Source organism: Choloepus didactylus, chromosome 2 (assembly GCF_015220235.1).
Source record: "Choloepus didactylus isolate mChoDid1 chromosome 2, mChoDid1.pri, whole genome shotgun sequence".
NCBI classification, from domain to species: domain Eukaryota; kingdom Metazoa; phylum Chordata; class Mammalia; order Pilosa; family Megalonychidae; genus Choloepus; species Choloepus didactylus.
The window spans coordinates 158432702-158576880 of NC_051308.1; the positions used below are offsets into that span (position 1 = coordinate 158432702).

At 42.5% G+C, this 144179-nt stretch overlaps 1 protein-coding gene and 1 long non-coding RNA gene across 2 annotated transcripts; both read left to right on the forward strand.

Moving 5' to 3' along the window:
* The first annotated feature begins 6181 nt into the window (after positions 1-6181).
* LPAR3 (lysophosphatidic acid receptor 3) lies at positions 6182-89100 on the forward strand. Its single transcript, XM_037826756.1, has 3 exons — positions 6182-6550; positions 31317-32073; positions 86981-89100. The coding sequence occupies exons 2-3, from the start codon at positions 31338-31340 to the stop codon at positions 87307-87309; spliced, it is 1065 nt and encodes a 354-aa protein (XP_037682684.1). The 5' UTR covers positions 6182-6550; positions 31317-31337; the 3' UTR covers positions 87310-89100.
* Positions 89101-114086: 24986 nt separating this feature from the next.
* Positions 114087-122766, forward strand: LOC119527102. Its single transcript, XR_005215328.1, has 3 exons — positions 114087-114307; positions 117036-119113; positions 121921-122766. It is a non-coding gene; the product is annotated as an uncharacterized LOC119527102 (long non-coding RNA).
* The last annotated feature ends 21413 nt before the right edge of the window (positions 122767-144179 follow it).

Consider the following 144179-nt stretch of genomic DNA (forward strand, 5'->3'; position numbering starts at 1 on the left):
CTTTCTTTTGCAAAACAAGGAAAAGAGTTAAGTGCATAGAATGCAGATTATTCTAGCAAGATTTATTTACAGCTATTTCCTTTTTATTTTTCAGGTTTTGCCAGGATAAATATTTGGGCAGCTTCAAGTGTTGCTAGCAATGGCTACTAGGTGTCTGCCTCAGGCAAGGCAAATATCTAGTCATAGCCTGAGCATCAGGTTTGGGAGAAGAAACCTATTACGTAAGGTGTTGCCATTGACCACACATGGCTTCAGCTTTGCTATCAGCATCCCACAGCTGTTGACTATATCAACCTTGACAAGGCTACCCATCCTCTCTTAAAGTATCTTGGTATTGTGTCTGCAATTTCCCAGGCAGGAAAACATGATTGTATTTTATAAAAATTGATCTAAATTGCATCTTGGACCCCTTACTTCTATCACTGATAGAGAATTTAATCTTGTAAACTAGGCTGATTCAACAGTCCCCATCATTTTACATTTATACATAGGCTTCTGCTTTAACCATTTTCTCCCTGTGTGACATCTAAGTTCTGAAGGAATTTTATAGTGTTCAGGTTTGGAATAGTGGTGGGTGGGCTACATTCTTTTGAAAGTTAATTCCCACTCCTAATCTTTGCGTGTTGGCCTGCAGATGTTTCCCTTTAGGTAGTTAGCAGCCAAGAACTGACAACGAAGATCTGTATCTCTCTTGGGATCCACAGAAGACTCAGTGTCTAACTATGCCATGTCACCACTCCTGTTTTGTTATGCCCATATCACCATGGCATGGAATATATATCCATAAATGTTTCCTATCCGAGTCTCAGATGGACTGCAGGACACAGTAGTCTCTATTTGTATTAGTCAGTATAGGCTAGGTTATGCTGTGGTAATGAATGGTTCCCAAATCTCAGTGGCTTAGAAGAACAAAGGTTTATTTCTCACTTGCATGTCCATCCTGGGTCAGTCCTGGTGCTTCTCCGTGCTATCTTCACTTCTGGATCCAGGCTGATGGAGCCACCTCTATCTGGAATGGTACTGATATTTGGATAGAGGGAAAAAGGATTGAGTGAGCCCTTTGCTGGCTGATAATGCTCACACTTTATTGGCCAAAGCAAGTCAAATGGACCAACCCGACATCAGTGGGGCAGAGAAGTGTAATCTTCTCCTAGGCATGGGTAGCTTATATTTTTAAACAATAATACAACTTACGACACTTCTCATCAGTCCCTAAACTTGAGGGAGGACCTATGTTTCTCTAACACCTTGGCCTGCAAAGTGGTTAGGGGTTAGCAACTCCATGCCCTTGGCTCTCAATGTTGCTACTTCGGCTCAAATTCTTCCTCCCTAGGTCAGGAAACGGCTATCTAGTCTCCACAGAAAGTGGTCTGGCTCTTTATTTGCTCTTTTCTAATTGACTGCTTACAGCCAAAAAAGTTTATGTTAAGCTTCTTTCAGCGCGGAATTCTTTGAAGCTCAGAAAACCCATTTTTTGTAAATCATAAACCTTGGTGTTTAAGATTATTCTTTATGAGTTTAAGAAAACCTATTTAGGAATGTAGGAGCTGAAAATAAACTTCTCTTGCTCTTTCTGGGGTATTTTTCCCCTTCAGAGATTTGTTTGTTTGTTGGTTCTGTGTCCTCCCTTTAACAGATGCTCCCAGAAACAATGACTGTTCCAGGCTGGGTGGGCTGAGTCACAGGAGCAACACGGAAAGGTCGTAAAAGGAAATGTCAATTATTATCTCCAGATGTGGCTTCACCACAGCTGTAAAGAAGGTGAAGTAGTTGCTAAACTAAAATGTGATTGGGTGAGATCTTCAGGGTGCTGTCACACTGAGTGAATATCTAAGGCAAGCATGCTTTCCTTGGAAGTGGTTTCTTTGGAGATTCCATCCCAAGATCCCCAGGTCTCATCATAAAGAATTTTTGCAAAGGACTCACAAGGCTAGGTTCCTATCTTCAGCTTGGGACCTTCCCTTTGAGAAGTACTGTTTGTGTGTGGCAGTTCCAAGCCAAAACAGGTGTATTAAATCAGTCCCAAAGTAAATCCACAAGAAATTAGAGTCAAGCAGAAAATGAGTGAAACAGGAAGCTAATCCTCTCAATATGGATTCTGGTTTCTTGGGCCATTTAATTAAATTTATCAAATCCTCTCAAATCTACACATTTTTCTCTATAATATTCATGTTTGAAAAGAAATGGGTTCCAAATAACTGTGTTTAAGTATGAGTTAACCCTTTGAAATACTATTTTTAAAAGTTTATGTAATAAATGTTATACATGTTCATTGCAGAATATTTGAAAATATATTAAAAAGTATATAAAAAATAAAAATTAGGCATAATCTCACTTCCCCAAAATAACCATAGTTAAAATATAAGGGTATTTATTTCCATATTTTTTCTTTCATAAAAGTAAATGTAGGCTTTAAAAATTTAAAAGAAAAGGGGAGGGGGGATGGTGGGAAACAGATTTGGTTTTATAGTTTGTATCCTTGTTTTTATAAAAGCTTAATACAAAATGCTGAATATGTTCCTATGTCATCATATATACTTTGGAAACATGATTTTTAAGGCCTCATAATATTCTATCCTATGGATTCATGATAATTTGTTTTATCAATTTCCTATTATTGGACTTTTAGTATGAACATTTTTAGGGTTCTTGAAAAATCAGAGTTCATCAAACCCAAGATCTCATGAATTGTAAGATGCACCATTGTTTTATTTAACACTAAGAAAATGATCCAATTAAACACAAATAATACTTTCTTATCACATACCTTTTTTATAGTTATTGAAATAGTTTTCTGGGCTTATTTAAATTAAATTAGCTTATATTTTATTTTTCTGTATTCATAAAAGTGAAGCAAAAACCCTGGTTAAGGGATTCAGTCCTAAAACTTCCTCATTCTTCTGAATCACCTCTTGGCTCAGTGTGGTCAATGAGTGCCAGCAAAAGCAGTGGTGATGCAGCACTTAAAAAAAAAAAAATGCTGCACCCTCTTGCTCCAGGATTGTCTTCTAATGTCTGATATTCTTTCTTCAAAATTTGATGTACACAGGCAGACACTGACAACTAGTCACAACTGCTGCCAGCCTGACAGTGATCATGAAACATGTCTCAATTTCAGAGATATTAAAATGTGAAAAAATGTACTTCTGGGAATTGGTGAAATATGCTACATTGCAAATTGCTTGCCAGAAATATTTTATCGATTTGTACTCTCACCAGCAGCACAATTACCTGTTTCCCTTAAACCTTAGTCAATAATGGGAATAGCTAAAACCAAAAGCCTTTGCCAATTTGATGATAGGTGGCAGGTGAATTCTTTTGTGAATTGTTCATATACCTGACTCATTTTTCTGTTTTGGTGCCAATCTTTTAACTATTAAGAGTTCTCTACATGCCTCTCAATAAGTAATGCAAAAAGAGTGCTAATCTTTCATCTATCATATGTTGCAAATAATTCCCTCCACTAGTTTTTGTTTAATTTTTGTTTAAAATTTTGTGATTTTAAATTATCTGCAGGAGTATCTAATTTGGATGTAGTCAATATTTTCCTCTGTGATTTCTTAAATTGCCCCTTCTCTCCCTCCCTCTTCCTCCCTTCTTTCCTTTTCTTTCTTTCTTTCTTCTTTCTTTTCTTTCTTTTCTTTCTCTCTTCCTTTCTTCCTTCCTCCCTCCCTCTCTCGTTTCTTTCTTCCTTCCTTTTTCTTTCTTTTCGTTTCCCTTTCTATTCTTCTTTCTTTCTCTCCTTCTTCCCTCCCTCCCTCCCTTTCTCCCTCCCTCTCTTTTTCTTGCTTCAGGGTTTATTGCCTATCAGGAACATGCTGACCGTCACAGCTCCTCCAAGGCCTCTATTGTTCCTTCAGCCATCATAATTCCTTTCCTTGAAGCACTGTTGAATGCCTTTATTTCTTTTTACAGAAACAATGTTATAAACCTTTGTGTCCCCAGGAACACAAAACACAGCATTTTGTATACAGGAAGCAAATCAGCAAATGAGTGCTGAAAAGTTTTGAACTACTTTCCAGCTAGTAGTCTTTAAGGCAAAGATCAGGCTTCATGTTTGTCATTTCTGAGGTTAATGTTAATTTGATTTAACTAACAAAAACATTTTGGTACAGAACGGAGATACCCCAGGCCCCACAATGGATGTAAGGAAGGTTCTGGTGGGTAGTCCTTGAGCATCCTTCTAAAAACTAGGACTTGGCTATACCTTTCTTGCAAGTTTGTCCTTTGCCTCTTGCCCCTTTTGTCCAGTTCCTGCCCATAGGACATTATAGCTGGATGTTCTCCCTGCTCCTTCCCCCTGCATCTGTTTTTTTTTTTTTTATTTACTTTCTTCCCTTCTCCTCCCACCTGACCCATGTTTGTTTAAAAAAAAAAAAACCATCTAGTTAGAATTCTTTTTCCTTTAGTAACATGACTCACCATATCCCCTCTCCTTTCTCCTTTTTGATGATTCCTAAGTTAAAGGTAATCACATCTTGCCTTGCAGATTCTCTGTCCTCCTTTGCAATGTTCAACTTCGGAAAGTTCCCAAGTTACAACACAATGTGTTTCCAAAGTTCCTTTGTTAATAAGTTGTTTGGTACTGGGAACAAATTTTCCCTGCAAAGGGCTCTAAGTGGTGTTTACATTTCCCAGTCGAGCCTACAACAACTTAGTCAATATACCACACATGTATTGAGGACTTAACTGTGAACCCGGCTTTTGCTAAGTGGTTGAGACTTTTTGTCTTCACCAGGTGTGTTGTTTAAGTTGCACTGTTTACTTCTCTAACCTTGCTCTCATATATCATATTCAAAGTTTTTGCTTGTTCCGGTAAACATATGATCTTTCTTTAGTTTCAGCCTTACAAGCTGCGCCCTTCTCTACACAGTTACTTTCTTATACACCACAGTAATTTTCTGAACACCCAGATGTGGCAACAATAATTTATATATGTTGATCAAAATTTAGCCATATCCCTGAGAACACCCGAGGCACACCAGGCTGTCATGGCCTATGGGATGGTGGCCATTGTGTAAGGAATAGAACATGATGAAGACATTGTCTTCAGAGAGAGCAGACGCTCTTGGATGGCAGGCAGAAGATAACCTGACAGGGTTGTTTCCTAGGACATGCTTCCTAGGTGGCCCACAGAAGGGCCCAATATGAATGTGGAAGGAAGGGAGGAAGGGAGGAAAGAAGGAAGGAAGGAGTAAGGAAGGGAAGAAAGAAGGCAGGGAGACGGGAGGGAGGGAGGGATGGCAAAAGACTACAGGAAGACATTTGGACAAACACTTAGTGTTCCTCAAGGATTTGAAGCTTGGGTGGGAAGACCATTCACCTCAGGGTATTTCACTCTTGTGAGGTCACCAGGAAGCCCCAAATTTTAGCATCTCTGTGACCTCATTTTTGCTTTCCAGAGTCCAGAGAGAACAAGACTTTGTGACAATATTTTCCCATATACCTTTTTTTATTAGAGAAGTTGTGGGTTTACAGAACAATTATGCATAAAATACAGGATTCCCATATACCTATTATTAACACCTTGCACTGGTGGGATACATTTGTAACAATTGAGAAAACAAATCTTTATACTTGTTCCTGGTTTAACTTAGGGTTCACTGTGTAGTGCAGTTCCATGGATTTTTTTTTTTTTTTTTTAATTTTTTATTCTATTACCAAGTATACAACCTGAATCTTCCTTCTTTACCCAGACGCGGGTCTGTGGAGGTTTTATATTTCAGCTGTTGAAAAACAAAATATCCAGGATTCTTTACCCCAGGAGGCCAGGAAGTTGTTACAAGAATTTCACTTTTTGTTGTTATTGTTGTAGTTCCCCCTTTTAAATAAAAGGACCTCAAGGAAAGGCCCCAGGACAGATGTACACGGACATCCTTGGCCTCTGGGGGCTGCCTGCATCCTCGGTAGTTTGGGGTTCACGTTTTAGAACGCCAGGCTCCCGCCTGGCAGTGAACCTGCCTCCCAAGGGTGACGGGTGTGGGATGCATTTCCCCGTGGCCCCTTCAAACAAACCTGCCCCTACCGAGCAGGGAGAGAGGGAAAGAGGCAGTGAGCTTTAATACGGGGCTCCGAGGTAGGGCACTGTAAGGCCTGTGTGCGGAGTGGTCCTTTAGTGTGCGGCCCCTCCTCCTCGGGGCGGGCCACTCTCCTGGGGTCTTGTCCCGGACTGCAGCGCGTCTATAGAGAGTTTTGCACCCTCGGCTCGCGCGAGCCCCTCCACCCGCGGGTCGGAGCCTCGCCGGTGGGGGGCGACCTCGAGTGGGAACGCTCGGTCGCCCCGGGCCGGGCGGGGCAGGGCGGGGACGCGGCCCCCTCCACCCCCTCGGCGCCTGTCCTCACCTCAGCCAAACTTTCCTCCGGCTCCGGGCGCGTCGCCGAGGCAGCTGGAGAGGAGGCGCCCCGCCGCCTGCCCGCCGCGTCCTCCGCTGCTCTCCCGCGCCCGGCGGGAGCCCGGCGCCCGGCGCCCCGTCGCGCTCAACCCCGAGGGCATGCGGCAGCCGCAGGGGGCCCCCGCTCCCGGGCTCGGCGGTGCGGGCGACCGTGAGCGGTGAGTGGGGCGCGGAGTGCGCGGAGGGTCCCGAGCCGCCGGTCGCGCTGGGAGCGCGTGGGAAGGTCCGGGCGCCAGGGTCTCCGCGGGTCACTGCCTCGGCTTTTCGGGCTTGCCCGGGCCCCAAACCCACGCCAAGCACCTGGGACAGGAACTCTTGGGAGTGGGGTGGGGGTGTTGCCCGTCTTGCCCCTTTTCACTTTTTTTTCCAGGAGCAGAAAGCGATCGGAATGCAAAGTCTGTGTTCCGCCCGCCTCCGCCGCAGGCAGGTTGACCGCGGGGCAGGCTCGGCTCTGCTTTTGCAGCGGTGCTTTTCCAAACTTCGTCCTAATCTCCTTGAACGTGATTTGGAAAATGAAGCTCTTCGGCGGAGCCTAGGGATATAACATTTTTCAGCCTCCAGTTACGCCCAGTACGAGATGTCAGTTGGGGAACAGCACAAACTAAGTGCCGGCGTCTAAAGATTTGCGAAATACTTCTTGTGTCCATAACTAGTAACACCACTGGGGGGTGTGCTAAGTGAAGGTCCCAGGGATCCCCCTTCCCCACGGGCAGACAAAAGTGCTTTGTTCTGTTGCAGTGTTACTTTATTGCTTTTCCTCAAGTTGCAACTACCCAACAATGGTTAGAAATTTATCAAGCATGTAATTTGAGGAGTGACTGTGAATACTGGGAACAATTTAGTTTTATTAAGGTAATCATTGAAAGGGCCCTGAAAGCATGTGTAGGTCAATTTTTAACTGAGTAATTTTCACGAAATATTTCCCCAGTAATTTGTTAGTGTCACTGCAACGCTTTTCTCCCTCTTCACTGATTGACCACCCAGTGTATTACCTCATCTTGGAATGTTACTTTAGAAGTTGAGGGCAGATCAACTTCTCCCAGTTCCTGTTTGTTTTTAATAAATTGTGGAAAAAAGTAAATTTCAGTCACAATAAGACAGTCCCTTCTTTACAAGTAGATTTTTATTCCGTGAACTGCACAACCTTTCGCTAATGCATGAACTTTTGTGTTTGTAAGGAGAGATGTTGGATTTGCCAGTGACTGTCAGTCAACAGTTGCTAACCTTACTTGGCGTGAGACACTGGATCCAGTTCTGTGTGGTCTGAGTCCAGTGAACAGCATTTTTCTCCTTTTCAACTGCAGTGATACAGTTAGAAACGGGTACACAACCTTTGCTTTGTTAACGTCATGCTTGTCTGAGCAAGCTAGGCTATTCGAAAAAGATCAGCAAGCACACACTGACAGTGAGGGTTGTGCACTTTAGGTGGTCTCTTGTGACTTGAGACAGGAAGGATTTAGTATTATATAGACTCCTCCAATCACCTGGGCATCACTCATTGTGATTGTCAGTAGCAAATAACTGGGAAAAATTCAGCATTTTGGCAACTTTTTCTTGTTTTCTTTCTTGTCTTTAGAATCCAAAACTTTGTGGCTTCGATTTAACAAAATCTGGCAGGTACATAAATCAACTATCAGACTTTTTATATCATGTCAAATTTATTTTAGATGACTGGCTGTTTTATAAGATGTTTCAAAGAACATCAATTTTCTATGAATGAAAATTGAGATGAAAATATTAAAAGATGTGATTGTTTTTTATGTATGTTCATCAGAATTTATTTGAAAGACTGCAACATGTTAATTCTCCCTCGTTTTTCAAAAATACACATGCATAGAGGAACAGAGGCACACACAGCATTTTAGCCAGGCAGCAACCAAGGCACATGCTCTCAAAGGCATGCACACATGTCCAAGGCTGGCTGCTTCTACCCCAAGTTTCCCAGCTTCCTGCTGAGGGGCAGCAATCTACCATCACTTAAGCCCAACCTCTTATTTCTCTGGGCTGGGGCAAGGGGAATCATTGTAACTTAAATGGGAATGACTATAACTCAGATTACCTGTTAGCCATTCTCCTTGGAGTGTACATTAGTTCAAAATGCTTTCTGACCTGTGATTATACCCAACAGAGTGGTTAAGTCTGATTGCAACCTTCTAAATGGCAGAGACCACGTCCAAGGCATTATTAATGTGGTATAAAGGAAAGAGCAGGGCCTTGCAGTAAGACCAGCCTTTGTTTCAACTCAGGCTTTGTGACTCAGTCACGTTGCTTAACCTCTCAGCTTTAATTTTCTCATCTGTAAAAACGAAGATGATAACCATCTCCTAAGATAAAAAGAGAAAACACTTAGCAGGGTCTCTGGTATACAAGAAGTGCTTCGTAAATGCTGGTTGCCCTCTTTCTTTTCCTCTTTGATAAACATTAAGTTCACCAAAGTATGTGCTGGCATGTATATAAACACTGGTACAAATATATATTGTTCTTATGAGAGTGCAAAGATAGATTCCCAAGCTGTAGGTGACTTAGCGATGTTATGCATATTTTCTTTACTTGTTTTCCCCTTTCTTGGACATAGTGCTTTTGCTCCATCATTCCTCCTGAAGGTACTGAGCCTTCTCCTCTCTGACCTTACTGATCCTTGCCTCTCATCCTGGATTGTGTATGTGTGGAGGAGTCTTCTGGAACTTAGTGCCATCCTGGATGGAGGAAGGTGGTGGTGAGGAATGGAGAGTAGTCTATGTAGTTGCTGAGAGTTTGTGCTTTTACAATGCTGGGTCTGAGAAGCATTTGGGGTGTGGGGGTTTAGGGTTCTAATCCCAGTCCTACTTTTGTGAGCAGTTTTGACCTTGAATAAATTACTTGCCATCCTGGGATCAGTTTTCTCATTTACACAATGGGGAAAATAATTCTTTTTCTTCCTTCCTTCATGGATTGTTGATTGGTCCAATTAAATCATGTGAGTGGAAAAGCTTTGTACCCTGTGAAGGGCCATATACATTTTGGAATGAAAGGGGCAGGGCCTCTGGGATGTGGCGCTCCTGGAAGACTCTCCATGTCGGTGGCTGATGTGCCACATGAGTATTTTACTGCCCTCCCTCTACATCCCTCTCTCCTGCTCTCTGAGGTTATGTTAGACTTCAAGGAGGAAATCTTGCCACAGGTTGAGATGCTCCTGGGTGGGGAATATGAGAGGAAGTTAAATTTCTGGATTGAGATCACCTAACACTGTGTGATTGAAAAGTAAAGGGCAAAGTTCTGAGGAAGCCTTACTGCCCTCTTAGAACTACCTATGCTGCTGGCTCATGTCAGTTCTTAGTGGACAAAAGTGACCCAGTGAGTCAGGAGGAGGGTGGAAGAGGCAATCACCTGTCAGTGAACTGGAGTGCGCTTATACTGTCCTCACTGCCCTGCTTCTTCTTGCTGACTTGGCTCTCTGAGGTTTACTCTGCCACCCACTAAACTGACTCAAAGCTTCCCCTGCCCCTAAAACAATTAGGCAAATTGTTGCCATCAATCTGAAAGATCCATTTTGCTCTCTGCCTGATCTGGTGAGCCATGAGAATAGTACCCAGTGAGAGCAAGGTTCTGACATCCGGGTGGTACCCCCACCCCTCCCCACTTCCATGTCTTCCTTATTATTCTTCACCCTCTGGCCTGGCCTCTGAAACACCTGACCCCTGGTTCCTGTATTGTCTGTCTACAGCCTTGAACTGCCCCTTGCTGTGACCCCTGACACCACCCTGCTTGCTTGCACCTTGGCTCCCCTCTTCAGATGTGAATCATTCATACACCTTAACCCCAGGCCAAACTGGGTGTCACTCTGGGAAACAACCTGCCAAGTACAGCCTGCCCCACCCCTTCCTAAAGGTGCTAGTCAATCCCCCCAATTACTCACCATCTAGTCCCATGTCTTCAATGTTCCCTGGAACATTAGGCTAGAGGTCCTACCAGCCCTTGCCTTGACTCAGCCATGTGAAGACTCGGTGGTGTCATCAAGCAATGGCTTGGCAGGTAGCAGGGCTGGTTGGAGGGCACTTTAGCTCCTTCATGAGCTCCACCAGTCTGCCCCAAGGCTCTCTTGCAAACATGCCATCTAAATAAAAGCAGTGGGCTTGCTTTATAAATGCAGCTTTAAGGCAAGCTGCCTGTTCTCCCTTTTCAGTCAGGCTGCTCAAAGTCCCTCCTCTCGAAATTCTGGAGTTGCCCCCAGGCTAGCTGAGAATGTGCAAGTCAAAGGTGGGTGGTGGTGTTAATCAGAGTCATTCCGTCTCCAAGGAGAGCAAGAAATCCATACTTCAAGACCCTAAGTCATATAGAGTAACTAGTTATTGAAGCCAAAAGCAAGGGATCAGATGTAGAGTGTATCAGGAGAATGTCAGTAACCTTTTGCTCCTGCTCTAGATTTTTTTTTTTAATTCATTTTATTGAGATATATTCACATACCATGCAGTCATACAAAACAAATCGTACATTTGATTGTTCACAGTACCATTACACAGTTGTACATTCATTACCAAAACCAATCCCCGAAAACCTCATTACCACACACACAAAAATGACCAGAACAATAATTAAAGTGAAAAGGAGCAACTAAAGTAAAAAAGAACACTGGGCGCCCTTGTCTGTCTGTTTGTTTGTTTGTTTCCTTCCCCCACCTTTCCACTCATCCATCCACAAACTAGACAAATGGGAGTGTGATCCCTATGGCCCCCTCAATCCCACTGTCCCCCCTCATAAGCCACATTTTTATACAATTGTCTTCAAGATTCATGGGTTCTGGGTTGTAGTTTGATAGTTTCAGGTATCTACCACCAGCTACCCCAATTCTTTAGAACCTGAAAAGGGTTGTCTATATTGTGTGTAAGAGTGCCCACCAGAGTGACCTCTCAGCTCCTTTTGGAATCTCTCTGCCACTGAAGCTTATTTCATTTCCTTTCACATCCCCCTTTTGGTCAAGAAGATGTTCTCCGTCCCACGATGCCGGGTCTACATTCCTCCCTGGGAGTCATATTCTACGTTGCCAGGGAGATTCACTCCCCTGGGTGTCTGATCCCACTTAGAGGGGAGGGCAGTGATTTCACCTTTCAAGTTGGCTTAGCCAGAGAGAGAGGGCCACATCTGAGCAACAAAGAGGCATTCAGGAGGAGGCTCTTAGGCACAATTACAGGGAGGCCTAGCCTCTCCTTTGCAGCAACAGTCTTCGCAAGGGCAGATTCCGTGGTAGAGGGCTCAATCCATCAAACCACCAGTCCCCTATGTCTGTGGGCATGTCTAGTTGATTTTTAAATCAGTCCTTTAAATGGGGACTCTTTCCCTGGAGTAATACTATTACCTTGGTCTGGCAAGCAGAAAATAAATAAAATCTTTTTATACGTCCCCATGGCATTAGTATCAAAATCTCAATATCTTTTCCCTCCCTCTCTTTCCCCCCTCCCATCCATCCATCCATCCATCCATCCATCCATCCATCCATCCATTCATTTATCATCCATCCATCCATTGCTCTATCTGGCTTTTTTTTCTGAAACTTTTGAGAGCAAATTCCAGACACTTGCCACCTGCCTTAAGTACTCCAGTGTGTATTGTCTGAAAACAAGCAAGCTCTTCAACCTACCAAGTCACAAAATCAATGTCAAACATTACCATCCAATTCCCAGAAACCCATTCTTGTTTCAACTGTCCCCCAAATGTTTTTTTTTTCCTGTCTGATCCAGGATCTGCGTTACATTTAGTTGTCATGTCTCTTCTGGAATCGTTCCTCAGACTTACCCTGTTCCAACTGTAAAGAGGACAGGTCTTAGATTCTGCAGATGACTCTCAGCCTGGGCCTTTTGGGTGTTTCCTTATAACCAGATCAGCTTGTGCATTCTTGGTGTGAATTCCACAGAAATAAAGCTGTGTGCTTCTCAAGCACATCACATTAAGAGGCACATGATGCCCACCCCTCATGGAATATTAACTTTGATCACCTGGTTATGTTGGTGTCTGCCAGGTCTCCACCTTAAATTCACCATTTTTCCCTTTGAAATTTATTGGTATTTATGGGGAGGTATTCTGAGATTATGCTAATATCCTGTTCCTCATTAAACTTCTGCCTACAGCCTTACCACTCATTGATGACTTCTGCTTGAATCAGCCACCTTCTATGAAGGCTGCCAAATGGTTAATCTTTATTTCCATCACTCCTTCTACATTTGTTAATTGGTGTTCTACTATAAGGAAGAACTTTCTCTCCTCTCCCTAATTTATTTATTCAGTTATATTAGTAAGTATTCATGGATTCCTTTAGTATACAATAAATTGAAATCTGTTACTATCATTCTTTATCTTGATGCTCAAATTGCCCTCAGTTTGGCCAAAGGGAACTCCTTTCAGCTGGCTCCTGTGTCCCTTGACACATTCCTGTCATTCACTGAGCATTTCTTTATTTTCTGACACCGTAAGATGTTCCAGGCTCATCTTGTACTTTCTCTGACCTAGTCCTCCGTTTTAATAGAGAATGGAAATTAGAAACCAATATACAGAAGGTTGGTGTGGCCACTGTTATGGGGTATCACTGCTTCTAGCACTCTCAGAGGACAGAGCCAGGAATACACATATATGTATACACCCATATACATTTATAAATATCTCTACCTCAGACTATATATATGTGTGTGTGTGTGGGTGTGTGTGTGTATGTGTGTATAAAAAATTTAAATCATGAGTTCATACCAAGACCTACAATTTCAGTCCAATACCTCAGGGATCTTTCTATTCTTCCCCCTTCATATGTTTGTAAGTATCTTTTCTGGCAGTGAGAAGCTTGGCATCCATCATCTTCAATATCTTTTCTTACTTGCTTAAAGTAACCTATCTCCCAACCACAAAGGCCATTTAGCCTCCTGTGTGCCCACTTCTCTCCCTACTGCTTCTTGTCTTGCTGCCAGGCCTGTCTGCTTGTGTCTCTTTGGAGCTTCCCAACCCTTACCGCCACCTGCTGCTCCTCTTCACCAGCCTCTAGAACTCCCCAACCATAGCCCCTGACTCCATGCAGCTCCCCAGTCTCCACTCCACCAGCCTGATTTCTCAGCCATATGCTGACCCCTCTGTTCTGAGAGGAAGAAAAGGGAAAGGAAGAGAGAAGATGGGAATGGAAGGAAGGTGAAGATATAGTTTATACATATTTAAAGCCACATATTGCCAAATCGCCATCCCATCCACATGTTCTGAGAGGGCCATTTTCCTCACATCCTTGCCCTCACTGAGTATTATTCACCAGTGTAAATTTTGTCAATCTGATGCACTTCACTTTTCTCTGTGTAATAACTAATACCACCCTCAGCCCTGTATTTTACCTACATGTCTTAGCTCACTTTTTAGAGCAGGGTTTCTCAACCTTGGTGTTATTGACATTCTGGACTGGATAATTCTACGGTGGGAGGCTGTCCTGTGCATTTTAGGGTGTTTAGCAGCATCCCTGGCCTCTACCCACCAGATGGCAGTGACCCCTCCCACCAGTGTGGTATCGCAAATGGTCCTCAAACATTGCTAGATGTCTGCAGTGGGAGGAGGGTTTTTCCTGGTTGAGAGCCACTGCCCAAGACTGTGATCTTCCTGAGGGCAGTTTACATCTTTGTACATATCTCTGTGCATCTTTGTGTTTTTCCTGCAGACAGTGAACAGTTGGGAATGTTAACTAGACAGGGATCAGAGGAATCAGTTACTGGGGAGAATCCACTGTAGCAGGACCACTAGAACTTATCCGTTGCACATAACTCTCTGTATAATGCAAATTCCAGGAACATCCAACCGAGGGAAATGGAAGTAATGCCAACAAGGTTAGGTTTCCGTGGACTGCTATCACGTCATTACTGTATATCCACCCTAATTTCTTGAAATCAACTGTAATCGAAATATATGGAGGAGTTAAAACTTGTAGTCTCTGTTGTGGACGGGGAAAGTAAAATGTTTTAGGTGAAGGTGTTTTCTTAAGTTACTTTCTTTTACGTTCTAGAAGTAAACCAGGTTGTTCACTCTTCTGAAGCCGTCTCTGAAACAGGCAAACTGACCAACCACTGCTACTTTCTATCATGTATTTAGCTTTACTCTGCAATTTTCATTTGATTATATGGACTTTTCCCATAAACTCTTGTCAAAAAATCTACTGAGAGATGCAGTTATGTATTTTTATTGACATTTACCACAATCAGATTATATTTCTTCTAGAATCAGTAAATTTTTGCAAAAGTCACTAATGTTATGGAGGACAAATTCACTGCATGTTTCCTTTCTCATGGGAGCACACAATCAGCTGCCAAAAAGGGGCCCTAAAGATCAGTGTGGTGAAAAGAGCAGTGGGTGAGAAGGCTGAGACCAAGGCACAGTGAGTCAGTCTCTCCTGGTTTTAGTTTTCTTCTCTGTGAAATAGAGGATGCTAACTGCTCATTTCACTGTGGGATCAAATGGGAAAAGAGATGTGAACTTACTTTGAAAACGGTTTAGTGGTATATCAATGAAATTATTTGAGGGATTCTTTAAGATCTGGTGGAGTGATCTAGAGGAAGTGTGGTAATCAGGTTAGAAAATTAAGTATCGGGATTTCAACCCAGCTGGCCAAAGCTCTCTTTCCCAGTTGTGCATGTGCAAGGGAACTGAGTGTTTTTCGATGATAGTGACTTGTGCACCAGCTCGTAACTCTGGACGGGGTGGCAGGGGAGAGAAGTCTTGGCTTTGGGGTTATTATTCCAGTGACCCACCCAGTCGGCGGGAGTGGATTACTCTTATGGTCTCCCCTTCCCCAGGGATCTCTGTTGAACACCCCTCACCCCGTGCCTCTGGCAAATAGGCTCACCCTGGGGCTCACTGGACTGTCTCTGACTCCAGAGGACCCAGAAGTGGGCTGATGGTTTTATGTTTACTGTTTTATTCACTTTGTCTCAATAACCCAATAACCTTCCAAGTAGATCTTGTCTGCATTTTACAGCCGAGGGAACTGAGCCTCAAAGAGGTTGTCACTTTCCCCCACGATTGTAACAATAACGAAATTAACACTGTGTCAGAGGTTATTATAAACACTATTTAAATCTCCAACAACCTCAGGAAGAAGATACTGTTATTATCCCCATTTTATAGATGAGGAAATTGAGGCACAGAGAGGTTGACTAACTTGTTGGTAAGCAAGGCTGCAGTCTCAGGCAGTCTAGCTCCAGAAGCTGTGCTCTTGAACCACTCTGCTCTCCTGCCTATCTGCTAAGATTTGCACCCAGCCTCTGAAGCCTGTGTTCTTATATCACACCGTGTTGCCTCTCCTCTCCTTCCTCTCTGTACCTCTCACTCCCACGCTCCTACCTATCTGCTTTGTTTTAAGCAGCAGAAGAGGGCATGCTGCATTGTCTAAGCTTAGCTGTGGTGGCACTGGGCCCACACTCACCTGGGGGAAAATCCCCCCTGGATTGTTAGTTATTTTAGTGAGGGTATAGGATGACCTTTCATTGTTCCATGTTAATTCAAGGTGTTAAAGCTTGAACAGTTAAATTCAGAAAGCTAGATGTATATTCCTTTGAATTTTTTTCTTTAAATTTGAGTTAGCTAACCTTCTTGGGAAGTACTCTCTACCATTTATTGAGCACTGTGTGTTAAGCATCTTGCTAAGCACTTTATAAGTATTGCTTTAATTTAATCCTTTCAACATTCCTGTAGGGTCATTGCCATTATTATGCTAGTTTTAGAGAGGAAGGAGAAGACTCTGGCAGGATCAGCAGTGTGCCAAGTGAATGCTAGCATGAAAAGAAATGATCTCACATCTGGCCCCTGTCCCCTGACCCCAAAGCTTGCACTCCCCTGCTCTCCCACTCTGGCCTTCCTATGTGTCAAGGCCTCCAGGCTTTCCCTGGAGGGCGTGGGTTACCCACAGAACTCTGCAGGTCTGGCCATCCCTTCTCTGACCTATGTTTTAAATACCCATACTAAAATGTACTGTTCTTTCTTTGTTCTGACCAAAAAACACCCACTATCCAATGGAGGAGTAGAAACAAGAACACCACAATAAAAACTCCCACTCAGAAGATTGGGAGACACATTGCAGTCACAGGGGCATAAAAATGATGATGCCCCGGTGGGCAAACACCATCCAGGTATCCCCACCCTGGCAGTGGAGGGAATTCTGTGCTGGGTGCTTGCTTCTGCTCTCCGGGGAGGCCTCCCTAGGTCCCTGACTTTGAAGTTGTCCTTTGCAGCCATATCGGAAATAGGTGATGGAAAGTATCTGCTCCTTAAGGGAGAATGAACATGGATCTTTCCAGCAACCTGGGGCTTCCTCGGCAACACAATTCCTTAAAAATTTTGTAGGTTTCTGGTCTGTTGGCTTCTGGTCCATGTGCCAATTATCACATCCAAATCCTCTTCTGGACAAATGGAATTCTTAAGCATGCTTTATTTATCAGCTTCTGTGCTTGGCCCATCCCTGTCTCCCACTCCTCAGTGGTTTCTGCGTTGAGGCCCTGTGAAACATGGGCTGAGGTGGGAAGGTACACTCTTGATCTGATCTTTGTGGCAGGCCTGTCTTCCTTTGTTCCACTAAGAAGTGTTCGTGAGAAGCCTTTGAGAAAGGCTGCTAGGGTAATCCTAACTTTTGCTCTTTGAGACTGCAGAAGTAACCACCTCTTCTAACCTCCATGGCCCCCAGTTTCTGGACACTATCCATTCCTTTCTGCCTTTGCTTACAAACAGGCCTGTTTTTGCCTGAGCTCATTTCTTTCTTGTGATGTCTTGCTAAAAGCTGCAAGGAGCAGCCAACATATGCAAACTTCATTTATGCTCACATTCCATATGCTAATGTTCTGGTTCTTTCCAACTCCTTCACCTGGAGCTTCAGGTTTCCTAGGCCTGTGGCCTGCTTCACAAGTTATTGCAGGTGAAAAATTCACCAAATCTTCTGTGATGGCATATCAAGCATCACCAGCTTTACAACCTAGGATGTCAGCTTCCTTACTGCCTACCACCTGACCCCTAAGCCAATGGCACATATGCTAGGTTTTAAATATGGTAGTGCCTCATGTTTGGGTATTTAGGCTAAGCTGCTGTATGTAATAAAGGCCCCAAAATACAGTGGCTTGAAGGAAACAGAAGTTTATTTTTTCTCATGGCTACAGCTTGAGATGAGTGGTCCGGGTTAGAAGGAGTCCTTCCATCTTGTTGCTCTGTCATCCTCTAGGGCGGGGCTTCTTAAGCTTTCTGTGGTTAAGGGCCAATTTTCTTTATTCATTCCATCGCAGACAAATACTTTTGGTTGATATTCTGTTCCAACAGACAAGTCTACTGATCATGCACTTGGACTTCACAGCAATGTCAGACTGCTCTAAACACTTTTGTTTGTTCTCAATTGCTATCCTTATCTCCTTGTTGATGGAAACTGGTCCATGGCCCACACTTTAAGTCGTGCTGCTCTAGGGCTTTGCCCTCATCTGAATGTTGAAAGCTGGATCACGGGCCTGTGTGTGCCAACTTGCAGGAAGGGCAAAGAGCACAGAGGAGTGCACACTCAGTGTCTTAGGGCTAACCTAAGTAGCACACTTCATTTATGCTTAAATTCCACTGACAGGAACTTCGTCACAAGGCCGCCCTAGCTGCAAGACGCTGGACACCAGAGTTTCAGGCTGGGCATGCAGATGCCTCTGATCTTCCCCAAGCATGTTTGTATTCAGATTAGGAGGAGCAGGTAGAAGAGTGAGGTTAAGAATGGTTAAGAATGCTGAGATAAGATGATGCTATTGAAGGAGGAAAGAAGAGCTTAGCTCTGAGCAACTGTCTCAGCGATCTGACTCCTAGGCTTCTTTGCCTACTCAGAGACTATGTTTAGTTCATGTCTCCAGAGTCTAAATATCATCTGTCATTACAGTAGCTCCACCAAGCCTGCAGGCAGCAGTGCTGTGAGAGTAACACTCATCCACCATCCACCAGGGCTGGCACAGCCACTGGAAATACCACTGAGGAGGCTGGACCAGTGGTGCACATGAAAATGCAGTTCTCCCAGCTATGTCTGCATTGCTTTTTGCCTTGCAGCAGGCTGCTGTGGCCCTTGCTCAGATTGTCAGTACCCTTCCCCTTGCCCTCCTCACAGATATCATGAAGGAAAGTCCACTGCTTCCTTCTCTTCAGTTTCTAGCTTCAAACCTGGCTAATACTTAATTAATACTTAAAATCATGTCCTGTATTTTCCATGGTTTACAAGACCAGGAATACAGATACAGTCGTAACTGATCCTGGATTACATTGAGGGACATTTGGGCAGTAGACTCTGGTATATGGAGATCTGTTGGAACCTTATGCCATTATCTTTGCTTCATGTGACCCTTATAACTGTGGGTAAGTCACTCATTCATTGAGCCACTCTATGTGTTGAGAAATTTAGTAGGGTTTGTAGGGTGACATTGAAGGCATCAAAAGAATTGTGATACTGGTCCAAGCCCTTGAAAATATGACTCATTTCTCTTTCCTTCTCTGAAACTTGTTATATTTATAATCAGGAAATGTTCTGTGTACTAGTTCATCCTAAAAGCTTTAAGAAAATCCATAACATATAATTTTTCAAATACCAGTTTTTGTAGTATTACAATATACTTTAAAAGACATCTGTATTAGAGTGCCCACAGGAAACAAGTGGATATAGTCTAATTGGTAATTGGAGGGGAGGGACTATTTATAAAATGAGGGAACAGTTCATGGAAACCAGTAAGAGACAGTGCAGTACCCCAAGAGCTAGAAGCAGCAAGGAGCAGTTACCAACCCTGAATCTAAGGGTAAGAACCAGGGGAGGGAGAAGGGTAGGCTAGCTCTCTGAAGAGGGTTGCCCGATGGGAGCTAACCTAATCCACCCACAGCGAGGAAATCCCCATCTCCGCCTCACCCTCCTCCCTCCTTCCCATCTCTTGCTGCTCCTCTCATTGACAGAAGCTGGAGAGCAAGGCAGCCTGTTGCTGCCATCCCTATGGCCAGCCTTCCAGGGCACAAAGCAAATGGAGAAGAATGGGTGGGGAGCTAGGGGGCAGGTTAAGGATGAGATCTGGCACAGCATCCAAATGACTTTTATATTCATTGACATGACCTGGCCACCTTCACACAGATGCCATATGTTACCATCACGAGGCGGGGTGGGTGGGATGAGGCGTGGGGAAGGGTATGAGCTTCCCGTTTTAGGAATGAATCCTGCTTCCTGAACAAAGCGTAGAATTCCTGCAGGAGGCTTCTCTGACTTGCCTGCTTAGCATTAGCTGTGCTCTCCTTTGGAACCTCTGGAGGCTTGATAAGAACTGTTTCCCACCACAGCTATGTGCCTTTAAAATAGTTCTTTCCTTTCTATACAGAGTTTCAGGATTCAGCCCAGCACTACACTACCCTGGGTAGATACGGTCTCCAGAAACACAGTGGAGTCACTGCAGATCACTGTTCATCTGTCATTGGTAGCAATGGAAGACTGCCAGGAAAGGGGATTATTCAGAACAAAACCACTAAGAGCCAGAGACTCTTAAATATCCCTCTCAGGACTGGAGGGGACGAGGTCACGAAACGGAGTGGGCGAGGGAACACAGGACCACAGCTAGATTAGGAGAAATAAGTTGTACCAAAATTTTGTCTGCTGTGAATTTTACAAAGTAAAGGAATCTAATTTTCTTCAATTTTCTTCTTGTGGGAAGTCATTTGTTGTAAGCACTTTAAAATTTCTTAAAATATGTTGTTGCAGAGGGACAAAGCTCTTTGTGCAAGAATATCTCTTTCAGTTGTAACAGACCACACTTTAAAATTTGTCATTCCCTCTTGCTTCCATCAGTAAAGCTTACTGAAGTTTAATTACATAGCTGTCTAAGGATTATTTGCTATATAATAGAACATATGGGGTTATGTATAAATAATATTAATTTTAAGCATTTTGATTACCATCTTTACTTTTAATGAGAGTCAGAGGACAAACTATCTCTCCAATCTTTATAGCCTAATGAATTAGATGAGATTAAAATTTTATAATAGATAAAGCAAGCATAATTATAGATTTACATTATGACATTTACATACGGATAAACTGAGGGAATTTTCCCATTATATAAAATCCATGTCTCACCTCTTTTATTTAGCTTAGTTCTGTATGTTTTTGAGTTGGCTTTCCTGTTTAATTAAGTGGTTTTAAACAGTCCTCAGTCATCAGTGACATGTATGGAACAATACATGTGATTACAGTTGTTTATTAAACAATTCCTGGGGTAGACACTGCCTGTATATACCACAGCCTCCCGTGACCACCCACTCTTTGGGGAGAGAAAGCAGTAGGTCAGTAAGCTGACATGCTGCAGGTCATCTTCCCTGCCTGAGGGCCCCTAAACTTGCAGGGTAAATCTGTTTATTCTGCTAAGCTCAGGCTGCAGCTGCATGCCCTACCCACCCCCCCACCCCCGCCCCGGCTTGTCACTAACTTTGAGCTGAATAAGTGGAGACTGGTATATGGAGAACAGAGGCTCTAGATCAGAGCAATTTTAGGTACTTACATTTATTATTCCTTTTTTTTTTTTAACTTTATTTATCGAAGAATTAAAAAAACACAGACAACATTTCAAACAAAACAAAGCAAAGGATTAAGAACAACAAATAACAGAAAATGACTACATTGCTTCCAACATGTTCCTACCATACCCCAAGAAAATTAACAAACCATAATATAATTCCTTCTTAAGAAACAGCGTAACCAAACTTTAGCGAAGTTGAGGGGTTTAGCTTTCTTAAGGAAAATAACCTAGTGTATTAAGACAGGGAAGCCGATTTGTAACAGCTCTGCACTTAACAGTTACCCTTAAAGTAAACGTAGTAGTCTTAGCCAAGAATATCGGATACCTCCAGTACTCTATTACTTTTTAAAATTTTAATTAATTAATTTTTAGAACAGTTTTACATTTATAGAAAAATTGAGCAGGTAATGCAGCATTCCCATAACACCCCCCTACACATATATACACAGATTCCCTATTAGTTATTAACATTTTCCATTGGTATGATACATTTGTTCCAATTAATGAACCAATATTGATACATTACTATTAACTAAAGTTTGTAGTTTGTTCTGATTTCCTTAGTTTTTAACCTAATGTCCTCCTTCTGTTCCAGGAATGCCATCCAGGATACTACATTACATTTAGTTGTCATATCTCATTAGGCTCCGCTTAGCTGTAACAGCTTTTCAGATTTTCCTTGTTTGTGATGACCTTGACAGTTTTAAGGAGTACTGGTCAGGTATTTTGTAGATTTGTCTGATGTTTTTCTCATGACTAGACAGGGGTTATGGATTTTGGGGAAGAAGATCACAGAGATAAAGTGCCAGTTTTCATTGCAACTTATCAGTATTATAAACTGTCAACAAAGATCACAGAGGTAAAGTGCCATTTTCATCACATTATATCAAGATTACAGTACTGTCAACATGACATAGACTTTTGATATTGACATCGATCACCTGGCTGAAGGAGTGTTTGTCAGGTTTCTGTACTGAAAAGTTACCCTTTCTTCCCCTTTTCCCTGTGGTGCTCTTTGGGAGGAAGTCACTGTCCATATGCGGAATTCCTCCACTTAGAAGATTGGTCTCCTCTTCTCCATTTATTTATTCATCCATTTATCTTCATCAATATGGACTCCTGGATATTTATTTTACACTTTGGGTTATAATCCAATTCTACTTTATTGAAATTTTTTTTAAATTTTATATATATATGTATATATATATGTGTGTGTGTATATATATATATATATATATATACTTATTTTAAATTGAGATTGTTCACATATCATACAACTATCCGAAGATCCAAAGTGTACAATCCGTTGCCCATGGTGCCATCATACAGCTGTGCACCCATTAACACAATTAATTTTTTTTTCAGTTTTTAGAACATTTTCATTACTCCAGAAAAGAAATAAAGACAAAAAAAAGGAAACTCAGATCCTCCTATACCCCTAACCATGCCCCCCCTCCATTATTGATTCATAGTTTTGGTATAGTACATTTGTTACTGTTGATGAAAGAATGTTAAAATACTACTAACTGTAGTAGTATAGTATGCAATAGGTATACATTTTTTTCTGTATGCTTCTCTATTATTAACTTCTAGTTATAGTGTCATACATAATTTCTAATACGTGTATAGTTAATCACAGACATTGTCCACCACAAGATTTACTGTTTTATACATTCCTGTCTTTTAACCTCCAGCTTTCTTTCTGGTGACATATGTGACTCTGAGCTTACCCTTTCCACCACCTTCACACACCTTTCAGCACTGTTAGTTATTCTCACAACATGCTACCATCACCCCTGTCCATTTCCAAACGTTGAAGTTCACCCTAGTTGAATATTCTGCTAATAATAGGCAACTGCTCCCCATTCTTTAGCCTCATTCTATATGCTGGTAACATATTTCATGTCTTTGAGTTTACATATTATAATTAGTTCATATTCGTGAGACCCTGCAATATTTGCCTTTATGTGTCTGTCTTATTTCACTCAATATAGTGCCCTCAAGATTTATCATCCCATTTCTTTTAAGATGGTTTTGTTCACACACCATACATTCCATCCTAAACAATCATTGGTTCCCTGTATAGTCACATATTTGTATTCAGCACCATTGCCACTATCTTTATAAGGACATATCCATTTCTTCCACAAAGAAGGAGGAAGAGTCAAAGAAGGTAGAGAGACAAAAGAAAAAGAAAAGAGAAAGAGAGAAAAACAAACAAAAAAACCCACAAAACTTGACAGCTAGTAAGCAACGAAAGGAAAGATAGCATTAAACTAAAGTGGAATAGAGTCAGACAACATCACCAATGCCAGGAGTTCCATATCCTTCCCCTATTCTCCACTCCCCCATATGCAATTAGCTTTGGTATATGGCCTTTGTTATATTACAGGAAGCAAAATACAATGTTTCCATAAATTATAGTCTCCAGTTTGCATTGATTGTATTTTTCCCCCAATCCCACACTATTTTTAACACCTTGCAATGTTGACATTCATTTGTTCTACATCATGTAAAAACATATATGTACCTTTTATTACAATCATTGAACATCCTAGGTTTCCCTAAGTTACACAGTCCCAGTCTTTATCCTTTGTCTTTTGTTCTGGGGTCCCACATGATCCCAACCTTCCTCTTTTAACCATACTCACAGTCATCTTTCTTCAGTGTACTTACATTGCTGTGCTACTATCTCCCAAAATTGTTTTCCAAACCTCTCACTCCTGTCTTTTCCTTTCTGTCTGCAGTGCTTCCTTTAGTGTTTCCTGTAGAGCAGGTATCTTGTTCACAGACTCTGTCATTGTTAGTTAGAGAATATTTTAAATTCTCCCTCATATTTGAAGGACAGTTTTGCTGTACATAGGATTCTTGGTTGGTGGTTTTTCTGTTTCAGTATCTTAAATATATCTATCACCCCACTTCCTTTTTGCCTCCATGGTTTCTATTGAGAAATCCACACATAGTCTTATCAAGCTTCCTTTTGTATTGATGGATTGCTTTACTCTTGCTGCTTTCAGGATTCTATCTTTACCATTGATGTTTGAAAATATGATTATTAAGTGTCTTGGCATAGGCCTATGCAGATATATTCTGTTTGGGGTACTCTGCGCTTCTTGGATCTGTAATTTTATGTCTTTCATAAGAGATGTGAAATTTTCATTGAATATTTCCTCTATTATTGCTTCTGCCCATTTTCCTTTCTCTTCTCCTTCTGGACATCAATGATATGTACATTCTTGCTTTTCATTTTGTCCTTAAGTTCCTGGAGATGTTGCTCGTATTTTTCCATTCTTTTCTTTATCTGTTCTTTTGTGTGTAGGCTTTCAGGTGCCTTGTTCTCCAGTTCTGGAGTGTTTTCTTCTGCCTCTTGAGAGCTGCTGTTGTGTGTTTCCATTGTGTCTTTCATCTCTTGTGTTGTGCCTTTCATTTCCATAGATTCTGCCAGTTGGTTTTTCGAACTTTTGATTTCTACCTTATGTACGCCCAGTGTTTTCATTATATGGTTCAGCTCTTTCGCCATATCTTCCCTAAACTTTTTGAATTGACTTATTATTAGTTGTTTCAATTCCTGAATCACAGATGAAGTGCAAGTTTGTGCCCCTGACTGGGCCATAACCTCATTTTTCTTAGTGTAGGTTGTAGTTTTCTGTTGTCTGGGCATGGTTTCCTTGGTTACACCAATAAGGTTTTCCCAGACCAGAACAGGCTCAGGTTCCAGAAAAAAGAAATATTCAGTATCTGGTTTCCCTGAGGGTGTGTCTTAGAAAATTGGTACACCCTGTGAGGCCTTGGGTCACTGTGCTTTTCTGCCCAGCAGGTAGTGCCTGTCAGCCTGTAGCTCCAGACTGGTGTAAGGAAGTGTGGCCTGTGGCTGTTTTCCCCCAGGCTCTGGGGTCTGGTTCTGAATGGAAGGCAGGTAGTAGAGCTTGGCCCCACCCCTTTCCTCTTAGGGAAGATAACCCCCCTAGGGAGAGGTCATTAGCATTTGAATAGACTCTGCTGTGCTATCTCCACTCTTGTCTGGGTCATAGCACTGGGAACTGAAAATGGCTGAGGCTTTCTCCACTGAGCCGAAACAGAGACAGAAAGCCCCCTTCAGGGCCAGTCTGTCGTCACCCTCCAGCTCTCCAAGGTCAGTCTTCACCCAAAGCCTCTGTCTGCTTGTTGGGGATTCATAGCTCATAGCGTGCAGTCCACTCTTGTTAATTTAAAACCCCAGTTGGAGCTCAGCTGAGCTATATTCGCTTGCTGGGAGAGAGCTTCTCTCTGGCACCAGGAGGCTTTGCAGCTTGGGCTGTGGGGAAGGGGCTTCCGGCTTGGGTCCACAGTTTTTACTTACAGATTTTATGCTGCGTTCTCGGGCATTCCTCCCAATTCAGGTTGGTGTATGATGAGCGGATGGTCACATTTGTCCCTCTGCTAATTCCAGATTATATGCTAGTTGTTCCTGGTTGTTTATTAGTTGTTCCAGGGGGACTAACTAGCTTCCACTCCTCTCTATGCCACCATCTTAGATCCTCTCCTACTTTATTTATTTTATTGCTCAAAATGTTCCAGCTTTGGTCATTGGGTCCCTTCTCTTTTGAAGTTATTTTCAAAGAGGAATCAAAGTTTCTGGTTTCAGTGCTAACAGGACAGAGGTCTTTCAAGGTGAGGACTGGCCTGCAGACCACCTGGCTTCTCTGCTCAGCTGAGGCTGCTTTTCAAGGGGAGCAAACCCCACTCCTCATGCCTCTCAGCAAGCAGGGCTTTGAGCCAAGTGTATACGGAGAAATGAAAGAGCGGCAGGTTCCAAATTAGAGGGTATGCAGAAGAAGAAAGTGATAATGCTTTGTTTGGGTAAAAGACGAAGGTGCATGCAGGCCTGCGTGCACACACAAGGACACTTCATTTCATTCTATATTTGATGAGTATTTACAGAGTGCATACTATTGCCTGGCATTTTGCCAGGCACGGGAGATGGGCTGTAACAACACAAAGACCCTGCTTTCTGAGCACATGTTCTAGTGGGAAGACAAACAATACTCCAGGTAGATGGTGCCAGGTAGTAAGAAATGCTAAACAGAAAAATGAAGCAGGGGAAAGGGCTGACGTGCAGCACAGGTGGGGTGGAGCCCTTTTAGAGAGTGACAGGGAAGGGCTCTATGATAAAGTGACATGGGAGCAGGACCAAGGTGGAGAAATGAGTCCTGTGGCTAAATGGGGAAGAGGCTTCTGGGCAGAGGGGACAGCAGATGCAAAAGCCTAGAAACTAATGGCTAAAATTCGCTGCAGGGATTATATGTGGTTTAAATCTCCTGTGCTGTTCTGATTTTGCCATTAGCATTAATTATTAAAAAGAATTTAGTGAGCAAACATCATTGCCTCTGAGGATTGATCTGTTTTCTGGCCACTAGGATCTCAACTGACCTAACATCCAAAGAGGAGAAGACTGTTCTACTTCATGGACCATAAGAAAACAAAATACCTACAGTATCAATTGCCTGGTCTTAAATGCACCCGTGTTTCTTCCCAGGGGGAAGAGGAGAGTGTTATTGACAGCCAGCTAAAAGGCCTGGCAGCAACTTGTCTTGTAAGATGTAGCTAGAAATAAAAGCTGTTCAAGTGGTTTTCAGATGTCTTAATTTTCATAATTGCTTCCACATTATGGGCTAGCTGAGCATTTTTTTTTTTTTTCAGACAATTGAATTTGGGAGCATCTAAATGAAAGATTTGCTCATGAAGTTTTCATTTGGATTCCACATTTAGGCTTCCTAAACCATCATTTTACGAAGTCTTAAATTACTGAAGTTTGAAGTTGTGGTAATAGCTCCAAAGTTTAGCATCTTTTATTTCTGGGTCAGAACTATTCAGACCCTTTAAACCTTTTAGTTTTTAAAAAAAAAAATCAGCTTGGGATTTGGTGGAAGTGAAGTTTAGTGTCTTTAACCTGGTCCTGAAATTGACCATATAGTGCCTTGCTTTCCAAAAATTTGAAAACATCTTTTCAGAAATTTGCCTTTTCTATGCTTTTCAGGGCTATAAAACAACAACAAACTGAAGGCTATTTAGAATGTCCAAAGACATTCTATTTAGAATGTCTGAATGTTATCTGACCAGATCATTCTTTTTGGCTATTCTATAGTTATTGTAACTATAACTACACTCAATTCTGTGTAGTGTTCGGTTTGCCTGTGGAGAGAAAGCATAGTGTTGTAGACAGGAATGGGAGCCTTGGAGCAAGGTTGCCTGGATGGAATCCAGTATCTTTTACTTACTGGCTGTGTGGCCTTAGGCAGGAGTGCTTTAATATCCTCATCTGCAAAATGGGTGTAATAACTGGATTTACATCATTGTTGTGAGGATTAGATGAAATGATACACGTAAGATGCTTAGTCCAACACCTGGCACAAAGTACACCCTCATAAATATTAGTAATTAAAAATGGTAATAATAAAGTGGACATATTCAGGAACTTTCCCGAGAACAAACAGTTAATAAGTGGTGGAGCGCTCTAATTATCGTATTTAGTGGTTGACATGTAAATAAGCAAAGGCATTTAACTGAACCTTTTCATTTTAGAGGGGAAAAGTTACTGCAGGACAGACATTCATTCATTCATTCAACAAATGCCAGTGATGTAGAAGAGACCATAATTGACAAGGTGTCTGCTCTGCTGGAGTAGAGTGGTTTAGTGGTGGGAGATGGACAACAGATGTTTAAATACAAAAGGAAATACTGGGCAATGAATGATTAGTTCTCGGATGAAGATAAAAATGGGGCTTTCTGTTAGCAAGAGACACAGGGCTGCTTTGAGTTGGTCAGAGAAGGTATCTCTGTGGAAGGGATGTTTAGGCTAAAACAAATAACTGACTGATTTGTTTTCAGATCCCAGAATTGTATTTTAAGGTTTGAGGAGGGCCAAGAGATGATAAATGGGTGTTTTGTTATAGGCTTATTAAAGTTTTTGCTAATTTCCAGGTTAGAAAATATGGTGAAGTGTAGTTATTGGGAACCGTCAACAGTTGAAAGCATATGGCAGAGTAGGAAAATCAAAAGTAGTAATTCACAAAGTGGTTATTCATTTTTTTTGAACTCTGGGATGATGACATTGAGAAATGTTTTATAGGAGAGTTGGTGAAAATGATATCCTGGTGGAATTAGTTGTCAGCAGGTAAAGTTTTACGGTTATGTGAAGTTTTAAGTAGAAAACCAATTTGTTTTCATTATCACTGAAAAACTCTGAAGTGTGTTAGTAAGAGTAAACTGAGCATAAACAAATCTTTGAGGCATTTCCTTTGAACATTCATTTTGATTCTTCAGAACTAAAGTTTTAGAACAAAGAATATGTTGAGTAAAATACGTGCTCCTAAAGCAGAATTTGTAAACTAGCTTTTTAAAGTTTATTTAATTATGTATTATAGAAAATGCAGGAAATAGAAAAAAACTAGAGAGAAAGTTTTAAAATGACCTACATTTCCATCATTCTTAATTAACTATTTATGTTTTGGGATTTTTTTTCCTTATCTTTTTTTTTTTCCTATACCTTTTAGAAGTAATTGATGTGTACATGTATGTATATACATAAATAATTTATACATAGTTGAAATTAAAAGAATGGCATATGCTTTTACTCATATTACCACAACTCCAAGGTAAACATGATTTTCAATGGCTGCATAATATATTACATTTTGTAAATGGAAATAACCTGTTTCACCAATTCCTATATGAATTTAATTTGCTCTCATTGCCTGTTTCTCCCCAAAGTAGAATCCACGGTTGGGGCTGGAGGGTAGGGAGTTGCTTAGTGGAAGTTCTGGTCGGCTGTGGTTTTTCAGAGATAAATCAACTTTATAAAACAAAAACTACTTCTCAGTCTCAGGACAATTTTTGTTAAAATATTTCTAATAAGAATGTGCTATTTTGGTTGTGATGAGGAAATTTGAATTTGAAGATTTTCGAAGTAAAATCATTGATGTTTTAGTGCATATATAATTACAAACTCAACCAAATTTATAAACCATAATAAAAAATTTAAGACCTATTCAAAAGGAAATTAGAAAAATTTTAACACTATTTTTGGTAAGATCTTAATTCCAAGGTATTTTTGACATATTAATCTTGATATTGCAAATGAATTAGTCAAGGATAATATAAATTTTCAATTAGAAATGTGTTTCTCTTAGCTATCTAGAGCATGCAGCAAAATAAAATCACATACATAATTTTTAATTGTGAGAGGATGTAATAATTGCATCATTAAACTTTCTTATATGTTCTTGGATTGCTTGTCTTGAATTTCTATACACTTTGACATGGTTGAAGGCTGAATTTTCTCCATAGATATTTAAATTGAATATCAATAGATTAGTATCTCCTATTCAAGGCCCATCCATGTGCTGCTGGTGGGATCCAAAACATGAACTACCTCAAGAGTAGTTTGACAATATGTATCAGAAACCTTTTTAAAAATTCCTATTCTTTACTCCATCAATGTCAAATCTATGAATTACTCCTAAGGAAATAATTGGACAAATACATAACAATTAATGCACAAGTATGTAGCTTTGCTTATCATAGCAAAATACTGGAAATAACATTAATGTCCAATCTTTGGGATTAGTTAAATAAAGTGCAATATATTCAGATAATGAACTATTATAAGTCATTAAAATGATCATATATTTCTGTATTTTTAATTTGGAAAAGTTATTATTATATTATGTAGATACAGTGACCTACTGTTTGGAGTTTTTGAACTTTCACAGTTAAGTATTGGTGAATGTCTGCCAAAGAGAGTGATTTTTGTTTTGCCATTATAAAAATTGAGTCTTCTTTCCTTATAATTGAAAGCACCAGAAACTTTTGTGTCTTGAGACCACTTATACTTTAAGCATAAAAAATGGTATTCTACCTCCCATTTGCTATGGCAGAGAAGCAAGAATCTAATTCATTTAAAAGTATCATTACATCATTAGAATATAAATTAAAAAGAAGATTGTCTGAGATACATTTGTACTACTTAAAATTGATATCTGGTCTGCTTCCTGAATCTGGATGTGGTATTGGATTGCAGAATTTGTAAGGACCTTAAAAACTAGGGATTTCTATTAAGCTTGTGCTGTTGGAGTTGCTTCATTCCCACCAGTGGGCACCTGGGCTTACAGGGTCTCCGTTCTCCAGTAAATAAGTTGCATCCTCTTCCCTTGTGAGGGAGCCCATGGTCACTCTCCCAAAAAGCTGTATTTCTTGGTCTTAAGCCCCACTCTCCTTGATTGGCCCCTTCATGGCTGTGGCCAGGCCACTGTGAGGCAGAACACCTGCTCTTCCCCACCAACCGCAGACGTATGGGCATCTTTGAAGTCCCTGCCCAGCCCCTCGTTGGTCAGAATCCCTCACTTGTGGGGTCCAAGGGATCTTGTGCTCAGAAAATTATGTCTTCTCTGCCTGCCTGATACCCCAGTTTGGGGTCAGCTTTCAGCCATGTGTCCCAAGGGGTTGGCCTTCACGTGATAACTATGTTCTGACATCCGCATTGGATGTCTGCCCAAAATCCAGGTCTCAGCCTTGTGCACAGAGGCCTGATCCTCCACCACCTGCTGGCTTGGAGAGACCCCAGGAAGGGAAACTGAGTTGAAGTGATTGAATGGGAAAATCCAGTAAACCAATTCACACCAGTACAATTTCGATTGGGAGACTAGAAGGAAGAAGGTAAGGAAAGGGTATCGAGACCAAGGTCTCCAGCCTTGGACCACATGCTTAGTAAATGAGCATTGCAGTTGTAGCTTGAAACCAAAAGATGGCAAAAAGAGGCTCAGGAGTGGAATCAGGAGTGGTGGTAAATTGGTCTGTTGGGGAAATCATTTGGTTGTATGAAGAGTAATTCATCTCCCGTTATCTTGGCTAGAATTTATCTGGCATTACTATGTTGCCTTGATTAATGCACATAACCCCTGAATAAGAAATGAATTGGACACTACCAGGAGGAAGTGTTAACATCAACATGCTGTGCTGTAATTGTTACTAATGCACAGTGGATGTTTCAGGGCTCAGCACCTTTGACCTGTTGCTCTCTGTAACATCATTCGTTCATTCAATCAGCCAGCCAGCCATTCAACAAATAGGTGTAATGGGGGCAGCAGGACCCTGGAGTTATAATGGTGAACAAAATGGATAAAGACCTTCCCTCACTGAGCTTGCAGCCTAACCTCAGAAACAGTTACTAATGCAAGATAAGTGCATCTACAGGAGGTTAGGGGCTAGGGTCCTAGAACAAGGGACATTTTCACTGAATCCTGAAGGATTATAGGGGATTGCCAGGAGAAGAAGTTTAGTGATGGCAATTGGTGATTTTGTGATCGATTTTACAAATAGTGATATTTGTTTCTTCTTTAAATTTCTTTTCTAGGATGTGCAGTTCTTCTCCACAATGAATGAGTGTCACTATGATAAGCACATGGACTTTTTTTATAATAGGAGCAACACCGACACTGCCGAAGAGTGGACAGGGACGAAGCTTGTGATTGTTCTGTGTTTTGGGACGTTTTTCTGCTTGTTTATTTTTTTCTCTAATTCTCTGGTCATCGCAGCAGTGATCAAAAACAGAAAGTTTCATTTTCCCTTCTACTACCTGTTGGCCAACTTAGCCGCTGCAGATTTCTTTGCTGGAATTGCCTATGTATTCCTCATGTTTAACACTGGCCCAGTTTCAAAAACTTTAACAGTCAACCGCTGGTTTCTCCGCCAGGGGCTTCTGGACACTAGCTTAACTGCCTCCCTGACCAATTTGCTGGTCATTGCCGTGGAGAGACACGTGTCAATCATGAGGATGCGAGTCCACAGCAACCTGACCAAAAAGAGGGTGACGCTGCTCATTTTGCTCGTCTGGGCTGTCGCCATCTTTATGGGGGCGGTCCCCACCCTGGGCTGGAATTGCCTTTGTGACATCTCTGCCTGCTCCTCCCTGGCCCCCATTTACAGCAGAAGTTACCTCATTTTCTGGACTGTGTCCAACCTCGTGGCATTCTTCATCATGGTTGTGGTGTACCTGCGGATCTACATGTACGTTAAGAGGAAAACCAACATCTTGTCTCCACATACGAGTGGGTCCATCAGCCGTCGGAGGACACCCATGAAGCTAATGAAGACAGTGATGACTGTCTTAGGTAAGAAGAACCAAGTGAGCTGTTATTCCCATGTGCTTAATAAATATTTATTGAGCACTGACTGTGTGCAAGACACCCTAGGCAGTAGGAATGCAGCAGTGAACAAGAACAGACATAAATCCCTACCTGCCTGGAGCTTATATTCTAATGGGAAAAGATAAGAGTAAAAATAAGTAAAGATTTATAAAAGAAGATGTTGTTGAGCCTTATGGAGAAAAATAAAGCAAAGAAGGGAGATAAGGAGTGCCAGGCAGGTGTGGTTTGCAATTTAGAAGTTGTGAGGGATGGCTTCACCTAGAAGATGACTTTTGAGAAAGCTGTGAACATGGTGAGGGAGTGAACCATATGGATATCTCAGGAAGGGTGCTCCAAGCAGGAAGTGCAGAAGCCCTGAAGCATGCACCTGTTTTGTGCATTTGAGGAACAAGGAGGCCAGTGTATCTGGAGTGGAGTGAAAGAGGGACAAGTAGGAGCAGATGAGGTCAGGGAGCTGATGGGGGTTTGGAGGGACTCAGATTATATAGGGCTGTATAGTTACCATAAGGATTTGGCTTCTCTGAGTGAGATGAGAAGCCATTGTAGGTTTTGAACAGGAGACTGACATGATCTGACTTACATTTTAATGTCGTCCTTCTGGCTGCTGTTTTGAGAAAATACTGTAGTGGGGCAGGGGCAAAAATGGAAAAACAAGGAAATTGGTTAAGAGAGTGTTTTAGGACTGGAAGGGAGAGTTGAGAGTGGCTTGGCCCAAGGGACGGTTTGGAGGTGGTGAGGCATGGTTGGCTTCTGGATATATTTTGAAGGTAGTGTTGATAGGATTTGCTGACTGTTGGATAAGGGAGCTGGTGAGAGGAGGAGGGGAAGTGGGGTAGATGGTGAGTAGGTTTGGAGGGGAAGGTCAGAGTTTGGTTTGGGACCAGCTGTGTTTAGGATCCAAGTAGAGATGCTGAGTGCGGTCGCAGCTAGGGGCGGGCAGCCACGGAACCCTCTGCGCTCAGCGTTGCTTGAGGGGTACCGGCGGCAGCTCTTCCCGGAGGCGAAGGTGAGGCAGGGGACTTGGCCGAGTCCCTGGCGGAGGCGTGCAAGGTGTGGAGGGCGGCAAGAGAGGGACGCGAGACACTCTCTTTTCAATGTAGTAGAACAAAAAGCCTTTATTCAGGGGTGAGCACAAGTTATATAGGGTGGCATAGAGGGCGGGGTCGGTGTTAGGGGTGTGGGGTCCTTACATGGCAATGCTGAGGGGATAAAGGCTAGGATTGGTTCTGAGAGGGCGCGGAGGTCGTTTGAAAAAGGGCGGGAGTTGCTCTGGCAGCGGTGTATGCGCACTGGCGGTGGCGGGAGTTGCTCTGGCAACGGGGAGTGTGCGGGCAAGATAAAGGGGGCGGTTTTCTCTGGCAAGCTTCCTCTAACGGTTGTATTTTGGGTGAGGGAGATGGGGCCTGTAGCCTGCTCCACTTTCTCAGGCCCGGGGGGCTGTGGAGGGTATTACTGCCCATGCCCACTACCCTCTCCAGGGGCTGGCCAGGTTCCCTGGGGGGGGGCTGTGGAGGGCGCTACTGCCCATGCCCATCACCTCCCCCAGGGGCTGACCAGGTTCCCTGGCCCCGGCCCGCCAAGTTGGAACTCAGCACCAGCAACCCGCAATTCCCCCTTCTTTTCTAATTAGAAGAAGAAGCTCACAGGAGAGATCCGCCAAGGGATGAGGGAAAGGGGAGGCCGGGGAGGGGAAAAGGATTGACGGCTGCTCAGAGAGGCTGGAGCTTGGCATTGGTGTGGCGCCTGGGCGCTCGAGAGGGGCCTCGCTGCTTGCGGGATGGACGAGGGTGGTAACGCTGCGGAGGGTCAGCTTCTTCAGTAGAGGCAAGTCGTTGATACTGGACTTGCACAAATGATGAGAAGACAGCATTGGCCTGGCTTTTAGCAAGTTGGACAAGTCTGCGGATAACACAGGGCCCTAGGGTGAGAGCTAGAATAATCATTAGTAGGGGGCCGATGAGAGGGAGGAGGTATGGGAGGAGGAGGGCAAAGATGTGGGACCAATAGTTGGTGGCTTCACGGTCCCTTCTGCGTTGTTCTAGTCCTTCTCGGACCTTCTTTAGGCTGTTTTCGGCGAGACCTGTGGAATTGGCATATACACAGCATTCTTCTCCTAGGGTGGCGCAAAGGCCTCCTTCTTTGAGGAGAAGAAGGTCGAGACCTCGGCGGTTTTGGAGCACGACCTCAGAGAGGGAGTTAACAGAATTTTTAAGATGGGAAATAGCGTTTTGTAGGTGACGAATGTCCTCGTCAACAGCCGCCCGGAGGTGAGTTAGGGCGGAGCCTTGACTGGCTAGCGCAGCGATTCCGGTGCCAGCGCCTGCAAGACCTAGGAGGGTGGCGACCGTGAGGGTGGTGATGGGCTCTCGCTTTTGCAGAGGGGCAGGAGCTGCAGTTCTTTCTAGGCGGAGGAAGAAGTCTTCCTCACTGTGGTATAGGACCCTAGGGATAAGGACAATTAGGAGGCAAGTTTCATGAGTTGTATTGAGGGTTCGCATGTTAAGGCAGGGGGTAAGTCCTGTAGAGGAGCAGAGCCATTGGGAGGAGTTGTGGGGAATAAGAAATTTGGCAGAGCTGTCGGGGGATGAGTAGTTGGCACAAGCTGTGAGGTTGGGAGAGTTGTATGAGAGAGGGCGGATGCACTTTCCTGTGGAGGAAACCGAATGAAAGGTTAGGGGGACGGCAGAGGTATTCCAATTGCATTCCGAGGGGCTATTCTCTGTATTTTCCGAAAAGGAGAGGTTGGAGGCGACGGGCTCATACAGGGAGGAGGAGGTGGAGAGGCAAAGCCAACAGGAGGAGGTAAGATTGGGGTGGGAGGAATTCACTGAGGTGAAGGCCGCTTGGATAAGGCCGAGGAGGGGAGAGGAGTAATGAGAGGGGGGCAGAAAAGGTTGGGGTGGTGGGGTTGGCGATGCGCTGTTTGCAGCTGAGGTGCGGCTGGAGGGCCGTGGATTAAGGGGGTTAAGGACTTTGTTGGGACCAACGCCGCTCGGATTGGTGGCGGTGGGGTGTCTCTTTTGTATGGAGAAGAGACCACCCCAATCATAGCCCTCCATGTAGAGGCGGAGGCCATATGTGCGGCCACTAAGCCAATTGTCCTCGCCGGGGTTTTTAACCTTAAGGGTTATATTGCGCCAATTTGGCTTTGTCCATGACACTTGGAGGTGCTGATCTCTATTGGGAGCTTCAGACCATCCGTAGGCCATTGTTTCACACCCCCAGGAGGGGCAATAAAAATGCGAGGGGTCAGCACAGCCTTTGCCTGTGGAGGGACAAGTGTAATAACCAGAAATGAGGCCGCCTTGACATTGATTACATAACCAATTATTGTTGTTTAAACCTGTGAATTGAACAAAATCACAAATGCTGGCAGTAAACGAAGGAGCCTCGGCTGTAACATTATAGAGGAGGTCCTTCTCTATCCCCCCCATGATATGGACTGTCCAGTTAAAAGGTTGGTGTAGTGAGTTGGCCTGGGTGGAAGAGGCGAGGGCAAGCATGATCATTAGAAGGGAAGCAATGCTTGGGTGGGGGTTATGGAGGTGCAGGGGGCTTGCTTTTGCCCGTCTGTATAGGCGCATAATCTCCATGATTTCTTGTCTCTCCGGGGGTATCTCCGGACTGGGCTCCCGGTCTAGGTGCAAGGTTGTCATCTGGTACACCAGGTTGCGGAGACGACGGCGTTCTCGTTTCGTTAGACACGTGGCTGCTGGTGGCGGGTCGGATTGCTCTTCCTGGGATCCAGATTGGCTGTGATGCATCATCTGGGAAAACACAAGCAAACCCGCGCCCCTGGGCGAGGAGTGGGGAGGGACCCTTCCAGGCATTACTCTCTGGGTCCTTCCAGTAGACCATCGGGGCCTGGGTGGGCCTATACGAGGGCCCCCAATGTCTATGTAGGGGCGAAAGCCCTTCCTTATTGAATGTGAATAGGTTAAGGTGAATAAGGGCTGCTATGATAAGGTCCCCTGGAGTTGCCTGGGGGAGCATGGCCCTTTCTTTTTCAATTTGTGTTTTTAAGCGGCGGTGGACTGCTTCCACAATGGCTTGCCCCTGAGGATTATAAGGGATGCCGAAATGATGGGTGATGTTATATAACTGAAGAAAGGCCGCAAAGGAGGCACTGCGATAGGCGGGCCCATTGTCCGTTTTTATGTCCCAGGGGACTCCCATGAAGAGAATTCCTTGTCTCAGGGCCTTGATACAGTGTTTGGCCGTTTCCCTGGCAAGGGGGACTGCATAACACATGGCCGAGAAGGTGTCAATTATTACATGTACATACTTGAGGCGCCCAAAGGACGGAACGTGAGTTATGTCCATTTGCCATCTAGAATTGGGTTTTAGGCCTCGTGGGTTGACTCCCTGAGGTTGCAGGGGGCCAAGTGGCGCGAAGGGCGCACAAGTTGCGCAATTGCGGACAAGATGTTTACAGGTGTCTAGGGGGAGGCCACATAGATGATGCAACGATGCAGCCGAAAAGTGAAACTTAGAATGCAATAACTTGGCCTGGTTGACAGCGTCCCCCGGAGGGGCCGCTGTGCGAGTTAGCATTGCTTGGGTATCTTGAGCCGAGACCGCTTGGTCTACTATACTGTTGCCATCAGCCAAGGGCCCCGGAAGGCCTGAGTGACTACGAATGTGGCTAATGAACCAAGAATTCTGTCGATGCTCCAAGATGCTCCTGAGGTCAGAAAGTGCTTTATCGATGGCCGAGTTCCCGGGGAAAAAGGTGGAAAACGCGAGGACTTGGCAGACCTGATAAGTGTAGAGGCTGTCAGTGAAAATGTTTACTGGGTGGTCCCAGTGGGTGTTCAGCGTGTATGACACCGCCAGGATTTCCCCCACTTGGACTGAATGAAGGTTGACATAACTGAATAGGCGGGGTTCTGGGTGGTCCGGGGGATAAGAGAGGAAGGCGAAACGGGTTTTGGAGGCGTCAGTAAAGACGGTAGTGGCACCCGGGATGGGTGCAGAGGAGGGGAAAGGGTGGAAGGGGCTGCGGAAGGGAAGCTTGGCGAGCCCCTGTAACAGTCGATGGCTAGGATAGTGGCAGCTGAATTCCCCATGAAATCCTTCTAAAAGGATTTGCATGTCCAGGTTATCACGTATAAGCAGGCGGGTTTGGCCTGCGTCCAGGGGCCAAACAATTTTTTCTGGCGGCGCTCCAAATACATGAACAGCCAGGGTGACTAGATCTGAAGCTAGGCTGATCCAGAGCCGCACTGCGGGGCAGATTTTCCTAAGCCGGCTTTTAGCGGGGTGCGCCCAAAGTAGAGGGCCATCTTGCCACAGGCAGCCCATTGGTGTTCCGGGCGTAGGAAGGATGAGTGCCATAAGATTGCCCTCTCTAGTGCTGAACCTGTTGAGACAGCAGGCGGCGAGCGCCTTGTTAATGGCGGCAATGGCTTCCTTTGCCTCCTGGGTGAGCTTAATGCACCGGGAGACCGCTAGCGGCGGGGCTTCTGGGACACTCAGCAGCATAAAGAGTGGTTGGAGCTGCGCGGTGGTGATCGGCAACGCAGAGCAGAGCCAATTGATCTGACTGCAGAGCTGTTGGAGCTCAGTGATAGTGACCCGATCTGGTATGTCCAGCTGGGGAGCGGACGGGGCAATGGTTTTATCAATGCTAAACCCTAAGAAGGCCAATGGCGGCACAATCTGAACCTTTTCGGGCTGAACCGTAAGGCCGAGGTCAGCTAAATTAGTGGTGAGGTCTTTGAGGATTAGAGGAAGCGCCTCGGCGTCCTCAGAGGCCACCAAGATGTCATCCATGTAATGGATGAGCATGGCCCGCTTTCGCAGGGGGGCCACTGCGTGATTAACATACATTTGGCAGATGGCCGGACTGTTACGCATCCCTTGAGGGAGGACTTTCCATTGGTACCTGCTAGCCGCGCCCGCGTGATTGGGGACGGGGACTGTAAAGGCAAAGCGCGGGCGGTCTCGCTCATGTAGCGGGATGGAAAAGAAACAGTCTTTGATGTCAATGGTGGCTACGTGATAGTGAGCCGGGATGGCCACCGGATGGGGGAGGCCAGGCTGCGGGGAGCCCATGGGAAGAATATGCTTATTGATCTCCCGCAGATCATGGAGGAGCCTAAATTTCCCTGTGGCTTTTTTATGAATAACAAACACTGGCGAATTATAGGGACTAGTAGAAGGTTCTATGTGGCTTGCGTCCAATTGTTCTTGGACAAGGGCTTGGAGTGCAACTAATTTGTGCGTGGGAAGGGGCCACTGCTCCACCCATATAGGTTCCTCAGTATCCCACTACAGAGGAACGGGCGCTGGAGGTGTTAAACGAGCAGTGGCGCACATTATTGGGGGGGCTGCGTGGTAAGCACTGCCCCAGAGGCGGCGAGGATATCACGGCCCCATAAAATTTGGTCTATGGTGTGTAGGAACAACGGGCGGAAGGTGCCTGAGTGGCCTTCTTCATCCTCCCACTTAATGGGTCCCATGGCCTGAAGAGAAGTGGAGGTACCGGTGGCTCCCACTACCGAGGGACCATCGAGAACCATGCACATGGTGGCATACTGAGCGGGCATGCAAGAGACTTCTGCCCCTGAATCGAGCGTGCCCGTGTACCATTGCCCCCCTATTTTTAATTTACGGGTAGGCTTTTCCGGAGTGATAGGGACTGTCCAGAGAAGCGTTTTATGGCCTTCCTTTTGAGGCTCTGGCGGGGAGACTTCAACGGTGCCGTTAGATGCCACATGCCACTGGTACGGGCAATCCCCCCTAGGGGAGGAAGAATGACAATGGTAGGGGCACTCGGGAAGTCCTTTGGGGCCACCGTTGCGGCCCCAGGTGGGATGATCAGTTCCATTAGAACCGGCTGGGATGCTGCCTCTTAGGGGCGGGGCTGAGGCTTGCCCCGCTTGGAGTTTAAAGCTTGCTCAGTGCCTTGGTGCTGACCCTGACTGGGGCGGAGGGGTTTGGGGTTAGATTTGCAATCGCGCGCCCAGTGATAGCCACGCTGACAGCGTGGGCAAGGAGTGGGAGGGGGGCGCCCATTGCGCGGCATGAAAGGCGGGCGGTTGACCTCCGCATTGGGGCACTCCTGGGCAAAATGGCCGCTCTGCCCGCACTTGAAGCAACCGGCGGTGGCGGCTAAGGCGGCAGTGACAGCGCCAGAGACAGCCTGGGCTAGGGACGCGGCAGGTGGGTCAAAGGTGCTGCAGGCAAGTACCCAATCGTGTATGCTCTTCTCCCGCAAGGGAAGGATAGCCTGCTTGCAAGGGGGATTGGCTCCCTTGAGAATGAGTTCTTGAGCGAGGGCCAGTTGGGCCTGGGGATCACTAACCTTTCGAGCGCAGGTTTCTTCGACCCTGGAGACAAAGGTGGCGAAACGCTCACTCGGCTCCTGGAGGAGCTTGGTGAATTTATTAGGCCGACAGGCGGAGCAGTTGGCAAACGCTCGTAAGGCGATTCCCCGAAGGATAGGCCAAAAGGTGGCGGGTGCATTGGTATAGGCGGATGCGTGTATAAACGCTCCCGTGCCCATGTAAGCCTCGGGGGGATGAGTGGCCCCAGTGGCTGCGTCTTGCTCGCTCTGCCTAGCTGCTTCTGCCTGGAAGTGGGCACGCCAATCAACGAACTGGCCGGGGCCAAGGATGGTACGGGCAAGCGAGGCCCAGTCTTGGGGGAGGCAAAGGTCCATGGTGACATCCTGCAGTATTTGGGAAGCGTATGGGCTACCCAATCCGTCCTCCTTGACGGCCCTGCGAAGTTGCTTGATAGTGTCTGAGTCAATGGGATACCAGTCGTACGGTCTTTGCGGTGTGGGGGTAACGTTAAGGGGAAAGCAGCGAAAAGCGCAAGGGAAAGGAGGACGCGCTTGCAGAGGGCCTGGCACGGGAGTGGGGGTAGGGGCAGCGTTGCCCCAAGGGTTGCCTTGAGGTGTAGAAGGCAGCCAGGGGTTGTTTGCCGGCGGGGCGGGAGGGGCGGCGGCAGCCGCCGGCAGCGGCTCTAAGAGGGAGAGGAAGGCGGGTCGTGAGTGGGGGGTGGGTGTGGGTTGCGGCGGCGCAATCCAAGAGTCCGCCGAAGGGGGAAGCGGAAGCGGGAAGCCCCAAGTGTTGCAAGATGGCAGCGCGGTGGGCGTAGCTAAGGCGTAAGATGGCGGGCTAGCTCCGCCCTGTGGAAGGGCGGGGTAAAGCGCATGCGGTTTTCAGCCCGGCTCAGGGCTGACGTCATCGCTGGAGCACTTCTTCCCTTCGGTGGAAGAAGAAGGAGGAAGTTCGCCATCTTGGCGAGACTCGGTATTGTTTCGTTTTTGGGGGGTGACTTCGAGCGCGTTGTTAATCTGCTCGACTAAGGATTCTGTGTCCGAATCGTGGTCCGCATTGGTCTCACTGTCCGAATCTGTCGATTGAGTTGACAGGGCCTCCTTGGATTTAATGGGGCCTCGATCAGGGGGGAGGGAGCCTTGAAGGCAGGAGCGGACGGTTATTAAGGTGGGGAGCAAGCCGGGAGGGAAGCGCTTGCTCTCATGTTCCATGGCATTGGTGACCCGATCAATAAGGCGATCATAAGTGACGGGGTCCCAAAGATGGCAAGTGGTGAGCCATGGGTTAAAGGGTAGCAGGAGGTCCCAGTATACTTGCAGCTGCCGGACAGACACCTTGCAACGATGTGTGTCCAGAAGACCCGCCAGAGCGCGAACTTGAGGCGCTTGGTGTGCGGATAGACGATTACCCATAGCGGAGGGGAAAGGAGGGGGGGGGTCGTCTACCGAGCAAGGAGAATGAGGTAAACCGTGGCCGTGAGGCCGAAGAAGATGACGAGAACAGAAAGCAGGACTCTCTGGTAACGAGAACAGTCTGGGGGGGGCGGTTCCGGCTAGGCACACCGCGCCGAACAGAGAAACGATGACACAGAGGACTACACCAAAGTAATGAAGGGGTAGAGGGAGAGTGTTAGGAGGAATGGGGGTCATAGAAAGAGAAGACGAGAGGTAGTCGGGGGCAACAGTATTTGTAGCCGGGATAATTCGGCAAGGGAGAGGCGGCTCCGGGCGCGGAGCGGCGAGGGAGAGGCGGCCCTTACCTTGCAGGCGAGGGGAAGGGGAGATGGAGAGGCGTCCGGGCGAGCGGGCGATTTGCTGGACCGTTGCGTGGAGAGGGGATGAGTAGATGTGCCTCACACGGGGCACCAGTTGTGGTCGCAGCTAGGGGCGGGCACCCACGGAACCCTCTGCGCTCAGGGTTGCTTAAGGGGTACCGGCGGCAGCTCTTCCCGGAGGCGAAGGTGAGGCGGGGGACTTGGCCGAGTCCCCGGCGGAGGCGTGCAAGGTGTGGAGGGCGGTGAGAGAGGGACGCGAGACACTCCACTTTCAGGGTGGTAGAACAAAAGCGTCTATTCAGGGGTGAGCACAAGTTATATAGGGTGGCATAGAGGGCGGGGTCGGTGTTAGGGGTGTGGGGTCCTTACATGGCAATGCTGAGGGGATAAAGGCTAGGATTGGTTCTGAGAGGGCGCGGAGGTCGTTTGAAAAAGGGCGGGAGTTGCTCTGGCAGCGGTGTATGCGCACTGGCGGTGGCGGGAGTTGCTCTGGCAACGGGGAGTGTGCGGGCAAGATAAAGGGGGCGGTTTTCTCTGGCAAGCTTCCTCTAACGGTTGTATTTTGGGTGAGGGAGATGGGGCCTGTAGCCTGCTCCACTTTCTCAGGCCCGGGGGGCTGTGGAGGGTATTACTGCCCATGCCCACTACCCTCTCCAGGGGCTGGCCAGGTTCCCTGGGGGGGGGCTGTGGAGGGCGCTACTGCCCATGCCCATCGCCTCCCCCAGGGGCTGACCAGGTTCCCTGGCCCCGGCCCGCCAAGTTGGAACTCAGCACCAGCAACCCGCACTGAGCAGGCAGTTGAATGTATGAGTCAGGAGCCCAGGAGTGAGGTCTGGGCTGAGGTATAGATTTGAGAGTTGTTGGAGAAGAAATGGTATGTTATATCAGGAGACTGGAAGAGCTTACTATGGGAGCCAATGTGGATGGAGGGAGAAGAGGACCTAGGAATGAGCCCCAGGGTACTCCAATGTAAAGATTCTGGGAGACAAGAAGTAGCCAGAAAATCCAGGAGGGCATATGTTGGCCTGGAAGCCAGGAGAAGGACACGTCAAGGAAGGAGAATTGACAGTATCAAAACTGCTGAGAGGTGAAGTAAGAGGAAGTCTTACTAGATTTAGCAAAGTGATAGTTTTTTGATTACTCTGAGAAAACTAAATTTGACATGGTTGGGGTGAAATTAAGAGAGAAAGAAAGGAGAGGATTTGGGACAGTAAGAGTGGACAGCATTTTGAGGAGTTTTGCTTTGCACTGTGAGTCAAGAAGGCATGACTGATGTGGCAGAATTTTCCCTTCATTTTGTTTTCTCTCTGGTAGTTGACCTGTTATCCCCACTTCCAGTCCTGGATTACAAGTAGAATTTGCAAACAAGAACTTTTGTGGCACCACAGGCCTTGCCTTCTAAGATAGAGAGGCCACTTCTCATCATGTATGGTGGCTGCAGCAGTGGGGTCCGTCACTGAGAGAGGTCCCAGAGTACCTTCCTGTCAAGCCCCAAATGTGAAGGAATTATAAAATGAACTCTTGGGAAACACTTTGTATTAGAGGATGCAGGGTATATGTGGGGTGGTGTGGAAGCTGTCAGTATGTATCTAGTCCTGAAGATTTGGGGGTCAGCAGACACACAGCATGACTGTTAAAATAATTGCAAACTCAGGCTTTATTTTCATTAACAAGTATGTATGTAGTGTCAAATATGTGCCAAGCATCGGTCTAAGTGTTTTACAAATATTAGCTGATTTAATCTTCATGGCAATCCTGTGATGTAGGTGCTACCAGATGAAGAAACTGAGCAGAGATTTAAGCATCCACCCACCTGTTAATGGTGGGGGCAAGACTCACCATGCAGCCAAGTCCACAGGTTTAATCAACACACCCTGCTGCCAGTTTTAAGTGGTTTGGACTTTTTACGGGTCTTCTCTTTGTCCTGTCTTCTGCTTTACCCACCTCATTTTCCTTGTAGCACCTTTAAAGAGTATAGACAAGAACAAAGAAAGGAGAGTTCATATTCATCATTTTTACCGCTCTTTAGCTGGAGCAGATATTGGTGTTTTTGGTAAAGAGTGAGGTTTGGTATTTATTGGTAGTGTTGATGATCTCTGCTACTTTCCCTTGCTTAACTTTCAGGCATAATCATTTGCTTGGCTGTGCGTCTTAACAAATTACCTGCCTGCTTAAAGAGAACACTTTATTTTTTCAGCATATTATATATCATATGCAGCATGAAATCCTAGGAAGAGAGAGAGTACTCTGTGAAGTAGCCATGGTTTCTAGCTTCGGTTTTGCATATAACTTTATTTGGAACAGTTATAGACTTAAAATAAAGGAGCTGTGTGGTTTGGGCAGGTGTGATGTTGGATTGGGGAGAAACGGAATAAACAATGAAATAACCATGTAGGATAAGAGAAGTCGTGGGATTGAGACGGAACAACACCTGGGGAATTGGTTAATGGTAGGAAAACAGTTTGGTGTCTGTAAACAACTGCGGAAGTTCCTCAGTGGTGAGACCGAAGGATCTGGTGAAAGACGGGAAGTTGGGGATGGAGGAAATGAAACTGAAGAGCTAGGTGGTTAGACTTCTAGGTCCTGATTTCTTTAGGTAAGTAAGATTTGGATTTCACATCCAGCTCTGTCACTTTCTACATGGGTGACCTGAAGCAAAGTAGCTCACCTTCTCTGGGTTAAATATCTTCATTTGATGGTCAGGTAATCTTTAAGTCTTTCCAAGTTATAAAATTCAGTGATCCTATTGAATCGGTGAGTAATGTTAAGTTACCAAAGGTGGGCATGAATAAGAGGAAAGGGGTGCGTGAGTGTATGTGTATCTTGTGTTTCTGAGGCAGCAGCCAACAGAGTTCTGTGGATTGGCTGTATATCAACACACAAAGCCTACTTCTGTGAGTGCACTATCTTCCTACGGAGGGAGCCCTAAGTTGTTCTATCTAATCCATGTAAGAATTCAGTTTCTTAAGACAAATGTGTCCCAAATGATACTTGTTTAAAAACAACAAAAGAGGTGAGGTCTTCCATCACTGTAGTCACTTGGTCTGAATATGTGGAGGTGAATAGCTTAATAGTAATTTCTTTACTGATTACATGATTTAAATATCTTCATAATAAAATGCTGAACCTTTCTAAATACTTCTTAATATGTATGTTGTAGGGAGGGTTCATTTATGATTGAATCCTAAAGTATCTTACAAACACATCTTTCAAATATTAGAAGGCCAATTGGTAAATATATGTTAATCGTCTATTACACAGCACCTAAGAGGCAAATGGTTGCCTGAATTCAGTGAGTATAATAGCCTCATTTCAGAAAAAGAGGGGTCAATGGGCAGGGACTGTAGAGTCTGGGGAAGGCTTCCTGGGAAGCTTAGGTTTGATCTGGAAGGATGGGTGGGATTTGTTTGGGAAGGAGGGAAAGGAAAGGCATTCCAATAGGAAGAACAGCATCATAAAAAAACTTATGGAGTACCTCGAGGAAGGCCCTGTGGGGCATAAGCATGTATTACAGTGAAATGGGAAATAGCTCAACTCTGTTTAAAAGTTTGAAGAAAAGTTTCCTTGACTCTCTTCTCTGGAAGGAGAGAGGTAAACCAGATGACCTTTATGTTCCTTTCCAGCTCTAGGATTTTGTTTGAACACAAAAATACGTAGAGCTAGATGTAGATCAGACTCTTTCTCTGCTGAAAATGGTGATGTGAATTTTAAACCTGCACATTGTTGGAAAGGCACTTAGCCATTGTGTTCCCATTTCAATAGCCTCGAGGCAGAATACTTTCTCACTTCTGAGTTATGATGTGTGATATGGCCCTTTCTGTGAAAGACATTGCTTATTGAAAGTTCTCGTCTAAAAGACAGTGGGGACATATGAACCTGCCTTCCAAAGGTGCCCAGGCCTAAGAGAGAGAGTCCTGTATTTTGACTTGTCAGCAAGTCTAATTGGGTGCAGCAGCCAAACATGCAAGAGACCCCACAGGGCAACCTTTCACGTATTGTCGAAGAACATACCATGTGACCTCTGCACACAGGGATATTTTGTTTTTCCCAGAAAATGGTCTGGACTTTCTTTTATTTTGCAGTGTCTCAAATGCAAAAAAAAAGTTGAAGGGATTTGTGACCCATACTTTAGAAATCTCTATGAACCTCCCTGTCTCTTAGAGTGGTGTTTTTGAAACTCAAATTGCAATCCACTAGTATGTAGTGAAATCAAGAAGGGGGTTTTAACTAACGCTTTTTAAAAAATGGCATACAATAAAATAGAAGAGAAAATGTCAGAGTACATTGTATGTATTAGGTGTAAGTATTGTTTCATAACTTTTCTTTCCTCCTGTGTCTCTCTCTGTGTGTGTATGTACTGTTTTGTGATATTAAATCTATTCCTTACTATGAATTATGGTCAAGAACGTTCAAAAAGTCATAGTCTTGGGGTCAAGTTTTTTTTCTTGGCCAAGAAGGTTTGAACTCTTTTTAAAATAGGAGATGTTATAGTTGTTAAGGGACTTTGAAAAGGTTTGTGGTGATTGAAACAAGAAACTGGGTGTTTTCTTCTCCCTTCTTCCTCCCACCTCTCCACTTAGATCAGTGCTCAATCCTCCTCGCCTTCTCTCAGAGGACAGAGGGAGGAGGCAAAGTGGTGGCGAATCAAGAAACAATACCCGGAGTTCTCCTGTTAGGAGGAAATGGGTGAAGAATAAGTACCATAAAGAGCCTTGCTAAGGGGCTAATAATAACCATACCTGACATTTCTGCAGCACTTATGTCTTTTTCAGTGGTTTAATACATTGTTCTCATCTGGTCTCATGGTAATCCTGCAAGTTAAGTAGGGAAGATATAATCACCCTATTTGCCTGGCCTCTCTGTGCACCCACACTCAAGCTGAAATTAATTATTTATAGTTCCCAGTTTCATACCTCTAAACCCTTGCACTTGCTGCTTATTCTACCTGGAATACCTTCCCCCTTGTTCCGCTGAGAAACTCCCATTAACCCTGTCAGACCCAACTCTACCTTCTTTGCTTCTACCTTCTTTGAATTTACCTAGCTATCCAGATAAATACATAGCTAGGTAAATTTGATTATTGCCTCCTTCGGGCCATCTGTCTACATTGTCTGTACCTCAATCAATATGCATTTAATTGTTTACATGCCTTTTTGAACTAGAGTGTGTACTCTTTGAAGTCAAGGATGGTACCTTATTTATCTATCTTTGCATCTCTAACATGTCGCGTGCTGTCTGGCACACACTTGTCGAGATTATAATAGAACAAATAAATGAGGAAATTGAGGTGTGGGGAAGCTAGGTGGCTCCTCATATGTTATCCTCAAAACTGGAACTAAAATAATAACCCAGGTTTCCTCACTTCCAGCCTGGTGTCTGGGCAGCCTCTGACAGTGGAAGACAGACAAAGGGATGGATGGCTATCCCATTTTATAATCTAGGAGTCCAACGTCTCAGGAGGTAAAATGATAGTACTATCTTGAGAAGGGGGGAAATGAACATTTTTTGAGTTCCTACTATGAGGAGCCAGCATGTTACTTTTAGGGTTTTACTTCACTTAACTCTCACATTTCAATGAGGATCTGGTTTACAGACAAGGAAACTGAGACTCAAGTGGATGGAAACAATTTGCATATAGACCCATCACTGGTAAAAATAATTAAAATTCATTGAGTTCTGTTCATGGTTCTAAGTGTTTTGCATGTTTCAGTTTACTGAATCTTCATGAAACTCCATTGAGTAAACTGGGGCCCAGAGAGGTTCAGTATCTTGCCCAAGATTAGTGGCATAGCCAAGATTGGAATCCTAGAAGACTGGCCCCAGTATCTCACTCTTCCTGGTCAATCAGCAGCCACTATTAAGTGTAGGGCTATAAAGTTGATGTCAACTCAAGTAATGAGGATTATAACTTTCTATCGAGTTACTTGATATCACGACATTTAGCTTGCTCTTGCTTTTTCTAAAGATTTTGAAGAATGGTAGGAACAATTATGTCATCTTCTGGGGAGTGACAGCTCCACACGTTTCTAACCATATGCTTATTAAAGTAGATAAGAGTAGGTGCTTTAGAGTCAGGGAGGCAACTAGATCCAAAGCCTTGCTTCTCTGTCTCCAAGTTGTGTGAGCCTGAGTGTATTACCTAACCTCTCTGTGACTTAGTTTCCCCATTTTATAGATGGTACCATGTTTTGGTTTCCTAACTTCTAAAACAAATACCATACAATGGGTTGATTTAACAACAGGGATTTATTGGCTCTCGGTTTTGAGGCTGGGGGAAGTCCAACATTGAGGCATCAGCAAAGCAATGCTTTCTCATCGAAGACTGTAGCATCTGGGACCAGTTGCCAGTGATCCCTGGTTCTTGTCTTCTCCACATGGCAGTGCACATGGTTGCATCTTCCTCTTTTTCTTCTGGGTCCCATTTGCTTCTAGCTCCCCATGACTTCTCTCTCTGTAGCCTTCTCTGTAAGGCCTCTAGTAATAGCATCAAGACCCATCCTGATTCAGATTGGCCACTCCTTCACTGATGTAGCCTCATCAAAGGTCCTATTTACAAGGGTTCACACCCACAGGGATGAATTAAGAACATGTTTTTCTGGGGTACATAACTCTAAGCCACCACATATCGCCATGGAACAGTTGTGACAATACAATGAAGTAATGCCCAGAAAGCACCTAGAGTAGTGTTTGGCACATAGTAAGTACAAAGTCAATATTAGCTGCCCTTCTTAGGCCTTAGTTTGACTCTGAAGAGCTTTGCCCTGTATTTAAGCAGAGTGTGCTGTTCAACCTTCCCTTTTGTCCCCAGGAATGTACACAGATGCTGTGCAGACGGGAAATAGAGCTTACCATTGGTGCCATCATAAAGGCAGGTTTTGAAAGGTGAACAAGTAGTGAGGAGGAAGTTGACCAGGTGTGTTTGCAGAGGCTGCTTGACAGTTAGGAAATGGCACCAGCTCTCAGTTACTGGAGACCCAAGCCGATCTGAACCCGTGGCCACCACAGAACTGCAAAGCTCCTTCACTGGCATTGCTAGTCCCTATAAACTGCCTGCTCCCCTGAAAATTCCGGAAATTCTTATGATTCCCGTCTCTAACAGATGATCTTTGCATTAATAATGCATTTCATCTTTACAACATCTATGAATTAAACATTATGAGCGAGACCCTGACCACCACACATTAGCTTAATGAGAGTCCTGTAATATAGCACCAATACCTACTGTGTAGATCTGTAGGATATTTCTCATAAGAAACTGTCCCCATCTGGCTAATGCCTACCTAGTAGGATGCCTAGGGTGCCTAGTTAAAGCATTACTATTACCTTTCCTTGGATTGGGAAATTTGTCGTATGTTTGAAAAGAATCAGGACCAGAACCTGGGCCTTTTGACATTGTTCATGGGCTTCATTGATGAAATGCCCTTGTGCCATTTAAAAAAAAAAAATAAAAAAGCACAACACTCTTAGAAGCAGTAGGCAAGGGAAGCTACCCAAAGTTCCTGGGAATTCTGAAATGTTTGTTTTCAGCTTTGGTGACCTTGCAGTGGCTTCTGCAATAAAGACCTAGTTTTCAATGTTGGCTGCCTTGCTTGCCTTAGTAATCAAATATCTATTAAAAAAAAAAAAAGTTAAAGCTCTGCCTTCAGAAATGCTGAGAGAAATGAACAGATTGTTGGCATGCAGCGGGTCGCTTGTTGCTGTGCAGGGTTTCAGATCAGACAGAGAATGACTAATTCTTTTCACAGTCAGGCCATCTGGGCACCGATACTTAGTACTTCGAGTCCAGGGGTGCTTGTACTTTTGTTTTGAAATGGCTAGTCAAAGGAGCACCTTGTTGCAGATGCTTTCACTATGTGCTCCGTGACATCGTGGCAGGAGCCTCATGGTGACGAGGCATTTGCTTCCAGGGCAAGCTGTTTATGAGCAAGTGCAAAAGGGTAATTGCCCCTCCATTGCTGCCCCCGACAAGAGTGGTTGACGCATGTCATGATGGTTGAGAAACTTGCAATGTCTGATGTTAGGAGAAAGGCAGCTTCAAGTTAAGGAAAATAAAAACTCACCACTGTATGCTCCTCCGCCCCACCTCTGACAGTTGCTTCCACTTCCTGACGCTTCTTCTTCCATAACATTTTTAGGAGTCTGTCTCTTTCCATCTGCCTCTGTCATATGTACCTGTGCCTCATCTCAGGTCTGGCTCTCCATCCTTTGTTTCTGCTTTGCTGTTTCAGATGCTTCCCTTTGCAATAGTTTGAAAGTCTTTTTTCCAAATTATTGTCCTTGCTTCCAGTAATCTCTGCTGGCTGCCTTCTTCCACTCCCCCCCCCCCACTCCTCCGGTTCAGTTACACTAAATACTCTAAGCTTCTTTTATTCCCCCTTCACACTCCCTACTTCAGAACTTTTGGCTTTTCTTCTTTTTAGAAATGTGGAACCTTCGTCTTCAGCTGGAACAATGATTGAATATTTCTTGAGTGGTACAGAAACCACGTCTCAAATTCTACTGCTTTGAGGAGAAGTTTTAGGGAAAGGTTCCATAACTCAACTAGACCCAACCCTCCTGCCAACGCCCAGCCTCATGGAAGGTTCAGAGTCTCAGAACTAAGTAATGCCCCTTCTTAGGGCCTTGATTGCTGCCTAAGGAGAATGTGGTTATTACCTGTTTTCTGGTGTCATGCCGCTGGGCTAATTTAGCACCAGGAATAGCTAGGTGCATCTGACCTGTGATAGAATTTGTTTGTGCTTTTAAAATTTCAAGTGGGGACTGCTCTATCCAGTGTGTAGCTAAGACAAACAAGTGGGTAAGGTTTGGGAATAAAGGGTGGTTGCTGGGATAACAGGCATGTCACAGACATAGGGATCAACACAGAAGCTGGGAGAAGGGTATCTGTAGACATTTGACAATAAAGTTGTGAACTAGGTAGGTGAACCAGGAAGTATTGGCTGGGACACTTCAGCTGAGCAGCCCTTCCCTCCTGCTGTGACAGGTGTCCCTTCAGTCCAACTACCTGTTCTCCATCCCACCAGATTGCTATTGTTAGCTCTGCAGAGTGTATGAAGGAAAGATCCCATTGTTTTGAGGAATCAATGTCTGTTGAAAGATTTGTTCATGTTCACCTTGTAGCCATTGCTAGTGCAATGGCCAGTTTTCTGGACTTCCTAGTTCCTGCTGGCTTCTTGTGGGTCCTTCTTCTCGCCTCAGTGAAATATTTCTGTACTGGGTGCCTGAGTGGCAATGACACACAACAATGGTTATTTGTTTTCATCAAGCTATAGAGTCCACCTTCCAACAGTGAGCCTATTTTATCCCTTATGTTTCTATGTTTTACTTTATTGTAGTAACATAAATATAAAATAAAATTTTCCATTTTAGCCATTTCTAAGTGTGCAATTTATTAGCATTAGTTACATTTACAATGTTGTGCTACCCTCACCACCATCCATTACCAAACCTTTTTCATCACCCCAAACAGAAACTGTCCCTATTAGCTTCCCATCCCCTCAGTAACCTCCAGCCCCAGGTAACTTTAATCTATTTTCTGTCTCTATGAACTGGCTTATTCTAGATATTTCATATAAATGAAGTCATATGATATTTTTTGTTTTGTGTCTGGCTTATTTCCCATGGCATGTCTTCAAGTTTCATCCATGTTGTTGCTTGTATTAGCACTTCATTCCTCCTTATGGATGAACAGTATTTTGTCATTGTATACACCATATTTTTTAATTCAGTTTTATTGAGATATATTCACATACCATTCAGTCATCCATGGTGTACAATCAACTGTTCACAGTACCATCATATAGTTATGCATTCATCACCCCAATCTATTTTTGAACATTTTCCTTACACCAGAAAGAATAAGAATAAGAAAAAAAAAAAGTAAAAAAGAACACCCAAATCATCTTCCCCATCCCTCCCTATTTTTCATTTAGTTTCCGTCCCCATTTTTCCACTCATCCATCCATATACTGGATAAAGGTTTTCACAATCACACTGTCACCCCTTGTAATCTACATTGTTATACAATCTTCTTCAAGAGTCAAGGCTACTGGATTGGAGTTTTATAGTTTCAGGTATTTACTTCTAGCTATTCCAATACATTAAAACCAAAAAAGTGTTATCTATATAGTGCATAAGAATGTCCACCAGAGTGATCTCTCAACTCCATTTGAAATCTCTCAGCCAGTGAAACTTTGTTTCATTTTGCATCCCCCTTCTGGTCAAGAAGGTGTTCTCAATCCCACGATGCCAGGTCCAGATTCATGCCCAGGAGTCATATCCTGCATTGCCAGGAAGATCTGCACCCCTGGGAGTTGGGTCCCATGTAGTGGGGAGGGCAGTGAGTTCACCTGCTGCGGTAGCTCAGTTAGAGAGAGAGAGGCCACATCTGAACAAAGAGGCACTCAGGGGGAGACTCTCAGGCAAATTATAAGCAGGTTTAGCCTCTCCTTTGCAGTAACAAGCTTCATAGGGGCAAGCCCCAAGACAGAGGGCTCAGCATGCCAAGCCGTCAGTCCCCAGTGTTTGTGAGAACATTAGCAACAATCCAGGTGAGGAAGTCCAACACCTCCGGGGGGGCCCTGAATATATATTTTTATTCTCCGCTAAAATCACCCTGGAATGTGTATACACCATATTTTGTTTGTCTGTTCATCTGCCTTTATGTTTTTTGAACAAAAGGAGATTTCTGCTATATATATTTTCTCGTCATAAATGTTTATTGAGACTTACTAGGTATTAGGCAGTACACTCACGATAAGACGTGGCCTCTACCCTACAGGCATTTTAAATACAGCTTGCCTTCATGTTTTCTATTTTTAATTCAGTTCTGTTGAGATATATTCAGGTTGTCAGGAGATGGCCCACATTTATCAACAATTGTGTCTTGTAAGAGATACAGGACAAAGAGGTAGATCTTGTTGGTGTGACTTATTGTATGTACTGCTTATAGGGAACCCTATTTATAACCTTATCTGAGGAAATGGGAAGTGTAGTAAAAAAAAAGGTAACTGAAGGAACAAAAAAATATTTGGGACCAAGTGTGGATATCCAGGCAAAATGCTGTGAGTTTGGATGGGCCAAGAAGACCCTCCTTGAAGAGGTAGGATGTAGCCAGATCTCAATGTAACACACGGAAAGGAGAGGGCAGGGCATGGCAGACAGGAGGGAAGGCAGGAACAGAGAGAGGCAAACGTACATCTAGAGAGACCACACCAGGGGAGGAGGAGGGACAGGGCAGACCTCTTTCTGGAATAAAGGATTTGCATAGTGATGACAGTCTGGTTTGAGAGGCATACTAGAGCCAGAGGATGGGAAGCCTTGAATCCTAATATAGAGACTGTGGACTTTATTGTCAAATGTCTACAGATCCCTAGCAGACATCATTAGTCTGTGAATTGGGCCTGGGGTGGGTATAATGCAATAAGGAGAAGTGGGGCCTGTGGTTAATCAGACAGATTGTGCTCCACTTCAAGACATTCAGATTCAATTAATTTTTTTTTTTTTAAGTCTGTGCAGGCCAAGTTAAATAAATCTGAAGCCAGGCTTCAGCCCACAGTTAAGAAGCCCATCTGGCAATGGAAAGCCCCTGTAAGATCTTGAAGATATCGATGGGTTGAGAAAGAATAGGGAGTTTCTACACACAAAGCAGAGTTTTAGGACAATGGGAGGTGGGCTGGAGAGGAAGAGACCATTTGGGGGACTTCTGGGAGAGTCCCAGGGCCCAGGGGCAGTAGGTGGCTCAGTTGCTAGAGAGGCAGAGCTGGTCCATCATAGCAGATGCTGCAGGAAGGTGAATTTGTCAGCAGGCTGAGTCCTCCCCTGGAGGGAACCCCTCCTACTCTGCTAAGATGGTCTTCTATTAAGCCTCTGTTGCTCTCATGGTTGCCAAACTCAGTGATCTGACATGACCTCCCTTTTGTGTGGCTGCCTGCCCTTTTGCTACACTTTTCTGGTTTTCTTCCTCCTCCAGTTCCTTCTGTCTCTTGCCGTGTCTCTTCCATCTCTGGCCATCTCTGCAATGCCCAGATTCCTGTCTCCTTTTGCTCCTCAGGCTCTCTCATGATGATCTTATCCACTCTTGTGGCTCGAGCCAGAACCTATACGTGAATGCCTCCCAAAGCTGTCTCCTTCCTCAGCCTCTCCCACAAGATCCAAATCTATTTCCAGCTGCCTGTTGGATACACCCACCTGGATGTCCTGTGGGAACTACATTCTGCAAAATGCATCTTCTCATGTAAACCTGCTCCACATTGTATTGGATCTCTGTATTGGTACCATTCGCCTTGTCTTCCAAGCTGGAAACCTTGGTGCCACCATCTCTTCTCTACCTACCTCTAATTAGTTACCAAGTCTGCTGCAGTGATGTCTCAGATCCTGCCACACCCCCTCACACCAAGCGTTGTCATCTGTTGCTTACCATCGTCTCTGGATTCCCTGCCTTCAGGCTTTCTCTGCCCCATGTGTTCCTCCATATCACCAACTGAGGCCTTTTCCTAGAAACATAATTAACTGAGGCCTTTTCCTAAAAACATAATTAACTCTGTCTAATTATGTTATTTTGGCTCCTCTTGCATACTGGATAAAAACCAAATTTCTGAGCTGGGATTACAAGGCCCCTATCACAGTTCTGTTCCCAATATTCTTTCCCAACACTCCCCCTCCTACGTAGCACTTGCTTCTGCCATGCCAAGCTTCTCACCATTCTGCTCCAATCTTTCTTCTCACCATTCCTCCCCCCCGCCTTTTTTTTGGCCTAGCAAACACCTATCCATCCTTCAAGGTCCATCTCAAAGGTCTTCCTTTTCTGCGATAGCTTCTCTCACTTCCCCCAGGTAGAGCTAATTATCCAGTGCTTCTATAGCACACTATTTATAGGCATAAAAATATTTGATACTTTTTTTTTATAATTTCTTTGTTAAATGCCTGCACCTCTTACTGGACCGTGAGTTTACCAAAGACAAGCATGTCTATTTATCTTCATTTCTGCAGTGCCCACCACATAGTAAAAATTCAATAAATATTTATGTAAAAAACACTTACAAAGGTAAGAGGGATGAGGAGGGAGAGGAGAATTGATATTTATTAAGTGCCTCCGGTGTGTCAGGCATTTTATTTATAATTGTCTTATTTAATCCTAATAACAACCCCATGAGGAAAAAAAAAGATTGTTTTTGATTGAGTACTCCTTTGTGCCAGGTACTTTGCGTATGTTGTGTTTACTCCTCACAATAGCTCTGCAAAGAAGGTATTGCTGCCAGTGTTTAAACATGAGGAAATGGAAACCCAGAGAGATGAAAAACCTGCCCCGGGGGGTATTAAGGTGTGGAAAAACCTCTATTCCAACCCTGCTCTGCCTGCTCCAAAGGCAGTGCTCTTTCCCCCTGCGGCTGGCAGGTTACAGAGGTGGGGTGGTCAGTCCGTGAGACCCGCTGATGGTTCACTTCCAGGCTCGTCCACCCGGAGCAGCTCCCCCAGCCTCAGCCTCAGCCTCGTCCCAACCATGACCACAGGGACCGGTTCTACGGCCGCTTGGGACCCTTTTTACTTACTCCATGACATCATTACACAATCTCCTTCCTGGAAGGTGGGCCACCTATACCTGGTTCTCCCTACAGCTGTCCTTTTCTGAGCTGAAGGGAGTCTGAGGAGGGTGCCAAGTAAGGCTGCATCTGGAATCCATCTCTGGGTTAGCGACCATCAGGAATCTCCAGAGTTTCTGGTGATTATGATGCCCTTAACTCCCCCCTACCTGGGTTGGCTGGTTGCATGGGAAGGGGTCCCATCAGGGCTACTAACAGTACTGGCTACATAATTTGTGGGTGCCCTTGCTCAAAAGGCAAGAGGCAAAAGTACCATTAGAGGTAAGTACCGTTAGAGGTACTAAAATATGCTGCATTTTCCTTCTGCATATCTCTACTGCTCATGCTCCATTTTCTCATTAGAATGACCTACAATAAACAAGTTCAAAGAAAAATTAATGAGAGTTTCAAGACAGTGACAGAAGAGCTTTAATCCAAATGTGGGGCCTTCTGAGCACTGTCTGTGGGTCAGCACAGGCCACTTGCCCAGGAGGCTGGCCCTGATTGCTGAGTTGAACCCCTTGGTCTTCATCAACTCTGTCACGGTCTGGGGCACTTTGGAAGTCCCAGGTCTCATAAAAATAGCTCCCCCAGGATTCTGAGGGCCAGCCTCGTGGACTGCCTCATGTTCAATCTCAGTTGGGAAGGTTTTCTTAGAGGCCCCCTTGTCCCCTATTGCTGTTTTTCTTTCCCAGGGAAAGGTTCCTTATCACCTCCAGCACCAGGAGGTAGTCTGGTGCTTTGTGTGGGTAAGACCTCCCACAATTTGTCTTAGTGACTGGGCTCCCACTTGAAGCTTAGACATTACTGGACTTTCAGAACTGGACTCATCGATGAATCGGGGAACATTCTGTTCCTGCTCTGTATCTATGCTGAGCCTGCCTATCTGGGTCCAAGACAAGGCTCAGGAGATAAGTGTATCAAGAGCTGTCCGTAGCTGTCCCTCATGACTGGGTTCACCTCTAGCGTCCCACACATGAGCCTTGGACCAAAGGTCAGGACCTTCCATGTGACTTGAGCAGTTACTCCTTTGGAAGTTAGGTGTTTTCCATCTGGGCTGTGTTTCCAAACTCCATGACCCAGGGGCTTCTTTGTAGTAGGCCTGATGTTCTGTCAAAGGCTCTAGACTCCAGAGAAGTAGTTGTTCTGAGTTTACTTCTGAGCATCCAGATGCTGCAAAACCTGTAGCATCATTTCTAGAATGAGTGCTCAGACATCCAGAGACATACAGCAACCTTATAAACACTGTCTCAGAGTGGAGTTCAGTGCTTTCTGCTGAGGCTGGGAACAAATGCTAAGGACTCTGAGGTAGCATGGCAGATTTGATTCATTCTGGAGACTACTTGAATCTTTAAACAGCTTAGAAGCTGAAACTGTGAGTTATCCATAGCAAGTGGAATGGACCCTCAGAAGGACATAGAGGTGGCCCTACAAGAGATTAATGCTACTTTATGGAGTAAAAACAGGATTCTCTTCCATTTGTTCTAATTTTCAGGGAAAACAGCGTTTCTCTGCTTTAAGGCAACTCACAGTTCAGGGAGGATAGCATTTGTGTGAGCTTGGGGAATTCTTCTTTGCTGGCCTCGGCCTAATAAAGGATCATCCTTACCCCCTGACTCAGGAGTCTCTCTGAATATGGTTCACAGGGGCAATGTCAGGAAGCAGCCACTGGACTCTGCACTTCCATGATTTGGGAGGAGCTATGACCAGCCTCGGGGACTAATAGCAATGGACTAGAAGTTATTGAGTCGAGGGCTTTCTTGGATTCCTTTTTGATCAGGGGAGGTGACATAGTTCACTGACGGGTGGGATAGTCAAACCTAGGCCTGCCCCATGTGTAAACGGGATGGTCGGACTCAGCCTGGGATGTTCTAGGTGCCTGTGGAGTGGGGAAGGCAGGGCCTCAGGATCTGGCAAAGATGGAATTAAGTGGGGCCGAGCTCTGCAGTGCCTACCAAGCTGCTAGGGCTAGACCCTGGGTATCTGGGAATTTTAGGGCAGCCTCAATTGGCTTCCGAGTCTCAGAAGAGAGTAACCATCTTGGATAACTTAGAGACTGACTTGACTAGACACTGGTGATTCTGAGAACACAGATGAGCTGGGGCTTCTGAGGCCCATCAGCCAGAGGCAACCTTGGATAACAGAAAAAAGTGTCGGCTTTCTGTAAGAGAGGCCTCATTCTCTTAAGGTCTCTGAAAGACTAATTGGAGACCCCATACTTATCAGTCAGGCGGCAGTAGGCAGACAAAACCTTTCTTAGGGTGAGCACAAAAGGTTGGCTACAGACATCGGGCCATTCATTTCTCCACAGAAGATGACATCCGCTAACATCTCTGGACTCCTGTTGAGTCTCCTAAGATCTCTCCGGGCATTCTCTCAGGTTGGGGAAACATCTAAAGGGACAAATGGCCTCCTGTGGCCTCCTGGGTGGAGCTTTTCCAACACCGCAGCCTGGGAAAGGGTGATGAGATGATGGCAGGACCTGCATTTAAGGTTGAGGAAGTGCAGGTGGAGGCTGGCCAGCTTCAGGTGGAAAATACTTGCTCCTTTCAAGCTGCCGCCGTCTGAGCTCTGCAGCTCATGGAAGGTTGAGGCGGCTGGCAGACTGTGGCTGGATTGTTAGATGATTCAGTGGAGGGATGGAACTGGTTGGATCTTACCTGTCTCACAAAGTCCTTGCCTGCTGTTTAAGGCACTGTTGAGGGAGTGCCACAGCCATATAAATGTAAAGTGGCTGTCCTAGATGATGGTGCAAACCTCAGATCCCACAGCAGTGTGGGCCCTAGCATAGTGCCACCAAAAAAGAGTTAGGATCCAGGCTGGAGAGTCAGGGAAAACAGATGCTACTTCCTCCAACAGCCAGGTGCTTCAAGCTACTTTGGGATCAGTCAAGGTCTGACAGGATCAGGATCAGGGAAGTGTGACACTGGGTACTGGGGACCTGGTCATTGTCCTGGGCCAGCGAGGGGATCGGGATGGAAGATGCATCCCCTGGAGGGCTGGCAAGTCCCTGGAAGACTGACGGGGGTCAGGCAGAGCCTCAGTGGCTACTGAACTAGAACGTCAGCCAGGTTACCATGGGGACCCTAATTAGTGGGACCAGGATATAAAACAGATGCCTGGGTATGACCAGGCACAAGGATTCAGATCATGGCTGAACTGGGGGTTGGAGCTGCTCAAATTCCCCTTTATCAGAGACAGATTCACTGCCAGGGCCTGCTGTGGGCTCTGCCTGGCTCCAAGTGCTTGGGTTTAGAGGGTGGTCACAACAGGGTCAGGCAGTTCCAGTAGAATGTGGTTTCGGGGCGTGGTGTGGTGCTCTGTGTCCAGATCACCTGGGTGGCACTTTCAGCATCTGTGTGCGCTTCCCCCCACTCTCCTCCACACACATCCCAATTCTGCTTGTAGAGCCCTGAGTTGCATATTCTGAAGAAACTGCAGAGGTATTCTGAATGTCTTTTCCCCACGGAGAAACACTTCAGAGGCAAAAGTAACTGGGATTACAGTGAGAAAGGAAACAAAAGGATGGGTTTAAAAGACATTAAAATGATAGAAGCCTCAGGAGGCAGAGGAACATTGGGCATCAGAGGAGTGGCGAAAGGATGAGTCTAGCTTTAGGCTTTTAAATTTGGATGAACAAAAGAACAGAGAGGATGGTGGTTTATAAATAGAAGTACAATGGAAGAGAGAGGTCCAAAATGGCATCTCTGACAAACCCAGGGAATAGAAAATATAATTTCTTTTAAAATCTTTGGAAAATACTCCCTAATGTCCAGGAGAATAAACTAGAGGCAGGACCCCCAAAATGTCCATACAGCACATTAAAGCTGCATGCTTTGCTCTGATAGGACCTATCTATGTAATACATTTCTTCTCTTCTGCCTGAATATCATAAAAGCCTTCACAGGTTTTTTGGTCATTCTCTTTTTTGTTCTTTTAATATTAAGAATCAACTATTTTGTTAGGTTGGAATGAGCCAGTTTGAATTTGTATCAGATCTCATTTGCTCTGACGCAAATAACCCCTTCGAGGGTGATGAAAACAATTTAATGGAGTGGTCTGAAGGAGAAAACCGTGTTACTCAAGCTGTTCACACCAGGGACGTTCTCACTGGCCTCTCACAGTGACCTGCAAACTACTTCCAGTATTATTGCACTCTCGAGGAAGCGTGGAAGGACGTCTTGCCCAAAAATATTTTAGAGAATGCTTCCTGTGAAAACGTCATAAAGAAAAACAGAGAACTCTAAGTAGCTATAAATGAGAGGGGTGAAGGGACTGCTAAAATTAGGCTGACGACAGTCTTAGTTTTCAGCGCCATATCTTCAACACTAATACATCTGTATTGCGTTCGGGAGCCTGTCATATTAACATCTTGAAAATAAAAATTGCGTGGAGCTCTGCAATATCGTGTTCTGAGACTGTCTGATGGAATTGGTACTTTCAAGCAAATGCAAATTCAGCATAGCATTTCTAACTGTAATTCTCTTTTAGGTGTTTAGGAACTCATGGAGGCAGGGACTGATGCATCTCATTAATCTTTATATTGTACAACGTGCTGCACATAGTAGGGCTCAAGAAATGTTTGTTGAATTGTCTGAGCAAAGAAGTCTTTAAAAAGAGAGCCTTTTATTGCTGTGAAGCTTCTCTGGCTGACACCTCCAAAGAAGAGCGAATAATAGTTATTATTTTTAAAATAATTTCTAAGAGCAATTTAATTGGTAGTTCTCTACTGTCCCCTTGTAAGATGCTTAAGCGTCTTTTAAATTGCCTTTAAAAAAAACACTTAGGAAAATTAACCTGGGGTGTATTTTTGACACTTTTATGATCAATAAATTTGCTATCTTAAATTTGTTTTTCTTATTAATAGGATTGGGCCTGTGGTGCCAGGAAATTGATAGAACTTTGTAATATTGGAGTAAAATTTGCTTGCTTGAAGCTGAGGGAATTGGAACCCACCTACCTTATTAAGAAATGAGTCCTGTTATTGAAGCCCTTGTAAGAGTAATAACGGGTAACATATGGCTGTGTGGAACATGCTATCTGTCCTCTTGCTTATGTACCTTGTTTGTATGTAATGGTAGCATCACTATAACAAGCAAGCCTCCAGAAACTTCCCAATGGATACACCATCACTTTCTGCAGCTTGGTGAATTCATCGCCCTGTTTTTGCTTTTTGTACCCCGCCCCCAACAAAAGTCTGATTTCTCCTCTAAGTCAAGCCATGTTTGTTTTTATCAAGGCCTACATTTTCCCTTCCTCCTCCTCCTCTTCCTCTTCTGTTTTAAATCCTGAATATTTATTCTGAAGAGGTTTTCCTAAACTGTTCTGGTTTCTAACTTTGGGTGCATGTCTTAGGGTTCTCTTGGGAAACGGAATGAGAGATGTCTCTGATTATCAAATTGTAAAAGTGACTCACGCAACTGTGGGTATGCATGAGTCCAAATTCTGCAGAGCCGTCAACAAACTGTCAACTCCAAGGAAGATGTCCGATGAACTCCTCAGGAAACGAACCGACAACTTCGACGAACTCCTCAGGAAACGAACCGGCAACTTCGACGAACTCCTCAGGAAATGAACTGGGATCTTCGACGAACGTGCTCGATGAACTCCTTGGGAAACGAACCAGCAACTTCGACGAGCTCCCCAGGAAATGCTTCACTGGGTAGCCGAAGAAGAAATGAAGGTTCTCTTAACCGTCCTGCTTATAAGCCTTCAACTGATCACCCGAACCAAATCCAGCCAATTGCATTCTCTCACTGTGGAAGCATGCCCCTTGATGAGTCATCAGTCAGCTGCAGGCAATTGACTGATGATCCAACAAACCAGCCCGTTGGTTTATTAACCAGCCTCAAATATCCTCACAGCGGTCGTCAGGCCAGTGCCCGCTTGACCAGACAGCTGGGTCACCTAGCCAAGTTGACACATGAACCCAACCATCACAGTGCATAAAGGATATAATCTGAGCATAACTAAAAGAATTAATTGGTCTTGGTGATATGGACCAATATGCTTTGCAGGATAAGAAATATACAGTTTTTTTCAGGGCAGTTTTATTTTATTTTATAGTTCCAAGGGTGCTTGTTACTGCTCCTGATTATAATCACAGTCCCTTTCGTTTTGGAAGGATTTATGGTTTACAGAGACTTTGACCTACATTCTGTCTGGGTAGTGGAGGAGTTGGAAGGAGGGCTTGAAGATAGAGCTTTCAATTCTAATTCTGCTCTCTGAGGAAAAAGTTTAATTTTTCCAAACTCCAGTTTCCTTATCTGCAAAAGTCGTAACACAAATTCCTTCTGGAGTGTATTCCTAGGAGTAAATGAAATTTAATGCTAACAAGATGCTTAAACAATATACATAATGGCTTCTTGGAATTTATTTAGTGATTTTTTAAAACGTTTTCAAAGCTTTTCCCATGCATTATTTGATTTAGCCACCTAATAATCCTGAGCAGTACAGGAGAAGTATTCCTAGCCTCATTTTCTGGATTAGGAATAAATAAAGCTTAGAGGGGTGATGGAATTTGTTCGTCTGAAAGTTAGGTCTACAGTTTAGAATTTAAGTAGTTCTGTAAATATTAAAGGGCTTTGTTTTCAGAATTTAACGTGTTTAAAATTTGTATCACTTTTGTTGTTATAACTATAAAACTTCCAGAGGTTGCTAAAATTTCTACATTACAGAAATGTATGATTTAGAAAGTGAAAGTCCCCCTTAGTCCTGGGTTAAGAGATATCAGAACTGCTGTTAACAGTTTGATGTGCCATCTTGCAGATACTTCCTGCAAGTAATAAAAGTGGGTGTATGTTATTATTTATGTGTGTAACACATGGAGTAATAATGATTTTTGTATAGGAAGGTGTTCTTAATATTTGTAATAGTTATCTGGCTTGCTTTTTAAAAAATTATTATTATAAAATACGTATAACAAAATTTGCCATTTTAACAATTGTAAGTGTATAATTCAGTAACACTAATTATAGTCACAAGGTTGTACAACCATCACCACTATCTCCAAACGTTTTCATCACCCCAAACAGAAATTCTGTACCCATTAAGCATTATCTCCTCATTCCTCCCAATCCCCAGTTCCAGATACCCTCTAATCTACTTTCTTTCTCTATGAATGTGCCTATTCTAGATATTTCTTATTAATGGAATCCTACAATATTTGTCCTTTTGTGTCTGACTTATTTTATTTATCATAATGTTTTCAAGGTTCATCCATGTTGTTGCATGTATCAGAACTTCATTCCTTTTTATGGAAGCTTGCTTTTTACACTTGACAGTATGTCTTGGATATTTTTTCATGTCAGTATAAATAGATCTATCTTATTCTCTTCAGTGACTGTATACAATTCCACACTGAATTGTTGATAATTTATGGACTATTTCTAATTTTTCACCATTACAAATAATGCTGCAGTGAACATCCTTTTATGTATATCTCAGAGCTTCCCTACAACTATTTTTATGGGCTGTATTCTATAAGGTAGTATTAGTAGGTCAGGAAAATGCTTGTTTCAAATGTTGGGCATTTCCAAATTGCCCTCCACTGATTATACCAACCTACATTCCATGTACAGTGCAGTGCAACTTTCCCCTTATGTTTTCTATCTACATCAGGTTTTTATCATTCACATACCTATAAATGAAGCATTTTTGCTTTAGCACAAGATATTTGAAAAGGTAAAAGCTACCTTTCTGTCAACCCCTGTCAGCAAACCGAGGGCAGGAAACAAAGAGGAGTAAATTAAAGCTGATAGAGAGGTGAGCACAAGTTAAACTAGAAATTGATACGCAGCTTCCATTCCTCTTCATTCATTCAAGTAATATTCATTCATTCATTCAAAAAATTCTGGTTGTTGTGAGCTGGACCCTATTGTAGGTACTGGGAATAGAGTGATAAAAAGACAAAGTCCCTGCCTCCATGAGCTTATATTGTAGTGTGGAAGAACCATAAACAAACAAATAAATTAGGATACAGTGTCAAGTACTGATGGAAAATAAAGCAGAGAAAGGAAAAAAGAGTGACAGTGGACAGGGGGAGGGGCTACTTTAGATGGGGTGTCCCTGGAAGGTCTTTCTGAGGAAGAGCTGGACATCTGAGTAGAACCCTGCATGCAGGGAGAACAGAGCCCAGCGAAGATGTGAGAGCACACTGGAGGCCAAGCTGGGAACAGCAGGTGCAAAAAGCCTGAGAAAGGAGCCAGTTTGGCCGAATCTACAAATTGCCCCAAAGCTGTGCTTATTTTTGATTTTCCAGAAGAGAATGATGGGGCTACTTACTTTCTTTGTCAAATGCCATGTTTGGGTGAATGTACTTGCTTGTATCTCTTTAGAAGAGTGATGGCATCAGTGCAGGCTGGGGTTTTTTAATCACTAAAATCCATCAGTGAGTCTCTGCCAACATCCCCTAGATGTGGCATCACACACAGCCTCTCTCCCTAGCCATAAGACTGCCTATGTTGAGATGTATAAAAGCGTAAAATAGACCTGCTGCCCCTCCAGCATGGCAAAGTTTAGACCAACACGCTTTTATTACTGACGGGTCCTTCTTCCTGCTTCTCTGCTTTGTAAGAACCCAGTCCATTATTAAATGTATTTTAATGCTCCCAGAGTGCAGAAATCACAATTACAAATGCAGCTTGTTGGAAGGTGGTCACAGAGAGAAACTTCCATTAACCAGGTCTGGGAAGTTACTCGTATGTCTAAGGATATGTCACCACTCCCCTGACTTAGGGGCCTCCAGCACTGGCAAGAAGAGCAGCGGGGAGTTTGAGTTACAGCTGCGTGGAGGGGAAAAGAGAAGATGGTGAAAGAAATAGGCAGTTCTAATGTGAGGATGAAGGCAGGAGTTAGAATGTCCTGCAGACCAGGCTCTCCATAGGTGCTGCACTTCTGGCTCAGCCCTGTCACCCACCTCAGGCTTGACTGACTTTTAGAAGCATGAAGATCAACATAAGAGTTTACTTCATCTTCAGAATGTGCTCCCCATCCTCTTATACCTCATCTTTTCAGTGAGATTACCTTGATGTGAAGCTTATGCATAGGCTGAAGCATTACTTATTTGGTGGTTTACATTTCCTGCATATTAATTCCTCCATGTCTCAACATGTAGTGACTCTTTTTTCTTCGTCTTTCCTCTCCTCCAAGTTCCTTATGCAAGAGGGCTCAAATAAGAAAAACCTCCTTGTGAACAAAACAGCACCCTGGAAGACTTTGAAATCCATGCCAAATGTGATATTCAACTTGAAATTCAAACATAGGACTGTTATTATTATCTTCTTCTTCTAAAAGGAACTCCCAACTCTACCCTCATCTTATCCTCATAAAGAAAAAATTTGCTTACTCATAGGTACTTTAACAAGCATAGATAATTTTTTAAATGACAAAATTTTGAGTGTTATTAATAAGCTGACTGATGAAGTTTATAATTTGTACTAACAGTTTTCATTTTGTTAAAAGGAAAACTAATCAACTGAAGTGTTTTCTTTTAATAGATCTCTTCAGTGCTCCAACTTATGAAGCTAAAGGAAATGTAAGGAAAATGATTTCTGCTCGTTCATTTGCATCATTAAAATCACTCATGTAACTATATGTTATGGGTTTTTTCAAACTCATTGGAAACAGAACGCTTTTAACCAATGACTGAACTCCTTTTGTTTGAGACTGTAAAATTAGAGCAAATGATTGATCTGATAGCAGTGGTTAAGACATATCTGGAAGGCACTATACTTAAATTTGGAATTACATTCATGTATTAACTCTACTTTTGGTTGGGAAAAAAAAACAACAACCAGGAATGAACTCATGTCAGCTTAAGTGACAGAGGTGTCTCACAGAATCCAAGGGTGTGGAGATAACGATGACTAAAGAATAGCCTAGAACCAGAGGTTGAAAAGCTCTGTGATTGCCAGGAAATTCTTTCTATTCACTTCTCATCTGAGTATCTCTCTATGTGCTTATTATATTCTTATCTCCTTCTGCAATCTGTTTTTTTATTTCTGTTGTTTCTATTTATATTATGCAAAACATGGCAGTCAGTAGCTCCCAAGTGTGTATGTCAAGGTCTAGGCTCTCAGATAATGAGCAATCACTCCTTTTCTCTTTCTCCAGTTTGCAAAGTCTCTGAGAAGAGACTCAGCTATTGAGGCCTAGCTTGGGTTCAGATGCCAACACTTAGAATATTTAAGTCTGGCTAGAAGCTGGGCTTTGGCTGGGTAGGGGTGGGGGGATTTTAATTGGTCCAGTCTGAGTCAGGTACTTAGAAGCAACCAGTTTGGTCAGGGATGGAATCAGGTATACCAGATGCCTCACCTGTGAAACTATGTGGTTGGAGGAACATGTATTCATGTACACAAAGGTTAGTGTGTGTGTGTGTGTGTGTGTGTGTGTGTGTGCGCGCGCGCGCGCATGCACGTCCGAGAAATCTGGGATTGATTGAGAGAGAGCTGTGGGTAAAAGCAGTTACCAGAGAAGGGAGAATCTTTGACTTGTAGGTATCCATTTTAATCCCAAGTCATGAATTCATAGAAATGGAATGACCTGAAAATATAGAGGTGGAAGCTTGGAGAATGACAGAGGAGCTACTGAGAATTTCCTAGAATCTCATTGGGGCTTCACCCATTTTTCTTTTTCTCTATAAGACAAACCCCATTTCACTGAAATCCAAGGACTCTCCAGATTTTAGTTGTAAAGGGATTTTGTTTTTTCTAAGTTTTTACTAAATTAATGACTAAAATAAGCATTGTTTGTAATAAGGGACCATTGATAGTCCTTGCAAATCTCTTTGGTAAATAGTGTCTTCATTATGCTGTATTTTAAATAGGATTTTATTTAGATAGGATTTTATATCACAAATATGGGAAACAGGTATTCCCAGGTTCAGGAATTCACTTTTGACCTGCTATCTAGAAGGAAAACCTCAATAAACACTTTTAATGATTTTCGTTATTAAGCACTGTCAAAGGAAGGGTCACTAATCAGAAATGAGGGACTGGGTAGCATTTATACTGAAAATTCAGGTTAATGTTTATTTTCATAAGGATATTCTGGTAAGAATTTAAATGTGTCACAGACATGAGTGCCAAGGCTGTGGATTACTTGGCAGAGGGTCAGCTTTGAATAAGGCTTTTCTACATTTCCATGTCTCCTTTGGTGAAAAACAGACACTGTTTTCAGCAAATGGGGTCTCTATTCCAATAATCTTTGCGTGAAAGACAGTGGCCCTAATAAGGCGTGCAATACTTGATTACTCCATGAAATCCTGGCACAGTGTTGAATCCTTTGTTTATACTGTGTCTTTTTTTAAACAAAGTTATTGTTATTTTTGTTTTGAAAAGTCTACAACTAAATCCCCTATCCAGAGGTCTGAAGATGCATTTATTTTTTTTACCGTCAATGAGTAAATTGTACAAGAAATTTTCCCCATAAAATGGAAATTGTTTGGTCCTAAACATTCTCAGAAACCTGCGATTATTCTAATAGTCTCATGCGATATTTTCTTGTAGCTTTCTTATAAATTTGGTCCTTATGGGCAGGAGTTTATCCTTTATATAAGTAAGTGGTGTGTGCTGAATGATGCTTCAGGATCATTTCCTCTTTAGAGTTTAAGAGCCTCCTCATTTGTCTGCTGCTTTTATTTGTTGGTTTGTTGTTTTTAAAGTCTACTGATAGAGTATTTTGTAAGGAATCCTTAAGCTGTATATTTGGTGCTTTGTAGCAGATCTTTGGTTGATAATATTTTCCAGCATATTTTTGGGGACTGCTGCTATCTTAGTTCTTCTTGCCTGTAAAATAGAGCTAATGGTAATCATTGAATTTTACAAGTGCTTTTATTTCTTCATTAACACTAAAGCTAATAAAAGCAATCACTTATATAGTCCCTATTATGTGCCAGAAAGTCATCATCTAAGCACTCCACACATACCAGCTTATTTGCTTTTCATATGGCGTATGTGTAGTCATTATCACCATCATAAGCAGGGAAGTTGAATAGCTTGCTCAAGGTCCACAGTAAAAGAGATGAGGTTTGAACACGAACAGGTTAGTCCCAGAGTATGCTCTTAACCCTAATACCATATTGCAAAGCATTATCAGTTATTAATTCAACAAACATTTATTGACCTTTATTTAGGAGACCATCAAAAATAAGACATGTCTTTGTCCTTACGGACCTGTAGTCTATGGTGGAGAAAATTGGGAAATAGATAGTTATGAAAATAGATAATTACAAGTTCTATGATAACCACAGAGGGCTCTGGGAGTGCTTAGGAGACACACAAATCCAGGTTTGAGAGGTCATGCAAGCTTCCCAGAGCAAGTGATAGCTAAACTGCCTCGGTTTCCTCACCTATATAAGGGAACATGATTGCACCTATCTCAGACGTTTGAATGAATGCATACAAAAAGCTTTGAACAGAACCCCGCAAGTAAATGTAAGCTACTGTTTTTATTAAACTGACCAATGGTGGTTGTAGAGTGGTGTGAGGAGCTGGGTTGTGAATCTGTAGAGCATGTTGAAGGCAGAGGAGACTGCAGGGACAAAGACCCACAAGTGAAAGACAGCGTGGCCAGTTCAGGGCACTGCAAATAACATAAGGGAACAAGGAGTCAGAGGAAAGATTTATCGGGAGAGTGAGGAAACCAGTGGATCAGTCGGGTAAGGTCATGAAGGATCTGACTGTCAGGCTGGACTTCAGACCTTGTCCTGAGAACTTTTAAGCAGAGAGGTAGCTCATCAGACATGCTGTATAGAAAGGTTGCCTACCACACTGTGGAGAATGAATTAGAGGGAGTAAGACCAGAAGTTGGCAGATCATTTGGAAGGCTATTAAATTATTCCAGTCCAGAGATGGTGATGATCTTATCTAAGGTAGGAATAGGATGGTTGGAAATAAGTGGATGGATTAGGGAAATATTAAGGAGGCAGAATCAACAGTACTTGGTGATTGTTCGCAGATGAGGGTAGGAGAGGGGAAGTCAAGAATGACACCAAATTCTGGCCTAGACAACTGGGTGGATAGTGATACCATTTGCTGTCACTCACGGCTGTGTAATCCGGTATATAAGAAAGCAGATTCTGGAATCAGCAAGGACGGGACCATGGGAAGATGGATGAGTATACAGTACAAGAGGATGATCCATGAAAGAATTCACCAGGGAGCTGGGTGGCACAGATTTCTCAGCATTCATGCAGAGAGGCTAGTGACCAGACTAAGCTGGAAGTGGTGACCCTCACTCTCAGGTGCCTGGGGCCTCAAGGATCCCTTGCTTGTCCTGTAGCCTCCAGGGCTTGCCCTGGCGGGAGGTGGGTACAACTTGCCTCTCTAGGAGTTGGCCTGATGCTTTTTATGCTCCAGTACATGCTAGACCTGGGTTGTGCACAGCTCTGGTGTTCTAAGGAGGTTTACTAAATCCCATTGTATTATACTGGTGGGATCTTGGAGACCATCTAGCTGAACCATCCCAGGAGGATATTCATAAATAGATGTGATAGTTCTGAATCATGGGCATAAATGAATATAATTTCTGAATCACATCCATTTTTCTTCCAGCTCCATCTAGCCCTCTTTTCACCCTAGTTTGCTCATTTGTGCAAATAAGAACATAAGTTTCTACCAGGAGTAGAAACCATATCCCTTTTATTTTACTGTGGCCCAGATAAGAAGTGGCATATAAAGGAAAGTGAAGCTTTATTACTATCAGTTCAACTCTTCTCAGACTCGCACGCCTCCTATTTCTTTATCTTGTTGCCAACATTAGTTTTTCAGTGGCACGAAACTGATATGTTCAATGCCCTTTGTATGCAGTCTTATTTAGGAATTGCTCATAATATGAAAGGTTGGATAAATAACATGTAAAAATTCTCATAAGTCTCAGAGTTTGTGATTCTACAAAAAAATTCATTAAGACTTATTATTAAGGTTTTTTAAATAAGTATGGGAAGGTGACTCAATCTCATTTGAACTGGGCACAAACATTAAATATTTTAATTACATGAGTGTGTATCATCTGTGTAAAGCAAAACAGTCTTGCCAAAGGCCCCATGAAATACATTTGCTCCAACTGAGCTAATTAGAATTGCCAAGCAAACAAGATGATTCATATTAAAACCTCCATATAATGACAAATAGACACATAAGAACTATAAATTGAGGTTCCAGTTTATAGGAATGACACTTCTGTTCATCTGTCTTCTTATTTGCTATTGGCTCCTACCTGGTTGACCAAGTGTCAAATTCTACTTTGTTAGTATTAAAAGATCTTCTTCTACTTGGGCTAATATCTACGTGAATCTTTCAGCCATTGAGTTATTCACCTACTTGGTCATTCGCTCATTAATAAATATTGATTAAGTACCTGATTTGCGTCAGGCACTATGCTAAGCACTGGGAATACACTGTGAATAGGCTATATATAGTCCTGGTCCTTAAGGTACATATGGTCTAATTGAGAAAATGGACAGGAAAATTAAAAATATTTGCAGAGCATTAGTGCTGCAATAGAGGCATGCTAAAAAGTTGGGTCTTGACATACTACTTCTGCCACTCAGGTCTTTTTCTTTTAGTTCTGTCTATACAGCTATGTTCTAAAAGATTAAATTTATTTTAAAAAATCACCATTCCCCTGAAGTTACTTCAAAAACAACAGCTAGTTTCTGAATCACCAGTAACTCTGATTTCTTAGTATTTTTCCAACCCATCCCTGACCCTTGAGTTTGATTCTGACCATCTTTAAACATGGAGAACAGGACCAACAGCAGTCGTGGCTGACACGCAGAATGCTTACTATGTGCTAGTCCTTTTCTGGATATCTTTTTAATAAGTCCCTTGGCCCTTAGAGCAACTCCAGGAGCTGAGTATTCATATTAACCCTATGTCACAGATGAGGCAATAAGGTACAGAGGGCTAAATAAGTTAAAAAAAAGTTGCCCAAGAGCACCCACAAGGAAGTGCCGAGCTGGGAACCTAGCAGTCTGGTCCAGACGCCAGGGTGTTATGGTGGTGTGGTTTGTTTTTTTTTTTTGAACATTTTCATTACCACACACACAAAAATAACAAGAATAAAAATTAAAGAGAAAAAGAACAATTAAAGTAAAAAAAGAACACTGGGTGCTTTTTTTTTTTTTTTTTTTTTTTTTTTTGCCCCGGTTTTTCTACTCATTCATCCATACACTGGACAAAGGGGAGTGTGGTCCATATGGCTTTCCCAATCACGTTGTCACCCCTCATAAGCTACATTTTTATACAATCATCTTCAAGATTCATGGGTTCTGGTTGTAGTTTGATAGTTTCAGGTATTTACTGCTAGCTGTTCCAATTCATTAGAACCTAAAAAGGTTCTAATAAACAGCCCTCTGACCAGTGCTGTTTTAGGTTTCCCAAATGTCAGATCACAATAAGGCCTTTCCTGGAATAATATGATGATGACAGCAACAACGATGATGATGGTGGTGATGATAATGATTCATTGGGCAATTACCCTGAGCATTTACTGTGTGCTGAAGGGCTTTATAGCCATTCTCTCACTCAATCCTTACGCCAACCCCATAGGAAGATTTTACTGTCTCGGTTTTACAGAGGAGGAAAGAAGTATTAGAGAGTTTAAGTAAATTACCCGGGTTTACCTAACTAGGAAATCCTTCAGTATATGCATGTCATTAGGTAAAAATGCCAAAGTCATCATAGGACATGATAATAAATAACTTTCAGGAAAATAAAAAGGCATACATTGAAAAAGGAAATTTTTAATGTTTTCCCTATTGGGAAGAAAAAAGGATTAAGGGATAAGAAGATAATCTCTTTGTTATTTGAGTTTCATGATGCCTTTAGTTCATCAGTTTGAGCAAAACAGTGTCCCAGAACCCCTGTATTGAACTTGGGGTGTTTGATTTGTCTCATATCTAGGACCAAAATATGACTAGATGGTCACTAATTCAAAGTTTTCTCTTTTGAAACTTTGAATGATCTTTCTCAGCATCTATATTTATGTGATTTAAATGTTTCTTTTTTGCTGGCAGTTGACAAAATATATATTGTTGTTTACACGTGTTGACTTGCTCATCTCATTTGATTACTAAGATAGTAAAAGTAAGTTTTTAAACAGAGGGTTATTTCAAACTATGATGTAATGTGGTTTAAATATGTTTGATTTACCCAAATGTGGAAAACACCGTCAGTAGGAAGAGGCTCTTCTGTTCTAGATTATAATCACCATTCAAAATCAGAGTAGGAGTTCCCGGCTTCCTAGGTACTTACGAGTGAAATGTGCACTGGGAGTTGCCCCAGCTTGATCATATCACAGCACAAGGTATGATGTCTGATCTTAAGGTGTTTGATATGTTCACAGGTTACGTGTTTGGGAACAGGAAAACCTTGAATTTTAATTCCTGTATTTCCTTCTTGACTGCGCTCAAGCCCTGTGTTCTCCATCAAGTCTTTCTCAATCACCCCGATCTGTGGAGGTTTCATCTCTGAGCTCCTGTATCGTTTGCTCATTCCATTCATTTGTATGTCATTTACTACTCTGTGGTAGTTATTTTTATGTGTGTGCCCTTTTTTTTCCAGCTAGTGGGCAAATGCTTTGATGGCAGGAATTATCTGTTAAACCACCTTATTTTCCCAGCACTTATTAGAGAGTTTAATAAATGTGCTGCTGATTATGCAAAGAAATAAGGAAAAAGCAAACATTAGCATTTTGCATCAGTACTCTTAGGTGAGGAGGGGGCATATTTACAATTGGCAGCACAGATTGGAACGACAATTGTCCTTTCCCACAGGCAGATGTGATGGTTATGCAATACAGTACTATTAGCACAGAGAGTCCTCATAGTTATACTTACTGGTTGCTTTCCAGGAAAAAAGTGACAGAAATTCAATCTAATTTTCAGTAGAAACAGTATCTTAAAAGGGAACTGTGTTCCCACCCGTGGGTCTGGAATGATAAAGCTTTCTGTGATGGAAAATTGTACCTATACCATGGTTTATCTACTTGATTTATATACTTCTATATAACATAAAGCTTTTACAGTGTGTTTGTATTTAAAGTGTGAATGTTGTGAGTATATGAGTATGCATGTATGTATATGTATTATACAGGGCAAATAGAGTTAATGTAGCTTATTTTCAAATACAGATATGTAAGAGGAATGTGGAGTGGTGGGAAGGGACTGAGGTGTCCTGAAGAAATAACCAGAAAAACCAGACACACACCCCACCCACCTCTTGCAGGAACTGGTGGGGTCTTAGGCAAGATGAAATTCACTGGTTGAGAAGAGGCTACTGGAAATTTCTTCTAAATGTTAGAAAGGGTAAAAGAATCAGTGAAAAATCACTGCAAATCAAATTGCTGTAATTCCAGAATTGCCTGTAAAGTAATCAAATATATACAGGTTAAGTAGACTTTTGTGAGTGACCTCTGAGCCACACGTATCAGTGTTCAAGCAAAAAGTGTTTGCATTCCACCCAACCAATTTGCAAAGTTTGGGAACAGACCTGGCTATTGAGTACATTCGTAAGTGGGTCTTCTGCTGTGCTGTAGCCTCCACTTCCCCTGATGGCCCAGAAGGGTGATGATGCCTGATTGCTTGAGAAGTGTCAGCCTGGAAGTCATCCATTGGGATGAGTCGTTTGCAGGAAAACTCAACAGGGAGCACGTTTAATTTTCCATTGTGTTTACCTCTGTGTTTCCTCTCTGTGGCATTTCAGCTTTCCTTTCCTGCCTTCCTGAAAATAGACTGAACACCTACTAAGCACCCAGTCCCAATCAGTTGTGGGGAATTAAAGGTGAATATGGCAGCGTTTCTGCTTTGGAGTCGTGGTCTAGCTGGCTAGAGAAATAATCCTCTAATTATATCTGCTTTGAAAAGTGGTGTGTGGAAAGTGCCATGGAAACAAGAGTGGGGACCATTTGGCTCAGCCTGGGGGAGAGAGATTGGAGAAAGTTTCCCAGAGGAGGTTACAAATGAGCCAGACTTCAAAGAAGGAGGAGATTTTCAGGCACTAAAGGCGGCAGAAGAAAGAAGGTGAACAAGGTCAAAGAGTCAGAATGAATTTGCCTCCTTCCTTCCTCCCTTTCTCCTGCTGTCTCTCTCCCTCTCTTTCTCACTTTCTCTCTCTCTTTCCCCCTTCCCTCCCCCAACCCGTGTGTGTGTGTGTGTGTGTGTGTGTGTGTGTGTGTGTGTGTGTGTGTGTGTGTTCCTAATTAAACTAGAATGCCAATGTATTTATTTGGATTGAGGGAATATAATTGCCAAGGGAGTCAGATACTCAATATTTGGCAAATTCAATTACAATTTGAAGTTGTCTGTTGAGTAGAATCAGAACAATAGAGACATCTCCATCACAGGAACAGGCTGACTTTGATCAAGAACTCTTCTCAGTTTATCCTTCTAGATATCCCTGGCTCTGATGGCACATTCTTTCTCCTGAGATGTTACTGCCTTCAGTCAGATTTCAGTACAGGTTTTGCAGGGATGGGAGCTCTGTCTCTTTAAGGTGGCTTTGTGTACCTTGGAGAGTCCCATCTTTTATGTGTTGATTTGGGGCTTAAATTTTAATAGCATCTCCTTGTGCATTTTGTAGTTTCCATTGTTTTAGTTTGCCAAAGCTGCTGAAATGCAACATACCAGAAATGAGCTAGCTTTTAACAATGGGAATTTATTAGTTTAGAAGCTTACAGTTCTTACATCATCAAGATGATGCCTAGATTTCTGAAGACAGGCTGCCGGTGATCCTGGACTCCTCTGTCAAATGTCAAGGCACATGGCAGTGCCTGCTGGTCTCTCCCTTCTCCCATGGGTTTCTTTGCTTTCAGCTTTTGGCTCCTTTGTCTGTAGCTTTCTCTGTCAGCTTCTGTGTCTAACCCTCTGCTTCTGTGTCTTTCTCTTATAAGGGTCTCCAGTAAGAGGATTAAGACCTACCCTGAATGAGGTGGGTTCACATCTTAAAATCCTACTCACTGGAAGATCCTACTTACAATAGGTCCACGTCCATAGGAATGGGTTGCCTTTAAGAACATACTTTTCTGGGGTCCACAAAGCCTCCAAACCATCACCTCCAACCTCACCTTTGTTGCATTGTTATCATTTGCACGTATTCTATTTATGTCTTCTAACCTTTGTCTTCTTCTTTTATCCTCACTATGTACTTAAAAGCCACCCATTCCCTCAGTCCTTCTATTAAACTTTGAAAATTTGCTCAGTGCAAACTAAGAGAATGTTTCCAAATAACATTTATTTTTTTTCTTTTACTGATTGCATAATTTGTTCATCATAGGCAGTTATTAACCAGCTTGTGCTTTATCAACAGTTTTCTTTTTCTTGAGCATGAGCCTGACTGATAATGTTTTTTTTTTCCTCTCTGGAATGTCAGGCTTTTATTAAAAATGATGAAAAAACTCTAAATGATGTCTGTAATAATCAGATCACATCATTAGGATATAAAAACAGCAAGTTAACTATTTTGGTTTCACATACACATGAGGCCTTCGTCTACTGTTTCTCAAACACTCTCCTTGTACAAGGGCATACCGTCAAGAAGGTCCACATGAACTCAGGTTGAACCTCAATCATTTACTTAGAGAGTTCTGTCTATTCAAGGAGCAGGGAGCTGAAGAGTTTTACCCTGAAATGAAGTTTTGTTCATTTCTTTCCCATTAGGGCTCTTTCCCCCGATAATGTTTTTCCATAGGTTCCTGAAGTCCTGTATCATTCATTACTACTGAATTCCATTTCTGAGTTCCTTAAGCTTTAGAATGAGGCTCCAGGGTATATCAGAGATAAAGATCTTTTTCTTTCCAGCAGAAGAATCCTGAGAAACTATTCTCTCATGGGGATGAAAGCAGATATGGTCATTCAACTTCTGGATTGGCAGATGAGAGTTAAAGACCAGAGCATTTATAAAATCCAGCACTTCCCTTACTCACTGAGCATAAGAATTTCTTGAGACATTTGCTTTACAGATTCTTCGACCTCACTCCAGACTCATGGAAGTAGAATCTCCAGAGGTGATTCTAGTTGTCTGTAGGTGAATCAAATAAACTAAGTCCCCACTTTCAAAGTGTTTGCTTTCCAACTGGGGTGATAGGTAATGAAGAAGTCAATCAGCCAACCAGCTAACCAATAGACAGGATAATCACAGTGAGTTACTCAAGAAAATCAAGCAGAATATATTTTTGGGAGTGGCTGGGCTGGGTGCTACTTTACATGGCACAGTAAAAGGAAGACCTTACCAAAGAGGCAAACTTTGAGCCTGAGACCTAAACTCTGAGAAGGAGCTGGTGATATCAGGAACCAGGAAAGAGCTTGTGTCTGTCTTGCTTACCTCTGTGTCCTGTGTAATTAGCACTAACACTGGTTCCTTGTAGGGGCTCAGTAAATATTTGTTGGATGATGCTTGAAGCCCTGGGATCTAAACAATGGAATCAAGTGAGTGCTATTTAAGTTTGAAGGGGTAACAGTTTTGGTGGGGTTACTATCACATATGGGATGTAAGGAGATTCCTGAGGAGAACGTGAAGAAAAGTGGATAAAAGAAACAGTCTGAAAAGAAACAGGACATGGGGGACAAGGGTAGAGGTAAAGAATTGAGAAGCAAGGAGAGTAAGAAAACAAGTCCTTATTTGCACCTCTAGCATCAAGGTACTGCTAGTTAAAAGGTTACTCAGTAGGTATTGCCATATTCTTATAATTTGAGTAGACAGTGTGCTCTTGCTAGCCTGGTTTTGTATATTGCAGAGTAAACTTAAAAAAAAAAGGGTCTTTAGAAAACAAAGATGGTGTCGCATTACATTCCTTAAAAGCAAATTAAGCTAAATATCGATTCTAACTAATTTAGGGAAAAATTAGGTATGATCAGAAGTAACAAATGGAAGACATTTCAAAGTATTTGAATAGCATTGTAAATCATATTCCCACCAATTTAAAACTATAGATATTTGTCATTTGGATTCTTTTTTCCCACTGGCAGCAGAAAGCATAAAAAAAGCAAAATGAGTTTTTGGACAAGCTGGTTATTTAAAGATTAGCAGGGCATTGTACTTAATAGGCATAATATCTCTAAATCTGTGTGTGCGTGTCTGTGTGTGTGTGTGTGCAATGCTTGCTTAGCCTGCTTTCACTGTGAGGGACTGAAATAGAAAAAAAAAAGGTGAATCTGTTTTCTTGTTTCCTAGTACCAGTTTCCAGAACTCAGAAGAAATTTTAAAACTGAACTATATACAATTTTCTTAATAACCATTTTTTGTTTGGTTGGTTTTTTTTTTCCATTTATTTATTTTATAGGCATGATGGAAGTGAATTAATTTTCCATCTTTCATGGGAGAGGGAGAAATTCTTAAAATTGGTCATATTGATATGAATTGTGATTTTTTGGGGGGAATGTCCCTGAATTTATCTAATCTAAAAACCATCTTCTGGCACCTACACCCATAATGGAAAATGTCCTCTGAACACAATGGTTGTCTCAAAGCCTTTTAATGACCCTTATTCTGACGCCATTCTTTAGAGTTCTATTGATTTTATTCAACTACGGTGTTTGCCAAATGTGGCTGTTTGCCTTCTAGGCCCACAGTAGATTTGAAGTAGCAAACTAAATGGGGTGGGCAGAGGGGCTTCTTACAGGTGCAGGGACTGTTGACTGTGGATGACTGGCAGCCTCATCATCGAAGTGGCTTAGTCGGCTTTCACTGTGAGGGCTTGGAATAGAGGGGAAAAAGGAGAGGAGATGAGTCTGTTTTCCTATTTCCTACAGCCAGTTTCCAAATCTGCTGTTGAGTGACCTGGGGGCAATGGATGCTCACCGTGGTGAGTTTCAAGGACAGGGGGAGTGTGATCAGTAAGCTTCACTTCATGAGGAAGGGAAGAAATGCTTTTAAGCTAAGGTTCTCCAGAGGACAAACTGATGTGGAACCCTATCCTCTGGTGATAGCTAAATGAGGCAATCAAGCAATCCCCACTCCTACCCCCATCTGTGGTGGCGCCCCTCTTCCCCCAGCCCCTGCTTCCAAATGAGGACCAGTCATAGATAGTCATGCTCTTCCCGGGGGGAGGTGATCATTTGGGACTTTTTGGTTCAGTGTACAATAGAGTATGTTTCACTTTCTTTACTTTTGTGCTTTTTGTGATTAATACACAACTAATTAATATTGCAATAACAACCCTCACATTGTACACAATTGATTTCTTTTGATTCCACTTTGAAGGTTATGGCGTGGTTTGACCATTTAATGACTCCGCCATCCTCTTGCTGTGCATTTTCTTATTTTGTAAGTAAACGTAGGTAAGATGAAGTGAAATTGCCATTGAAGAATTCTCTGGGGAGAGACAGATAGGACCTTCCAGTTTTGCAGCTATGTAGGATCAATCTTAAAGCCTTTCTTGCAATAGAAATCTAGGGTGTGCAAAAAATTTTTTTTCCCAAAATGGAAACAGAAAGTTTTAGTGAAGGTTTATTATTAAAAATGCCAGGCTCGTGGCAAAAAATTAAGACAACTCTGAAAGCTATAAAGATCAAGAACTCTTCTCAGTGTGCCGCTCCTCCAGCCCACTCCCCTTGTTTCCACTGCTTCCCGTTCCCTTCCTCTGAGCTCAGAATGACACTTTGTGCCATCTGGGTGTCCAGAATCTTGTGTCCTATTCAGGTCGAGTTCCCTGTGCAGCATCCTGTGATGGTAGCCAGCCCTTTTCAGAATCTTTAATCTCAACAAAGAAACCTGTCCTTTTCTTTACATTCCCCCAGGCCCCTGCTTTGTGCTAAGTGCAGTTCATGTGATAACGTATTACATGCTTTCAGCTTAATATGGTAGCAGTCCTTGGTAAGGTGCAATGGAGGCTTTCAGAGGATAATGTCCTAATCCAAAGGAGTGACTCCAACAGGAGGAATTTCAGATCCTCAGGCAGCCTGGTTGGGAACTGTCAGTCTAAAGATTATAAAAAGTATACCTGGCAAATGGTTGCTACTCTGCCAATACACACACACCACTGACCTTACATCTTTTCTTAGACGCTAGAGAGCCCTTGATGTAATAGTTCGTGTAGTACTGAAGTACTGCTAGTCCTTATATATGATGCTTAAAGAGGAGGCTGGAGGTGGAGATGGTGTTTTGTTACTTACGCAGTTTATGATTTCCAGCTGTTGCCCCTAGTTAGACCCTAGAATTAGGTCTAGGCTGTGGTTCTCGCTGGTGTGCCTCTGCTTTAGATTTTACCTCATAACCTCTTAGCATCAAGATTTTCAGTTTTCCAAAGGCTGGCCACAAATTTAAAACAAGTGTCTAAAATCAGTTGGTAGAGTCAAAAGATCCAATGGTAGTAACAATAATGTTAAATAAATCATTTGCGGAATGTTTAACTGCTCATCATCTATTTGAAGTGTCTTAGTGTTTTTTTGGTTTGTTTTCTGCAGTAAAAATAAGTGAGATTTACTAGAGGTATATATTTTCATTCCCTTTCATGTATGTGACAGTCTCTTTTCTGAATTAATGGACTTCTAAAATGCTTGTGGGAAAATGAATATGAATTTGAATGCAAACTGCATCTGGAAGTGTTATTTTTAAAAGAGTTCTTTAATGTTGTAAGAACGTTTTCTCTTGACTATTCTTTTGATTTGTGCCTTACACATTTTAATGTTTCTAACCAAGAATATATACATATATATATGTTTTACTTTAAAATTTTACTTTAAAAATTCCACTTTGAGTAAGAAGAGAGCCTCCTTAGGATGAGGTCAACAACTTGACTTTTATGTAGAGTTGTAATTTTCTATTTTGGTAAATCAGACAGCTCTTGTGGCTTACTAGGCTAGTATTATTGCTTGTGTCCTGCTGCTTTCTCCTGGGCTAAAGACAAAGAATAACAGAGTGAACATATTTAAAATATATCCTTCTGTTTGATGAAATTAGTAGCTCATGTGCCAAAGTGAGACTATTCTCTGCAAGTGAGGGCTTTTATTGTTATGGATGTTTATTTGTGTGCCACTCACATGTCAAGATTTTTTTTAAATTGCATATGTGAATTTTTAAACAGATGAAAATATAATTTGGCTGCAAGTCTAACTAGATGAAATAGAAACGTGCAAGTCCTGAAGAAGAAGTTTCATGAAACTTGAGGTCCCAGTCTTGTACACATCCTGTCTCACCCAAACCCTGAGAAGGCTGAACTAACTTAAACATGTTCTAGTGAACGTTCTCGTCTCCCAGAAGGAGTGTTGTTCTTCCTTTTTATTCCCTATAATGTGTAAATGAGATATTAACCATAGGATTGTTCAAGATGTTTTGGAGACTTCCAAGCAAGGGTGAGGGGAGTTATAAGGTAATATTGATTAGGGATGTTGAAACATTTTTCAAAGTCTCTAGTCAGTTCTCACTTATAATTTTATCTTCCAAAATGTAAGACATTGCTTAATTTGATCTTTCTGCTTACCTTAAATTGCAGTCATTAAAATATCTCAGTGCTGTAATTGAATATGATTCTCCATACTTTAAAAATCAACATTGAACTCATGATATTGATTTTTGAGCATAACACTCAAAGTAGTTTAATTACTAGAGGAAAGCTCATTTATAGTCTAATTGGACTATTAGTGAGTATCTTAAACAGGTACTGAGAGAACCTCATTAAAATAAAAAATAATTGCTTCTTATCAATATAACTGACCTGTCACATGGCATCAGAAGGAAATTAGATCTGTTATCCAAACTTAATCATTATGAAGATATTCAGCCCAGTAGCTGACACATGGTAGAAGATTGCTTAGTAAATATTTATTAATGGAAAGACATGTGGCATCTGTTACCTCCTACTGCTGATGACTCCCAAGTTGATACTTCAATCTGGAGCTCCCTGAGTTCCTGACCCCGGTTTCTGGCAACCTTCTACATGGCTCCAGGCGGAGGAATCACTGACACTCTACGTGCCCAATGCCTAAAACTGAACTACTGTCTTCTCCTTCTGAACCTGTCTGCCCTCTGTCCCCACTGTTGGTTATCAGAACCATATGCTACCAAGTCACCCTGGATTCTTTCCTCTCCCTCATTTCCTAGATGCAATTATTCATCAAGTCTTAATCTCTTCCTTCTTACTACTTCTCTTCCCCATCAACTTCTCTCTGTCCCCATGACCACTGCCCTTTCGGTTACTTACAATTTTCATCTGAGTTTTGGCCACATTCTTTGAGTCTCCGTGCCTAGGCCAGTGGTTCTCACACTTTACTGTGCATTCCCCAGGGAGCTGGTCAAACCTGGAGATGCCCAGATCACACCTTCATCAGTTTCTCCTTTGTAGGACTGGCCCAGAAATAGGAATTTTAAGCAGGGACCCCAGGTGATTCTGCTGTAGGTGGGAGCAGACTTCTAGTTTCATATACTTGGAGTCCATCCTGAGCACATGATAAAACTTCTTTCTAAAATATGAGACGTGCCCACTCTCCTGATTAACAGTCTTCAAAGAGTGACCATTGTATAGCAGTAGTTTTCAAACTGTTCAGTAGCATTCCCAAAGGTTCCTCAGAGGTGCCTGTGTGTGTGTGTGTGTGCATGTGTGTGTGTGTGTGTGTGTGTGTGTGTGTGTGTGGCATGGGGGTGGGAGGCTGGAGCATGAGGCGGTGGATTCTGGTGGGCAGGGTCTTAAACCCACCCACTTCTGTCACTTGCTTTAGCAGAGCAGTTCTGATTTTGAAGTTTAATAAGACACTTCTTTTGGAAAAAGTGTTCCTTTACCTTACAAAATGGTTTAAAAACCACTGATCTATAGCAATGGATTTTAAACTTTTTTTTTTAAACTAGGACCCACAGTAAGGAATACTTGTGCATTCTACATCACAGTTTACATATATTTGTGGGTATATAAAAGTAACTGAAACAAGTTTCATGAAATATACCCTTACTATACTTGATGCACTCTGATATTTCTTATTCTATTTCATTTCATTTTTTTTCTTTTTTTAGGTTGCTGGTTGCAGTCCTCTAAATTGATTTCACAACTCACTAGTGAGTTGCAACTGAGTCTGAAAAATCTCTGAACCAGCCTTTCTCAATGGAGGGTACTTTATGAATCACGGAACATAGAAATATTTTCTTAATCTTCCCAAGGATGGAACAATAACTCATGCCATTACCCTTCTAGATTCTTGAGGGAGAAATTAATTCATCATATACAATGGTTGCCTTAGGGCAATTGGGCTTAATTCTCTCCCAGAACTGCTGTTTGAAAAAGGCTTATAGTGTCATCTATAGATGATAAATCCAAACTCCTGTGTGTCCACAGTGAAGGGAAGTGCCCTTCCTGGTCTGGCCCATGCCACCTCTCTGACTTCTTTTTATTTCCTCCATCACCTACCTGGGTTGAAACCATCCTGAACTGTTTGTAATTCTGCATTTGCATCATGCTGTTTCTCACTTCTGCGTGCTCGTTCTTGGCCTCCAGCACTCAGCTCCACCAATCACTTCAACTGAGGCCTTCTTTGACAGTCGGCAGAGTCATCACACCCAAGTTACATCCCTTAATCCCTGAAGGGCAGGACTCTGCTCTGCACTGCTAATGCAGTGCCGGGGACTGAGTTGGCTCTGACTTGTGTCCTCTGCCACTGAGTGTGGAGCTCCATAATTAGTTCTAAGGATACAAGGAGGTATAAGGCAGCCTGTGTACTTAGTTGCTTATAACAGGCAAGAGAGACAGGACATGTATATTAAAAGCAAGTTCTAGTATAGCACCATGCTTAAGAGCTTGCAGGGAGAAGTCAGACCTGGCTTCAAATTATGGTTCTACTAATTGGCTTTTTGATCCTTCAAACCACTGAGCCACTCTAAACTTCAAATTCTTTATGTATGAGACTGGGATAATAATAACAGTAGCAACCTCATAGGGTTGTGAGTTTAACACAGGGATGCATGTAAGGCCCTGAGCACACTACCTGGTCAATAGCTCTCCGTAAATGTTGGAGCAGAATTAAGTGGGTAATGTGCCCAGTACCATGTGGGTGTGATGGATGGTAAGTGCCCCAGGAGTTGAGAGGAGGGGATGGTTGCTGTGGATTGGAGAGATGGAGAGGTCCAATTGAGGCAGAATATGAGCTAAGCTCAGAAAGAAAAGTAGATCGTAGATTAGGAGGTGGGAAAGCGTTCCTGGCAGAGCTAACCAGGGAGGGAAAGGCCCAGAGGAGGACTGTGTGTGCCTTGTCTGTAGACCAGTTTGGCTGCTAGTGTTTGCACATTTATTTATGCTTATGATGTGCTCAAACATTTTCTCAAGTGCAAGTTGAAGATACTGATCCCTAGAGATGCTTATCTTCTTGTTTTAAGGTATTCTGACCTCTCTCTCTTTTTGCATGACTTTTTGCTGACTCTTTACAGAGTCTATGATTTTGCTGATGGGTAAGCATGGAGAAGTGGTTTACAAAACTGGCTGTGCATCATAATCACCTGGGGAATGTTTTAGTACTGCAGATTTCCAGTCCTACCCCAGAGATCCTGACTGTTGGGTCTGATATGGGACCAGGGTATCTGCATTATTAAAAGCCTCCTCTGAAAACTCCGATAGCCTTTGAGGTTTGGGAACCATTTACTTCAAGAATTCATCTTAATCTGTTTTTAGCCATATTGCTATCTGATAGTGTTTGTATTTTATGGGGAGTTGAAACTCACAGTTTCATAGAATTTAGCAATTTTCTATCGGAAGGGACTTCAGAAGTCATTTAACCCTATCTCTCATTTACGAAGAATCCTTTCCTTTGTATATCTCAGGAAAAACCCCCATGAAAGCAATCTCTCTGACCACAAAACAACATTCTCCAATCCTAAATAGCTTCATTTACTTAAGAAGTCTTATATGCAAATTCTGCCTTTTTGTATTTTTCCATTTGTTTCAGGGTGATATTCTGGAGTGACCTGGGTAAGTCTTTGCTTCCTTTTTCTATGAGATGGCCCTTTAGGTTTTTGGAGGCAGCACATTGTATCTTCCTTAACCATTTCTTCTGCAGGAGAAGCATACCTAATTGTTTTTCAATAGTTCTCTGATAGACCCCTCTGGACCCACTCGTATTTGTTAATGCCTGGTTTTAAAAAAATTAAAAAGTGATATAGGCTTGGCCTGACCTCTTCTTGCTAACCCTCCTTGCCCCAGCAGTCATCATAGTCTTTTCTAAATGCTCAAAAAACATTCCTTTTACTTTTTCTTTCTAGACTGTATTGAGGATTGATGGGGGTCTACTGATGTATATTTCCCAGGATCCATCACTGCCCCCTTTTAAGAATTAGGACAGTTGCCCATTTATATGTTTCTGACATCTCCCACATTCTCTAAGAATTCTCCAAGATTACAGATTCCCAGGGCCAAAACCATTCCTGACATTTTCTTCTCCTTTTAATTTTTTTTTTATTTTTTTGGCCTCCTACCTATCTGCTGACATATAATAAAAACTCCAAAAGAATGAACTTAGGTCAACTGTACATCCATCCTGAGATGTGTTTGGAGAGAGAGCTTGGCTGGGTGGAGGAGTCATGGAACAGCTGTGTTTTCCAGGGTTCACTGTTGGGAAATGTAATCATCACCTTGAGCCCATGTCTCTGTGGCACCCATTCTCTAGTTAGCAGAACAGGGTGTATGGGTTGTTCCGTCAGAAAGTCTTGCCCTTCGTTTATCACTAGAACACAGTATAAGGTCAGCAGATTTTTATTTTTCTTTTTACCGCATGGCCAACTTATATTTCTGTTGGAAGTCTCCCTTCCTCCCTCCTCCTTTCTTTCCCACCCTCATCAAAAAATCTTTTGATTAACAGACCAAAGAATTAATTGTGATACATATAGCTTCATAGTCAAACATGATGTATCAGAAGTACCCTCCCATCCCCCCACTCTCACTTTAGTAATAAGATCCTTTGTGGTCCACTTCTGAGCAGCCTAGCATATAGACAGGAGCCCAGGATCTGGTCCCAGGATGCTTGGGTTCAAATCCTGGCTTTGCTACTTACCAGCTGTGTGGCTTTGAGCATGTTCCTTAATTTCACTGTTCCTCAGTTTCCTCAAGTTAAAAATGAGGATAGTATTAGTACCTATTTCCAAGGGTTGTTATGAGGATTAAGTGGCCTAATTCATGTAGTCTTAGAACAGTGCTTGCATATAATAATTGCTCTATAAAACTTGGTCTAGTTTTGATTGAATACATTATTTTGTTATTCAATGTGAAGGGAAAATATAGATGAATTACTGCATTATGACAAGCTGGGTATCAATTTGAAGATATATTTAATGTGTTTGGGGCCCCTGACTAGTCCAGACTAGAAATTCATGCTGAGGAAGAAAAAGTTTTTATAAGAAAGTCCATTTAAAAAATGGCAGCAGGGTTTCTAGAAAACATTGGCAATTTACTCTTTTCCTTTTTTTTTAATGTGTGTGTGTATGAAATATATCATTCAAATAAAATTATGTAAGATGTATGTAGTTTAAAGAATAACACATAAGAATAAAATGATTGGTTACCTGTGTACTTGGTTCCCTTCTTAAGAAGTATATTACCAAATCTTTAAAACCGCCTGTCTGTCCTACCCCAGCATCCCTCTCTGCTATAGAGATAACCATTTTCATAAATTTTGTGTTAATCATATTCTTGCTTTTCTTTAGGGTTTTACCACATATGGATAAAACAAATTGTTTAGATTTACCTGTTTGTTTTTTTAACTATACCGCAATTTGCATTGACTTGATTATCGATTTATTTGGATTAATTTCCTGCATTGTATTGTCTTCTTTCATTTGTCCCACTTTTTCTATGTTTCACTATTTTCCTCCCCTTTCTTGCCTTCTTTTGTATTGGAGTCTCTTTTCCTTTCCTTCAGTTCCATTTTTCCTCTTCCACTGGTTTGGAAGTTATATACCAATATAAATTCTGATGTGCACATTTAACAAGGTATATAAAGTTAATCAGGATTTTCCCTCCTTTCCATCATCAGAAGGACCTTGGAACACTCCCGCTGGGATTTTTTTGGAATTATGCAGTTTCACACAGATAGGGCTCTTTGCATCAAAGTTGGTAGCTGCAGTGTTTGATGTCTGGCGGGTTTAGTTCTGCCCTCTTGACAACACAGTAACCCTCTCTTGGGAAGAGCAGAGAACAAAACTGTTACTGTTAGAAGAAATGCAGACTGTTGGAGCTGTAAAGATGATCCAAACTCATGTTTTTCTAACTTTTTGACCGAGCTCAACAGTAAGAAATACATTTTATTTCATAACTGATCACACTTAATATGTAGAACTGAAATAAAATGAAACAATACTTCCCTCAGTCTGTGTGATACACTCTGAGCTACATTATTCTATTTCACTTAAAAAAAATAATAATACTAGTCTGAATCCATTAGGTTGATTCCACGCCCACTCCAGGATCCCGACTCACAGTTTGAAAAACCCAGACTTAGCCTCAAGTCCTCACTTTACAGCTTAGGAAGCCAAAGCCCAGGATGACAACATGGCTTTCCCAGAGCTGTGCAGTAAGTAGAAGAGATAGGACCCAAATCTTTGATCTCCTGTCTCCAAGTCCAGTTCTTTATCTACATGTGTCAGCCATACATAATAATACAAGATTGAGGGGAAAAAAGGCAGCCAGTGATGCTGTCTCCTAGACATTTAATTGGTGGAATAGTAATAACTACTATTTAGTAAACCCAACACAAAGTTGGGTGATACTCCCTGTTCCTGGCAACCCTCACAAAATAGGGATAATTCCCTATTTCATAGATGAGGGCATGGAGGCTCAGAGAAGTGAGGTAATTTTCCTTTTATCATGTAGTTCACAAAGTGAGGAGCTGGGCACAAAGCTCTTGGTTTTTAGCTCCCCGATACTGCTTCTATCATACTTGACTTGTCTTGCTTATTATTATATGTCTCAGAAGGCAGATAAAGCAAGAGGAGTATACTGTCCAGGACTAATTCTAACCAGTAAGAGCATCTAGTTGGTGATAGGGTTTATAGACTTACTTGTTATTCTGCCTCCCCATCAGCATTTTAGCTCCCACGTGCTCAGGCTTTGCTTTGCTCGCTGTCTAGTGTGGCTCCTGGCACTTTGTAAGCTCACAGTGAATAATTATTGATTGGATGAGTGAGTGCATTTAGAGACAATAAGGGCTTTGGAGAAAGGGGCCATGTCATGGCACAGAGGCAGATTGCACAGTGGCCAAGTGTGCCGTTTCTGGAAAAAGACTGCTTGGGTTCAAAATTAGATGCCTCTTACCAATCATGCAATTGTAGGCAAGTTACTTAACTTCTCTGCCTCACTTTCCTGGGGATAACGATAACAGTGCCCACCTTGTCGTGTGGCTCCATCAGTTAATAAAGGAAAGTGTCTACCCCAGTGCCCAGTTCATAGTAAGCACTACCTAGACATTCGCTGAGGTTATGAGGTGACCGTGATCCGAGGTTATGATAACTAATTAGGGGAATATTGAACCTATGTCTCATATTTTAGGAAAAAATGTCAGAAAGTTTAGTTGTAAGCGAAGTATGATCAGGTTGCTAGAGTCTCAGAAAGAGATCACCACTCCTGTGCAGTTGGAGAGTCTATAAAGTGCATTTCTAACTATCTCATCATGAAAGGGAAAGATTTACTTCTGAAAAAAAAGATCTAAATCTGGAGCAGATTATTAAACAGGTGGCCTGTGAATGCATCAAAAAGAATATAGTGCTTACTAAGCATCAACATGGAGTTATGAAGAATAAATTTTGAGCAAGTGACTCAGTTAAAAGACTAGGAAAATGCCATAGACACAATGCCTTGTTTTCAGAAAAGCATTTAGGAAATCTCATCTAGAGAACAGCAGAATGCTGGGTTAAATATGTAAGCCCTGCAGTGAGAGAGGCCTTCCCAACCAGGAATTGGGCCTTGGTTTTCTTATCTGTAAAATATGGATGATGATGGCAACAGCCTCCAAATTCAAAGAATCCAAAGAGATCATCTATACTTGTGAAGCACAAGGTCAATGTAAGTTCTTCATAATAATGAGGCCTGGAGAGATGAATAAGAAAGTGAAATAGAATGTGCTTAATAAACAAGGTTTGCCTCTAACAAGCCCAGGTCTTGATCAAAGCTCAGATGAAGGAGGGAAGTTTTCTTTGCAGTTGTCTAAACTAATCCTTCCCTTCCCTTGACACCCCTGGCTGGAGACTGGAGGAGAGGAGACCTAAGTGAGCAGCCTGAGGTCTGAACGTGTGTTGCTTCCTTTTCTCCCCTCCCCCCCACCCCAGGGGCATTCGTCGTGTGCTGGACCCCGGGCCTGGTGGTTCTGCTGCTGGACGGCCTGAACTGCACGCAGTGTGGCGTGCAGCACGTGAAAAGGTGGTTCCTGCTCCTGGCGCTGCTCAACTCCGTCATGAACCCCATCATCTACTCATACAAGGATGAGGATATGTACAGCACCATGAAGAAGATGGTCTGCTGCTTCTCTCAGGAGAAGAACCCAGAGAGGCCTCCCTCGTGCCTCCCCTCCATGGTTCAGAGCAGGAGCGACTCGAGTAGCCAGTATGTGGAAGATAGTATTAGCCAGGGCATCATCTGCAATAAAAATAGCTTGTAAGCTGTGGATGCCCCTCTACCCACCCAGGCCTCCGCTGGGGAGAGACTTAAGAATGGTTACCTGTCTCTAACAAAGCCTGTGTACAGTGTTATTCAAGGTCTGAATCAATCATTGCTAGATTTAAAAAAAAAATTTTTTTTTTTTTACATAGTTTAAAAGCAGGGGCAGTAAAGAGAGGACACAATGCATTTAGAGAAAATGCACAGAAACAGGAGGCGACAGCACAGTGGATGGATTCCTGCTTGTTGTCCTATGAATTGCTCAGCGTTGCCATGCATTCTGGACTCTGCCATTACCTTGTAACCATTTCCATCATGTTTTAAAAGGATGCTGTTAAAGGGCTTAGGCCAAAATAATAAATAAATAATGTTACTTGAGCCACTCTATGTAACTGCTTGTAAAGCCTATGTAGTTCTTTCTGCATGCATTTAATGCTTTAAAAAATGCTTCAGCGATGGTATCTTCTCCTCCAAGAAACTGTGGCCAATAGCTAGATTTTCAATAGGAATCCAAGAATAACAAACCAGTAAGGGCTTCAGATTAAACTTGATTTTTAACTGAAAGAACATTCTGAGTAACAAAGACTTATTTAAAAATAACAACCATAAAGTTAAACGTTAAAAACCTCTTTTGAAGTGATAAAGGAGCTTGATGTGGTCCTTTAGTGTGTGTGTGTGTGTGTATTTGCACATGTGTATTTATACAATTAGATTTTCTATTTAAAGGCACCAAGGATAGGGATGGTGAAATAAATTCACTGGCCACCTAGATTTTCTTCTAATCCTGAGTGGTAGGTGTAGAAATGACCTGTTGCGCTCTAAAACAAAAGAGAAAAAGGTGACTCATTTGAAAACAGACATTTTTATATAGCCAAGTAAGTTGTACTGTTTATATACAGCCAAGTAAGTGGGCTGAATCCTTTCCGTATAGGATCAAAAATGTGCTCTATTTGAGCCCTTATTTTCTGTTACCTCCACACCATATTTTATCCAAGGTTACAATATATCTCTGGTGCTTGTTTTACTTGTGGCCTGAATTTTGATCTGGCTTTTGTTTTGAATTTTTCTCCTTCAAAGCCCTAAGTAGGCAAAATGAAAGGCAAGTCAATACGAAAAAATATATAATGTTTCATACACATAGACTACTGACCAAAGTTTTCTATGTAAAGCATGTAGAGTATATTCTGATTTTATTAAAATAAGAATAACATCAAGGCAGATATTATAGTATTTATGTAGGTTGCGAAAGATGTTTACATTTTTTTTTGCTATTGTGATGTAACACATTTATGTGCAAGAACTACTTGTAATAAAAGGGGTTGAGAAGTCATGCTTTTAGACACAATGGCCCCAAATAGAGAGTATTATGATTTCAAGGTCTAGATTTCACAAACTCTGTGTAGTGACTGAGTCTATCTGAAGCTTATATCAAAAAACTGCTTATAAAATAAAATAAAGATCTGTTCTATCTTGTTGAGGTGCCTTATTGCTTTGTGTATTTTCTGTGTGAAAAAATAGTTTGTGGTAACCATAGCATATTTCTATTGTAGAAGAAAAATCAAATTTACCTTGAAGTACATATTCTGAATGTTTTATGTAAGCAGTTTGAATCTACAGCTGGCCAAAGGGTGGAGAATTGAAATTGAATTCCAGTCCCCAAATAGCTACTAAGGGATCTTTAAAGGTTTTATTTTGAGGAAAGCACCATTTTTAGTACCCTGCAGTAGAATGTCATATTCAGTCTGGTGTCTGGAGGGGATCCAAAGTGTGGGAACTCAGGGTGGCAATATATACCTTTTGTTTTTATGCACACATATTTTAGCAATGATGTGAGAGTAGAGAAGTCATTTATATTTGTAAATGATAAGTGCCAGAGGCCACATGTTTCACCAGAAACATTCAGCAAATCCATCTCTTAGTTGGAAAGAAAAAAGAAAAAATATTCCTCCTCAAATCCTAGGATCTCAAGCTTATCCGCAAGTCATCAAGATTAGGATGATCCTGAAAACTTGATCTAGACCCTTTCAGACCAGCCCTTGACTGGTCTGCATGGGATATTCCCTAGCCAAACAAGATTTCATTGTCTTCCTAGATTTATTGCACTCTCCAAAGAGTTCTGAGAAATAAGTATTGATGTTCAGTTCTCTATGAAGAACACCTGCTACAAAGAATGAACTTTTTGGAAATTGTTGAAAAATAAGAAAGTGAGTGGTAGATTTGGGGCAGTTTGTGACCTGTCCTAAGCGTGAGATGCCATTTGTGTAATTCCGTTTGTGTAATTCCAAATCAAAACAATGCTGACTTCCCTGAACAAGATGTCTGAGTAAGACACTTCAGAGAGAGCAGAAAAGTGGCTGCCTGAGGAAGAGATTGGCTGGCTGTAGAGTATACAGTGCAGTGCCCAGGACTAGGAAACGGTTTCCTAGGGAAGAGGGGACCTTTGTTTCTGTGTAGATGATGGAATTCCCAGAACCACAGGCCCAGGTCCAAGACAAGTGCCAGAAGGATCCAGGTGGCCCTGCACTTTGGCCTGAATCTATTCTCTGAAGTCGCTGTGTGACTGTGTGGATAAGTATTCACACGGGTCCACCTGCAAATACTGAAAAAAGATATTTTCTTTTTTTCCTTACCTTTTGTTTGTTTGTTTGTTTTGTTTTTGTTGTTTTTGTTTGTTTGTTTGTTTTGTTAGCTCCTGGCATTCAAGAAAAGTTCTGTCATAACTCTAGCTGGATACAAGCTTGAGTACAGGTGCCTCAGAGTCTAAATTCAGGGGATAATACATTAAAATATAGAAAAGGTCTAAGTTTCAAAAACAGGTTACAAAACACAAAGAAACAATGGCCCAGGCAAAGGAGGAAAATTACAGCATTAGAAACCATTGATGAGGAGGATCAGACCTGGGACATAATAGATAAAGACTTTTAAAAAATGGTCCTAAATATGCTTAAAAAGCTAAAAGTAAACATGGATAAAAAACTAAAGGAAATCAAGAAAATGATAGATGAACACAAAGAGAATATCAATGGAGAGATGGAAATTGTGAAAAGGAACTGAACAGAGCTGAAGACCTGAGTAACAGAAATTAAAAATTACCAAGGGCATCGTGGGATTGAGAACATCTTCTTGACCAAAAGAGGGATGCGAAATGAAATGCAATAAAGCGTCAGTGGCTGAGAGATTTCAAATGGATTCGAGAGATCACTTGGGTGGACATTCTTACACACTATATAGATAACAATTTTTAGGTTTTAATATATTGGAATACCTAGAAGTAAATACCTGAAACTACCAAACTCCAACCCAGTAGCCTTGACTCTTCAAGATGATTGTATAACAATGTAGCTTACAAGGGGTGACAGTGTGATTGTGAAAACCCTGTGGATCGCCCTCCCTTTATCCAGTGTATGGATGGGTGAGTAGAAAAATGGGGACAAAACCTAAATGAAAAATAGGGTGGGATGGGGGGGTGATTTGGGTGTTCTTTTTTTATTTTTATTTTTTACTCTGATTCTTATTCTTTCTGGTGTAAGGAAAATGTTGAAAAATAGATTGGGGCGATGAATGCATAACTATAGGATGGTACTGTGAACAGTTGATTGTACACCATAGATGACTGTATGGTATGTGATATATCTCAATAAAACTGAATTTAAAAAAATTACCAAGAGGGGTTCAACAGCAGATTGGAGCTGGCAGAAGAAAGAATCAATGTATTTGAAGAAAAGATGATTGAAATCATCCAGTCTGAGGAGCAGAAGGAAGAAAAAATGCAGAAAAGTGAACAGTGCCCAAGGAACCTCTGGGACATCATCAAGAATACACTGTAGCATTCCCAGAGGGAGAAGAAATAGAGAAAGGGGCAGAGAGAATATTCAAAGAAATAATGGTGGACAACTCAGATCCTCAATAAGATTAAGTGCTGATTTCTCATTGGAAACCCTAGAAGGCAATAAGGCAGTGAGATGACATATTTAAAGTGCTGAAAGCAAAAAAAAACACTGCTCACCAAGAATTCTATATCCTGCAAGACTGTTTCAAAATAAGGGAGAGATTAAGACATTCCCTGATAAACAAAAGCTGAGGGACCATCTTACAACAGATGCTTTGGGTTGAAAAGACAGGATAATAGACAATAGATTGGAGCCACATGAAGAAATGAAAATCTCCAGAAAGGATAATGACGGATAAATATAAATGCTAGTAATATTGTATTTTTGGTTTGAAACTCCACTTTTTATTTCCTCCAGGGTCTAAAAGACAAATACATAGAAGGTAATGAGAAATCAGTGGTTTTGGACTTATTAATAGAGATGTAATTTGTGAGAACTACATAAAGGTAGGGGGACAGGGGGCACAGGTACATAATTTGTGTGTACTATTGAAGTTAAGTTGGTATCTAAGCAAACAAGAGTGTTACAGAGTTAAGATGTTAAATTTAAGCCCCATGTGGCTACAAAGAAAATATCAGAGAATATCGAAATGCATGGAGACAGAAATTAGAGTACAGGTTGCCAGGGGTGGAGGGGAAGGAGAGTGGGGAGTTAATGCAAAATGAGTGTAGGGTTTCTGTTTGGGGAGATAGGAAAGTTTTAGTAATGGAAGCTGGTGAGGGTTTCTCAATGTGAATGTGATTAATGCCACTGAATGGTCTGTTTGGGAGGGGTTGAGATGGGAAAGTGTTTGTTGTATATGTTCCTACAATTAAAAAATAAAGCAACCAAAGACACAAGGACAATTAAAGGTACTACCTAATCCTCAACAGGATCTAAAAAGGGAGGAGAGAAGTCTCAAAAGGATATTATTGGGACATATGAAAAAAAGACTATAAGCTTTATATCAAGGTTAAATTTCTTGAACTTGATAACTGTCCTTAAAATGGACACATAAATGAATATCCCTGTGCTTAGGAAGTACATATGGCATTATTAATTGTTCAAGAAACATCATGTATACAACTTATGCTGAAGTGTCAGAAAATGCATTGATACATAGGTAGGCAGAGGGACAGATGGATTGGATTGATGGATTGACACAGCAAATGTGGCAAAACCTAAAAATTTGTGGATCTGGGTATCTGGGGAAATGGGAGTATATTGGAGTTCTCTGTATGGGAGGTTTGCATAATTTTTATAACTGTCCTGTATCTTTGACAATATTTCAAAAAATAAAAAAAAAATAAAAAAATAAACCATGGACTAAATGTAAGCATCCACAGAGTTCTAGTTTCCGTCATAATCAACGCTTTGATGCTTTTTATAAATGCTAACTTTCAATTTGTTTTTTACTCCGGTGCCTCTGCTTTGCGGACACCCTAAGCATGTGCTTGTTCCATGGTTGGATGGCCCAGGACGAGGTGGGGTCAGCGACACGGCACTGGGGGTGGGGACAGGAGGTGCAGCTGTGTTCCCTTGCTCATGTGGCCCTGTGCAGAGTGCAGGCGATGCTGTTCCCTGTGTTTACAGTCTACTGTGCCTTGTGAGGTTAAAAGTGTTCTGTGCATGTTAGTTCATTAATCCTCTCATCATTCTGGAGGAAGGGGGTGGGGCTACAGCATTAGTTGCCCCCCCCCCTTTTTTTAAAATTCAGTTTTATGGAGACATATTCACATACCATACAGTCATCCATGGTGTACAATCAACTGTTCACAGCACCACCATATAGCTGTGCATTCATCACCCCAATCCATCTTTGAACATTTTCCTTACACCAGAAAGAATCAGAATAAGACTGAAAAATAAAAGTAAAAAAGAACACCGAAATCATCCCCCCCCATCCCACCCTATTTTTCATTTAGTTTTTGTCCCCATTTTTCTACTCATCCATCTATACACTGGATAAAGGGAGTGCGATCCACAAGGTTTTCACAATCACACTGTCACCCCTTGTAAGCTACATTGTTATACACTCATCTTGAAGAGTCAAGGCTACTGGTTTGGAGTTTGGTAGTTTCAGGTTTTTACTTCTAGCCATTCCCATACATTAAAACCTAAAAAGGGTTATCTATGTAGTGTGTAAGAGTGTCCACCAGAGTGACCTTTTGACTCCACTTGAAATCTCCCAGCCACCGAAGCTCTACTTCACCTCATTTCACATCTCCCTCCTGGTCAAGAAGATGTCCTCATTCCCATAGTGCTGGGTCCAGATTCATCCCCATGAGTCATATCCTGCATTGCCAGGGAGGTTTACACCCCTAGGAGTCAGATCCCACGTCACAGGGAGGGCAGTAAGTTTACCTGCCGAGGTGGCTCAGTTAGAGAGAGAGAGGGCCACATCTGAGCAACAAAGAGGTACTCAGGGGAGGACTCTTAGGCACAGTTATAAGCAGGTTTGGCCTTCCTTTGCAGTAGCAATTGTGCCCCCACTTTTTGTTAGGTTGAACAAGCATAACGAGGGAAAGCCCGGTGAAGATTCCTGTGAAGGTGATTTAGATACAAACTAAAGCCCTACTTGGGCCTGAAGCAAAAATAACCAAAGCATTATTCTACCTGATACCGCATCCCACTGTGTACCAAAAAGAATTTTAAACATACCAAAACAGATCTGACTTCTAAAATCTAAATACGATGTTAAATTCAGAAACCCTTAGGGGCCTTCCAGTTGTATACACAATGTCTTTCAGGCATAGGTGTTTGGGTTAAAATCATAAAGAAATGAAGAATTTTGAAAGTAAGGGACACTGCATTTTGTGTGAAGGATGCTTTCCTGAACACATCACATAATTTTAAATACTCAAAATTTAAGACTTTTTAAACAGAGGAATAAGTGTTAAATTGGAGATGCTGTTGCAGTGTATTTTTTGCCTTGGTGCTGTATTTTACTTTTACAGCATTCTCTCCAGTGCTTGTTAGTGTGTGTTCTCTCCCAAATTAACAGACAGTAAACTATTAATGGGAGTTCTTTGGGGTTCAGAGTGTTTTTTCATATGTAACTTCCAATCTAAAAGTTTTGTAGTGTAAACAATAGCACAATAATTACTAAAAATCACCTGTGGCCACATCATACTTTGTAATGCAGCACCTCTGCATGGCAATACATGAACATGGTTTAAAATTCACTGGCCCAGCCAGCTTTGCAGTTTTCGCCAACTTTTTAGAGAGTTGCAATTTCATGTGGCAAGATTTTATATTTTTCTATATCAGCAATTTCACATTTGCATAATTTGAATTACCATAAAATGCATTTTGCTGTATTTGTTATTGAGATTAGAGCCTACACATTCTATGTTAATAATAACGTATGTTGAAAAAAAAGAGGGATGCCTGCCACAAGCCTGTATAACATTTTTGTGTATTTTAGAAAATGATAATCCCTTACTCAAGACACTTTACTTGTACCTATTGGAAAATTATTTAATACACTGATTTTGTTAGAACTTTACCGCTACCTGCCAGAAAACTGTAGTCATACACATACATGCCCACAGTGTGATTGGTACATGTAGAATTATGCAGTGCACAACCCACACAAATGTACATGGCAACCATGTGAAAGAAAGCTCTAGGCTGGAGTTCAGAATACCTTGGTTCTGTTTCTTGTTCTGCCCTAAACTGTCTATGAAACTTTTGATATGATTACTGATCTCCTAAGTGAGAGGCTTAAATTAAATGAACTGTAAAGACTTTTCCAGCTCTAAAAGTCTATGATCTCCCAAAGAATCCGACATCTTTAGATTCTTTGGATTTATTGATTTCAAATGAAAAAAAGTTCTTCTTTCACTTATTGCAGTGGTCCTCAAGCCTTAGTGTACATAACAGTCATCAAGAGAACTTGTTTAAAATGAAGACTTCAGATTCTGATTTAGTAAATTTACAGTACAGCCCTGGAATCTTCATTTATCACAAGCACTTATTGTATTAGGGACCATCTGAAAAAATCTATGAGCTTCAGGCAGGTGTGGAATGTGTAATGATCTACTGATGTTTGCTAAGAGTAAAGTTAAATTTGAAATGCATGAGTTGCTATTTACTCCATCCAGGCAAATAGAAAACCATGCATTTATTTTTACGTTTAATTTAATAAACATTTAAAAAATATTTCCTGGATGCTGAGGACAAAAAAAAACAAAAACAAACAAACAAAAAAAACAACAAAAAAACCCTTCCTTAAAAGAAGTAAATTCATAAATCAAACATTTACACAATAATCCAAGGGTGATGAGTGAAGGGAAGCTGAAAGTATTAAGGACTGGCATGTATGGATGTGACCATCTTCAAGGTCACATTAGAATATTAGTGACACTGGTGTTGTACTTTTAGCTCTGGCCTCTCTAGTTTGATTTTTGGTTTGAGGATCTGATACTGACAATCTAAGCTAGACTCATTTTTTAATTTCTTGGTTAGGTAGATGCCTGAATACCTTTTATATAAACCTTGGAGATAGGATACATCAGTCAGGCTTCAATCAGGAAGGAACAGAAACCATTTTGGGTAGTAGAAACGATTTCAAAACAATATTGAGTGAACAAAGTAGGAAGGGATTTAAAACAGACAATTAGGTGCTTATAAAACAGTCGGAAAAAGGAGCAAAGGTAAGGGAAGCTCCTGGTGAGCTCTCAGATTTTCACCTACCCTTTGGGGAATTACGGCCACACAGGTCAGGCACTTCTGGAAACTGCTTCCTGAGGCAAGTGATTTGCTGAGGGACAACCAGAGGGCACTGCAGAATCTCATCCCATTTATCTGTCTACTGCTGCTAGAAGAGTAATGGCTTCTGCTTCCCTTCTGTCCTCCTCATCTCTCGTAATTGTCCGACACTGGTAGAATCTAAACTGGCACATTTGCTGTCTTGGCATTCTGGGAAATATAGTTCCTGGGCTTCCAGCCCCTAAGATACAGGGGAAAGTATAGAAGAGGTCAGCAGTAATGCTGTCAACAGACAATCCTGCACACAGAGAAAGAAAAAGGAAAATGAGTGGGGTTTTGTTGGCTCTGGAACTTCCTCCTTTCTAAGATTAGAAAGGAGTTCTATTAGTTTTTCTTGACTGAGGGAAAACTAGTTCTAAACTCAGGGGTGAAAATTCTCTAAAAAAAAGTTATGTTGGTATTTATAATTTACAGGTTTCCCATTATAGTAATAGGGATCTTCGACAAAAAAAGAATGTAAGTATAGTTCACTCTCTGTGCTCAGAGCTAGTTTGCAGAAACGTGGTATTTACGTTTGCTAAGCTGCTCAAAGCAGATACCATGAAATGCATTGGCTTTAACTATGGGAACTGATTAGCTTACAAGCTTACAGTTTTGAAGCTGTGAAAATGTCCAAATCTAGGCATCATCAGGATGATGCTTTCCTCCTGGCTGCCGGCAACCCTAGACTCCTCTGTCACATGGCAAGGCACACGGCAGCATCTGCCGGTCTCTTCTCTTATGGGTACCCTTGCTTTCAGCTTCTTGCTTCCTTGGCTTTCTCTTTCTCTGTATTCATCCCATTTACAAAGGACTGTAGTAAAAGGATTAACACCCACCCTGGGCCACACCTTAACTGAAGTAACCTAATCAAAAAGCCCTACTTACAATAGGTTCACACCCACAGGAATGGATTAGCTTTAAGAACATGGTTTTCTGGGGTACATACAGTTCCAAACCACCACACGTGGCTAAAAACACCAAGAAGGTTGGAACTGTTGGTAAATATGGGACCTGAAATACAGCGGCACCTCTCTCAGAAAAAATGTGAGAAAATTGAAATCAGCCAGCATGCCGAGTACCCTTGCTCCTTCTGTGGCAAAACCAAAATGAAGAGGTGAGCTGTGGGGATCTGGCACTGTGGTTCCTACCTGAACCAGCACAAGTATATTCATTCATTTATTGAGCAAAAAATAGGGGCATATGAAAAATAAAATAGCTGGTGGTGCCTGGACCTACAACGCCACCTCTGCAGTCACAGTAACGTCCACCAGCAAAACACCGAAGAAACTGAAAGACCAGTAGAAGCTCCACAGTTTAAAATGTCTCTAGCCTATAATAAATAGGTTAATTTATGTAAACAAGGAAAAAATATATAGTTCACTTATTTGTTACTGGCTATTCATTGTCCAGGTCTGTGATCTCAAACTTGAAGTTAGATATTTGTGGTCACAGGGGATAGACAACCAGGGCAAATATATCACTATCTAACCTTCCCTTCAAGTTTCCAGACTGTGAGTAGAAAAGATTTCAAAACAATATTGAGTGAGCAAAGTTCAATGTAAAATTTAGATGCGCAAAGTGATTTATAATTCAGCCTTTAGTGTTCCTCTGGTCTTAAAGATGTGTTGGATCAGCCCCTTTCTAAAGTGGAACAATAATAGATTTACTTCAGAGTTTGTGACTTGTTTTGGAAAAAGTAACACTAATATTTCTTCTTTTGATAGATACAGGACCTGATTTATGCATCCTGGTGAGGAAGTTGGAATGTAGGGATAATGTTGATTTTACAAATGAGGAAACGGGAGAGCACAAAATACAATGAGCATTTAAGATGCATAGTGACTAAGTCAAGGATCAAACTTAGCTATCCAGGTTCTCTAGATCTTCTTGGTTCAGAAAAAGTTGGTTTCCTAATCACTGTGTGTAATTTCAAATATCAATGAGCCAATGTTTACTAATAATAGGTTAGTCAATTTAAGGGTTAAGAGTGTTCATGTTCTTTGAGTAATTTAATTGAGAATGTATCCCAAATACATGATTCTAAATTAGGAAAAGGCTTTGTACACAAACATGGTCAAAACAACATAATTTATAGCACTGGGAATTTCTAAACAATCCAAATATTCAAACATGGTATCAATGTAAAGCATAGTACATGGGCTCTGGAACCAAAATGCCTGGGTTATACTGCAACTCTTTCGGTTGCTATCTGTGTGACTTCAGGCAAGTTCTGTGCCTGAGTTTTTCATTTATAAAATGGGGATAGTAATTATACCTATTTTATAGGGTTGTTTTGGAGGTTAAATAAGTTATATATGTAAAGAACTTAGGGCAGTATTGTGTAGTTATTTTTATGGATGGATTGCTATTTAGCTATTTTAAATGGGTGTGAATAATTTATACCCACGTATGTATGTATGATGTAGAATTTTGATGGATTGGATATGGAAGCAAGAGTGGTATCTTACTGATGACCTCAAGGTCTCAGGGCTGAACTACTGCAGAAGTGGAATTGTTTTTCACTAAGATGGAGAAGATGTGAGGAGCAGCAGATTTGGGGGTGGATGGGAGTCAGGAATTCCGTTTCAGATGTGTGACATTTGATGCTGCAGAGGGACAACCAGGTGGAGATGTCAAGGCAGCTGGATAAACAAATCTGGAGTTCAGAGGAGAGGCCCAGGCTGGAGAGAGCAATCTAGGAGACACCAGTGTGTGGATGGTATTTAAAGTCACAAGACTGCACAAAATCATGTGGACAGTGGGTGTACATTGAGATAACAGATCTGAAGACTGAGCTGGGGGTGTCCAATGTTTAGAGGTCAGGGAAATGAGGAGCCAGGTAAGGAGACTGAGAAGGAGCAGCCAGTGGAGTAGGGAGAGAACCAAAAGTCGAGTGACCCAGTAGCCAAGGGAAGCAAGTGCTGCAAGCTGGAGTTGATCAACTGTGTAAAATGCTGCAAGCTGAGGCTTGAAAAGTGACTGTTAATTTGGCCTGCAAAGGTTATTGGTGAGCTTGACAAAGCTGTATTAGTGAAATGATTGGAGGGGGTTCCAAAGAGAATGGGAGGAGAGGAATTGAGACAGTAAGGAGAGGCTATTTTATTATTTTCCTGAAAAGGTATGAGAAAAATGAGGCAGTAGCTGGAAAGGTTTGTGGGGTCAAGGGGGAATTTTTTTTTTAAGATGGAAATTGCTACAACACATTAGTTCCTGATAGGATCTGGTCTTTGATCATAGATATGAAGGGACATTCTCTAGTGATTTGGTTTGCTAAAGCTGACGAAATGCAATATATCATTTACATTAACTAATGGCTTTTAAAATGGGGATTTATTAACTTAACAATTTACAGTTCTTAAGCTGTGAAAATGTCCAACTCAGAGCATCAACAGGATGAAACCCGGACTCTGAAAACAGGCTGCCAGCATCGAGGACACCTGTGTCACGTGGGAAGGCACATGGTCTGCACCTGCTGGTCCTTCACTCCCAGGTTTCATTGCTTTCAGCTTCCAGTTCCAGTGGCTTCCTCTCTGAGCTTCTGTGGGTCCTCTCTTTGCATCTCCGGGCTTTTCTCTATGAGCATCTCTTAATTTCATCTCTTAGCTTCTCTGTGGCTTTTATTGTCTAATAAAGGATTCCAATAGGAGGATTATGAACCACCTTGAATGGGGTGGGTCCCAACTCAACTGGAATAACCTAATCAAAAGGTCCCACTATAATAGGTCTGCACTCACAGGAATGGCTTAAAAGAACATGACCTTTTCTGGGATACATGCAATTTCAAACTACCACATCTAGTAAGAGGAGGGAAGGCAGAGTATAATTGCAGGGAGGTGGAAGACGTGGTGATGGTGTGTTCAATTATTTTTCCCTGACTTGTCAGTGAGTGAGTGCTCCAGATCATTAACAGAGGGTAATGATAAGGCAAGATGAGTTGGAGGTTTGAGAACAGAGGAGAAGGTAAGGAATAGCTATCCAGAAGAGTGGAGCAGTGAGTGGAGTGGACAACTGTAGTAAGGCTGCTAGACCATAGGCCCATTCAATGAGACTGCAGACACAGTTTACAGCTGCAACTATTCTGAGAGGTTGTTTTTTACCCCAGTTGATCCAGTTGCCTGCTGCAGTCTCCGTGTAGACAGAGTTGAATTATTTTGTCAGGTAATGTCTGGACTGCACCTCAACCAATTAAATCAGAATCTCTGGGACTGGGGCCGAACCATAGACATCTCCAATGAGATTGTCATGTACAGCCCAGGTTGAGAACTGTGGATTAAGGAAAAAGGTGAAAATAAGGTTCACAGAAAAGCCTGAGCTCCAAGACATCCTGCTGTAAAAAAAAAAAAAAAACCTCAGTGTCTGTTTAATTGCCTGATTGTAGTCTGCAAATTTAACTACTATAGTCATTCAGAGAAAAGGAGCCAAGTACTATGTGTTAGGCATTGTGCTTTAAGTGCTTTATGTCCTTAGTCCTGAAACAATCCTTAGAGATGAAGTTTAACCTCTATAACCGATAAATAAGCAGAGACTCAGAAAGGTGACATAGTTGCTCTCAGCCCCACAGTAATAAGTAGGAAAGCCAGCATTTGAATCCTTAAGATTTTGTGAAAGACGTGAGACTTGAGCTGCATGTTAAAGGAGGGATAAGGTTTTCATTTTTGAAGATGCAAAAAGGCTTCCCAGGTGGAGGGATGTTCTAAGAAAAAAAAAGCACGGAGACAAGAAAGAACATGATGAATACAAGGAATGTTCAGGGAGAGGAATGCCTCCCATGGCCAAGTGGGTTGATATAAATGAAGGAACAAGTGATCCAACTAACCAACCAACAAATAAGTGAATTGAGGGAGTCCTCAGTGGCCACAATGCTGGCAGCCTGACAATGTACTTAGGGCCAGAGGAGGCTGCACTGCAAAATTGCTAATGTTCCTTGCATTGTTTGTACAATTCATTATTTTTAATAAATGATAGCTGTTGGAATCCACTGAGATAAAGGATGGCCTCGGAGTATAAGCTCATTATCATCTGTCACCCTGGCTGGGGAGCTTTATGTGTCCACAGAATCTCAGAATCTATATTTCTCCAGCCTTAATCTCAGGGTCGATATCCCAACACAGCACTGCTCATAATAAATAGCTAGTATTAAATGATAAAGTAGGCTACTGTGTTTTGTTTTATTTGGCTTTCAAGCCAATCATTTTTATAGCTGTCTGTTTGAGTACTGAAAAACAAATTCTGGAGACAGCTAAGAATCATATGGCAAACTAGAATGCACTGACACAATGAATCTTTATCTCCCTTGCCTCCCCCACAAAAAGAGGCTCTAGGTAGGCTGTTGATTATGCATCTAATAAAGTGCTTGCTCATGGAAATGGTCCATTTGATTAGTTTGCTCAGTCTATTTATGCCCCTTTGGTCGGTGAATACAACTTCTCCTACACACCTGTATGAGGTGCTTGGTGGTGATATCAGTTTGCTTGTCTTCTCACATATTTTTTTTACTTTAATAATATTGAAAATCCTAATTCTTGAAATGGTGGCAAAAAATAATAAGGGCATATGAAAAATAAAATAGCAACTGTCTTTAACAGTGCTGCTGGTTAGAAAGCTGCATCTCCCCTCTCTCCACCTAGTTATTCCTTTTGTAAATCTGTGTAGTTCAAACAATGTGAAAAGTATCATGCTTATCCTTCAGTGGAAAGCATACACCTCTGAGATTTTCTGTTATCGGAAAAAAAAGGAAGTATACGTGATCCGATCAAAATGTACATAATAAATTCAACATAAAAGGCAACCTCTAAATATATTTGCGCTTGTCTGACTTTCAATTTCTGACAAAGAAAGTCTTTTTAGCTGAAGTCATTCATTAAAGCAGGCATACATGTATTCATTCATTCATTGAGAAAGACACTGGGATGATGGTAAGATGGACCCTGGGCGCAAAAAAGAGCTTGCACGCAATAAGTAAGGCTCTTCCAGTAGGTATTCCTGGGAAAAAAAAGGGGCTGCGTGTTCACAGGTAGACCCTGTCCAAATGGCCATGTCCCTCACCAGATTTATGACTCTTAGAAAGTCTATTGGTTGGGGATGGAGGCACGACTTTGTGTATGTAATAAACACCACTGAATTGTATATTTGATGGTGGGGAGGAAGGGAAATTTTAGGTTGTATATATACAAGTTACCACACACATGCATACACAAAAACCCATAAAGAACTGTAAAACACAATGTAAACAGTGCGCTAAAGTTAAAAGCATCATTATAATAATACTGTCTCAGGAATTGTAACAAAGGTACCTCATTAATGTAAAGGGTTGATAATAAGGAAAACTGTGAGAGGGGGATATATGGGAACTTTGTACTTCCTGCATGATGTTTCTGTAAACCTACAACTTGCTAATAAAAAACACATTTTAAGCCTATTGGACTGCCTTTGTACAACTTGTAAAGTATGGCAAAAAAATTCATATTGCTATGGGACCAACTGGAATTGTCCTAAGAATCAATGACTCTTCAATAACAGTTTCATCAAATCGTCCAAATACTATTCCTTTAGCAAACGGAGGAAACAATTCTGAACGTTGGAATAAGAGTGAATTTGCCAGAGTTCTTTGTGCACTTTCTTGAAGTCATTGTATCTCTTCCATAGGATTTTCTCCTGGACATCCTCTGGATTTCTTTGTGAAACAAGCTTATACACCTTAGCCCCTCGGGTGTCGCTGGGGCTCGGTGACTGTGTAGAAACGGCCCAGTCCACACCCTGCTCCCGGAAGAGCTCATCCTCCTGTGGCGATCTGGGGTCCCGAGGCAGCAGCGAAGTGGCAAGGGGACACTGGCCCCACTGTGGTGTCCCTGCCTTCCTTTATTTTTTAATTATTAAAATCCATTGGATTTCTTTACAGAAGTCTATACAGAAAGTCAAAAGATGTTTACCTAGAGAGGAAGGGTAAGGACAATTGGGAGGGTTGTGACAGGTGCAGCCTGGCTGCTAAGTGACTCGCTGTCATCGTGGTGGACATTTCAACAGAGTTAAATGCAGACTGTAGCACGTTTTAACCATGGAGGATACGTCTCTTTGCTTGGTTTCCAGGACGTCACAGTCCATGGGATGCCCCTTCTCAGGCTCCTTTGCTGGTTTTGCTCATCACCCTGTCTTCCAAATGCCAGATGGCTCAGCCACTGGTCCAGTTCTGCTCTCCATTTACCCTTACTCTCTTGGTGATCTCATCCATTCACATGGCTCTAAATGCCTTATATATATTGACAACTCCCATATTCATATCTACAGCCAAGACCTCTCTCAAACTCCAAACTTGTGTCAAAAATGCCACCTGGATGTCTGATACACAGTCCCTCCCACCCCAAACCTCCTCTGCTTGCAACCTGCCCCATCTCAGTTTACGGTAAGGCAATCATTCCCATATACAATATGTGAACAAATTGCCTTGGCTCTCTTTTCAACATTAAGGCAGAATCTGACCACTTCTCATCACCTTCAGTGCTACCTGCTGCTCTGAGCTACCTTCTTCTCTCGCCTGGATTCCTGCATCCCCTCTGAACTGATCTTGAGCCTACCACTGCGACCCTCCTACAGTCTAGTCTCCACACTGCAGCCAGAGTGATCCTTTTAAAATTCAAATCAAACCATCTCACTCCTCTGTTCCTAAAGACTTCCCGTCTTATTAGAGTGATGCAGTGACCCTCATGATCTAGCCTGTCACCTCTCTACCTTTTCTGCTTCTTCTCTTCCCCTCACACCATTCTGGCCACATTGTCTTCTTGCTCTTCCTTAAACATGTCAAGGATGCTCCTACCTCAGTGCCTTTGCACTGTTGGTTTCCTCTGCCTGGAATGTTCTCTCCCCATATATCTGCCTATGGCTCACTCCCTCACCTCCCTCAGTCTTTTCTCAAATGTTGCCTTCTCCATGAGATCAGCCCTGAGCATCCTATCTAAATCACAACCCACCCCACTCCTAGCACTGCCCATCCCCCTTACCCTGCTCCATTTTTTTCCATAGCACTGATCACCTTTTTACAGGCTCCCTCTGCTAGAACATCAGATCCATGAGGCAGGGATTGTTGTCTATGTTTTTTTCACTGATAAATCCCAAATACTTAGAACAGTGATCTAGTATATGGTAATGTTCAATAGATGTTTGAACATAAATAAAAATAATGAATATAAAATAAGCAGGAGGGAACCTCCTTTTAAGGAGTATTTCTATTTACTGAATTTGTGTTCAACATCCCCTAAGGGAGCAGGGGAAAACTCTTCTGAATAATTACAGGGCACACAAATTCTAGTATTCCAACCACTAACATTTGTTGTATCTTGTCATAAACTAGACACTGTGAAGCGCTCTGTGTGCACCATCTCTTTTAATCCTCACAAACCAATCAAGTAACTTGGGGTGTTACCTCCATTTAATAAACAAAGGTACACTGGATCACACCATGTAACATTCTCAAGCCACACAGTTTGTACCTGTGGAACAGTTTTTTTAACCACTCTATAATTCCACCTTCCTTAAGTATAGACCTATTGTTAGAATTGGTTCTTTGAGATTCCTTTTTCAACAGTTTGTCCTAAACCCTGAGGGAATTCTGCCTGTTTAAAAATGACAATAGAAATACCTTGCAAGTTGTGACCAGTGAGTGTGGCAAAGCCATAAGAAGATACCACATTTTAGACAATTGGGCCTAAGATCAAAATGAGCAGATTTTAAATCCCAATTTTTAATGGGTGAATAATTAGTTAAATCTGTAACTTTTAAGTTATAATTTTATATACAGTATTGAAATATTTAAAGAAGTTAAGATTAACTTATTTATAAGTTTGATTTATTAATGTTCTATGACTTATTTGAGTACTCGGGGTGGTTTAATTAGTTCAGTCAAAACATTAAAGTAATTAAAAAGAGATAGAATACATTTATTTATAAATGCAGTCTTAAATGCTTGAAGGTGTTAGATTAGATAAGCTTATAAACAGTAGCCATATTATTCAAAGATCCTTAACATAGTTTTTAAATATGTGATGTGCTATATATAACACACAAAGAACAATAAGATTTGCTGCAGAATGTAAATGCTTCAGGAAAAACTAGATTTCTTAATCAGCACCTTTAACAAATTAAATATTAATTTTTAAAGCAATGCTAACCTCTGAATAGGTTTTTTTTTTTTCCTGCCCTCAAAACCACTCAAGGGCACCAAAAAGCTCACATTGAATAGAAGCAACATAAAAGAAACTTTCTAATTATGCCGTCCTGCAGTGTCAGGGCTAGGGGAGGCGGTCAGCGGGGTGAGCTGGTGTTGGGATGGCATGAAGATGATGGTGCTGTGGTCAGAACAGCAGAAGGCCGTGAACTTCCCTGGTGAGTGCCTTTGTTCTGAGTCAAAGCGTTCCCCGGTACATGGAGGAACATCGGGTCCAAAGGCCTCTAGTGACTGAGCAGATAACATGAATTCCATCAAAGCTCGAATCCCCCCGTCCCTGCCTGCTCCTCTCCGAGAAAGGCGGTGAGTGTGGAGTTCAGGCAAGCATTTGACCTTCTGTTTCTTAATTAATTTGAGGATTCAACTCTGACCCCACAGAGAAAACCACAGAATGAGAATTTTGAAGTGGTAGCAATTTTTTATTGTAGTCATTTAATTCCCATTCATTGCTCCATGTATCGCTGGTTTCCTTATAGGTGATGGCTGGTCTGAAAATCTCCACATGCTTCCAAATTGGTCAGTTGGTCAGGTCTGAGTAAGAGAGCCCTGGGCAGGGGCTGTCAGGATCTACAATAGATAATCCCAGTCTTAACTGTACCATTTATCAGTTCTCAGAAGAATCCCCGAGGTTGACTTATGGCCTGTAACGTGGCAAACATCAGAAGACTCTAAAGAAAGAGAAATGATTTTATATGGAGAAGAACAACCTGAAAAGAGACTTGATAATGACTTTAAAATGTGTAGCCAGTTTGAGAAGTCCTCACCCTGAGGTAGAAATGTGAAACTGATTGTATTTCCCCCGGTAACTACCACACTGTGCTCTGCTGAGCCTCTGTTCGGGTGGGTTGTAGGTCTTTTTGATGAGCTCTATTCCTTTGCAGTCACTTTAAGGCAATAAAACAGTTGGGTTTAGGTTGTTAGGACTTAGTTCTGCCTACTTCCACCTTATATTCAATTCTAAGTTGTCTGGGGGCTGCAGGGCCTTGGAGTGGGGTGGTGGGAGAAACTTGTGGAGGAGAGAAGTTTGTGGTGCTGGCCTTGCAGAGATGGTGCAAGCCTTGCTGGAAGGTGCTGCCCCAGAGCTGGACCCTGTCTGCCTTAGCAGGACTTAATGCCCTTTGCTCTGGGCCCGACTTGCCAGTTCAAGGAAAATAGGAAACATCTCATTTGCAACCTGCTACTACTCCCTTAAGAAAGCAAGACACTGGTTTTTACTGGATTGAATAAACAGGGTGGTTTTTTTCTTTTTCTTTTTTTTTTTTAAATCTCCATGGAGATGATTCCATAGGAAACCGAAGTTCAGTAAACCAAGACTTTTATTGTATCTGGTTAAAAATTATCCCTAAAGTCTCTTTAAGGAAGTCTCATGTCCAGCTAGAGCTGGGAGACATGGAAGAGGACATAGGTGTCTTCCTGTGACGTCCTCCTGTGCCTCCTCCTGGCTTCCCCAGATGAGTTACTTTTACTAACATCTGGTCTTCCGTTTACTTGGAAAATGCTTATTTGGTACCTGCTATGCTGAAGCTACTAAAATGAAAGTTTCAGTCTCTGAGTTCGAAGAGCTTGCATTTAGTGAGGAGAAAGAAAAGTAAACAGATAATTACAATGCAGTGGTATAAATACTATGCTGGAGATGGCCAGGGCTGCTGTGTATGGTAGTGTATGTTGTGTACTGCACAACTCTAGGTGGTGCGGGGGGATGCCATGCACATTGCAGTCTAGGTAAATACTCAGCCATATTTGGCAGTCTTGATAGCAGGTAGCTGGGGAAGCTAATCTGGTCAGATAGGGAAGAGCAAAGGGTGGTATGGCAGATGGTCTCCAAGGAGGCTCCTGTGTTGGTCTCCTGTATTCACACTCCTGTATTACCCTTTTTCCTTGAGTATGGCTGGACCTCTGACTTTCTTTTAACTGACATAATATGGCAAGCGTGATAGGATGCCACTTCTGGATTATTTTCTGTAAGATTGCAATGCCCATCTTGCTAGGAGACTCCCTCCTTTGCTGGCTTTGAAGAAGCAGCTCACCCCCTCCATGTTGTGAGCTGCCCCATGGAGAGGGCCACATGGCAAGGAATTGAGGACAGCCAACAGCCAGCAAGAAAGCAAGACCTTGCAAGGAGTTGAATGTTGTCAACAATATGTGAGCTTGGAAGGCTTCCCCAATCCAGTCTTCAGATGAGACCCCAGCCCTGCCTTGATTGCAGCTTTCAGTCAGGACCCTGAATCAGACGCCCCAGCCAAGCCATGCTTGGATTTCTGGCTCATAGAAACTGAGGTCATGCATGTGGGTTGTTTTAAGCAGCAAAGTCAGTCAGTTAGCAATAGAGCACCAATACAGAGGCCAGGGATGGCATCTCAGGTCACACACACACTGTGTTCATGTGCTTTGGGAAAAACTCAGAAAAGTGTTTTGTCTGTCTCCCTGCTGGAAGCCCCTGACCATGACTCATTCACCCCTGAGTTTCCTCATCTTTAAATTGGGATAATAATAGTACCTACTGCTAAGGGCTGCAGAGTAGATAATTTATGTAATGAGCTTAACACTGTGTCCGTCACTTAGTGCTCATTTAAAGCTACCTCTAAATCTCCAGGACTTAGCACAGTATCTGGCACATGTTTGCTGAGTGAATGATTAAATTCAAGAATTGATGGAGAAGGCCAGCCTATCAGTACCTCGTGTTAAAAGGAAAAGTGTCAGAATTTTGGCCAACATCCCTTGAGGACTGCCAGAAGGAACAAAGGATTCCAGGGCAACTGAGCAACCCCAGGCAGAAGCAGGCATAGGTGAGGGGGTGCTCTGGCAGGAACTGATTCTTTGGTTCTGCCCAATCTAGGCACCAGGTTCTTGACTGGAATACATATATGGGTTTCCCCCAGGGGTTCTTTTAATCCAGGATTTTATGAACCCACACTTTGTACTGAGAACAATAAATAGGTTACACACTTATATGCAATGAAAGGTATAAGACCATCAACAGGTTCTGATGTCAGTTTTTAATTCCTCTTTTCTAAAGATCTGATAATAATCTTTAATACTCCCTTTACTACTTCTTTCATTCATTATTCATTCATGCATTCCACCCACAAACATTTATTGAGAACAACTTTATGCCAGTCAATAGGCTAAGCACTGGGATACAGCACTGAGCAAAACAGACCATTTCACTCTCTCCTGGGGCTCAGATAATGGCAGATCTGGTCTGAATTTATTCTGTGTGTTCTGAGTGGTCCCCCCTATATCCCCTTGCTGTTTGTCCTATGCTTAAATGTCCTTGTCTTGTTTTATTGTCCTTAGTATTCTTTGCAAAGTCTTTACCCTTTACTTATGTACTTGCTTCAAAAAGAGTCTTTAGGTACTGAGTCTTTATCAATTAAGTTTTCTGGAAGGCTTTTCTCCCATCCAGTAAGCTCTTTCCCATGGGACTGGGAAAGTGATTTTGCTACTAACAGCCTCTTTAATCTGGATGGTCTTTGTGTTCTCTTTTCTGACGTTTTCTCTGTGGGATGTGAGCTGGGAAAACAGGAGGTCCCTTTGATGGTTAAAAATCTTTTTTGGCTTGGAATCCAAGCTTAAAGTGGATCCCACATTCCATGACACCTCACAAATCCAGATTTTGTGAAAGGTGGATGAATAATTTCTAGTACAAGCATGTCCCATGCAATATTTGGGACATACTTACGCTAAAAAAAAAAAAAGGCTCATTTTTTTAACTTCAAAATTAACTGGGATTCCTTTATTTTATCTGGCAATGCTACCTGTGAGACCCTTGCCAATCACAGTCATGTGCCCCCTTGCTGACAGATAACTATTACCTTGAAGTTTGGCTGTGTCATCTCTTTACTGTGGTCTATAGCTTTACCACACACATAGGCATCTCTAAACAACATATTGCTTTTTTCCTCTCAACATACTATTTCTGAGATTCAGTTATGTCATTGATCCATTTTCACTCCTATAGCCATTTTATTAATATACCACAATTAATTTATCCATTCTCTTGTTGATGAACATTTGAGTTGTGCTCAATCTTTTGTTAATACAAACAGTGCTGCCTTGAACGTGTTACCTGGTGCTCATGTGCAAGAGTTTTTCCAAGGCATTTTTCTAGGAGTCATATGTACAGTCTCAGCTATTCTGGATAATGCCAAATTGTTTTCCAAAGTGAGTGTATTACCCAGTAGTAGTGTTAAGGGATCCCTATTGTACTCCAGCCTTATCTACACTTAGAATTCTCAGAATTTAAATTGGTAACAATCTGGTGAGTGTAAAAATACTTCTTATTGTGATTTCATTTTATTTTTCCTTGATTACTAATGAAATTAAGCAACATTTTATATATTAATTGGCCATTCATGTTTCCTCTTCTGTGGAAAGCCTTTTCATTCCTGCTGCCCATTTTCTATGGGGTTGTTTGTGTGTTTCTTACTGATTTTTAGGACTTCTTCATGGATTCTGGATACTAATCTTTTGTCAGTTATGTCCATGGCAAATATGCCCTCTCAATTTTTGTCTTCTCTTTCCACCCTCTTTGTGGTGTTTTTTGATAAACAGGAGTTCATTATTTGAATTTCTCTAATTTGTCAATCTTTTCCTTTATGGTTTGTATTTTCTGGGTCTTGTTTAGAAAATACTTCTTTTCCCTAAGGTCATAAAAATATTCTTCTACATTGGCATATAAAAAATTTTTTTGTTTTCCTTTCATATTTTATTCCACCTGGACTTAAATCCTTATGTGGTATGAGAGAAGAACCCAATATCATTTTTTTCAATATGAATAAACTCTTGTTCAATAGTATGTATTGAATAGTTCATTTAACCCCCCACTGATCTGCCGTGTCAATGAATCAGTCTTCAAATATTCATGGATCCTTTCTGAGATCACTGTTCTTCCCTTTGATCTATTTATCTATCCCTGTTTCAATACCGCATTGTCTTATTTACATAAATTTATCAATCTTGCTATTTAGCAGGGAAAACCCAACTTAATATGATGGATAATCTTTTTTATACCCTGCTGGATTTAGTTGATAATTGTTAAGAACTTTTGCAACTTGGCCTATGTACAAGACTGACCTATAACTTTCCTTTCTTGCAATATTTTATTTAATTTTATGATCAACATCATACTAATCTCATTGAATGAATTGGAAGAGATTAAGATTGGTGTAAGAGGGTGTTAAATTGAGTTTCACTTGAAGCACCAAGTTTCAATAGATACAAAAATTCCAAAGTGAGATGCTAGACCAAGGTATCTTTTCAAAGGAAATATTCAGGAATCAGTTCCTTAATACTAACATCTCCATATAAATGGCTTGAAAGAGTGGAGTTTAATGGAAATTTTCAAGAGGATTTTTTTCGGAAAAGTGGTAATATAGGCAAACTTAGAAAGGATTCAATAGTTCCTCTTGGAGAACTCCATATGCATCCTTTGCAGCTTGGCAGGCCCAGTGGACTTATCTAGATCCCATCTGGAACATGGAAGGCAAGAAAAGGGCTGCGTAGCTGCTTAGAGGATGGAGTGAAAGTTGCTACTGGGCTTGAATCAGCTTGCACTCTTAAAATTTGCCTGGGCAAAGAATGGGTGTTTCCTTGGGCCAGATATAGAGTTTGTGAACAAAAGAGCAGACCATGTGAACGAAAGAGCTGGCATGGGACCGTCTTATATCCTCTCAAATTGAGTCAGTTGGACAGGTGAACAGGTTTCATTAGGGGAAGCTGGAGGTGTGGGTGCGGCTTTCCTTGGCACTCACAAGTGGAGAATAAGCAACTTCCAGAATACAGTGCGTTCATTCAGATGAAAGGAAATCAGCAGTGATGGGGTAAGAAGATGGGTTCTCCAAAGCATACATGAAAGCACTCCATGAGAGAAGGAGTCAGCTTCAAACACCTGATCAGTCCAAAGGGAGCAAAATCTTCTGATAAGTACCAATTAAAGTCAGGATTTTTGGCTCCTCTTCCTTCCCCATCTCTCAAATCCACCTTTCAGCTGGAACATACCCTTTTATTCCCTGCTTTGTGATGCTAGAACCAGAAATAGGCAAACCACATTTCTGCTTTGCCAGCTCCTCCCTGTTAGTCTCTGCCAATGAAGATACAGGGAGGTGAGAGGGCTAAAGGAGGAGGAGGGGATGTGTTCCTCCCTGTTTGTTTCCTGTGTACTTCCTGTCTGCTCATGGTGCCTGTGAGGGTTACCCCAACATGGCTTCTTCATCACACCAGTGGCAGTTCCTTCCATAGCAGCAGCTGATCTAGTTTGCAGTTTCTGCAAGATTTGCAGGACATGACTCAATGCCTCCACCCCTTTCATCCTGATATGCCGGCCAGCAACTCTCTTTGGAGTCTAGATCCCAGCCTCACAGGCCCCCTTCTCTCAACCAATACCAGCTGGCAGGTGACACCCCCCCCCCCCAGGAGTCTGCATCCCAGTCCTTCAGGGTTCCTCCTATGAGCTCAAAAACACCAGCACCAACCAAGCATCACCTCCTCCTCAGGGGTCACAGTTTCATCTCCACAGAGTCCCTTTAAATTTTGAGAAGTCTAACCTCTCTTTTCATTGCCTTAGTCCTAGGGATGGCAGATGCTTCCAAAAATTTTTACATTCATGATACATTAGAGTTTTCTTCTTAACAGTTTTCAGTTACCTGTTAATAAATTTACACTTAGTTAATAATTCTCAAAGTTGACTTTTTTCTATTTGAATAATTGGTATGCTTTCTGTCTCCTGAATGGATCCTGACTGATACAAGAAAGAGGTGATTGAGAAGGTGAGAGAACAAAAAAGAAGATGCTGACTATTTCCTTCACCCCAAACAGGTAGCAAGTTAGGGGAAAAGTGGGTGGAGTGGGGGAGACATCTTATTCTTTAAATTGGAAGCCTAGATTATTACATTAGGCTGGACATTTTATTTACTAATTTCAGTCTGGGTTTATAAAAGTAAATATAGGTATTTTTTTAACTCACTAATAACCATCAAAGTCAAGGTGCTTGTCTGAGTTTTCATCCAATGTCATGGGAAGGATTATCTTCACTGAGTAGAGTTAAAGAGACCATGGGAGATAAAAACAAAATAACTCTCTTGATTACATCCTATGAATCCTACTGATTTAATATACTGGTTATAATTGGAGGTTTTAATTTAAATGTCTCATAAAACTCACAGATAAAATTCTCTAAGCCTAGGATTTATTTTTTGGGAAGATTTTTCACTGCTGGTTATACAGGCTTTCTATTTCTTTTTTAGTCAGTTTCGGTAAGTTATATTTTTCTAGGAATTTGTCCATTCAATAAATGTTTTCAAACTTATTGGCAAAAGGTTTTTCATTTTTTATTTCTATCATCATTTTTTGTCTTTAGGTATTCTCCTTTTTTCATTCCTAATATTACTAGGGCCTTCTCTCTTTCCTTTTCTTATTCCTTGTTCAATCTTTCTAGAAGTTAATCTCTTCAGAGAACCAATTTTTCACTTTGCTGATCCTCTTTATTGTATCTGTTTCTTTAATTAAGGTCGTTATTTTCTTCTTTTTACTTTATTTGAGAATGTTCAGTTGTTTTCTTTCTATTTTCTTATGTTTGATGTTTAGCTTATTAATCTTAAGCGTTTCTTCTTTTCCCAGATAAACATTTAAAACCATAATTTTCTTTCATGTGTACTTTGAAACACATTTTAATTCTTCATCCCTGTTGATTTCTCACCTGCCGTTCCCTTAATATGAATGGATGTGCTGCATGCCACAAATTTTGAGTGTAGTTGTCATGAAGTTCTTAGTTTTTTATAACTTACAGTGTGATTTCTTTTTGACCCATGGATTATTAAGTAATATGTTTTTAGATTTCTAAATGTATGGGGGGGTTAAGTTATGTTCTGTGATTTCTAACTTCATTTTGATGTGGTCTATATGATACTGATTCCTTGATTCGTTGAGATTTGCTATATGCCCTAATTTATTCATTAATTTTCATAAATGTAATATGCAATTTTGTAAAGAATATGTATTCTCCAATGGTTGAGTACAGTGCTTTCTATAAGTCCTTTAGATCCAACTTGTTAATCACATTGTTCAAAATCTTTATGACTTCCCTGCATTTGGGGGGCTATTTGATCTATCAATTACTAAGAAAGATGTATTAAAATTCCCACTCTGATCATAAATTTGTCAATGACGTCTTGAAGTACTGTCAGTTTTTGCTTTAGTGATAGACTTTTCAGGTAACTCAGAGAGGCATTAATCCAAGGAGGAACTTCAAATGTGCTTAATGTGCAAAAAGCCTATTAGCTGTTTCAGTCTTTTCTACCATACTAGCATAGTTTAGGAAAAATCTTCCCACAACAAGTAGGCCCTGGCTCTCTCTTTCTCTCTCTCTCCCCATCTATTGTTCTCCCTCTGACTCCAGAAACATAAAATCAAAAGAATGGTTTAAGAAGATGCTGAGTAAAAATACTCAAGATGCTTGAAATTCGCTTATTTCATTTCAGCAGTGCAAGTGAAAAATCCCTTTAAAATATTGTTCCACTAATTACCATAGAACTTCAAAGTTTTCAATTTTCCAACACTATGCACCAAAGGTTGTATTGGACCAAGGGTAGACCAGAAGGCTGTTGATCCTTCATCTCTATGTATCCTCCAGGGATTCTGCTGCCTCCACCTCAGTCTGTGAATGAGGAATTATTTGGTCGTTTGGGATGGGGGGTGGGGACAGGATTCTCCATTATCATGAAAATATCTGAATCCACCCCGTGTTTTTCTTTACCTTATCTCAGACATCAAAGAGAAGCATATGTAGTGAGTCGGTGGACTGGGTATTCCTCATTACTCTCCACATTACTTATTCCTTGTTGCTCTCCACATCTAATACAATTGTCAATTGAAATAATTACTGGCTTTACCTGGGAGCCAAATTCTCTTTGGCTTATAAGTCAGACTGACCAACTGATGTGCTTTGAAAAAACTGTAAAACGTCTTTTGCCGAGCTTGGATTCATTTCCCTTAGCAGATGATTTCAGTAACTTCACATCATTTTTCATCTGGCAAGTCAAGGGAAGCCAAGCTTTGAGAGAAATAAAGCTTGCTCCTTGGAGTGGAACAATGCCGCAGAAGGTGAAACAACTTCATTCTCCATGCAGACATGCGTGCCCTTCAAGTACTTGTGGGGAGAGGTAGGTGCCTGAATTTGCTCAAATTATTTTGTTGTGGTTCTCATACTAATTGGCTGTTTTTAAATGGGCTGCCCGGCTGGCAGCTGTACGGGCCTCTGGAATGGCCCTGGGGTTGCTGATTCATTTCTCTCCCCAGGACTGAATGGCTTATTGTTTGAAAGGTAGGACTGAGCCAACCAAGTTTGCACCAACTTGTTGAAGGTAATACCTAAGAAAGGGGGGCATCCCTGCCTCACAAATGGTTCTCCTGACCTTTGAAGGAGAATAATAAACAGTCTGGGGGTTTGGAGTTGCTTCTAGCTCAAGTCTAGAGGTCAGAAAAGGTCACAGTTTGCTGGGCCAGTGTGTAGTGTGAGCAAGAGAAAGACAAAATGATAAGACAGGATGTGCACATCGGTCAGCAGGCACAGTTTACTGTCCTGGGGCTCCTTACCAACCCCAGGAGCCTTGTCCTTCTCTTTGCTTGAGGCAGGAGGTAGTGGCAAAGAAAAGGCCTGTGGAACAGATGATTGCTTTCCAAGTATTGTGGTGGTGATGAATACCTTAATACACATTTATAGAGCCCCTGTCTGCACCCAGTCAATCTAGATATATTTACTGAGCATCTAATAGATGCGAGAAATGGTGCTAGATGCTGTGAGGGATTTAAAAATATAAATCTAGCAAGACCACTTTCCTCAAACTCCTTGTAGTCTAATTAGGGGACAAGACATAAATACAAAACATTAAAGAACAATACTAAAGTTAAATAAGACCAAAGGAAGCTATAGGAAAAAAACAAAAACAAAAAAATCCAAACTCATTTCTCATAGCAGATAAATTTCTTTTTACCCTCAGAGGTATAAATGACAGAACAATTCCTGTTAATAATAATAAACATGGCATTATGGAGGGCTTATTATATGTTGAACATTTTTAAGCAATTTATCCATTATCTCATTTAACCTTTGGGAAAATCATTGAAGTATGGCAAAAAAAAAAAAAAAAAAAAAAAAAAAAAGGCATGATTCAGATTTAAAACTAGACATTACAATAAACACCACTCCTTTGAATTTTTGCTTTGGCCTACTGCAATCCACTATGCCAAACCTGGGATTAAGATGTTTCTGTATTCCATACTATGTTGCATATTGCATTTGAAATGTTGACCCAGCATGAGATATTGTGATGTAGACCCATAAGTGTACAGACAGGAGTGTATACTCAGATGTGCAAAGGTGTGCTCATGATTGTGGCAGTGCATAGTGAGGGGCTAAGGAAAGGAAAGGAGACAGAATCAAACCCTTGTTAATAGGAAAGGTTCATGGAGGAGAAAGCATTTCAGTAAAATTCAAAAGCTCTGTTTACAGATTGGGAACTAAAGTAGAAATTAAAAGCTTTACCCTATAAATGTTCAACCAACTATCTCAAGATTAAATATCCAATAATCAAATTAAATAGGGGGATAACTTGGTAGTAATATAGCTGGGGAACATCTCCTTGGAAGACCAGTAGTGTAAAACTTTGATCTTTAAAGGTCAACTCCCAGAGTTCTTAGGGGGATTCCTCGGGGGTAGTAGCATGATGAGCAAATAAAATGTAAAACTGACTATGCCACCCCTTTGCTGCAAACTCTTGTAGGATAACATCCAAATACCTTGGCCTGGCACTCAAGGTCTCCTCAGGGTCAGACCTGGCCCCCTTCAGTCCAAACTCTCACCATGACCCAGAGTTCACACTCTAGTAGCTCTGGTCACCCTGTCATGCTTTTTTTCAGTGGGTGTACTGAGCACCTGCTGTGTTACAAGCACTGTGCTGTCATTGGAGGTACACGCCACACTGTTCCACGCCATGTCTAGGATGCCTGCCCCACTCCCTAGGACCTGGAAAATTGCTACTTGTCCTTTTAAGACCAGGCTCAGGTTCCACCCCCTCTGGAAGCCTAGATTGGGTGACACGCCCTCCTCTGTGCTCCCATTTATTGCAATTATGTTTCCAGGTGTGACTCACCCCTGGGATGGATGCTCCTTAAAAGTATTCCCTGCATCTGGCGTAGAGCTTTGCAGGAGGCAGGCCTTCAATAAATGTTTGTTAAACTTAACTGGAAAGGAAGGTTGGGGCCACATGGGAAGGTCTTGTATTCGCATGTGTGAGAAGTTGGGGGTGGGGAGGTGTGGGTCAGTATATATGTAAAATGATTTAAATGCTTGTTCCCTCGGGGCAGGGGCAGGAGTAGGGGAGGGAAAAGTCACACATTATTTGATGTTCCTTTTCTGTCCAGAAGCACTTCTGCTTTCTGTGGACTAATCTCCACCCAACCAGAGGCATGTCCTACTCCACAGAGTGGGTGCAGACCTAGACCCGGCCCCTGCCCCAGTGCTTCCTTACTCCCCAGCATCTCAGGGAGATTGACGCCCCGAGACCCCCTCCCATCCCCTGACAATGGGGGAGGGTAAAAATGAGAGTAGGTGTTACCACCTAAGTGGACCAAAAATGAGGATGGGGAGTTAGGAAGGATAGAGATCTGAGTCACAACTCGAGGTGCTAAGACTGGTGGTGTGATGATTTGTCTAGTGACAGTTCAGGCAGCCCAGTGTGGAAACTGGGAGGACAAAAGCTTCAAGGAGCCTGCACCCCACTGCTCCTCCAGTGGTTAACAATCACTGATCACAACAAATAATAAACTCTGTAGAGAGTGCTTACTTTAGGCCAGGCATTGTTCTAAGTGCTCTGTGTATTCATTCAATAGGCCGAGCAGGGGAAGAATTGGTCCACGTCTACCAAAGGAGTCCCCTGAAGCATGCGGCCTTTACAGAGAAGAGAGAATTGCCTCAGTTTCAGGCTTCATGGGAGGTCAAGAGTAGAGCAAAGGCTGACCTTGAAGAATTGGAGAAGACATCAAGCTCCCTGCCCCCAACCTGGCCAAAGCTCCGGTAGGGGGAGATTTGGGGGACCTCTTTCTTCTCCGCAGCCCTGACTGCTTGCACATCTCCAGGAGCAGAGGGCGGGCCCCTCCGGAATGGCCCTGCCAAGCCCTGGCCCCTGGAAGCCCTCCTCAGGATTACACTCCCTGCTGGGAGGAATATAAATATGGTTACTGCATACCATCTTTAAACATCATACAAAAGAAGAACAACCAGGTCCAAATGATAATATTTTGAAAAGCCACAGGGAGCTTCTGCTGCTGTTGAGTTAGAACTGTGCCTCTTTCGTGCGATTAAGGGAGCCCTTGTGAGTTTTTTCTTTTCCTTAGAGACAGAACATAGTTTCTCCCCTCCTACTTCAGCACTTTACAATTTTTAAGGTTTTTAAGTGCACTGCATTTACATTTACTACTCACTCTCTAAATGAAAGCAGGCTAAAAACATTAATGAGCCTCTTGATTACTGCCGCCCTTGAAAAATTAATTAATGATAATGCAGCATACACTTAACATTCCTTGTCTCCGTGACTGGAAATGTGAGCGGCATCACCAAACGATCTGTATTTTAATCCCCCACGCACCGAAGAGCCACCAGGTGTGTTTCCAGCTAAGGAGTTGGTATTCCAGGCCCCTTTTGGTTGGTTTTTCCTGGAGGAAAGCTATTCCCTGGATAATTAAGTGACAGCACTCACTTCTCATAGCCTGGAGGTTTTTGTTTTCCCCTAAAGTTGGTGGTTTTAGCTGGAAGATCCTAGAGTTTGTCTTGTTGTTTCTTTCTCAGTAAACAAGCATCAAGCACCAGCACTTACTTGTCCCTTCTCCTGTAATAATAACCAACACATATTTTGCTTAATTTGTCAGGGACTGTGTCTTTGTGTGTGTGTGAGTGTGTGTGTGTGTAGTTACTTATTCTCACAATAACTCTGGAGTAGGTCCTATTATTATCCATTTTATAAAGAATGAAATAAAGATGCAGAGATGTCAATCAAGTTACTTAAGGATGCACAGAGAAAAAGCAGCAGAGTCAGGATCTGAACTCAAAAAGCTGGGCACCAGACTCCCTGCCTTAACCATTAATGACATCTTACAGTCACCCATATGGACATTTTGATCTGGTGTGTGTGTATGTGTTTTAAACTCAAAATATGTTGATTGGGATGGTGTCCCACTCATCTTGGTGCAGGACGCTTTTAGTGCTGCTCCTGCCAAAAGGGACATCCTTCAATGACCTTGCTTTGCCTCCTGTAGGCTGGCTGAGGACAGGAGAGCAAGCGATGTGCAAAACAACCATTTGAGCGTGGGTAAAGGCCAAGATGATTCTACAGCACGCAGGCCTCATTTCACAGCCATGAGCTAGGAATGGGGCTCTCACTAGGCATTTGCTTTGTGAGTCCTTTTTTATTCTGGGAGGCATGAAGGAGATCCTTGAGCAAATTCACTGCTGGAAAAGGGTGTACAGAAGTTGGCATCATTATTCCCATTTTTTAGATGAGGACCTTGAGGCTCAGAGAGGATTACTGACTTTCTTTTTTTCAGGATCAGGCAACTTTGGTTTTTTGTGTGAATTTGCAAAACTGCGAACTGACTGAATCCAAAGTTGCTATCTTTCTACTATACCACACCATCTCCATGCAGTTCTGCTTGGAGTCACCAAGATGGCCATTCATTGATAATCCTTTCTGATCTCAGAGCTAACATAGATTGAGGCAACCTTACAAATGAGTACTTTCTACTTGAAAGAGCTGTGCAACTGTCACCTACACAGCCAAGAAATCTGACATAAAGGTGGGGACCAGAGTGGCATTCATGAACATGCTGGTGTCAACCACATGTTGCAAGCACAAAACAATGAAGCAGCAAAGCCTCAGGATGTCATATCAAGAAGGAGCATTGGTTGCTTCCAGGTAAGTAAGGGAAAACATTCATAAAAGAAAGCAATTGGTGAGCAAGCATCTTCCAAGCAACACTCAGCCTCAAAAGCATTCTTTTCTCCACACAAAGATCTGTGGAACTGTGAGCACTTTCCTGCTACAGCAGCACAGAGTAGGATATCTTGAGAAGATCTTGGAGGTTAGGAACATGAGGTTGTGGATTACAGTAGGCATAGGATCAAGCCCAGCCCTGCATTTCCTCATTATGTGATCTGAGGCAAACTTCTGTAACCTTTCAGTCTCTGATTCACCATCTATGAAATGGTAGAATGATGGTACCTACATCATAGACCTGTTGTGACAATTAAATGAGACAATGTATGCAAGAAACAGCCCTCAGAGATGTACAGTGCCTGATACGTAGTAAGCACTTAATAAATAGTAACTGTTTGCCATAGTCCTCAGTGCTCTTTGCCAGATTCTTCCTTCCACTGAGCACTTGCTGTTTCCTCTGAAATGCTCTTGCCTCAGACAGCCGCCTGGCTGGCTCCCCTTTGCATTCCAGACTCTTTACTCCAAGTTCAGCCCATCAGACCACTCTGTCCCTGGTAGCTCACATCCTCCCAACTTACTTTATGTTTTCCATGGCACCTATCACTACCAGACGCTACATTATATATTAATGTGTTTATTTGTTTATTGTCTGCTTCCTCCCATTAGAACATTAGCCCCATGATGAAAACAATTTTATTTTATTCGATATGGCATTCTTGGTGCCTGGAGCAGTGTCTGGCATACAGGGCAAAACAAGTAAATGTTTAATTGAACCCATATGAATACCTAGTGTCTCTCCCAGATGGATTGAGATTCCATACAATGACATGGCCCAAAACTGGACATCGGTTCCAGGGGCTTTTGTGGACCCGGAGCAAGCCTGAGAGCCACCGGCTTAGTGACAGAGAAGGCTTGGCCCGCTGAGGTGCTGGGCTGTGCTCCAGTGGGCCCTACAGCCCTGAAGTGCAAAGTGATCACTGCGCCAGGCTGCAGGGGATCCGAAATGGCTCAGCAGTTTTCTTTGCTAGGAAAGTTATAGCCCGAAGTGACTAGATGCCCAGAGCTCCCCTCCCGTATATGCTTCCCGCCCTTTTCCCTCCCACACTCCCTCGGAGATTCATTGTTGGGTAGTGCGACTTTCTCAAGGACAAAGCATGTCTTAAAAGTAGCCTGTGGCAATGGATAGTTGACTGCTTTTAAGCTCGGGAATTATTTTCTAATGGCAGCACCTAGCTCAGCTCATGATTTTCAGTAAATAAAAGCAAAAATGAGTTTTGCTCCTGGCTCTACCTGGGTGCCCATCTCACATGCCACAGCTCCCCCAACGGTGCCTGTTCTGGGGGGTCTGCGTGGGGCTACCTGGACAAATGGCTGCATCTAGACTGCTGCTGCCTGATGAAGGCCAGAGTAAGTGAGGGTTGGAGAACGTCGAACATTCTGGCACTGTCTCCCCAAGGCTCTTGGTTTCACACCCACCATTAAGATCCAGATAGAGGGTTAGTTGGACCCCGAGTGATTAAAGCTGCATATTAATGCACCTCTGAGCCATTAGAGATGCCTCTAAAGGGCGCGGGGCTCAAAATGCAAGCCTTAGGAAGTCTAAGCATTTTCGGTTGCTGTAATAAACAGATGTATGGCTTCCTAAGGCCTGGAGAGAGGACAGAAATCAAGCAAGAGGTAAAAAAATGAATAAAACAAAATAGCAAAACAGGAAAGCGTCCTCCATGAACTCTAGTTAATGACACTGCAATTCTGATAATTCGTGTTAGAAGTTGGGCCCTCCAACTTCTATGAGCAGTAAGATTGACAGGGTAAGGAAGAAGTTGCCTTAATTCCTTAGCTGTGATTTATTGTCTGTGATGTAGAACTATTATTGTTTTGCTACACAAGAGTAGACTACGATAACTGTAATAGTAATTCTACTGGATAAGGCTGATGGCCTGATATAATCATGAAGAGCTGTAATGCCCAAATCATGGATCTGGATATAGGAAGAACCCAAACTGTCATGATCATGTGGCAAAAGTAGCCCCGGATGTGTTTGGGACAAGTGTTTTTCCTTAAGTGACTCCACACAAAACCACGAGTTTGTGGCCTCAAGGGACAAACCTAGCTTGATTTCCTGGGCAGTGTTCAGGTCTCAGGGTCTGGGTGGATTGTTTCTTTTTCTTTTATTTTCCTTTTTTTTCTCCCCAACTTGAAGTGTCTCTTCAAGATAAACATAGCTCTTATTTAAGAAAACATCTATTTGGGGTTTCCTGGGTGGGGTTGTGCCAGAGAAGGAGTGGCCTTTCTCAGGGTGGCTACACTCTTTTTCTATGGACAATTATAGCTCCTGCTGCAGAAAAGTAAAATCCTGACAATCTGTCGTCCAAACCATCTCCTGGGAGCTTGGAGAACTTAGCCCATGCCCCAGATGCTGTTCCCCACCAGACTGGGCAGGCAGGGAGTCTGTTGATCATCTGGATCAAATCCTGGCAAGCAAATGTAAAAGTATATGTTAGAGATCCACATTTTAGCTTTCTTTCCTGAGACAACCCCAGATGTTGGGAAGCTTTCCTGCCCCTTCCTTTTAATGCCTTCCTCAAGGAGAAAATGACCACTCTCTACTTTGTGCCCTCACTGAACCTAATACTTACTTCTAACGTAGTACCTGTAACTATTTTATTTTGTTTTATTTTATTTTATTTTAATTTATTTTAATTTAATTTATTTTAATTTCATTTATTTATTTATTTTATTTTATTTTATTTTATGATTTTAATTTTATTTTTGCTTCTCTGTAGGCTTTGGAGACCCTGAACCTGGCACAGTGCTTGGAACATAATAGGTGCTCAATAAATGCTTGTTGAATGAGTGAGTCTTCAGTTATTTGTCTGAGCACCCTTTCTCCCAAGGGAGGCAGGGAGCAAATTTATGCACAAGAACAGGATCTGCCTTGCCAAAAAAAATGCAGAGAAATGCATGATGGATCAGAACATGAAAAGTGACCAGTTTGTAAAGAAACCTGACGTGACAGTTTAGGTCAGGGATCCTTATAGAAATTATCTCATCCAGTCTCAAAGGTGTGCATGGCTTGAGTGGCTGGGATTCAGCTTCACTCTTGCAGGGTCCTCTATGGACTGCTAGCTGACAGAAACTTAGTCCCATGGCTCTGCTGACTGCAGGATGATAAGTTTGCCTCTGACAATGATATAAGGTCCGTCAAGACCTTATATCAAGACGTTTTATCATGTAAAAATAAAACAAAACAGAACAAGACAAAATGGAAAAGACCTAAACTGTTCCATTTATAACCCCTTGGCAATAATCACGCTATGGAAATAAACTGAGTCTACTTTTGCAGAATTCCGACCTCTTAGGGTTTCCTTGTTACAGTAATGTGTGGCACGGAAAGGAATAGTATTACACAAGACAGGTAAGGCACCTTGGAGAGAGTGGTGGATCGAATTGTGTATCCTAGTTTGGACATGGCCTTGGTCTTGGTCTACATTCTGGTGTGTAAGGACCCATTGTGAATAAGATCTCTTTGCTTATAATTGTGCCTAAGAGCCTCCTCCTGAGTGCCTCTTTGTTGCTCAGATGTGGCCCTCACTCTCTAGCTAAGCCAATTTGGCAGGTGAAATCACTGCCCTCTCCCTTAAGTGGGACCTGACTCCCAGGGGTGTAAATACCCCTGGCAACGTGGAATATGACTCCCGGGGAGGAATCTAGACCTGGCATCGTGGGATTGAGAACATCTTCTTGATCAAAAAGGGGATGTGAAATGAAATGAAATAAGCTTCAGTGGCTGAGAGATTCCAAAAGGAGCCGAGAGGTCACTCTGGTAAGCACTCTTACACACAATATAGACAACCGTTTTTAGGTTCTAATGAATTGGGGGTAGCTAGCAGTAAATACCTGAAACTATCAAACTACAACCCATAACCCTTGACTCTTGAAGACAATTGTATAAAAATGTAGCTTATGAGGGGTGACAATGTGATTGGGAAAGCCATGTGGATGACACTCCCCTTTGTCCAGTGTATGGATGGACGAGTAGAAAAACGGGGGAAAAAAAAAAGCACCGAGTGATCTTTTTCACTTTAATTGTTCTTTTTCACTTTAATTTTTATTCTTATTACTTTTGTGTGTGTGGTAATGAAAATGTTCAAAAATTTATTTTGGTGATGGACACACAACTATATGGTGGTAGTACGAACAATTGAATGTACGCTTTGTGTGACTGTATGGTATGTGACTGTATCTCAATAAAATTGAAGTATTTAAAAAAAGATCTCTTTAAGATGTTACTTCACTTAAGATGGTCCAACTGAATCAGGCTGGGCTTTAATCCAGATTACTGGACTCCTTTTATAAACAAAGTGAAAGTCAAATGGAGAAAGAAGCCACAAAAGACTGGAAGCCAGAGGAGAAAGAAGAGGTCAAAGCCATGTGTCAGAAACACCAAGGAACCTCAAGGACAGAAAGTGTCACCTTGCTGACATATTGATTTTGGACTTCTCTTGGCCTCAAAACCACGAGCCAATAAATTCCCATGTTTAAGCCAACCCAACACATGGTATTAGTTTTAGCAGCTGGGAAAATAAAACAGGATGAGTAGCAACTGGGTTTCTTTTATTTTTGGACGTCTTGATGGGTCAGAATCAAGCCCTGTAGGTGGTGTTATTTTGTTAGATCAAAGAGTAGGGTGGGAGCTGGGTGAGCCCATTGTGTGAACCCCGGCTTCCCCCATGCTGAGAGGGGAGCCTGTGGAGAGGATGCAAGGGCCTGGCCTTGAGACTGTACTCCAGAAAAGAACATTCCTTCCCATTCTAGAGCCAGGGATCCAGAGCCCTTCTCTAAGACTGTTCTGAGACCGGGTTTAGTTATTCCTGACCCCTGAATCACCTCCCTAGGAAAGAGGGTGTGTATGTGTTGGGAGAGAAATCCCATCAACACTCAAGGCCCAAGCCCAAGGCTTCCTTGTACAGGGTTTATAGCCCACAGAGCTTGAAGAATTTCTCCCTAGTATCTTGTCAATTGCATCCCTTTTAACTGGGATTTGGCAGCATGGTTGCTTTCAAAATGGGTAGGTGTTATTACACTGCAAACAAAGTGCCATTCAGGCTCTAGGGCCCTGATAAGCCCCAGAGTTTCCCAGGCTTAGAGCCCAGGAGCCTTCTCCACCTGGGCTGCATCCTCCTGGGCCTGCTGAGAGGGCTTCCTGCACACACTCAGGAGGGGAGGTGCACTGCCTCCCAGAAGGACAGAGAAACTGATGGACCGCCGCAGGCAAGCCTCCTCTGTGGGAACATAAAGCTCAGGCATCTGCTTGGGGCAGAAGCTCCTGGGTGCCCCGTGAGAAAACTGTCAGGGACCGCAGTGTGCAGTCAGGGGAAGCTGATGGGCTGGGCTCTCGCTGCCAGCCAGGGAACACAGAATGTTCCTTCACAGTACAACGAGTCCATCAGGGTGGGGAGCCCCTCCACAGCCAGCCTCTCTGGGACTGTGCCTTTCCCATTTGAAAAGCCATCATTGTCCATTTAGACACACCCCTGTGAGGCCATACAGGCCAGCCTCCTGTCCCCATGCCTCCCTCCCCTCCTCCTCCTGGGTTCTGCCTCTGCTCCAGCTGCCACCTGCAGTTGTGCAAGGCGTATCTTTTAGAAGCCTCTCTTGGGACTGCCCCGGAAGAGAAAGGCATATTTTAATGAGGACTTGAGGCATTTGGTGCATTTGTTTATGTCACCTAGTCAATCTCCTGTCAAATGTTAGGCCTTTCTGTTCCGCAAGAGCTAGCTCTGTGGGGTTCACACATCTGCTCAGAGAGCATCCCTGCCACAGCACATCAGTTTCATTATCACCATCATCCGAAAGCATCTTCTAAGCACCTGATTGCCCCTGACACTGAATAAAGATGTAGCCCTGAGTGAGAGGCAACTGAGCTTGAAGGGAGGAGGATTGGCTTCCAATCTTTGCTTTGTTTCTTCTAAGTAGCTTTGAGCATGGCATGGTTTCCCTTGCCCTTCTCAAATTCTACGTTGCTGTACATAGATACAGCTGGTGCTCTCTACATATCCTGTGCCCACAGCAGACAGTGCTAATCACTCACTCTCCCACTGAGCCTTAGAGTATAATCTCCAAAACCTTAACTTGGAGCTCCCAACAGCCACTGCCTGCTGATTTGAGAGGCACTCAAAATGAAATCTATTTGCCATCACTGCCCTAAAGGAATTTAGGGAATAAACTTCTGTACTGAGAACAGGCCAGGTCACTTGGGGGAAAAAGAAATCCATAAAGCAATAACCCATCTGAACAATCTGAGCTGGCCAGATGAATGATGTTTATTGACTAAGCACAGATATCTTCCTTTGATCATTTTGTATGGGTGTTTCCAGGTTTAGAGATATTGAAGCACACCCAAATCAAAATGCCCTTTCCTTATACACATAGAGTTCTAGTAAAGAAAGGGATCTTAGTCAAGCCCCTTTCTTTCACAGATGAGGAAACTGAGGCCTTGGTGGTTGTGACTTGCCCAAGCCTCTCAGATGGGTGGAGTCCATGTCAGAAGAGAACCCAGGCTTTCTGGTTCCCAGCCCAGTGTTCTCTCTACCTACTGAGTACATTGTTTCACTTGGAAAAAACAAAACAAAACATTTTAACTTAAAGCACAAGCAATTAATGGTTTTCAATAGTGTTTGTGGTAAAAATTAATGAACCAATGGCCCTTCATAGAAACTTTAAAAAACAAATTCCCAAGCCCTTCTCATGGAACAGGGAGTCAGAACTCCTTGGTTCTGTTGTAACTCCCCCACTCACTGTTTGGATACCTGCAGAGAGTCACCAACCAGTTTTTAACCTTGGTTTTCTGGTCTGTACAATGGGAACCAATAACACCGTCTGGAACCACCCCCACCGGGAAATAGAAACCAAAGTAGCATTAATGGAAGACCTGCAACTTCCAGATCCAGATTACAGCAGGGAGGACCCTAAGAGGGGTGGCAGCATTTGACAAATGCCAGGACACGGCAGATACACGTGCCACAGCTCAAGAATGACTCAGAAGAATCAAACACCGGGTGTCAGGCAGGAGAAGCCTTTTTTATTTAGGTGGGAATGTCAGGAAAAGAAAAGTCTAAAGGGACCTTCCATGTGATGAAGGGTTGTTCCAGATCAGCGTGAGATCCAAGGGGTCTTCTCTCTTTTCTGTTTCAGACTTCTGCTAAGGCCCAGGATGAAAGCGCTGCTTGCATGCTTAATGAGTGTTAACTGGGGAGCAGCTGAAAGCATTAAGTACCAGCATGTAACAGATTAGCGCATGGAGAATAACCCAAACACACTTCCTCTGGATAGCATGTATCAGGGCACCTTGCTGGGTGGTGCTGACCGGAGGAACCTGGTCTTGTAACCACATGCCCACCACGCCAAGGCCCTTGCCACAGGAAGTGGCAGTGTATTCATACGACCGATCTTTCTAGAACATGAATTAAACATGTGTTCCTCGGGTCTGGCAGTTTGCCACACTCCTGCAAAGGAAGGGCTGAAACGGCTTTGTTTGCTAGCTCCAATTCAGGCAAGACTTGGGAGCAGAAGGCATCTTGGGTAGACGAGGCCTCCGAGTCGGCCACTAGATGGCAGAAGCGCTCCACCGATGCAATGCCACTCACCCGAGGCCCTCCTCTGGAAATTCTGGGAAGGATTCCAAAAAAAGGTTAGGGCCCTACAATAGTTAAAAACTATTGTTTTAAGGCCAGAAAAGGAGGGCTCAAAGAAATGAAAGCGCTTGCCTGTTGTAAACAGTCAGTTAAGGGCAGAACGGGGACTAGAAACCAGGGCTCCTGCCTCTCTGGATCAATCTCATTCAATCAAGCCACCATGTTTTCCTCTCTCCTAGGTATGTTTATCTTGGATTCTGAGCCATGGACAGCAGCAGGAGGAAGCTTTGGTGCTGAGAACTGAGCACGGGAAGAGAGCAGTGTTTCTGGGTCTAGTTTCCAGACGACCCAGGGCTGTGCCCACACAGCACAGAGGAGTGCCCTACAGCCCTCCCTGCCCAGCCAGAGCTCGGTCCTGGGGATGTGGTTGTTATTCCCGGAAATGTAATTGGTCAGATCATCAGGGTCAAGTACAGATGGGGATCCAGCCAGGAGACCTCAATTCTAGCTCTACTCTGCCCATCACTCACCAACCTGAAGTCTTGGTTTCCTGGCTTTCTAAAGCATCATGGCAAAGGGAGGGTGAAACCTACCATTGAATGTCCACCCAAAGACCTGGGACCCAGAACGTGAATCTACCATTATTTTATTTCATTTTTCTCTGTCATTTATTATTTTATACATGCACTACTATGTTCCAGAAAGGAAGTGAGGCACAACTGAACACTATCTGAATTTTGCAGAGACCAAGAAACATTTGATGATGATGATGATTCATGCAAAAAAAACCCATCCCAAAATACTCACTAGGTGCAAATTTTGATTTTATGTGTGAGGCTACTCTACCTGACATTCTGTTAGAAACAAGCACTATACCTAAAAACGCTCACCCGATTGTGGAGGAGAAAAGAATTTATTCAGGATCTTGCAAGAGCCGGTGCACCATCGAAGAAACTGGTAGGTGCGCCAAACAGAGGAACCGAGCAATAGTTACACCTTACACCTAACATGCATGTCCCTCCCCTGTTTCCCCATTGGCTGGGTACTCCAGAGGTTACAGCCTATCCGAGAGAGGTAACTAGCCCGCCTTTGAGATTTTGAATTGTACAGCCTATCAGAGAGAGTTAACTAGTTTAAATTTCCTGCCAAGAGTTCCCGCCTTTGATTATACCTCATATCCCTTTACGTACCAGTAACCCTGGTTATTTTTCTCACATAAGGAGTTGGCACCGATTCTACGCTTACGTCATGGCTCTCTCTCTCTCTCCTCCCCTTTACCAGGGAGCCAGTTTAAGCCGGTTCTGCTGCCGAGTCTCCATTTTCCCTATTCCGTGTTGCTTTTATGTGAAAGCTAAACTTAACCTTTTCTTACAATTCTATTAATGAGAAATCGTTTGTCTGACACTTCTACACTTTTTCAACTAAATATTAATTCATATTTATGAGGCATTGGCAGTAGTGGTGGGGAGGTTAAGAGTGCAGAATCTGCTCTGGTTTGACCTTTGTTCTGTCACTCTGACCTTGTGACCTTGGGTGATCACGTAGCCGCACTAATCCCCACACAAGTCATCTCTAAAACTGGAATCCTATTTTGAACTTTTAATATGATAATGCCATCTCACACACAGATCTTGTTATCTAAATAGCATTCTCCAGTAAAGAAACCAAGGCTCCTTTAAGAAGTGGTTGGTTCCAGAACTGTGGCAGAAAATATACCAAATGAGCCTGGAGCATTTTGGTGGTGCCAGAAAGTAAGAATATGCTTAAAAATGGATGGGGGCCATCTGGTGGACCAAGATGGTGGCATAAGATACTGCAGAATGCTGTCCTCCCACAGAATCTTTGAACAACTGGCAAAGACTGACAGAGCCATTTTCCTCAAAATTCTGGAAAGCAGTTAAAGGGTTGCAGTAACTGGGTGAGGGCCAAATCAAGAAAACACAGCTTGGTAGGAGAAGCTCGTGACACTCTAGCTAGTCCCACCACTACCACCTCCCCAGCACAGTGTGGAGTCAGCCTGTTCTCCCATTGTGAGTCCCTTGCTCTGTTCCAGAGGGAGCAGAGTAACTCCTATGCACATACTGGAGTGCTTCTAGGTCCGAACTAATCTGTCGGGTGGGAGCCTGTAAGACTGAACCAGGAAACTCATCTCAGGCCCTCCCTAACTTGCCCTGCAGGCAGAGCAGCTTGTGTCTAGATAAAGCAGAATAAGAAATAATTAAGTCAAAGAGGCCTGGGGCAAAGGGTTACCTGCTTTAAATCATACTACAGAGCACCCTGGGGCTGGGGGCTGGGGGGTAGAGAGTCTATTTCACAGGGAGTGGAAGGGGGCATTTGAATTCCTGAAAAGGAGGGAATTCCAAAGGCCAGGAGCAAGTACAAGCCCAGGACAAGACAGAGGCTTAGATAAGATGGGGAGGACCTGGCAATTTGCATGTATCAGAACTTCATTCCTTCTGCCAATTCCAATCTGCTGTCGAAACCTTCTAGGGAAATTTTCACTTCCATTATTGTGAACTTCAACTTTAGTATTTCTTCTTGGTTCCTTTAAAAAATTTCTCTCTCTTTATTGAGAGTCTTACTGTTCATTCATTGTTTTCCTGGTATTCTTTAGTTCTTCCTCTGTGTTTTCCTTTCTGTCCTTGAAAATATTGAGGATAATTTTTTTTTAAAAGACTTTGTCCGGTATGTCCAAAGTCTGGTTTTTTCCATTGATGGTTTCTAGATTTTTTTCTGGTTCCTTTGGGTTGGCCATCATTTCCTGTTTTTGTTGTTGTTGTTGTTTGTTTTGCAATCTTTTGTGGCACACTGTACATTTTAATATTTTAGTGTTAACTCTGGGATTTAGTCCCTGAGTTGTGTTCCTTAAGTTTGTGTCCAGCTAGTGATATGACAGAGGTTTCCTTAATTACCAGGAGCTAACAAAAACAACCAACACCTTTTCATACTCTTGGCAAATTGTCTTTGCACTGGCTGGTACTTTCCTTCAGAGTTTAGCCCTCCTACCAAGAAGACCAGCCAGAGGAGAATGCAAATTGCAAATCCCCGCATGTTTCAAATATGGCCACAATAACTCCAGCCATCAAGCGTGTCTTCCAGGTAGGAAGCAGGAAGAAAGGGGACGAGAAAAAGAGCACATCTCAGCTATTTTTCCCCATTTATGGGGGCTTCCTGGAAGTTCCATCCAACAGTATCCATTTATATCTCATTGGCCGGAAATTAGTCACATGGGCATAATTGTCTGCAGGGAAATACAATCTTTTGATGGGTTCCATTGCCACCATGCATAAAACACGAGCTTTATTGAGGAGGTAGGGCAGAAAGGATACATGGAAGCAATCAGTATATGCCTTGCCCCATCCTTACCCAGGGCCTTCCCCAAGAGCCTTGAAGACTGTGCACACAGCAGCTTGCTTGACCTAGGACAGTTAAGGTTTGACCTCCTCTCCTTGTAAAATACAGGCCTCCAGTGCTAAATGTAATCTATAGCTTACCTCCCTCCTGAAACTCCCTGAGGCTACAAGATAATCTACAATCCTCCCCTCTTCCCTGTTGACTACAATCGATCCCTCCCTAGGTCAGAAGACCCTTGCTCCTCTCATACCCATCTGAATGTCTTTGTCCTAACCCTTATAAACCACTCCCTGGCACCCCCTGCTTTTGAGGAGTATCTTCATGTTGAGCTTTGAATGTGCCGCTGTTCAGAACAGCTCCTGAATCCATTCAGAGAAGCTCCTGAATTCAGGGCAACATGACCAACTTCCCCACCCTGTAGGTAAGCCCCCCAAAATAAAAGCTCATGTGTCAGAATGTGTCTGGTGCTTTCTTTAGTACTTTGGCTACAAAAGCCCTCTTGGGCCATGACACCCTGCTTGCCCCTCTTCACTCCCAAATCTTATTAGTGTTCTGACCTTTGATCTGTTTGCATTTTGGTTCTTCCTTAAATCAGTGTTTATTGTCTATTCTCTCTATGTCCTGTTGGACAGAAAAATGACATTACCAAGACAGCAAGAGGCCCTGAAGACATCCCCCTCATCTCTAAGGAATCAGCCAACATCTTATCTCCTCAGTCTCTGGCAGGAGGGGCCTGGATCAACCTCATCTCTTTACCCTGATGCTTTACAAATATAATTTTCTGTGTGTGCCACGGTGAGAAAGAAATTGGCAAACACTGAGGCTGAGGACCAGACCGATGGTGAACCCTTCCATTATCCCTCCTGCTTCCATCATGCAGACTGGTGAAGGGCCAACAGCAGCCTCTGAAATCATTGACCCCACCAGGTTGGGGCTGGCAAGCTCAGGGTGGAACCCCACACCTTATGGGCTCATTTGGGCCTGGACTCATTTTCAGGAGATGACCTGGAACTGACCAAAACATGGTATAGCAGGAAAAACTCTGGGTGGGATAAGACACAGCTGAGTCTAAATCCTACGCACAGCTGCTTTGGGGCAGCTTACTTATCCCCTCTAATCCTTGGTTTCCTCATCTAAACAACTGGGGATTAATAATGGCACCTTCCCCCTGGGGCTGTTGAGAAGGTTAAATGAATGTGATAAGGGCTCAGTTAACAGATTGTTGGCCTCTTTCTGTATTAAGTGTCTTTGATGGTGTTGGCTTAGTCTTCTGTTTAAGGTGAGAGCCCACCTGGTTGGGTAAAGTTTCTCAGCCTGTTCTTCTTGAACAACATCACTAATAAGGCCATAAATTGTTCCTCCATAGATAGAAGAGATAATAAACACTGTTTTAAGGAAGAACTAAAACCCAAACTTTCAGGATGAGTCTCATTCTTATTAATGGAGTCCTTCATAAGTGGAATGAATATATATAAAGAGAAGAGAAAACCGTGGAGCAAGAAGCTGAAATCAGCGAAACCTGGAAGAGAAGGGAGAGACCAGCAGACACTGCTGTGTGCCTTGCCATATGGCAGAGGAGCCAAGGATCACCAGCAGCCAGTCTTCAGGAAGAAAGCACCATATTGATGATGACTTGATTTGGACATTTTCTCTGCCTCAAAACTAAGCTAATAAATTCCCATTGTTTCAGTCAACCCACTTCATGGTATTTTCTGGAGCAGCCTATGAAACTAAAACACATGAACTCAGATTCTCTCCTTTTCTTTTTGTTTTAGCATGTTTTTCCATCCTCAAGGCTGCCTCATGTATCATATATGGCCACAATAACTCCAGCCATCAAGCCTGTCTTCCAGGTAGGAAGCAGGAGGAAAGGGGAAGAGAAAAAGAGCTTAACTGAAGTAACCTCATCACAAGGTCCTGCTTGCAATGGGTTCACACCCACAGGAATGGATTAACTTTCAGATCATGTTTTTCTAGGGTAAATACAGTTCCAAACCACCACACCATGGCACCACAAACCAGGTCTAGATTATCTACCTCCAAATTATGTATTTATTGTACATTATTTTCAGTCTGTTATTAGCAGCCAAAAGCTGCTAACTGATACAGGAGTATGGAAAGACATGAGATGAGTAAAATTTGATGATCAGTGTTGATCATCACAGGAGGGCAGGCAAGATGGCAGAGTGGTGAGGTGTGGGTTTCAGTTACTCCTCCAGGGCAGTAGGTAGAAAGCCAGGAACTGCGTGGACCAGACACTGCAGAGCAATTTGACTTTGGGCATGCTTCATACAGCACTCACGAACGTGTGGAACAGCTGGGATCAGTGAAATCTGTAAGTTCTTGTGGCCAGGGGCCCATGCCTCTCCCTGCCAGGCTCAGTTCCATGGGAGGAGGGGCCGTCAGTGCTGGGAACCAGGAGGGAATACAGTTGCAGCTCTGATTGAAAACTCAGACTGCTGATCAAAAACTCCAAATATAGATAGACTGAGACCAGACACTGGAGAATCTGGGAGCAGCCAGCCCAGCACAGAGGGGATAGGGCTAGCAAAAACAGCAAAAATAAAAAAACCAAAAAATAAAAAGAGACTTTTTGGAATTCTGGTGAACATAAAATGGAGAAGGGCAAGGCTCAAACAGAATCAGGTGCGTATGCAAATCCAGAGGGTGAGGACCCTTGTCTGAAGAGCCGAGGAGCCAGTTTCTCTGCTTTCTTGATTGTTCCTTAATGGCCCTAAACAACTTGTCTCAGCATTTCAATAGCCCATTAGATCTGCAAGGAGGGCCGTTCTTTTTCTTTTTCTTTTTCTTTAATGTTGATCATCACAGTGTAAATAGTGGGAAGAAAAATCCGTTAATAGTCTTGACCACCAAAATTTCTGTGCATAAAGAAGAAATCTTGGGGGTAAGAATTGATTGGAAACACACACATATGCACACAGACATAAACACATCATGGTGTTTTCATTAGATGAGGGGTGTCAGACTAGGATACAGGAGAAGAATGAAGAACAAGTAATATTGGCTGGACTAATTGATCAGTGGCTTTGAAGAATGGTCTGAGAATCTTTCATTTATCTTTAATCATTGATTCGACATTTTTCTCAAATTTAGCAATCTCTTTTGCAAATGAGAAAAAATTAACTATAGTCACTCAGAAATCTGATTATCTTGACCAGGAGAAGCCTCAACAAGAGTTGGTTGTTGCGAACAATTTTAGGGGTCCCTGATGATATAATTAAAACATCAACACTTTTTCTTTGCAGTAGCAATTTTCTTAAAAACTCCTCTATGAGATTCCAAAAGGAGCTGAGAGGTCGCTCTGGTGGGCACTCTAATGCACAATATAGACAACCTTTTTAGGTTCTAATGAATTGGAATAGCTAGCAGTAAATATCTGAAACTATCAAACTACAACCCAGAACCCTTGAATCTTGAAGAAGACTGTATAGAAATGTAGCTTATGAGGGGTGACAATGTGATTGGGAAAGCCATATGGACCACACTCCCCCTTGTCCAGTGTATGGATGGATGAATAGAAAAATGGGGGAGGGGGGAACCCAGTGATCTTTTTTAATTTAATTGTTCTTTGTCACTTTAATTTTTATTCTTATTATTTTTGCTTATGTGTGGTAATTTTGGTGATGAACGCACAACTATATAATGGTACTGTGAACCACTGAATGTACGCTTTGTATGACTGCACGCTATGTGAATATATCTCAATAAAATTTATTAAAAAAAATACAAAACTCCTCTATATTGTCATCTCCTTCCTCTTGGAAAATACGTCACATTATATAAAGACCTTACAGCATTTTTAGTTGTTTCAGTTGCTTCATCAAAGTAACAGATAGGTTGGCTTATGCAGGGCTGGGAGAAAGCTGAATTCATATTCTTAGCTCAGGTAGAAATCTCCCTGGATAGATTGTGAAACATCATTGGTTAGGGTTTTAATATAAGAAGTGCCATGTTCCTATAAATGTCTGATTTTTCTTTTCTTTCTTTTTTTTTTTTTTTTTTTTTTTGTGTGCGTATATGTGTGCTATAAAATTCAATAGGCTACCAGGCCTGATACTGGATAAGAAGGGGTTCTGCAAAGTCTTTGGGGTTATTTTACTTGTCTGTCTATCCATCCATCCATCCAACCAACTTCTACTGAAAGCACTCTTGGTGCCAGGCATGCCTGGCTCTGAGGAGTATATATGTTCTGGAAGTCCAGATAAGGATATAAACTAGTCGACAGATGCAGCTGAACTATGAGACTTTACCTTATTTCCTAGCACAAGCATAAATTGGTGAGTTAGTGGTATTGAAAAGTATTAATTTAAAAGCAAATAATAGTAAATTACTATATACTGCCAATTATGGAATGATAGTTTTGTGCCAGGCGCAATCTTAGTTAATCTTTTAACAACTCCTGTGGTGTTTGAGGCTGTATATACCCCAGAAAAACATGTTCTTAAATCTAATTCATTCTTCTGAGTGTAAGCCCATTGTAAGTAGGACATTTTGGTGAGGTTACTTCAGTTAAGGTAAGTCCCACTTCAACCAGCATGGGCTTAATCCCATTACTGGAGCCATGTATAAATGGAATGAACATAGAAAGAGAGAGAGAGAGAGAAAGCCACAGAAGCAAAGAGCTGAAAGAAATGAAACCCAGAAGAGAAGGGAGAGAGCAGAAGACACTGCCATGTGGCAGAGGAGACAAGGGTCACCTGCAGCCAGTCTTTGGGAAGAAAGCATTGCCTTGATGATGCCTTGATTTGGACATTTTCTCATAGGTTAATAAATTCGTATTGTTTAAGCCAACCCATTTCATGGTATCTGCTTTAAGCAGCCTGGGAAATGAAAACAGATTTTGGTACCAAGAGAATGGGGTGCTGCTACTGCAAATACCAAAAGTGTGGAAATGCCTTTGGAATTGAGTAATAGGCAGAGACTAAAAGAATTTTGAGGCTCTTGATCTAAAAGGACTAGATTGTTTTGAAGAGACTATTGGTAAAAATATGGGTGCTAATAGTACTTCTGATAAGGCTTTAGAAAAAATGATGAACATACTATTGGAAATTGGAGGAAAGGTGGTTCTTGTTTTAAAGAGGCAGAGAACATGATGAATTGTGTTCTGAGGTTGGATGGGAGACAGAACTTGAAAGCAATGAGGTTGGATATTAATCTGAGGAGATTTCCAAACTAAATGTGGAAAGTGCGGCCTGGTGTCTCCTTCCAGCTTATAGTGAAATGCAAGAGGAAAGGGATAAGCTAAACTCCAGAGCACAAATAAACCAGAAATTGATGGTTTAGAAAATTCTGAATTTCCAGAAAGTGAGTCCCTAGAGAGGGGTTTAAATGAACATGGACCCACTCAGCCATTTCAGTGCAAGTCAGGATTGGAAATGCAGTTATCTAGGAAGGATCTGTGGAAAGTCCTACTGTCTGAAGGTGTGGACCCCTGTGTACTACATGCAAAACTGACAGGTTTTGTACAAGACCTGTATGAATGGAACCATTGCCAGTCTGGACTAAAAGGGACAGAAAAGGGACAGCTTGAAGTAAAAACCACTTTAAGGATAGAACATTGGAAGCTGAGGTCTGGACTGAAGACATGTTCCTGGGACAAGAAAGTGGGACCACCCATGTGTGTGGAAAGCTTGAGTCTGTCCTGGCTCTTGGAGAGGGTGGGCCTTCTGACCAGCTGTTTAGGAAGATTGCTGCCATCCCTGTTTTCTCAGATGCCTGGGGGATTCTGAAGGGTCTGGCCACCACCCCAATGTTTGACAAGAGTGGAACCTTCACCCCAATATTCGGGGAAAGCAGGGCAGCTGCACAAACACTTGGAAGGGGTAGGACTGCACTCCACCAGGCCCAGAGGACAAAACATCCTTCCATAGATGACTCGCAGACCTTGAAATCTAATGGAGTATGTCCTGCAGTGTTTCAGGATTGTTTGGGAACTGGGACCCCAGTTTTCCTTCTAATTTCTCCCCATCGGAATGGAAATGTTTATCCTATGCCTGTCCCTCCTTTGTATATTGGAAGCAGATAACTTGTTCTCTAGGTTTCATAGGTCCACAGATGGAGGGGAATTGTGCCCCAGGGCAGACTACACCCATACTGATTTTGATGGGACTTTGTACTAAGCATTGTTTCTGAAATGACTTAAGGCTTTTAGAATATTGTGACAGAATGAATGTATTTTGCATATGGAAAGAATATGCCTTTTTTGGGGTCCAGAGAGTGGAGTGTGTGGTGGTTTCAAGCTGTATGTACCCCAGAAAAACATGTTCTTCAATCTAATCATTCCTCTGAATGTAAACCCATTGTAAGTAAGACATTTTGATGGGGTTACTTCAGTTAAGGTGTGTCCCACCTCAACCAGGATGGGTCTTAATCCTATTACTGGAGTCCTTTATAAATGGAATGAGTACAGAGTGGGAGAGAGGGAGGGAGGGAGAGAGAGAGGGAAGGGAGAAAGCCATGGGAGCAAGAAACTAAAAGCAACAAAACTAGAAGAGAGGGAGAGATCAGTAGACCCTGGCATGTACCTTGCCATGTGACAGAGGAGCCAAGGATCACTGGCAGCCAGTCTTTGAGAAGAAAGCATCACCTTGATGATGCCTTGATTTGGACATTTTCCTGGCCTCAAACTGTAAGCTAATAAATTCCCATTGTTGATCAGACACCCAGGGGAGTGAATCCCCCTGGCAACGTGGAATATGACTCCTGAGGAGGAATATAGACCCGGCATCGTGGGACGGAGAACATCTTCTTGACCAAAAGGGGGATGTGAAAGGAAATGAAATATGCTTCAGTGGCAGAGAGATTCCAAAAGGAGCCGAGAGGTCACTCTGGTGGGCACTCTTATGCACAATTTAGACAACCCTTTTTAAGTTCTAAAGAATTGGGGTAGCTGGTGGTAGATACCTGAAACTATCAAACTACAACCCAGAACCCATGAATCTTGAAGACAATTGTATAAAAATGTAGCTTATGAGGGGTGACAATGGGATTGGGAAAGCCATAAGGACCACACTCCCCTTTGTCTAGTTTATGGATGGATGAGTAGAAAAATAGGGGAAGGAAACAAGCAAACAAACAGACAAAGGTACCCAGTGTTCTTTTTTACTTTAATTGCTCTTTTTCACTTTAATTATTATTCTTGTTATTTGTGTGTGTGTGCTGATGAAGGTGTCAGGGATTGATTTAGGTGATGAATGTACAACTATGTAATGGTACTATGAACAATCGAATGTACAATTTGTTTTCTATGACTGCATGGTATGTGAATATATCTCAGTAAAATGAAGATTTAAAAGAAAAAAAAAATTCCCATTGCCTAAGACAACACATTTCATGGTGTCTGCTTTAAGCAGCATAGGAAACTAAAACAACCCTATGCAGAAGTCAAAATTTTTATTGGTTAGAATGTTTTAAAATCACAAAAAATCAGAATATTCAGATGATAGTGGCTTAAATTGTAGAATCATTTAATCCTCTCACTTAAGAGGTAAACCATTCCAGGGTAGTTTGGCAACTCAATGCCTGGGCACAAGGTGGTCATGTCCACATGTTCTTGACCTCCTCTTCACGGTGGTATGGTTTTGGCAGCTCCAAACATCATATTCCCACATGACAGCATCCAGAGCAAGAAGGCAGGAAGGTAAGAGAAAGAGAATGTCCTTCCTTTCCTATTATAGAGGAAACTATTTCCCCAAGTTCCCAGCAGACTTCCACTCTCAGCCCATTGGTCAGAACTAGGTCACATGGCCATCCCTAGCTGCAAAAGAAAATGGGAAAGCAAGTGTCTACTATCTTCAGTTTCCAGTGTGAGGCAAGCAAGGAAGATGAGATTGGGCATGGCTGTTGAGTAGGCAACCACTGGTTTCTGCCACGGTACTATCATTATCTCCCTTTTACACATAGAGAAGCTCAGACATGGGGAGGTTGTACTTGCCCAAGTCACACAGTTGGAAATAACAGTGTTAGGATTAAAATTCAGGAAAGTCTGATCTTGAGCCAGCCTCAATCACCACCAGGTACTTCCCTGAACTTCTGTACAAGACGGCGTCCCAACTTGCCCATTAATTGTACTTCTCTACTCTTCCCATTAACCTTGCAGTAAGGTCCAAATATTGTAAATTCTTTCTATAGGGCAAAGAGGCACATGCAGTGTAAATTCTTTCTGAAAGGCGGAGTCGTGTGCAGTATCTCTCCCGGGTAGTGAGGGAACTGAAGCTACCACTGAAATAATAAAACTCCTAGGAAGGGAGCAATTTAACAGAGCAATAATGGAGGCCTGAATGTGGACCAGGCAATGCAGTGAAACTGTAAGTTCAGCACAGTAGCTGGAAAACTATCATTCAGACAGGGCTGGCTGATGAATGTCTGCTGTTTGGCAGCATTTTCACCATAGAAATAAAGTTTAAGGTGAAGGACAGGTCTTGGCCACCCACAAGCTTGTTTAACATTCTATGTACCTTGAGCATAGTACAAATTCAGTGGTTCTTCTCCATGATTTTAAACATCTCTCTCATTGAAAAGCACATTCCCAACAGGAAATGCCAGCACTCAAATGTCCCTTTCTGTCGTGGTGATACAAGTAGATAAGGAAAAGTGGTGGTGGGCTTATTAAGTCTCTATATCTGAGAGGTCCTCAGTGAAGAGACAAACTTGAGGCGTTACAGAGAAGAGTCATGGCTTGGGGTCCCCAACCTCATGCACATGGGCAGGAGAGTCCAAGTTCCAGATGAATCGTCCATCCAGAAGGTGGCAGGAGGGCCAGGCTGACCCAGCAGCCTCACGGAGCTGGAAAAGGCAAGGGAATGGATTCTGCCCTAGAGCCTCCAGAAGGAGCACAGCCCTGCCCACACCTTGATTTTAGCCAAAGAAGACCCATTTTGGACTTCTGACACCCAGAACTGTAAGAGAATAAATGTGGGTTGTTTTAAGCCACCAAGTTAGTGGTGACAGGTAGCAGCAGCTGCAACAGAAAAATAATACAGGATCAAGGGTGGGAGCAGGCACCCAGTTGAATGCCCACAGACCAGAATGAGACGGTCAAGGTAACGTGGACAGGGGAAGGGAAGGACTGCTGTTGCCCTTTGCTCCAAGTACTTCTCCTCTGCTGCAGTTCCTAATTGCAAACTATCCCCACCACTCGAGAGCCCTTCCCCAGGCATATGGGAGACTCCTGCTAGGGGCTCACCATCCACCTCTATAATCTCTTTGACAGAAATACACAAAATAACTTGTTTCAGGGCTAAAAGGATGACTGCCAGGACCTTGATTTTAGGAGCTCCTGCCCGTTTCCAGGGCCACACTGAATTGCTCCACTGGTTTCACTTCCAAAGGGTTTTCGTTGCTCTAGTTTTAAATGATTCCCCTGATGGGACTGTTCTAGCTTCCCTGGGAGTCCTGATTCATCACATCTATTAGTACTTCCCTGATTTCTCCCTGGCAGGAGATTTTCAAAAGCATTAGCTCAAACAGCAGCCTCTCGTCTAGCAGTGCGTTGACATCTCAGCTCTGTTCTGGTTCCCTGCCCTGTCCCTTTGCAGCCAAGGCATTCCTGGTGGCCTCTGTGCATTGTGAGGTGTTTTTGGCTAGAGAAATCCGTGTGCCCTTGGGCATTACAAGGGTTGCATTTCTTTGCAGTGTTTGTTCCCTGAATGGGAAAAGAATCACTTTCGGAGCCCATGGAGGGAGTAAAAATTTACCAGAGTGAATAAAATCTGCTTTTAGCCTCAACTCAGAAGGTTTCCTAGTTTTACCTGAGTTGACTTTGATCACAGGGCACTGTGTGGGCCTCCTGACTCATGTTAGAAACCTCATCAGGGATTGTCTCTGCAAAGACAGGGGACCTGGTGTGAGCTTCAGGCACAAATCTCCCATGGGTGGGCACCCAGTCAGATTCGGATGGGAAGAGATATGTTGGGTCTTTTGCCAAGAGCATTTTGTTCTCCAAATAGCTGGATGGAAAACAGACTGCACTTCACTGTCAAGCATCCAGAACACATTATTAATTGACTGTATTAGGCAGGATTAGCTACACAGACAATCAGCAGCATTTGAAGTTCAGAACACTGAAGACTAGGATTCCCGATAATGCCTTAATAATTCCAAATATGGAAGGTATTTAATCCAGCTGCATTTTGTTTTTACGATGTCTTTCTTCTCATTATTTAGCCAGAACTATGGATGATAGGGACTTTTATGCAGCACTATGAAGCCTCTGAGAGTTTATAGGCCAATGAGGATGAAGTCAACTGGAAGGCAACAAATGATTAAAAAAACAGCTCATAACAACCAAGATCATATTTTTAAAAAATCATAAACAAGCAAGAATATATTATATTAATAACCAAAGGAAAAAAAATATATATATGCCCTTTGGAAGCCTCTAGTGAGAGACTAGAAAAGGCCTAGGGTACTTGCTACCACCCCTTCTTGGGACTGGCATCACCAATCAGCCACCGCTCTTTTCCCACCCTCGAATCCTTCTCTGTCCAGAGCTCTAGCTCTCTGCTATCAATTGACATGGTTTGGCATGCAAGATAAAACTCTAGTACGCAGATTAGAGTCATCCGTCAGCAATTTCAGTGAAAAGTCCTTCACATTGTTCATTTCCTAACTTGCTCAGTACAGTGGTAACTGGTATTGGCCCAGCTTTTCAAGTATAGTGATATCCACTGGTATTTAAATATCTTAAACTATCAAGAATTAATTTATTCCAAAGAGAAATTGGAACTCTTATTCATTGTTGGTGGGACTGTATAATGGTTCAGCCACTCTGGAAGTCAGTCTGGCAGTTCCTTAGAAAACTAGATACAGAGTTACCATTCGATCCAGCGATTGCACTTCTCGGTATAGACCCAGAAGATCAGAAAGCAGTGACACGAACAGATATCTGCACACCAATGTTCATAGCAGCATTATTCACAATTGCCAAGAGATGGAAACAACCCAAATGTCCTTCAACAGATGAGTGGATAAATAAAATGTGGTATATACACACGATGGAATACTACACGGCAGTAAGAAGGAACGATCTCGTGAAACATATGACAACATGGATGAACCTTGAAGACATAATGCTGAGCGAAATAAGCCAGGCACAAAAAGAGAAATATTATATGCTACCACTAATGTGAACTTTGAAAAATGTAAAACAAATGGTTTATAATGTAGAATGTAGGGGAACTAGCAGTAGAGAGCAATTAAGGAAGGGGAACAATAATCCAAGAAGAACAGATAAGCTATTTAACGTTCTGGGGATGCCCAGGAATGACTATGGTCTGTTAATCTCTGATGGATATAGCAGGAAAAAGTTCACAGAAATGTTGCTGTATTAGGTAACTTTCTTGGGGTAAAGTAGGAACAGGTTGGAAGTTAAGCAGTTATCTTAGGTTAGTTGTCTTTTTCTTACTCCCTTATTATGGTCTCTTTGAAATGTTCTTTTATTGTATGTTGTTTTTTTTTAATTTTTTTTTTCATACAGTTGATTTAAAAAAGAAAAACAAGGAAAAAAATATGTAGTGCCCCCTTGAGGAGCCTGTGGAGAATGCAGGGGTATTGGCCTACCCCACCTCGATGGTTGCTAACATGACCACAGACATAGGGGACTGGTGGTTTGATGGGTTGAGCCCTCTACCATGGGTTTTGCCCTTGGGAGGACGGTTGCTGCAAAGGAGAGGCTGGGCCTCCCTGTAATTGTGCCTAAGAGCCTCCTCCCGAATGCCTCTTTGTTGATCAGATGTGGCCCTCTCTCTCTAGCTAAGCCAACTTGAAAGGTGAAATCACTGCCCTCCCCACTACGTGGGATCAGACACCCAGGGGAGTGAATCTCCCTGGCAACGTGGAATATGACTCCTGGAAAGGAATGTAGACCTGGCATCGTGGGACGGAGAATATCTTCTTGACCAAAAGGAGGATGCGAAAGGAAATGAAATAAGCTTCAGTGGCAGAGAGATTCCAAAAGGAGCCGAGAGGTCACTCTGGTGGGCACTCTTACGCACACTTTAAACAACCCTTTTTAGGTTCTAAAGAATTGGGGTAGCTGGTGGTAGATACCTGAAACTATCAAACTACAACCCAGAACCCATGAATCTCAAAGACAATTGTATAAAAATGTAGCTTATAAGGGGTGACAATGGGATTGGGAAAGTCATAAGGACCATACTCCACTTTGTCTAGTTTATGGATGGATGAGTAGAAAAATAGGAGAAGGAAACAAACAGACAAAGGTACCCAGTGGTCTTTTTTACTTCAATTGCTCTTTTTCACTTTAATTATCATTCTTGTTATTTGTGTGTGTGTGCTAATGAAGGTGTCAGGGATTGATTTAGGTGATGAATGTACAACTATGTAATGGTACTGTGAACAATCGAGTGTACGATTTGTTTTGTATGACTGCGTGGTATGTGAATATATCTCAATAAAATGAAGATTAAAAAAAAAAAGAATTAATTTATTCCAAAGAGCAGTCATTCATTTAACCACTTATTCATTAATGCATCAAAACTTGAGTATTTATGATGTGCCTGAGAATGCTAGGACTGAAGGTGGTGAGCAAGGCCATGCTACTTTCTCGAAACTTTCAGAAGCTTCTCACAGCTTGAAATGAGCACCTTGCAGACATATGTAGGATTTTTGTAGGAGAAGCCAACTGACTGGCTGGAAGTAGAACAGACCTGTGGGCTCCTTTATTTGACAGCCTTTTCAAGAACCTTGAAGACATTCAGACCCTGGCTTTCCCTACTTCCCTCACACGCTCCCCTCACAGCCTCTTCACCTTCCCCAACACACACATTTGCCAAGGCGGTGGAGACACTGATAGCTCCAACGGATGCTGCAAGGAGCCCTTTTGCTGGTGCGAAAACAATAACATCAATTTTTATGGGGAAACACGACTGTTTGGGTGAGAAACTCATTCACGGATAAAATATGAGAAAAACAATAAGGAGTCCTGTTTACTGACGGCAATTAACCAGACTTGATACTTCTGGTGGCGAAAGCCTGAACTTGTACCCAGCCTTGTTCGGGAACAATGTAGACACTCAGGGCCACAGCAGGGCTGCCAGCAAGCAGAGTGCTAGGGAAGGAGAGTGGGTGTGTGTTATTTATGTTCCCCTTTCAAAGCAAACCCTTCTGCTGGCAAGGGTAGCAGCTCCAGCATATGGTGCCCCCTGGTTCTTTCTGCTAAGGTTGTGCAGAGGTACTGCCTGTGGTGATTCACGGACTGCCGGTTCTTCTCACCCTGAGCTGAATTCTAATTGTGGTTGTGAAACAAGGGGGCAGGAGGTGGGGGAGAGGGAGTGACTTGATACAGTTTTGTGACTGAGGAAATGTACCCATCCAGACTGTCCCTGATTACACGAAGTTTCATTCCAGTCTCTGGGGAAAGTGTGAGATTGTGTGAGTGAGAAAAAAAAAGAGGGTAAAAGGCAGAGGTGGAAAGAGAAGGCAGGAAGGGGAAGTGGAACCAAGAAGCTTAGATATGAAAGTGAAGCTGGTTGTCGGTTCCTGACCACAATTTATCTGTAAAATAAACTGCTATTTCTAGCCTTTCTGACAGATGCTTACAAAAACAGTCACAGTGCAAGCACCCACTTTCTCTGTTTTCAGGAGTGATCTGGGTCACAAAATTAATGTTTAGTAAAACTCAGCATATACATAATCCTATTTTGCTCAGGGGTTCCAAAATAAGAAGTATGGAGAATCCACGCAGGGCTTGTGGCATTAGTTCAGCCCTTTTTGGAGAGTCAACTTTGCTTCCCTGCTCCTGCAATCTGACATACGGAAGAGTAGGAGGCAGTGGTGGGGGTCATCGAGCAGTATAGCACTGGGGTGTGTGTGTGTGTGCGTGTGCACAATTCCTTGAAGCAATTAAAAATAGCTACAAAGTGTGTGATTTTTAGTTACACGCCACATGGGCATGCATAGATGCACATGTTTTAAACCAACTCAGCACACATATTTGTCTTTTGAGATCATAAAATCCTCCGAAGACTGTTGTTTTTGGCTCCAGTTTCAGGCAGTGGAATTTATTACCTTAA

Excerpts from the sequence above, each read along its gene's own strand:
- LPAR3 (XM_037826756.1), top strand. The coding sequence starts at position 31,338 with ATGAATGAGTGTCACTATGATAAGCACATGGACTTTTTTTATAATAGG. Across the intron at positions 32,074-86,980 it reads GACAGTGATGACTGTCTTAG|GGGCATTCGTCGTGTGCTGG; the intron begins GTAAGAAGAACC and ends CCCCCACCCCAG.